Source organism: Canis aureus, chromosome 1 (assembly GCF_053574225.1).
Source record: "Canis aureus isolate CA01 chromosome 1, VMU_Caureus_v.1.0, whole genome shotgun sequence".
Lineage (NCBI taxonomy): Eukaryota > Metazoa > Chordata > Mammalia > Carnivora > Canidae > Canis > Canis aureus.
The window spans coordinates 57,688,717-57,790,309 of NC_135611.1; the positions used below are offsets into that span (position 1 = coordinate 57,688,717).

Sequence of the window (101,593 nt, forward strand, 5' to 3'; positions counted from 1 at the left end):
TCCCAGTTGACCTCTTGATTTGTGATTACTTCAGGGCATTGAGTTGCTTGATTACTGATTTACAATTAAGTTTATTGTCACCTACCACTGCATATGTGCAGTTACAAACAGTACCTAATATATAGTAAAGATTAGTAAGCATTCAAATGTTTTTTAAATGAATAGAGGACATTATTATTATTATTATTATTATTATTATTATTGTTTTAAATTCCAGTACAACTACCATGCGATGTTATATTAGTTTCTGGCGTACAATATAGAGATTCAAAAATTCTGTATATTGCTCAGTCTCAATATAAGAAGTATACTCTTAATCGTCTTTGCCTATTTCCCCCAACCCCCTACCTACCTTCCCTCTGTTAGCCATCGGTTTGTTCTTTGCGGTGAAGAGACTGCTTTTTGGTTTGTTTCTTTATTTTTCTTTTGTTCATTTTGTATCTTAAATGGGTGAAACCATATGGTATTTGTCTTTCTCTGATTAATTTCGGTTAGCATTATACTCCCTAGACTTATCCATGTTGTTGTAAATGACAAGATTTCATTCTTTTTTTATGGCTGAATAATAGTCTATAATGCTCCATCATAGAGGAGAATATCATTGTTCAGGGTATTGATATTTTTAAGTTTCCTTTTAGTTCATTGAGTTACGATAAATTAAAGTATTTGAATAATATTTGTCATTGGAGACTATTTTTTATTTTTTATTTTTTTAAGATTTTATTTCCAGGATCACGCCCTGGGCGGAAGGCAGGCACTAAACCCTGAGCCATCCCGGGTGTTGGAGACTATCTAAAAGTGAAGTTTGGCAAATCAGCATTAAGTTTTTAATTTAAAGAAAGAAACAAAGAGGAGAGAAAAGTTTAAGTAATGAACTATAACCAAAATAATGAATTAAATGACATTTAAAATGTATAATATCTTCAGGGTCCCCACATGTTAGCTCCATGAGAGTCTAAACCTCTTTGCTGTATTCCTTCAGTATCCCAGTGTCTAGAATAGGGCTTAGTTAATGTAGGCACTTAGTAAATAGTTGTTTGATGCTGAGTGAATACTGTTTCTGTCCCGGAGTGGCAATAAGGTGAAAGGATGTTCAATTCAGAGATTTTTTTTCAGAAAAAATTTGCTTATTAGATCAATGATTTTTTTTTTTGTATTTTCCATCCTTAATTGTTGGCTTAAAATTGTGGGCCTCAAATCTGCAGTCATTCTTTGGGTACCAATTTAATGCTCTGAAATTTTTAATGAATTATCCTGAGGCATTTGCTAGTATTCCTGATAATCAATATTTAAGAAGACAGTAGCTTAAAGTGTTCAACTTCTAGAGAGAATGCCAGGAAGGAATCTTAGTGGGATATGCAACCACATTTTATCTGATAGTTGGTAAACACTTTTTGATAAAGAAAAAAAGGGGGGAGGAAAGAGAATGTTACATTTACATACAAAAACATCAAGATAGAAAGCAGGATTTCAGAGTGGAAGGAAGCATGGCAGTCACATTGCCATAGCAACAGAAGCTGATGCTGCCTGTGTCCTTAGAAGTGATCCGGGCCCTTCTTTTACAAAAGAGAAAATTGGAAACTGGAACTCAAAGAGTTTAAGTGATGTGCCTAAGTCTATGAAATTAGTTTGTTCCCAGACAGAAATTACAATTCAAGTATCTTGCTCTCCTTAAAAAAAAAAACAAAAAAATCCATTTGTAACATCCTCTGCCTAGCTTTACTCTTCAATTATACACTGTGCCATGTGTCTTTTCTATCATCAAACTTTCAGGGGAAAGTGTTCATAAAAGAAGAAGGAACAATTTAAGTTGAAGTAAGGTCTAACTTTATTATGAAAGAATTAGATTATTTCAAGAATGAAATGAATGCAGTACTGACCAAAATGCTAGTGTAGAGAGAAATTTTAAATGTAGACTATTTTAAACAAAACACTAAATAATAGATTGACATTTATTTATTTATTTATTTATTTATTTTTAAAGATTGTATTTATTTATTCATGAGAGACAGAGAGAGAGAGAGAGAGAGAGAGAGAGAGAGAGGCAGACACACAGGCAAAGGGAGAAGCAGGCTCCATGCAAGGAGCCCGATGTGGGACTCAATCCCGGGACTCCAGGACCACGCCCTGGGCCGAAGGCAGGCGCTAAACCTCTGAGCCACCCAGGGATCCCCTAGATTGATTATTTATTTATTTATTTATTTATTTATTTATGATTTTATTTATTTATTCATTCATGAAAGACACACAGAGGAGAGGCAGAGACACAGGCAAAGGGGAGAAGCAGGCTCCACGCCGGGAGCCTGAAATGGGACTCGATCCCGGGTCTCCAGGATCTCATCCTGGGCCAAAGGCAGGCGTCAAACCGCTGCGCCACCCAGGGATCCCTAGATTAATATTTAAAACAATATGCAGGGGATCCCTGGGTGGCGCAGCGGTTTGGCGCCTGCCTTTGGCCCAGGGCGCGATCCTGGAGACCCGGGATCGAATCCCACGTCGGGGTCCCGGTGCATGGAGCCTGCTTCTCCCACTGCCTATGTATTTGCCTCTCTCTCTCTATGACTATCATAAATAAATAAAAATTAAAAAAAATAAAATAAATAAGACAATATGCATATTGTGGATGATAGAAACATGAATAATGAATAGTATAAATAGATAATATAATATAAATTGATACACATTAATGTTAATATGTAATAAATATATATAATATAAATATAAATGTGTTAAGCATGTTGGTAGTGGACAGGCTATAGTTCCTCTTAACTGGTTTCCTCAAGTGACTTCAAGGTTTGTTTGTTTGTTTTAGGCAAAATTCAAATAAATATAATAATGGAAATCATTCATTGCCTCTGCACTTGGAGATTGATTATACATACAGTGCTGATATATTTCTCTTTTCAGGAATGATTGCAAGACTATATGCAACTTAAAAATATATGAGTTTAAGTTTTATAAAAATAACTTAGATGTTAATACAAGTGAATGTTTACATGCCTTAGTTTCATAATATACTCTGGAAATCTAAAAGTGTTCTTTAAGACTTTACTCACCCAACACACTTCTGGATTTCTGGTCGTCTGGGATAGTCTTCTGAGGGCAGCATTTTCTCATGAATGGCAAATAAACCTCCAATCATGATATGTCCTGGAGAAGTGGCAGCCACAAAGTCATCAGGAGTCTGGCAAGGCTGGGAAGTAACAAGAGTACTCCCAAAGCAGGTAATCGGTATAATCAATAGTGCCATGCTTCTATCTCATTTGCTCAGTTCAGTGAGTTCTTAGGGATCATTAAGCTCACAGAGTGCCAACAACATGGTTTCTATTTCACCTGTAAACACCATGTAAGGTATAGGGCAGTGTCAAAGGCCGGAAGCATTCAGTTTTCAGATGCTTGATGATAGTCAAAACAGTTCTTCACCAATAAGAACATATCAGACTCTAACATTCCATTGTTGGAGATGTGTCCTAGCAGTCATGCTAGGAAAAAAGTTATAGAATTAGAAACACTGATCCTCCCTGGGATAGTACTCTTTTGCCTCACTGATATGCCAAGGACTTTGGGTCATGTTGGCATTTCTTTTGAAGTAGAATACAAGAATTTCCAAGAGGGTGCAGTTTGGGAAAGGCTTCCCATATCTGGAGTGGACATTTATGCATTTCCAAAGATCTTGCATTCAAGGCCCAAAATCTAAAGTGTAGTTTATAAACGGTTGAGAAAAATAGCACTCTGCTTTTGTTTCTCCAGAAAAGCTCTTTTTAAAAAAATGAAATTGGGCAGCCCGGGTGGCTCAGTGGTTTAGTGCCGCCTTCAGCCCAGGGCGTGATCCTGGAAACCCGGGATCGAGACCCAAGTAGGGCTCCCTGCATGGAGCCTGCTTCTCCCTCTGCCTGTGTCTCTGCCTCTCTTTCTCTCTCTCTCTCTCTCTCTCTCTCTATGTGTGTGTGTATGTGTGTCTCTCATAAATAAATAAAATCTTTAAAAAAATGAAATTCAATTAAGTTTAGGTATTTATCCCTCTCAGTTTACATGTGTTAGAAATAAGTAGTTTTGGTGGTAATGGGCAAGCCTAAAATTGAGATGAAATTTACCTGAGCTAGTGTTTGGCTTTAAACAAGAAAGGTCTGTCATAGATCATTGACATTGCCATAGTTTGTAGATTTTAGTTTTATAAATTTGGAACAAATTTTAGTCAACATGTTCTTACATGCTTAGGAATCTGAACTGATGTGATTTAATGGATATCTTTTAGAATCTAACAGAGGATAGATAAACCTCAGTAACTTGGGAACCATTAAGAAAAAGTTTAAAAAATTTTAACTTTACTTTTTAAAATCAGTCTTTTTGAGACATTGATTAAGAAAGACTATATCATGGGCGGGCAGTTCCAAACTCCATACAACCAGTTTGTTGTTGGGAAGCTGACACATTTAAAGGAATTTCAGAAGATAAAAGAGTACAGTGGCTATTTTAGTGATTTTCATCATCCAGATCAGCCTTAGGTTCCATTGACATGTGAGGTAATGGCAACCGAAGAGTGGACGAGTTACAGCTCTTCATACAGCGTCCAATGTTCCTTAAGTCCTACATTCTTACCAATGGAAGAATTTCCTCTGTGAATCCAAATCAGTTAACTTCAGTTATTCGAAAGTTTAATATACATGGATTTGAAGTCTCTTCATATGTAAAGTAATTGCATTTTGCCCATTGTAATCTTATTATTCATTTGTGTATGTATTCATATGTGTGCAATTGGATATATTTGTTTTCATGAATGTAGGCATTTTGCTCAGATAACCTCCAAGGTCTACTGCAGTTACAAATTCAAAGACGATTTTAGCAAAAATATAATAAAAAATGCTAAGTTCAGATAATTGTCCAGCAAAAGTATATAATTGATATTAAATAACTCTGAGTGATTCTCAAGTATGACCCTCATGTGACCCTATTACCCAAACCTGATATTTATTTGAAAAAAATCAGTGACAAAGTTGTACCAATTTTAACAAGTTTTAGGTTGCAATTTTAACAATATTTAGGGACTTTGTTAATCTGACAAAAGTTAAAGATAAATCACATTTTCTTATTTTAATACATATAGTCTAAGTTGGAAAGTCTATTTTTATAAAGGAGCCTTCTAAAGGTAGGAAAAAAGGGTTTTGTCCTATAAAATGCAATGTTATGTGGCAGAAAGAGCTCAAACTTTAGAAGCTTACAGACTGGTTGGCTCTGTTCACCATAAATCATAACTGACCATAAATCAGTTACTAAGCTTTTCTGAACAATAATTTTCTCGTTTATAAAATACGTAGGCTCTTCTTTCTCATAGGTACATTTTGAGACTTGAACTGAATTGATTTATAAAGCTCCTGTATTCTAGTAGGCTTTCAATAATGAACTCCTGTCTTAGTATTTTAGGGCTGCTATTACAAAAATATCATGAACTGGGTGGCCTATAATCAACAAACATTTATTTCACAGTTCTTGAGGTTGGGAAGTCCAAGATCATGGTACTGGCAGGTTCAATATCTGGTAAGATCCCGTGATAAATCTCATATGGTAGGAGAGGCCAGTGAGCTTTCTCAAGGCTGCTTTTATAAGGGTATTAATCCCATTCAGGAGGGCTCTACTCTCAGGATGTAATCACTTTCTGAAGTCCTCACAACCCAATACCACAACCTTTGAGGTTCTATTTCATTATATACATTTTGGGAAGACAAAACATTCAGAACATAGCAGCTTCCACCTTCACCTTTCCAAAACCAATCTGAAAGTTTCTTACTTCTTAAATTTGGAGTGCTTTCTACAGTTGGCATTGCTCAGAGCTCTTCCTCAAACACCATAAATGCATGCCTGGTGGAAACGATGATGTTTATACTAGTACCACTAGTTGGTTATTGTCTCCCTAGGAGGTGAGTCATTATTGAGTTAGGCTTGACGGAAGATACAGAGTATATTAATTATTTCAGAATTCCACTGGACATATTCTCTTCACTATTGTAGCTTCTGTCATTATCAAGGTTTTGTTTGGGACCAGGAACTGTACTTTTAGCCATAATTTTGAATCTACAGTAACCACATATTTTCTGCAACTTAAAAACACTTGCATGTGTTTGACATGTCATGACAGCAATAACTATTACTATTCCAAAAGATCTTTTTTAAATTTTTTTTAAAGATTTTATTTATTTATTCATGAGAGACACAGAGGGAGAGGCAGGCTCCCTGTGGGGACCCCAATGAGAGACTTGATCCCCAGACCCGGGATCACAACCTAAACCAAAGGCAGACGCTCAACTGCTGAGCCACCCAGTCATCCCCAAAATATCTTTTTTAAACAACAGTTTCTGAAGGATAAACACTCTTGAAGAAATTTTGAGAGATGAATTACTGATGGCTGTAGTTCTTTCCTCTTTTTGATCTCAAGGTTCTGTATTTCTTTGTAACTCTCTTTATGGGAAGAGCTATCTGGTTAATATTATTTAAAGGAAGTAGAATGGAAGTGATTATACCACTCACGTAATTCTCATAGAGACACCATTGCCCTGCTTGGACAAGTACAGCAGGGACATGTTACTCAATGAGTAGGGATGATCTCTTCTATCACCGTGTTTGTCGCACTGATGATGGAATGACCCCCTCCTCCCCGCAATGATAAAAGGCTGCGGTGAAGACTGGGTCAGGCTGGAAATGGCTCTCTGGGACCTGAGGCTCACAGTATGGCATCAGCACTCTAAGACCCTTTTAATCAGTGTATTAGTTTTAGCATGTTAGTTAATCAACATGTTAGTTTTCTCTCTTGCTACCATAGTTTTCCATCCACCCTCCCCAACTCCACAGCCCTCTTTCATGCTTCTTTAGATGTCATACTAGTAAGGACACCACAGTGCTATTTGCGTCTGCAATGAGATTATTAGAAACAGAAGTACTGTCTTCAAAATTAAAGGAATCAATTTAAACAATGGATTTCAATTATTTGCAAGAGGAACTGCAGGGAGGGACAGCATGGCAGAGGTTAATGGGGGAATTTCTGGGCCACTAGCCAGGCTATGACGCTCCGCCTGCATATAGAGCCAGCCTGACAGTTCAGAGTGCTAACCCTGACATGAAAGAAGCTAACACCAGTGTTATGAAGGTAGATGCCAGTATCCACAGCCTGGGGGAAGACATACAGAGTTTAAGAATTAGTTCTCATGCATCAGTCCACATTGTCCATCGCTTTAGGGTTTTTTTCCCCCCAAGGCTGCACACAAAAAAATATATATTTAGCTAAAACTTATATATTAAGCAAATATTCAAAGCACAATACCAAAACTACATTTTACTTGACTGACATGAAATTCGAGTGCTTTTTTTATGTTCATGTATGCTTCTCTTCCACAAGAATCCCTTATCAGGTAGTTGTAACAGGAGAGTGTAGCCTTAGGAACACAACTCTAAGCACTGAGCTGGGAACTCATTGCTTCAGGCACTTTGAACTGGCATCTATTGTGCTAATGTCTTTCACATTTACTTCCTCTTCTTACTGTTTCTTGATTTTTTTGTGTGTCCTTAACTATTACCACTTCAACTAGATGGACACTCTTTGTAGGGCTGAGACAGGGTTTGATGGGTCTTTGTACATCCCATAATTTATCGTCTTTCTGAAAAAATACAGTTTTATGATGTATTTATCAACATTACCAGTGTATTGTTCAGTTGATATTTTTAACAAGTCATCAATAAGCTCATGGCAGATGAGCCCCAGTAAGCTAATTTGAGCTCGAGTCTATACTAGATATGGTCAGCATTTTTTATAGTCTATTATCATTCACTTGCAAAAATCAAAATGTCAATTCATGTTGCATAAGCTGCAAGGAATGCTAGAGGAATACCATTGTTCTGTAAATCACAAAGTTCAGTAAAACTTCAGCAAAGGGTAAAATTACATGGCAAAGGCCTAAATCTGCAAAGAACCTAATAGACTGCATAGCTAAGCAATTTATTTCCTTTAGTTGGATTTCAAATATATCAATAAGATTAGAGATGGTTCTTAGCAAGGTTATAAAAGAATAGTCAAATTTTGGTCCTGTTACAATCTTTCCACTATCAGGTACCCCATTCCCCTGTATTTACGCACCTTGCCTGAGTATTTCCTCACCATGCTATCCCATAATGAATTGTCATTTATCATTGCAACACTTCTGTTCCATTGTACATCATCTTCTCTGCTGTATTGCTATCTGTAGTTAAAATTTCTCTCCTAGCATTTTTTTCATTCATATATAGTTTTAACATTATGTAATTAATTTCCTTTAATATACAACATAAAGGATATTATCCTACTTAGGGCACCCATGGAGGTCCATGGATGGAGTTCCTGAAAGTCTGTGAATCCCTTCAAATTGTATAAAAATTTTGAGTAAATGTGCATATGTGGATTATTCTGGGGAGAGCATTCGGTGCTTTTATCAGATTGCCAAATGGGCCTGTTACCCCCAGAAAAGTTAAAAACACTGTCTATTCGATTTAAGCTTTGCTTCCCAGGAAACACAGGAATGTTTTCTGAGATAACGATCCTGCCTTTGTTGCTCCCATTCGTAACTTGAACTATCTCACTAGTCTTCCACCAACATCATTTGCTAGATACATGTCACCGCTTAATACCACCTGGCAAAAGATCATGTAAGCTAAGCACTATCACCCACAAGTCACTTCTCATCCATCGCAGAGGAAAACGCAGCTACGTCACTACCCTCAGGAACCCAGACCTGCTTCCCCTACTTACCACAAAATGAAGGGAAGGATAGTTATTTCCCAGTGAGGCTAAGCAGGAGAAGCAACCTGCAGTGTTCTAGTAGTTTTTACAGAACAGGACAGGTGTTCATTTTTCAGAGATATTTTCATTTCATTTTTTCTGCAAATCATATAAAAAAAGATACTGTTATTAAAATGTCTTGTAAATTGAAAGTGTGTGTGTGTGTGTGTGTGTGTGTGTGTGTGTGTGTGTTTTCCCCTCTCTCTGAAGGGAAGAACTTGGGTATTTTAGGTTATCATCTAGATCTACATTTTATAGCCTCCCATGGAATGGCAATGCAGCATTTCATTCTCTTTTCCCTTCTGATATTACTGTTCCACTTACAAAAGTACTGCTTTTGCCCACCTCATCACTAATTACAAAATAGGCAAGGAAATCAAGATCCCGACAGATCTGCTTCAGTATCCAATCAATTGCCTCAATCTTCTTTTATGTATTAATTGAATCCCTCATATTGCAAACAAGATTTTATTTTTGACGGTGTTATTAAAAAACCTAAAAGCTTTTAGTCTTTTGCATAACAATTTGCATGTACGTGAAAGACATTTTTAATATCAAATAAATTACGAATTCAAGAACAAATCTATGTCATTACTTTAATGCTGTTGATACAATTCATTGATTGAGTGAATGTCTTACTTTTCAATCAGTTTTTTGATGTATTTGGACATAGTGAAAGTCAACCACTTTGCTCTCTTTTCTCCATGGGAAATAAATAATACTTAATCTATAAAAATATTTTTTCCAGGAATTTACAAACTGTGCCTCTATATCCCCACATTCCCAAATAAACATTCTGCACACCATAGATGCTTACATTGGCAAGGAGCCTGTTCCTTTTGACCCAGTTTGCTGTGTTTGGCTCAAAGTTGAAAAAGTGTAAAGAGATTCTTTTACCTTGCAGATGTTGATACTAGAGGATTTTCAACCATCTTCTATTTGATTTTAGCTTATATATCACTTTCTTAGAGAATGTATTAATTTTCTTCACAGCATTTATTAATACCTGTTGCTGTTGGTTATTTGTTTATAATGCATCACTTCCACTATATTTTAAAGCTCTATAAGGACAGAGATTATGTTCGTATTTTTTTGATGTTTTTTTTATGTCTGTATTTTTACTTAATTATACCCAGTATCTTATACAGTGCCTAGCCACCAGGTAGACACGCACTAACTAATTGTGGAACAGATAAATGAGTATGTTGGAACAGCAGAGAAATGTGTGATTATAGCTTAGACTACCCTTCTTAGCTGGGTGGACGTTGATTTGGGGACCTGCCCTACTCAGAGGAGGTCAAACCTGAATATCAATGGAGAACATTCAGCAGTGGAAAACAGGAGCTCCAAGTTCATATTGGTTTTCTCCAGTTTGTAAGGTCAGGATGATGACTTGTTTGGGGAATCACTGATACCCGCTTCCCTATTTATTCATTCTCTGCTCTCCATTCCTAAGGAGGCAGCAGAGTAAGCACCTGGCTGGGTGGAGGCCCAACAGACTGTTCACTACCAACTTGTTATTTGTTTTCAAACCACTCCATTAGGTTCACAGTTCATGTTGTGAGTGTCACATGTTTGTGTTTTAAGGATAAACAACTTTTTATGTGTGCTATGTATGCAGCTCTTAGTTTCAATTCAGTAGCAAGGAACAGGCCAAAACACATGATAGGTAATAGACGACAAAATCAGAAACTGGCATATCAACAGGTTGCCAGTGAAAGGACTGCAGATTGCTCAGCAACAAAAAAATTTGCCTCTATAGGTTTCACATCGATCTAAGCAAAAATAAGAGGTTGGTGATTTGGGGAGGGAAATAGGACCTTGTGTAAGAGACAAGCTCAGGTCTTCTTCCTTGGGATTCCAGATAATCAACAGGTTTAATCCCTCAAACAAAGGCAGACAACTTTGGTTAGACTAGGTTGGTGAATTATTGCAGATCTAACTGCTGCAGTTGGCAAGCAATCATTGAGAGATTTTTTTTTTCCCAAAGCTTCTTGTACAAAGGGATAATAGAGGTCTTGGGAACAAATAGGTAGAAACCTCTCTACTATGATTGAAAAAGCCAGGGTAACAGATAACTAATTTAGAAAGATAATTCTACTTATGTCTGCTTTATAGAATGGCTAGATTCAATTGACCAGTTATTTCAATTTAGCTCTTCAAATTTGTCCTCAAATACTATAGAAATAAATGTATGTAATTCTTTAAATCTGTAGAATAGAAAATGAGAGCTGGAAATAAGAAATGAGATTGAGTCATATATATATTTGTGCTGATAGACTATTTTTTAAAAATTTTATTTAAATTCAAGTTAGTTAACATGTAGTGTAATATTGGTTTCAGGAGTAGGATTTAGTGATTCATCACTTACATGCAACACCCAGTACTCATCACAACATGTGCCCTGCTTCATGCCCATCATCCATTTAGCCCACCCACCCAACCCTCTCCCCTCTAGCAACCCTCAGTTTGTTCTCTTAACTATAGAGTCTCTTATAGTTTGCCTCCCTCTCTGCTCTTCTTTTCTTTTTCCTTCCCTTCCCCCATATTTATCTGTTTTGTTCCTCAAATTCCACATAGGAGTGAAACCATATGATATATGTCTTTCTCTGACTTATTTCACTTAGCATAGTATCCTCTAGTTCCATCCATGTTGTTGCAAATGGCAAGATTTCATTCTTTCTGATGGTTGAATAATATTCCATTGTACATATATACCACATCTTCTTTATCCATTCATCAGTCAATGGGCATTTGGACTCATTCCATAATTTGGCTATTGATAGGGCTTCTACAAACATTGGGGTGCATGTGCCCCTTTGAATCATGTGCTGATAGACTATTATCAAATTTTCTGAGAGACTACTAAAGGTAAACCGACTATGTAGCAATTCAGTGCTTTAGGGAAATGTAGAAAGAACTTAGATTGTTTAAACTTGCAATTCTATTCTGAGGCATGCTTTGTCTAAATTAGCCTCAGACAGTTAGCTGGCAATTGATCAAAGTTACTTTTAATTTGCCTGTAGATACTTTCCTTTTTTGGGAAAGAGGTATATTAAACTGTGCCTAAATATCTCTGGAACTGTTCTGGGTTGGGTGGTGGGAAAACACAAGTGAACAAAACAGGAAACATCCCTCATGAAGTTTACATTCTAACGGAGGAGGCAAACAATTATACAAAATGTATGTTTTATCATATATTAGAAGGTATTAGGAAGGTTATGAAGAATAGTAAATCAGGAAAGGACATAGGAAGTTCCAGAGTAGGGTTGGGATTTTAGTCAGGTAAGTTCATCAGTGAAGGCCTTGCTAAGAAGATGACATTTGGGGAAAGATTTAAGGTGAGGGAGGGAACCCTGTGGATGTGAGAGGAAAGAGTTACCCAGGTAGAGGCGAGTGGAAAGGCCTGGAAAGGGAGAATAGCAAGGAGGCCAGTGTATTTGCAGGAAAGAGAACAAGGGGGAAGGTAAGAAATGAACTAGAGAAATGACAGGGGACTGTGTCATGAGGGCCTTGCAAATTATCATAAGGATTTGACTTTTTACTCTGAAATGGGAACTTATTGGAAGATTTTGAGTAGTAGAGTGATATAGTCGATTTACATGTTTAAAGAATCATTTTATCTCTGTTGAGAATAGATTAGATGTGAGTCAGTAGCTGTTGCAATAATTTAGATAAGAGGATGCTGGTTCTGACAAATCTAGTAACAGCACGGAAAGTGAGAAGTAGTCAAAATCTGAATATATTTAAAAAGTAGAGCCAGGAGAATTTGCTGATGTCATTACTTAGAAAAATTGCCAGCTCTAAAATTCATATTTTTTTATTTTCTCAGTTTTCATTCACAGATACACTAAGGATGCTGGACAGATTCAAAAGGTTGTGTTAGTTGGGTATAGAGACTGTAACAAGGTAGATAAAAATTCAAGAAAAATACACAATATTTCTTAATACTATTGTATCATTATATTTATCCCAAAATATTCAGATAAAATGGGATAAAAGGTAAAATGCAAACCATCTTTTCTCTTACTAAGGATGTGGTAAATATAAATTTTAATGAGGTGTGGCTGAAACATTTAATTTGGTCTTCACAGCACTGTCTTTTTGTTTACCTAACAACAACAGAATATGTCCATCTTGGAAAATGAAAAGATCAAAGAGTTTCAGAGTTTCCTCAACTGGCTTCAAAGACAGTAAAGAAAAACAGGAAAAGAATAACCGTTGATATTTTTCAAGTTTTGAACTCTGTTACTATTTCTTAGTATATTTTCACATTTCACTTTCTGGGTTAGTTTAAAACCACTCTAATTTACTATAGTAAACAAGAAATGATGAAAGCATTTTCTTATGATGATAAAGTAAACAAAAAATTTAACTCCACTTCAGAAAAAATATTTTAGGAGATACCAAAAAAACCCACAAAATACTGATGAGTTAGAATTTCAGGGAATGATAGGATCCTAGCAAAAGAGAAGTGTCTGATGACTTCAAAGTATGGGTGCTAGGAAAATCTGCTAGAGAATTTTATGTGAGGTACTAGAGAAAGAGACAAAGAATAAAATCTCTAGATCATTGCTTCCCAAACTTCCTTAAGATATTATTAGTTGTCCTTTGATAAAAGGATTTTTTATCTAAATCAAATGGGATACACTGGGTTGAACTGTTCCTTCCCCTTCCCCCTTCCCCCTCCCCCCCTCCCCCAGGCTCTCATGGTTCTCACTTCTCGGCCTTTACTCACACTAGGGAGAGGGGGCCACACGGAGACAGCTTCCACATAGTGCATATTCTGTTTTGTCCCTTTGAAAATGAGGTTTGTCCATTTTCTTATTGACTTAAGGGGTTCTTTATAAATTATGCTAAACATATGAATTTAAAATATTTTCTAACATTCAGTCTCTTGTCTTCTCAAATCCCTCTCCATTGTTATTCCCTAAAGTTTCAGGAAAAAATGGTATCTCATTTAGGTCAGGATGACAAGTTCAAGGAAAGAATTCTCCAGGGAAATCAGGAAAACATTACTCTTCTGTTGCTAAATTGGCAGCTTCCATAGATGCCCAGAAACCCCCACCCTGAGACTGAAGCCGCATTTGCTGTTCAGTGTTGTCGTTTCTGTGCTGGAGAGATAATATTTGCCAGTTTGACTTAATATTTAGGCTCTTGAGTCAGAATTGTCTCCAAGGATGAAACAGTCCATCAATTAGATACTTAAACAGAAGTATGACCTACAACACATGTGCTCAATTTAATTTCTCTTTTAAAAATCAGTAAATGTATTTTGATGTCTTATTAGGCAGATGAAAAACATGAGTCAACCAAGGGTGAGTTAAACTTCTGTCTCTGCCACCTAGTAGTTGAATGAGCCTAGCCAAGTAACTTAATTTCTCCGCTCCCTTATACGTAAAATAAAATGAATAAGACTCCCTCCTGGGGCTGCCCTGCAGCTACAAGGTTACCGAGTATGGAAAGCACCTAATTTAGCACCTGGCACCAGGAGTTGCTTAATAGCTGTTAATAATAAGGAAGTAAGTAAAGTCAGGCTCTACTTTAGTATTTTCAGTAAGTGAGTCAGATACAGGCACTTACTCATTATTTATATTTTATAATCCACTCTTGAAGTCCTTAGCCCAAAACTGAGATGAGATACTGATTTAGAGTCCACTAAGCAATCAAGAGGCAAGAGGCTGAAATGTTGACCTGTTGCAGTGAGAGACTCTTTCCACAGGAGCTTCAGAGTTCACATTCTAGGCTGAATACGATCATTTTTGGTTATTTAGAAACCTTTAAAAAGTTTTTTATAATTAAAATTTTTTTTTCATTAAGAGATTATGCAATATAATAGGGCAACTGTTTATTCACAGCCGCCCCCTCCCCTTTTTTTAATTGGGAACAAGTCTTGTGACAATCCAGAAAAATATTGTTCAACATCCCCACCTACTGGTAACTCTACACAATGATAGACTACATTTACTGGAAGAACTGAAAATTCCTAGGTTCTAAGAAATAAATTACTACTAATAATGATAATGATTACGTGGTGTTAGACACCTTTTTAAGAGCTTTCTGACATGGCAAAACATAGAATAATAAAATATGTTTTGGATAGAGTCAGTATAACCTAAGGAAGAAATCATTTTCAACATTATCACTGGACAAGAGAACAAATCACCAACCCAGTCCAAAGCAAGATTGTGGTCCATGTCGTCTTAAGTTCAGAGGATTGCAATGGCCTCCTAGGTTGCCTGTCTGCCCCCAGTTTTCTCCCAGGCCAGTCCCTTTTGCACTGTGACATTAATTTTCTCATGGTGATTAAACACAAAGCTTGTTCATGGTGTATAAGCTTCAAAAATTTTTTGAAAAAATTCAGCAGAGACTATCATCTTAAAGCCAAGACTTTCTTGATGGGGTTGGACTTGTGAGAGAAAAGAAAGCAAAGATGCATCCTAGGGGCAATGGAATAGGAAGTGTTTGCCTTGTAAACTTGATTTGAAAAAAAGATGATGATGATGATATCAAAGCAGATTCCCCATCCTGATTCGATAAAATTCTCATAGGTTGGGGGAAGCAGAAGATAGGGGCAAGGTTGTGATCTGGACAATGAGATCCTGGACCTGAGCCTGAAGCTGGTGTTATAAGGGAAGGTACATTTAAGGGTTTGAGGAAGGAAGGATTATATTTTCCAAGTGGAGGAATATTAAGTAATTTGTGGTCAGAGAATAGACTGTAGAGATTGCCACACATTCTTTGATACTTCTTTCATAGATGTGATATGTAATCGATAGTCCCTTTCCTTGATTTTTGGCTGATTCTGTAACTTCCTCAAGCTCTACAATACCACAGAAGTGATGCTATGTGAGTTTTCAGGCCCAACTCTTAAGAAATGGGCAGCTTCCACTTTCTGATTCTTGGAACAGCCGGGGAGCCCGACAGCTCTATGCAAAAATCCAGTCCTCCACGGTGAGGAGTCTATGTGTTGGTACTCCAGTGGGCAGTCTCAGCCCTACCTTCCAAAACACTAGACACTTGAGTGAAGCCATCTTGGACTCTCCAGAGTAGCCTTTCCAACAGCAAAATATCACTAGATGACCTTAGTTGATGCCACATGGAACAGAATTACCCAGATGAGTCTTGCCTGGATTTTTAACTCACAAAAATCAAGAGATAAAATGGTGGTTGTGTCGTAAGACTCTTTTTTGGGGGTGGATTGTTAGCCAGCAATAGATAACCAGAACATTCCTCTGCAGCCCATCCTCAACACAGAAGCCAGAGGGAACGTTGAAATGTAAGTCAGACCTTGTCCCTTCTCTGCCCAAAATTCAGCAATGGGTAAAACCCAAAGTTCTTATCTTCAAGACTTTACAGGATCCAGTCCCTATTACTTATTTAACTTCACCTTCTTCTTCTGTCCTCCTTCCTCATTCACCTCTGCCACAATGGCCTTCTGCTCTCCTGAAAAAAAAATTCAGCATGTTGCTGCTAATAGCTCTAGGAGTTTCCTCTACCCAGAATACTGTCCTTCCACATGGTCACTGGGTGAACTCCCTCACCTCCTTTAAGTATTTGCTCAAATGTCATCATCTCAAAGAGGCCTATCCTGCTCACCTTATTTAATGCTATTAATTATCCTTACCCCTAGCACCCTCTCACACTTCCATCAGCCCTAGACTCTTGATTCCACTTACCTTGTACTATTTTGACTTTCCCCCCTACTTAGGTCCTTTTAGCCTCTTATACAACTTGTTTATTTATAATTAATTAATTAATTAAATTGCCTATCTTCTTGATAGAAGAATAGAAACTCCTTACAGGCAAGATCTTTTTCTATTCTTTTTGTTGTTGTTGTTTCTTGGTTTTTTTTTTTTTTTTTTTCTTCACTTATGAATCCCAAGTGCCTGGCACATATAAGTACTCAGTAAATATTTGTTAATTGTTGGGGTAAATGAGTTTCCCTTGAATTAATCAAGTTATATTATCTACCACTGAGCAGATATGAGGCCTCCAGAAGTAAGTTCAGTTTAGTTTTAGAAAGAAAAGTATGTTATACCTTTGCTCACCTGGATTTTCTGAATATGCAGACATCTTCTCTACTGTGTTTTTTTGAGCCAAGGACAGTAGACAAGGCCTTTGAATCTTGAGAACAAAGTTTTCCAAATAGAATACAATCACCATCATTGTCATCATCACCATCACCATCATCATCCTTACCACCTTTGTGACCATTTGCAAACCCAAATTGCAAAGCAATTTTCCCAATGCAATTCCTTTTGTGAGATGATAGGCAAAGCAGTGCCTCGACTACACTTTATTTATTTTTTTCTCTAATAGTTTCCCCCTTGTGAGCCCAATTAAATCCCATCTTTCCTTGTTTGCTGAGTGCTTTTACCTGAATTATGTCAAATGCCTTTTCTGTGTTTATTGAGATGTTTTTTCCCCCTCTATTCTGTTAAGGTAGTGAATTGTATTGATTGACTTTAGAATGTCAAAGTATGCTTGCATTCCCAGGATAAAAGCCCTTTGTCATAACAAATCATCCTTATAATATCTTGTTGGATTCAATTTTGCTGAGAATTTTTGTGTAATGTCTTTGTCAGCTTTTAGTAGTGGTTGTTGACCTTCTAAAATGAATTGGAAAGCATTCCCTCCTCTGTTTTTTTGAAAATTTGTGAGTGACATTATTTCTTCTTTACATATATGATAGGAATCTCTAATGAAACCATTCAGACCTGTAGTTTTCTTTATGGAAAAGGTTTTGGTTGTGATTTTAATTTTTAAAAATAGAATATAACTATTCTGATTTTCCATTGCTTGTTGAATCAGCATTAATGAGTTGAGTTTTAGAAAAAATTCATCCATTTTGTCTAGATTTTAAAATGTATTGGTCTAAGATTGTTCATAAATATTGTCATTTGCTATATCTAGGATCTATAGTAATATCTTTTATACTGGAGAGCAGTCATTATGTTTTATCTCACTTTTTAAAAAATATTCTTGCTAGGGGTTTACAAATTTTCCTAATCTTTTCAAATATTCAACTTCTTAATATTCTTCAATGTTTTTTATTGAAATGATTTTTCCTCATATTTTTATTATGACTTTCCTTCTACTTACTTGGTTTGTTTGATTTATTTATTTATTTATTTTTAAGAAAGACTTTATTTATTTATTCATGAGAGACACACACACACACACACACAGAGAAGCAGAGACACAGGCAGAGGGAGAAGCCGGCTCTCTACAGGGAGCCTGATGTGGGACTCGATCCCAGGACTCCAGGATCATGCCCTGGGCTGAAGGCAGGCACTAAACCGCTGAGCCACCCAGGGATCCCTACTTAATTGGTTTTAATTTGCTTCTTTTTTGCTAACTTCTTGAGATGGCAACTTAGATCACTGATTTTCTTTCAAAGATTTGTATATATTTATTCATGAGAGACACAGAGGGAGAGGCAGAAACATTGGTAGAGGGAGAAGCAGGTTTCCTGTGGGGACCTCGATGAGAGACGTGATCCTAGGACCCTGGGATCATGACCTAAGTCAAAGGCAGACACTCAACCCTGTGCCACCCAACTGCCCCATAGATCGTTGATTTTAAGCCTTTTTTTTCTTTACTAGTGTAGTCATTTGAAGCTATAAATTTTCCTGTAAATACTGCATTATCTGAATCTCACCAATTTTGTTTAATATCAAATTTTGAAAGATTAGGTTTTTATTATCATTTAGTTAAAAGATATTTTCCTCCCTTTGACCCATATGTTACTTAGGAATGTATTATTTCCAAATATATGGGGATTTTCTAGATATCTCTCTGTTGCGAATTCCTTATTTAGTTCCATTCAAAACAAGCCCTATAATATTTTGACCTTTTGAAATACACTGATTTTTGTTCCTTAATAGCTTAGTATATTTGATAAATGTTCCACATACTCTTCAAAAGAATGTGTATATAATTGTTGGATACAGTGGTTTGTAAGTATCAATTGGATCAAGTTTCCTGATAGTTTTGTTCAGATCTTCTATATCCTTACTAGTTTTTTGTCTACTTAGTTCTACTAATTATTAAGAGATGAATGTCAAAGTCTCTACAATTGTGGACTTTCTTTCTTTAGTTCTCTCAGTTTTTGCTTCATGAATTTTGAAGTTTTGTTGTTAAATGCATATCTATTAAGGTTTTAAAGAATTGCCCCTCTTATCAATATGCAATGTCTCTATCTCCGATAATATTCCTTGTCCTGAATTCTACTTTGTTTTATGCTAATATAATCACCATATTTTGCATAGAAATTTAACAAGAGTTGCTTATTATTTCAGAAAACTGCATTACCAATGGCAATACCTCTTATGTATTTTTTTTTTTAATTTTTATTTATTTATGATAGTTACAGAGAGAGAGAGAGAGGCAGAGACACAGGCAGAGGGAGAAGCAGGCTCCATGCACCGGGAGCCCGATGTGGGATTCGATCCCGGGTCTCCAGGATCGCGCCCTGGGCCAAAGGCAGGCGCCAAACCGCTGCGCCACCCAGGGATCCCCCTCTTATGTATTTTAGTGACCAAAGAAAGCTCTCTGCATGTATAATTCTTCCATTATGGTGACTCTATATTTAGATGCAAGCATCAAAAAAAATTTTTTTTTAGGGTTTTATTTATTTTTTCATGAGAGAAACACAGAGAGAGAGAGGCAGAGACACAGGCAGAGGGAGAAGCAGGCTCCACCCAGGGAGCCCGATGTGGGACTCAATCCTGGAACTCCAGGATCATGTCCTGGGCAGAAAGCAGGTGCTAAACCGCTGAGCCACCCAGGGATCCCCAAGCATCAAATTTCTTAATGAAGTTTTTAGCATTGTCATTCCTGAGCGTGTATCTATTTAAATGCCTATTATTTATTATTAACAATCTTTCTGTAGCTTACTCTTTATGTAAGAACCAGTACATTACATTGACTATATATATATGTTTGATTTATAGTAAACTATATATATATATATACACATACATATATATATATATAGTTAACAGTATATATTACAGTAAACTATATATAAACTTCTTTTGGCATAGTAAAGAGAATATTACAAACCATTTGCTATAAGATGGGGGCTAAGGTTGGGATGTGGATTGGAAGGCTTAGAACCACGGGTTCAAGCATGTGTAAGACAGACCTGGCCCCTGTATTGTGGAAGGTCCAGCAAGCTTGGCATTGCACTGATTAAGATATGAGCCTTTAAGTCAAGCAGGACTGAGTTCATTCCTGTTTCTTCACTTACTAATCATGAGGTGTTGGGCAAGTCACTTCCATTTTGAGTCTCAGTTTGTACCTCTGTAAAAAAAAAATGTCATATTCACACCTACCTCATCGAATCAGTGAAGCTAAAGAGACAGATACAAAGTACTTAACATATTGCCCAGCATATCATGTGTTTGGTATATGATATGTTATTGTTGAAACCCAGTAAGTTAATGAATTCCTATAAAAAACGTTATGAGAAAAAGTGTTATATACTATTAATGATATAGATAGTGACAAATGCTTCACATTCGTTCTTTTACTCCTTGCGCCTCTCTCCTAGCTCATAGGATTCAATGTGCCATTATTCCATCGTGTTTTTTCCAATTGTGCCAAGATCTACTCCTTTCAGTTATCTTGGTTATTTCCTTTGGGTCTTGAATTTTCATTAAAATATATCAATACTTAGTTTTTGTTGTTTTCCATTTCCCTTTGTTTCATTCTCCATATTCTTATCAGCATTTATTTCCTTGCTAGACTTCAGGACTGTATCCAGGTGAATGTGAGTTCCAGGTCTCTGGATGTCATTAATCTATTGTGCATAGATACTTTGTTGGGCAAAACTAAGAAGACTACTACTCATCATGCCTGCATGTAATCTTCTCTCCCTACAAGAGTTAATTAAAGTGCATCCTTGACAGGGAGGGAGCTCCATTTCCTGCTGGGTTTTCCACAGTTAACTATACAAAGAGCACATCATGCCTACTGCCCACTGAATGAAGTAGTGAAATCTTATTCATATCCTTCCATTCGCTGGTGCAGTGAATCTTAATAAAACATTGGAAGGTTGTGAGTTGTTTTAAAAAATCACTTTAACTTTTTTTTTTGCTTTTTAAATTTTTTTTTATAAATTTATTTTTTATTGGTGTTCAATTTGCCAACATATAGAATAACACCCAGTGCTCATCCCGTCAAGTGCCCACCTCAATGCCCGTCACCCAGTCACCCCCACCCCCCGCCTTCCTCCCCTTCCACCACCCCTATTTCGTTTCCCAGAGTTAGGAGTCTTTCATGTTCTGTCTCCCTTTCTGATATTTCCCACTCATTTTTTCTCCTTTCCCTTTTATTCCCTTTCACTATTTTTTATATTCCCCAAGTGAACGAGACCATATAATGTTTGTCCTTCTCCGATTGACTTATTTCACTCAGCATAATACCCTCCAGTTCCATCCACGTCGAAGCAAATTGTGGGTATTTGTCGTTTCTAAAATCACTTTAACTTTAAAGTTAAACCCAGAATTTCAGTATCTATGACATGAATTCATATTTCTACAAAATTTCTGTACCAATTTTGTAGAGTACCAATTTTTCTAGCTTACTGTTTGAATTTATTCACATCAAAGTGGATGATGAAACAATTGAAGTGTAACATATGCCATATGTTGGCACCGTGGAATTACTTTTTCTCTCCATAGGCTTGCTTTTCCAATACACTGGAACAGGGTCAAAACAGAAATCATTCTTACCGTGACCCTGACTCAACTAAAGTTCTTCTTTTTACCTTAATCACTTCCTGTCTCAACCATTGCAATTTCCTTTTTTTATAGTCATCTTCAATTTTCTTATTTCTAACTCTAAGTGAGTGCTGAAGGGAGCTGGTAATCCACAGATTATTTAATGGAAACATCGTAAGAGAATTTTCCATTAGTCTAATTTTCCTTACGTGGCTCACCAGCAAGTCAAATAATGACCTTGATAATTGCCCTACCATCTCTGAAGGGATCAATTAACTTTTATGTCTCTCATGTCTCCCTTCAAAATTAACTCATAGTTAGAAACAAATCATCAACCACCTTTTTGATATGATTTAAGTTAAAAATTAGTAGTTATAATAGCTATGCTGTAAAGATGAAGTGGCTATTTATTCAGTTCATAAAACTGAAGCTTAGTTCACATTACTGTCAATTGGTGAGTAGGCTTAATATGCAACTTGGTTTTACATTTGATTTTAAGTTGCTCTATTTGTCAATGAGTTAGGTTTCTGGGGACATGAGTAAACAGAAATTACAACTAGATCAACACAAAATGTATGATCATTATTTGCTTTCCATGTTAGTATAAATGTTACTATAGTTTATGGTTAGTACTATGTGCCATTTATTTTTTTTAAGTTGATGCATTATTTTCAAAGTTATATATTCTGATTTATTTTGGTGCACCCAATTAATGTTGAAAGATACAATGTTGAACTAAAGTTCAACCTAGTTTGACATGTATATATGGAAACTCAAAATTTTTTTTGAAACTCAAATGTTTAGTACTACATAATTTAGGAAAGTGATCAACAAGGATTTTTATTTGAAATATTAATCATTTGATGTTTTTAGCTATTTTTGGTTTTATAAAAGTTGGTAGCAAAGCTGCTTTTTGACTTTATCTCTTTTTGATTCCTTCTCCTCATCTTTATTCATTTTTTTTAACCTGGAATATATGATTTTTTAAGATGCCAACATGCAAATAATTTTCATCTGAGGATAAAAACAAGTTCTATTGCCTTTGTTTTTATTTTCTTATTTAAAAGACAAGATAACTTGTACATGCTTTCTAATATAACAATTAAATCATTTCACTCAAATGTAAATAACATAGAGTAATCCAGAAAAATGTTCTACATGTAATGCCATATCCACTTAATAGTATTCCACACTTGACTGTGGAAATGGGGAAACCATCCCATATCCTTCTTTACAAGGAGCAGGAAAGTGGCCCAGCAACCTCCTGGTATTAGCCTTCCTATTCTTCAAAGTAGAAAAGATAAAGCCAGTGCCAGGCATTGCTGAGAGCATGCAGTGATGAACACTAACAGAATGATGGATATTCCCTGGAGCATTTTCCTAACAGGGTTTCTGCACACAGAGGGCATTGATCCCCTGTCTCTTGCAGTGTTCAGAATCTCTGGTCTGCTTAGCTCTTTCTATGAGCAGATTCATCTGTCTACCCCAACGTGCTGTGTAGAACGTTGCCATTTTCTACATGAGCCGTGGTATGAAAAACTAGGAAAGCACCACTGAGGCTACTAGGAGATTGTGATCACCTTTTTCTTCCTTAACCAGCCCACCACACTCTCCTCTCCTCTTTCTTTTCCGAATGAGCCATAGTCTAGCTGAAGGTATTCTCTATTACCTCTCTAAGATTATAGAATATGATTTAGGGTGGGACACATTATCCTTCTTCATGTCTTCTAAAGGCCAATTTTCCTAGTCTTAATGTGAGAAATTTGTAATATGTGATACCATATTGATAAAATCCATTTTATGCGGTGATTCCCCGGTTCTAAGGTGGGTAGCAGTATATTTAACATGTAGTTTAGATAACGCTGATGCAGATGGTACAATTTCAGGAAGTATCATCTTAATTCTTGTGTCCAACTATCTTTTGGATAGATAACCAACTATCTTTTCTCTTGACCAAATATATTATGCCATTCTATCATCATTTATCCTCTACTGGCACCCCAAAACAGTAAGTTATGGAAAGAGTAGTATTTACTCAACAACTTCAATTGATAAATTGTTCAGTAAAGATGATGCGTTGAGCTCAAAAGCTTTCAAACAGAGTGAGGGATGAAGAGTAAATGCATTGCATGCATGATCTTAGATCCACAGCCTGGAGTTAGTAAGTATAGTTATCCATTCCACTAAGTGACAAATTACAAAATTAATGATTTAAGCAAAACTAAACTTGTGTAGCTTGAGGAAATTGTATGAGTTTTGTAGAGTTATTGATTATAATATTGTTTTTAAAAAGCAATGTATTCATCAAAATTACTAATAATTATTAGTCAAATTATTATATACAGCAAAATGATTACAATCAGCATTTTTACATGTCTCTTATAAAACACAAAAACTTAGAAGGCTGAGAAAAAAATAAAAGCTATAATCTTCAATATTCATGGAACAAGGGTTCTAAGTAAAGGAGCCATTTGGTGTATTTAACAACTAAGGAGTGATATATAGAAACACACTGAGAAGAAAAAGAAGTTTGGAATCAGCTATTGATTATAAAATATTAAAAACAAGTTTATGAGAAATCATGCATACTGCCTTAAATTTTAGATGACCTAGTTTCTTCTATATTATCCATGACAGTAGATAAAACATGACTAAAACTTTATGCTTACAGTATTAGTCTTTTAATTTCAATATTTGGGGGCACCAAGGTGGCTTAGTGGTTGAGTGTCTGCTTTTAGCTCAGGTCATGATCCCGGGGTCCTGGGATCGAGTCCCACATCAGGCTCCTTGTAGGGAGTCTGCATCTCCCTCTGCCTGTGTCTCTGCCTCTCTCTGTGTGTCTCTCATGAATAAATAAATAAAATCTTTTTAAAAAATTCAATATTAAAAAAAATTCAATATTTACCTTATTATGATGATGGGAATATTATGACTAAAAAGCTTCTGGTCTTGCCCATTTCTCCCATGTGAACATTGATATAACATGAAACAGTTTATTACCCTCATCTTGTAGACTACACATTATGTTTTGAAATTCTTGATGAACTAGTATATCTCATTATATAACTTATTATGTGTAATAATAGGCATCCCAGCCTTAAGGTCACTAGGAAAATATGTGGCAACTAAAAAATTAAAAAATAAAGGTGAGTTTGTTTTGTCTTTGTTTTGTCTAAACATGCTTCATTTATTTAGGGGGTTTAGGGTTCACACACGCATAACATGTGTCTGTGTGGACACTTCATTTTGAAGAAGCAAGTGCACAGTTCTTTGTGTTTGGGAGTAAAAGTATGCCTGTGAAAATTATATCCTTCCTATAGTCAGAAACTTTAGGGACCGTTTTAAAGTGTGCTGGGGTACCCCAAGTTGTTTCTCCCTAAAATAGGATACGTGTATATATCTCTTCCTCTGTATGTGTATAGCCACTTATGTGAATTCCTAAAGTCAAATAGAAAATGAAGTATGTATAACTCACATATATACAGACTTACAAGGTAACAATTATTTTTCATTTGGTGTTTTTGTGTATATTATTGCATTTGATGTTTATATGAACTCTTTGATGTAAGCTTGATTATTCAAAATTTCTCTCACCTTTGAGTTCTATTCTTCCTTAATTAAAAAGCAAAAGCAAATAAAAAGCCACCATGAAAACCAAACAAAATCGCTCCATACTCACTCTTCAAACTGCTTTTCCCACTAGCTTCTTCTGCTTCTAAATCTCTAAAGTTCAGCCAACTTTTTGTGGCATTCAAGGCTTGATAAGCCATAAACTAATCTATTACTGTATCAGTTAGTTTTTACTGTGTAACAAACTACTCCCAATTTTAGGGGCTTTAAACCACAATTATTTTTTAGTGCACAGTTCTAAGGGCCTGCAATTTGGGCTGCACTTACTCCTAAGCCTCACTCTTGATACTGCACTCAGTTGGCAAGTTAGCTAGAAGCTGGTTATTTTAGAATGGCTTCATTTAAATCACTCATATGTCTTGTAATTGGCTTTAGTTATTGGTTAATTCTGGTTGTCAGCTAGAGTAATGGTTTTGACATGTTTCTAGCAAACTAATTAGGGCTTGGCCACATGGTTATGGTCTCAAGAGTTTTCAGCAACAGTGAGAAAAATGAAACCCAATGCCCAAGTGCTTTCTAACTATCTGCCTGATGTCTGCCAATGGCCAAGTTCAGAATCAACATAGGATGGGATTAGCCAATGGCATAAATGAAGGACTCATGAATTACTGGAGGGGCTGATACTGTTAAAATCTGTCACAGTCACCATGTATTAATCCTTAATATGTTCTCAAATCACCTTTTTTTCTGTCTTCACTGCCATTGTCCTAGTCCAAACTTTTGTTTTGTTGTATCACATGGTCTTCCTAACTTTCCTCCCTTACAATCCACTCATTCTTTGTACTTTTTTCCTTAAAACCCCTTGGGGCATCTGGGTGGCTCAGTAAGTTAGGCATCTGCCTTCAGCTCAGGTCATGATCTTAGGATCCTGGGATCGAGCCCCGCATCGGGCTCTCTGCTCAGTGATGAGTCTGCTTCTCCCTTTCCCTCTCCCTCTATGCTCTCTCTCAAATAAATAAATAAAAATATTTTAAAATAAAACCTCTCAATGATGTGTTATTATTAGTTATAACATATATTTGTTAGCTTGAACAGGTCCTCCAGATCGGATCTCAACTCATGATCATTCATGTTCCATGATGCTCCTTATCCTCCAAAGGCACTTCTCCAACCAGCCATAGTCCTTCTTGCCTCTGTGCCTGTGTACATTCTGTTCCTTCTGTCTTCCACCTGCGATCACATAGCAGCCCTTCAAGACTAGTTCCAATTTTATATTCTGTGTGAAACCTCTGCTTGCCCTTCTTGGACCAAGGCTGCCCTTGCCTGAGCTGCTCATTCCTGCCTCTGTGTTCCCTAGAGCACTTTGTGCATACTACCATTTTAATATTTATCGTGTTGTCTTCTAATATATCTGCCTTTTTTTAAAAAAGATTTTATTTATTTATTCATGAGTGACACAAAAAGAGAGAGGCAGAGACACAGGCAGAGAGAGAAGCAGGCTCCATGCAGAGAGAGAGCCCCCCCGATGTGAGACTTGATCCCAGGACTCCGGGACCACACCCTAGGCTGAAGGCAGGTACTAAACCACTAAGCCACCCAGGGACCCCAAATATTGAAACATTTTAAGTGTATTCTCTCCATTTTTAACAGTAGCATTGTAATAAAAACATATATTTCCTTGGCTTCAACATACGTTATGTATACATCTGCACCATTAGAATAATGTAAATATCTTTTTATAAACAAGTATAGGTCAACTTTTACTAAAGATAAAAAGCTTACTTCACTTTAAGAATTTTATTTTGAAACAATTTTAATCTAGAGAGTAGTTATGAGTACAATGCAAAAAACACCTTATGTACTCTCTAGTCTTCCATTTCTATTTTCCTAAACCACATGTAGAAAAACAACAAAAAAGAACAACAAATAAACATATTTGCATCAGTCATTAGGATTTACAGTATGGAGAGTTACAAATCAAGAAGAGTATCTCCTCAGAGCCCTGAGGAAAATCTGATGAAATGTCTACAGACATTGGATTGGGTTTCAGCAGCATGCTCTCAATCGAAACACTGGTGGTTCAGAGCTACTAGCTCTGGGCCCCAGCTCAGGCTGAAGCACCTGTTCTGAGCTTCAGACACATGCCTGTTTTTGGAATGATGGTGGTAAAAGAGGTAGCTGTTTTTCATGAGTTGTCTGCTAACACCATATTTGGCAATGATTGTAATGAATTCTGGGGCAGGGTCACAGACACTAGCTGAGCAATTATTTTACACGGGAAGTCCCTCTTATTTTCCTTGATAGCTCCTAAAGACTGCAATCTGGGAAATAACTTTTCTATTCCATGCAAGACCTGCCCATTAGTCACCTAGAAATGCTGATTCTTCCTTTAAATCACCTTAGTGCCTGCCACTCACTGCATTTCCAGCTGAACACTCCCTTTCTTGGCCCCAATCACTGCCCAGATGTAATCTGGCTGTAGTTGCCTTGAAAACCCCTTTCCTGGATTTTCTCCAAGTTAATTTACCTTTTACATTGATCTGCAGTTATGGAAAAAATGGTTCTGCCCAAACAGAGATTGGAGCTATCAGCTCTGTCTCCTAACTTCTAACCAACTGGATGACTTTCGTCTTTCCCTTTTTATTTTACTGACTCCCTCAGTCTTTGTAATCATTTCTTAACCCTTCCTGTCTCTTCTCTTCATTCCCCGTTTCCTACTATTTCTTTCTCATCCTAAATGCAATCAATACATAACAGAGAGAGGAAGAGAAAATTAAACTAACATGGCACAACCAAGTTTGAAAGAGGAAGAGATGAGGCTTGGAGAAGGAATCAAGATATAATTGGTTGAAATTTACAGGACAATAACAAAAGTAATGGCTCATAGTTTAAGAATAAATCTGTGAAATTTGTCCAAAGTAGTGATTTTTATCTGGTAAGAATGTAGCAGATTCTTAAGTAGTTTCTTTATAACCTGACTTTGCTTATGTAAAAAAATTTTTCTTTATTGACATAAAATTCACCATTTTGCCCATTTTGAAGTGTATGCTTCAGTGGTTGTTAGCATAATCACAGTGTTATGCAACCATCACCACTCATTCCAGAACATTCTCATTACCCAAAACAGAAACTCCATACTCATTAAGCAGTCACTCCCCATTACCCTCTCCCTTTAGCCTCCGGAAATCATTGATCTACTTTCTGTCTCTATGGATTTGCTTATTCTAGACATTTCATATAAATGGAATCAACCAATACGTGGTCATTGATATTTGGCTTCGTTCACATAGCATGATATTTTCAAGCTCCATCCACATTATAGCATATCTCAGGGTTTTGTTAATTTTTATGGCTGAATGATATTCCTTTTTATGGATATGTCAAATTGTGTCGTATCTGCTCCACAGTTAGTGGGCATTGGGGTTGTATCTACCTTGACTCTGATGCATAACCCTTCTACAAACATTTGCATGCAAGCTTTTGTGTCAATATATGTTTTCAATTCTCTTGAGTATAAACCTAGGAGTGGAATGGCTGGGTCATATGGTAACCCTTTTTAACTTTTTGAGGAACTGCCAAACTCTTTTCCCCAGTGGCTGCACCAAGTTCACATTCCCACCAGCAGTGCATGAGGAGGAGTCCCTTCTCTCCGCACCTACACCAACATTTATTTTCTTTCTTAAAAAAATTATAGCTGTTCTAATCCTAGTGGGAGTGAGGTGCGATCTCACTGTGGGTTTGATTTGCATTTCTCTACTGCAAATGATATTGAGCATCTCTTTCTGTGCTTATTGGCTGTTTGTATATCATCTTTCGAGAAGTGTCTATTCAACTCTTTTGCCCATTTTTAAATTGGGCTATTATCTTTGGATTATTGAATTGTAAGAACTCTTTATATATTCTGGGCACTAGACTCTTATTACATAGATGATTTTCAAATACTCTGCCATTCTGTATGTTGTCTTTTCACTTTCTTGATAGTCTCCTTCGATGCACACATTTTAATGGAGTTCAATTTGTCTATTTTTTTTTCATTTGTTGCCTATGCCTTTGGTATCATGTTAGAGAAATATTTGCTTAATCCAGGGAAATGAAATGCATACCTAGGTTTTCTTCTAAGCATTGTACAGTTTTAGCTCTTATATGTAAGTCTTTGATCTGTTTTGTGTTAATTTTTGTATGTTGCACAAAGGAGAGCTTCAAATTCATGTGGAAAAGGGTTTCTCTTGCATGTGGTTATCTAGCTGCTTCAGCGAAATCTGTTGTAAAGTTTATTCTTTCTTCACTGAAGGGTCTTGGTGCCTCTGTCAAAATCAGTATTTGCTTCATGTAGTTTCAGGCTCTGTGGTTAGTTCATAACTATCCTTACTTTTATTTGAAAGCATGAAATTTATGACATGACAGCAGAATAAGAGGTACTTTCTATATTTTAAAAGTAATCTTGGTGAAAAGAAAAAAATTAGAGGAGATATGTGTCTTCCTTCCTTCCTTCCTTCCTTCCTTCCTTCCTTCCTTCCTTTCTTTCTTTTTTTAAAGATTTTACTTATTTATTTGACAGAGAGAGAAAGCAAGCACAAGCAGGGGGAGGGGCAGAAGGAGAGGGAGAAGCAGGCTCCTCACTGAGCAGGGAGCCTGACATGGGGCTCCATCCCAGGACCCCAGGATCATGAGCTGAGGTGAAGACAGACACTTAATGACTGAGCCACTCAGGTGCCCTGAAACATGTGTTTTTACAGAAGAAAGTTTCATAGTATATGATTACTGCAGATTGTACTAAGTCCAGGAATAGTCTAAGTAAGGAGAAAGATATTTTTCAGAATCATTTTGCAATGAAAGAGAAAAAAACTTCTCCCTTATCTATGAGCACTAAAAGAGATCTAAAGTTTCAGAATAGAATATTAGATACCTTTTATTGAGAGCTTACTGTTCTAGGCACTGTATTAGTTTTGTGTTTATAATATTCCATTCAATTCTTACATAAGCCCTAGAATGCAATGCCTGTCAGCAGAACTTGAGTGAAGTAGTCATCTACAAAAGCGATTCTTAAGGAAATGTTTCCAGAAGAAACAAGTAAGAGAGGACATGTAGCAGGATAGCAAAGGGGAAGAAACCAAGCAAGATGGCATTTCAGGGATTGTCCAGCCAAGGATGATTCCACCCAATTCCACAAGGAGCTCTGAGTTGTAAAATTGCAACTCTGATTTATCTACCATGAGATCAAAGAAGTAGGCTTTTATTCTTCCTGATTATCAGTCGTTGGCTAAGGGATCCCCAAGGAGTATACGGACACTGGGGCTCTTGGGCTCTCTCTGATGGTGGGCAATGGTGGGTTCGGTAACCAAGGGCAGTCCCTGCTCTCAGTGGCAGCGGTGGAGCTGGTGAGTGAACACACAAGGAGTTGGAAGCTGGGAAAAGGGTACTCAGAAAACTTACAGAGAAGGAAACAAAGGCTAAGTTATACAGAGAATGAGCACAAATGTGTGTGACTCCAAATTCTTTTTCTTTCCCTTTTTCTGTATGCTTCCAGTCATAAAGACACTGACACTGGGAACTTCCAAGAATATCCTGTTTCAGGTGTCATTATGCCCTTTTCTCAAGACTGAATACACTTCCAGAGATTTTTTTTTTAACTTGAGATCTGTCAAATTGCATGCAAAATTTTGAATGTATATATGTGAGTGTATTCATGGGCTATGTTTCCCCCCTTTGAGAGTGAGTTTATGGCTTACATCAATTTATTAAAGGGAATTTAAAAAACAAAATGTTAAGAATCACTAAGAGATCTTTCTCCATATTTATCTCTTATCCTGCTTAGGATCTTATGACTTGTTTATCATTATTATATCTTTAAAACTTTGATCTCAGGGCACCTGGCTGGCTCAGCCTATCTGCCTATGGCTCAGGTCATGATCTCAGGATCCTAGGACTGAGTCCCACATTGGGTTCCCTGCTCAGCGGGGAGTCTGTCTCTCCCTCTGCCTTTCCTCCCTGCTTGTGATCTCTCTCTCTCTCTCTCAAGTAAATAAATAAAATCTTTAAAGAAATTGATCTTATGAGTTCAACTTAATGATAACAAATAAAGATTTAGGATATTGACAGCTTCCCTCCCCCACTTTCAGCACTGTTTTCACTTGATCTTATCATTTTGAGAAGAACTGGCATTAATTATTTTTTAACATTTGGTATAACTCATAGGGAAGCCTTTTGTCCTAGCTTTTTTATGTGGAAGTTTTCGATTACCGATTCAATTTCTTTACTTGTTTAGAGGTCTATTTAATGTATATTTCTGCCTGGAATCACAAAGAACTTAAACATTATTTTGTTAGACAGATGGTTTACTTAAAATTAAGGCAAAAAGTTCACTAAGGGCATCAAATGAGCTTGGTTTGTGTTTCCATTGATCAATTCAACTGGATAATTGCCAGATATTCATTTAGTGTCTGTATGACTTACACACACACACACACACACACACACACACACACTTAGCCTAGAGAGCAAGTGCATAGTATTTTTAAAAATTCAGAAAGAATTCCCAATAATTTTCCTGAATATTTTTCTGATTATGTGATATAAATAAGAGTCTTTATGTGTACACATAATTAATCACTAGAACTTTTACAAAATGAGTCTGAGCGAGTCTCTATAAAAGAGAACATTCTAAACTTGTAGACCTAAGTAAGCTCCATGGACTGAGAAAGTTCTAGGGCTTTTGGGGGACTGGGTGGAAGAGACTGATAGAGTTCTCCCTGGGGTGGGGTGTAACAGCCTCTGCCTTTGGGGGCTTGGATGTCTGGGTGGCCCCAGCCTGGGCCCAGCTGCTGGAGGTACCAGGTAGGGAGGACACCTACGACAGCAAAGTGATGCCTTTCCCAATAAGCGGTGCTAAAAACAAGGAAAAGTTCAATTACTATAATCTTGGCTGCTTAAGCAGGGTAATGCTCTTAGATTATATTACTCCTCCCTATAATTCACTCTTCAGCCATTCACCACCTTGAGTCTCATTTTCTTTTTTCTAAGTTACATTTTGATGCAATGTAGTTTGATGTCAAATTCAAGCTCAGGGGCGATTTCTCTTTCTAATGCTCCACAAGAAGATGGCAGGTTGTTGGTCCTGGTGAAGCAATGTGAACCAGAGCAGATTTCTTGCTTTTTTTGGGGGGGTGGGGGGGCGGGAAGCACTGGGCCTACGGTAAGCATACAGGGCTTATTTGTCAAAAGAACAGAAGATAGGAGGAATGAAAGAATATGTGGCATTGAGGCAACACACGCACCAACTCTCGACTTATTTCTCTTTCTTAAAAAGAGCACGGGGTAGGGCAGCCCGGGTGGCTCAGTGGTTTAGCGCCGCCTTTGACCCAGGGCGTGATCCTGGAGACCCGCTCCCTGCATGGAGCCTGCTTCTCCCTCTGCCTGTGTCTCTGCCTCTCTCTCTCTGTCTGAGTCTCTCATGAATAAATAAATAAAATCTTAAAAAAAAAAAGAGCACAGGATATAATCCCCCCACCCCCACCCCACAGCACTGTCCTGTCATTTGGGATTGGAAATGAAATACGCGATTTCATCTGGCATTTGGCATCTCGACAGAGGTCCGTTGCCCCACCCCTGGGTACACTAGTTGAGGGGTTGTCAGGGGTGCTTTTTAAGTCACGAGGTGCTGCAGGGAGCGAGTGGATCGTCTCCTCCACGCTGCGAGGCTAGATTCCCGGAAAGAGGCGAGGCCCGGGCTCCCGAGGCCCTGGGCACCCCCCGGGGCAGGGCGGTCTGTCCGCAGGTGTCTGGGGAGAGCCTCCACCACCCCCTCCGAGGGATCCGAGCATCCACAGACCCGGCGTCGGTGTCACAGCCCGAGCGCGGCCCCGGGGTCCCGCTGCGCCCGCTCCGCAGCGCCAGGCGCGCGGGCCCCCGAGCAGGGGTGCGGCCGCTGCAGCCGCTCTGCCCTCGGGCGGGACCCTGGGGTTTTCTCGCACCTTTCGGGGAGCTCTGGGTGCGCAGGAGTCCCCGGGGCCCGCGCAGGACGTGAGAAAGGGAGGAGGGGGCGAGGCGCGGGGATGGGACCCCGGGGGGGCGGGGCGCGAGGTCCGAGTCGAGCCTCGGCTGGGCCCCCCGACGCGGCAGGAGGGCGGCCGGGCCCCGGGTCCCAGCGGCCGCGAGCGCAGCCTCCCTCCGCCCCCTCCGCCCCCTCCGCCCCCTCCGCCCCCTCCGCCCCCTCCGCCCCCGCCCCCGCCCCCGCCGGGCCCAGCCCCGCCCCGCCCCGCCCCGCCCCGGGCTCCGCGCCCCGGGCTCCGCGCTCCGCGAGCGGCGGGTGCGCAGGTGTCCCGCGGCGCGGAGGATGGCCAAGGTCCCGGAGCTGGAGGCCGCCCTCCTGCAGGCGCAGCCGTCGCCCCAGGCGTCGCCCGAGGCCCGGGGGGCGAGCTGCGCGCAGCTCCTGGGCAGGGGCTTGCTGGTCCACGCCGAGGCCAGGGGGTACCTGGCGGGGGCCGGGCGGCCGCGGGGCGCCGCGCAGGAGGCCGAGCCGCCCGTGGGAGTGAAGGCAGGTGAGTGCGCGGCCCCGATTCCAAGCAGCGCATCCGCAGTAAAAGGGAGCGCCCCGCAAACATCGCGTTTGCCTAGGACGTGCAGCCCGGATCTTTGCATTTTCCCCAGGAAAAGTGTTTGTCCACTAGGAATTAACTCCGAGAGGTGTTGCGTCGTCCTCCTCTCGACCCCCCTCGCCTCCTCCCCCTCCCCCGCCCAGGCCACCCCGTCACACGCCGGGGTACTCGATTGGATTTTACATTCTGATTTTTCTTTATCGTCCTTGCAACGCGCGAGCAGAAATGCATGTGAGCAATGGTAACTTTTCCTCTGAAGAAGAGGATGCGGAGGATCAGGACGGCAAAACCAAAGCAGCCGATCTACACCTGTCTCAGAAGAAAACCATCACGCAGATGATGAAGGATAAAAAGAAGCAGACCCAGCTCACCCTGCAGTGGTAAGACCCCCGCAGGAGTGCTCTTCAGCACCTGTTGAGTTTCAAAAGTCAGTATCCTAAAAAAAAAAAAAAAAAAAAAAGTCTTTAGTATCTGCTTTTTCTCCATTTGCTCCTCCTTCAAACTTTTTGGGGGAAGTTTAAAATACCAATAGGAAATTTATCCTTTCTTTTTTTCACTGAATATTTGGTATAGAGACATATCCTGGTATCGATGAAAAACGATCTGCAGTACAAAACCCCATCACTTTGTTCATTATTGTCCCAAGCTATAATTTTGTCAAATGTCAGCAATAATGAATGTTTTTTTTAATGTTTTTTTTAATGACTTTTTTTTTTTTTTTGCTTAACATACAGTCAATTTGGTCCTTAACATATTTGTTATTCAGTAGGGCTGTGTTTATAGAACTTGATTCTTTAAAATAACTTCTAAGGAGGAAGAATCTTAATATTGCCTTTATCCATATGAGGGCAAGTTAACAATTGTGCATTGGTCATTAGGTGAAATAGGTTTGAACTAGAAGACATCGAAAAATAGGTTAAAAGATTACTATTAAATAAATGTTCAACTATTTTTATGGCACATGTCATATATGATTTATTACAGGGAAATATCATGAACTCAATTTTGTGGAAAATCTTTTTAAAACCAAGTTTATCAGTAAGATCTCTACATATAGAGAGTATTTTGTAATATTATCCAGAAGGAAGAGGGATCTAAGTAAAAACTCGAAGCTTCCCCACATAGTGTGAAGAAATAGGAATGTAAATTTCCTCCCAAATTACAAATAACAAGCAAATAATTTGAGAGGTCTATTTACTGATCAGTTGTATGTTTACATGTAAAGTATGATCTAAATCTTAGAAAAATACAATAAGAAAAATAATATCCAAAAAACTAACCAAAAAACCTGTTAAATTTTATTTTCAATTGAGTTATAATTTGCATATACTGGATTTTTGTGATTATATTCTTAAACCTTTTCAAATATTTGAAATATAAACCAAATATTCTTCTAAAGTTATGGCTTAACTATTGAAGTTGATGTCATACTTACTGGTTAAAAATACACTGGAGCAGTAAATATTTGAGTTAATTATCTAGAATACTTCGGATACAACTATTTTATCAGGTAATTGGGGCAGAAGTTATGGAGAGCTGTTGAATGATCACTTCCAGTTTTTCATTTCAAATTAAGTGAATGGAAACAAACTTGTTTTTTTATTTCATAAATATGATTGCACTGTAATTAAAGAAAATAAATCATATCCCTAATTAGCATTGTAGTCATGGCTCAGATTATTTAGTATTTTGAAGATAATGACAGTGGCTACAACAACATCAAAACAGCAGGTGAACAGTTGACATTTTATGTATGCCGTTAAAATATGATTTTAAATAGTTGAATGTTTTCTTAGTGAATTTCATATTTTTTGAAATGATAAAATACTGTAATTTTGTTTGAATTTTCCATACCCTTTCCTAAAAAGGAGTCTTACATATAGTTTTTTTTTAAATTTATTTATGATAGTCACAGAGAGAGAGAGAGAGAGAGAGAGAGGCGGAGACAAAGGCAGAGAGAGAAGCAGGCTCCATGCACCAGGAGCCCGATATGGGATTCGATCCCGGGTCTCCAGGATCGCGCCCTGGGCCAAAGGCAGGCGCTAAACCGCTGCGCCACCCAGGGATCCCTTACATATAGTTTTTAAAAAATGAAGTGAGATATTTGAATTTTGAGAATTTTCACTTAGGGTTTTGTAGATTATTGGGGATGTTAAAAATTAGAGCTGAAAATTGAAGTAAAAAATCTGGCTGAGTAACTTCAACTGTCATCTAGATGCTTGGTTTTATAGATGCAAATCTTACTGGCTTTTGGTTCTTTTTTTTTCCTTCTTCATAGAAAAATGGACAGCTAATGCTTTATATCTGATGAACATTACTTTAAGCTTTTATCTTCTGTATCTTGGAAATATGTTAAATCAGAGATCTTGGATAGTTGCACTCAATTTTAATCTGAATGCATACTGTATATTGCATTGTTCCTATACAGTAAAATCATAATTTAACTATACTTACAAAGAGGGTATACATAAATTTTAGTCAAAATCACCTACTGAATTGTTAGAAAAACTGGGAATGCAATCTATAAGTTCTGAGCTCTTGATTGCTGTTCAGATATTTGTAACACTTAAATATATACTGCATGTATATAAATTGTGTTTAATTGCAATTGTAGACATTCAAAGTAAATAGAATTAGGTCTAAATTTTCAAAATTTACATGATTATATTTACAACAGTTGAATTTATAAATGTTATATTTGTAAATGTCTCTAGAGATGTACATTATGTTTCAAGTGTATGGTATATTTTAGGTAGTTATAGTACTGAATATAGCAAAAAGCATAGGAGTAGAAATAGACCAGTACCATTTCAGACTTAAGTGAAGTGAGTTTACTCTTAGGTATTTTGCCAATAAATGCATCATCATGCTTCCCTAACCATTTAGGATTCAGAACTAGTTTATGAATGAAAGTTGGAGGTTGTAGGCATTTGCTGGCTTGAAACCTGGTAGTCATTTAGGGTTGAGAATATGCTTTTAAAAAAACATCATCTTCAGTTTCACCATTCATGGTTTGTACCTCGCAGGGCAAACCATAATGAATTGTGAGGATTTCCATAAGCTTAAGACCTGTTTTTTTGGGATATAGACCAGGCAGGAGTGGTTTTATGTTAGCCATGGTATTTTAACTGCACTAACAGGTGTTCATTGCTCTTCTAACCTTAGTTCTTGTGATCTGACTTAATAATATCCAGAATAAAGGAAGTTTACTCATGTCTACCCATGAACTCATTTAGGCAAGAGTCTGTATTCAAAAACAATCATTAAGCCAATGTGAAAGAAGAAAGGAAAGGAGAAATAAAGAAAAGGTTTGACCAAATTTTTTGTCCCCCCCTTTTTTATAGGCTTGAAGAGAATTACATCGTATGTGAAGGAGTCTGCTTACCACGGTGCATCCTTTATGCACACTATTTAGATTTCTGCAGGAAAGAGAAGTTGGAGCCAGCCTGTGCAGCCACCTTTGGAAAGGTAGATGACATATATTGGCTATACTACTTTACAACTAAAGTCATGTCAGGTAGACGGTGCAGAAACACATTCATCTGAGCAAGTTTTCTTATAGAATATTGAGAAATTTGTTTCATAAGCATAAATGAAATTTCTTACGGGTGTACTCTATGTTTTATTTTGATTTTACCTATTATAGGTTTTTACCTTGAGCTACTTTGTGTTTTGAACATTGGGACCCTGGCTATCAGAAGATTTAATGTAATATTAAAGAAAGTTCAAAGAAAAATGTATTAAAGAGCATGGTATGGCCTGTATTGAGAAGCAAAATTAAGTAGAGGTGACAAGTATCTTGTTGATGCCACAATCGTGATTATTGTTTAGCTAGTCCAACCATATGGTTTTTAATAGATTTGTACTTCATTTCATAAATAGTTCCCTTGATGATTCTCTATTTCACTGAGTATGTTTACACCCCAAACTCCAAGATGTTGCAAGAGGATTGGTTAAATATTGCTTATTTAAAAACATTCCTTTCTGCCCAACCTGTATGGTTAGGATGGGAATCTATAGAGTTGGCATTACTATATTTATGTATGTTGATCTTATTTTGAGAATCAGGAAACAATCTCTTGGGAAAGCCTTGTTCTTTGTGATTCTTCTCATGCTCTGCTAAGAACCTACAATAAATAGCCTAGAAAAACTATAGGAAGCTTAAGTCTCAAACATTGCCTCTCATGTAAACTGAAATCCAAATTCTAACCTGTAGAGGGACTCATTGTCCAGAAAATAATGAATACTATAGTCTGGCTTCTCAGTTTTTGAAAATAAATAATTTATAAATTTATTTTGAGAACCTATCTGCCTATGGGAGTCAGTGTGATAGGGTACATGGTAATCTCATGATATAGGTTCTGGCCTAGCCAGTGACTAATTTATTGTGAGACCTTCTGAAAAGCACTTAACCATTTCAAAACTCAGTTCACTCATTCCCTAAAATGAGGAAATTGTGTAAGACAAATTCTAACATTCATTTTAGCACTGCTGTTTAATAAGTCCCCCTGATGGCAGTATTCTTAACTGTTTGGGGAGTCATGGAGCAGACTCAGATTTCTCAGATTCTGGGAATCTGGTTAAAACTACAGAACCAGTCCCCCAGAAGTTAACATATGCAAGAAGTTTGCCATGGAGCCCTTAGGAGATCATACAATTTCCTGTTTCATGTAGAAGAGATTTCGTTCTTTAATCACATGCTAATTTTTAGTAAACTGTAGAGAAAGGAATATAGGAAAAAATTTAAAACACTGCTGTGGAGATCTGGTAAGATAGAGAATGTTTCATGTGTTCTCTCATGGTTGGAGATGGATATTTAATTGTGGCAAACCTCTGCATAAAATTACTATAAAGGTACTCAAATTTTTCTTTTAAGTACATGAGTAAGATAATAATTACTTTGATCATAACATTAAGCAAAAGTAGATACCAGTATGATCCACTTTGGAAGTTGAGACAAGAGCAGTAAGATAATCTCATCCAAAAAGCATCTTCTTGCCTCTGCTGATGTATTATTGCTTATCAATATAGTAATATGTATGATATTACTTCATCCAGACTAAATATTTGCTCAAAGTTTAACATTTACTTTCTCCAATTAACTAGTTGCAAGTTGCTTGCAATAGAACCACACACTTCCTAAAAACTAAATTAATTGACTTTCTTTTTAGACAATTCGCCAGAAATTTCCCCTCTTGACAACTCGGCGACTCGGAACAAGAGGCCATTCAAAGTAAGACCCACTGATGAGCATGTATCAGATCTGTACATGTGATACCCTGTACCTGAGGATTGACACATGTAAAATAAGGATTATCTTTATCAGTGAATGGAATCAGGTATTCTCTTCTTGATGAAGCAGATTTTTACCAACTGTAAGAACCAGAAAGAAAAAAAAAGTGGCTTTTAGAATAATGTTTAAAAAGCAAAATTTCTACTGAAAAATCACAATATGTTATTTTTTCTGATAAAATGATTTAAATGAATCATTTTTCATAATCTTAAAGCCACTACCGAAGGCACCAGTGTCCTGAAGGGGGAGTGTTTATGGTTAAGTAAGTGGCCAGATGGAACCCACAGCACTCTCAGAGGTAAGGCCAAAGCCAGGAGTTGAAGTGTGGTTCAGGCTCTTCCTCTGAGTTTTGCAGATGATAATTTCTTCATATCCTCTTCTTTTCCCTTCAAGACAAATGACCTGCACAAATGACTTCTTTGGTCACCTCTTAATGTAAATATAAACAAAGTAAGTTCTCTCTCTTGATAACTTTACATTTTCTTTTCTCTTGTGGCAATCTCTGTAGGAACCCCACTTACAGTTTCTCATTCATTCATTCATTCATTCATTCATTCATCTGTCTGCTGTGTTTCCCGTTTTTCCTTTCCTTCTGCCTACAAACATATTCAGGACTCTTTCATGTTGATAAAAATAAGATTATTCCAAACCCGCTGTACTATCCACAATTGCTCTGTTATTTTGCATCTCGTTGCTGTTCCTGGAAAGTGGCTCTGCTCACTTCCCTTACCATTCTTCACAAGCCTGTGTGTCCTAGCCGATTTCTTTACCTGGACAAAAACTCCATAGCTTATTTTTCCTGTTACTCATGTTCCTTGGCACCTGCCTAGCATGTGAACCTACTGACAGTGCCCTCTTAAGATAAATCAACGTGTAAAATTTCTCCTGTGGATTCTCTGTGGCAGCACTGCCAGGTCTTCCTCCCTCTTCTATCATTTGTTGGCTAGCTCCTCCAGTGGCGTCTTCTGTCCTAACATCTAGTTCAGCATTGCCCAATGAAATATAATGCAGCCACACATTTAATTCAAAAACTTCTAGTAGCCACATTAAAAAAGTAAAAAGGGACAGATGTTTTTTGCTTTTAATGTTTTATTTAATCCAGTATATCCAAGGAATTGTCATTTCACCATAAAATCAAAATTAAAATTATTGAGCTATTTTACATCCTTTTCTCCCCTAGTAAGTGTGTGAGATCCAGGGTGTATTTGAGACCCATCGTGCATCTCAATTCAGATTAGTCACATTTCAAGTGGTCAGTACTCACATGTGACTGGGAGCTACCCTAGTGGATAGCCCAGCCTTAGTCACTTGCCAGAAAAAATAAATCTTCCCTTATGAATTCTCTTGAATTGGTCTCTCTCCATTCTCATTTTTAGAATACAGCCATGCCTCTGTCTTTCCAGTCCATTCAATACAATTTTTCCAAACTAACCTTCTAAAGTTTTAGTTCAATCATATCTCTGTCATGTTCAGAAACTTTCAGCAGCTCATGACAAATTTTTCACTTTGACATTCAAGGCCCATTAAGGCTTAGTGCCATTCATTTGCCTACCTTATCTACTCTCCCTTCTCAGCGTGTAGCCTATGTTCCCACCGCATTAATGCCAAGTACCCTGTTCTTCACCCTCAAATGCCATTCATTTGTCTATGCTGTCTTCCTCCATGGAAGATGCCCTCTCCCCTACTGGTATGTTGAAAGCTTATCCATTGAAAAGACTGTCTGATGAGCTCCCTCTTTTGAATTTTTACTTACCTTTTGATTTCTTGTAGGCTCTTTCTTTGTACCCTCCCAGCAGTTCATTGGTACCTATCTTAATGTGAAATTAGCTTATTTCTTCCCCTCAAAAGATAGTATTTTGAGGATAGAGACTTTGTCTCATTCATTTTCATATCCTTTCTGTTGTGGGCTACATAATCAATTGTCAATTAAAGTTTATTTAATTGATCCTTATTCATGTTAACAACCTGTGGTCTGAGAAAGAGGAATGAAATGCCAGATTGAAAATGACTAAATTGGCCCTTTCCTTCTAACCAAGTCAGGACTTGTTTGTCAAAGTTGAATCAGTTTAACTGGCTGATTTCTACTGAGTTTTGATTCCTACTGAATTGTGTAGGTGGAGGAAAGATCAGATAGTGTTTGAAGTAGATAGTAGAAAAAAGAGGCAAAGCAATGCAGAGAAATCCTCTTCACAGGATCTGCAAGAGGGAAGGCAGGCAGGCTGCAGAGAAAGTCAATTAATCCTAGAAGGAGCCTTTAGGATTAGGGATAAATCATTAACCCTGTCCATTGTGACACGGAGAGGCTCCAATGTTTAGGTTTATGTAACAACATGTGGTAACTTCAGGCAATTTGTTTGGTATCTAAGAGCAGATATGCCCAAGAGCAAAGCATTAATAATTTGAAAAATTTTTTTTACCTTCCGGATATGCCATTTGTTTTTTATAACTTGCTTGTTATATTTTTGGTATTTTGATATCATGGGGAAAATATTTTTCTGTAGGTAAAGTAAGTATGTAGAGGGATATGGCAAGATGTAGAGTTTGTGTATCTTGCAATTGGCAATGCTTTGATGTCATTATTCTTAGAGAGTTTTCCGGTCTTTATTTATGTCCAAAAGTTGCCTAGAGTTAGGAACAGGCAGGTTAGAGTTGGACAGATCTAAACTTTAATCCCATATCATATATAGTCACTGTGTAATACCAGTTGAATTGTTCAGTTTTTCATCAGTAGAGGGTACATGGTATGTGTTTTACAGGTTTGTTGTGAAAATTGAGATGAAATATAGGAATGGATGGATAAATGAATATGCTTTCAACCTGACTGTCCTTAATAATATGAAATTAATCTCTCAATGCATCCAAAAATCAGCAACGCAATTAAAAGTCATTATTTATTGAGCACTGTACATGCACACACACACACACACACACACACACACACAACCACACACTCTCAAGTCCTTACAATGACAATACAAGATTGGAACTGCTGTGTTTTACAAGTGAGGAGACTGCAGTTCAGAGATTACTGACTTGCCCAAAGCTACACATGTGCTATAAAATAACAATGTTGGCATTTAAATCAAAGTTTATCTGACTCTAAAGTTTGTACTTTGTCAACTAGTAAATCCTACTTTTTTTGATATCAGTCATATCAACAAAACAATTATTGTAGTTGTAATCAAAAAGTAATTGAACTTTTGATTTTTTTGAGGTATATATTTTGTCTGTTGCCTACTCTGTTTTAAAAACTTATTAATAGATTCTTCTTCAAAGAGCTAATATTTTCTGAGGCCTCAATCATAAGGTATTTTAAGTTATTTTACATTTAGAGATATTTATGTTTTTATGTAAAGGAAATTTGTGGCACAAATATAATTATGCTTTCTGCCTTTAATTTTTGTCCTAAACATTTCTCTATGTTAGTGTATTATCTTCACAATCATCATTTCTAATGGCTATTTAGTATTTCAAAAATTTAGATCTTAGGAAAATATTTTTATGTTTATAGAAATATGAACAATTGGTGAAACACGGAAATATAAATGAAGAAGTAAGCATATTTTGGAGAAAGAGAAATTTATAATTTCTCCGAATTTTACCATTAATTTTGTAAAACTTATTTTATTGAAGTAGTTGTTTATTCTAGTGCCTTAACATACTATCACTAAATATTTATTGAATTATTTCCAAAATATAAATAAGCTTAGTATTACTTTATTTTGAGTTCTGTGGATCATATATTAAAATCTATAAACATTATATAACTGCTTAATGATGGTTATTTAAAAACATAAGCTCTCAATTTTTGTCAAAGTGTCATAGAATTTTGAGTATGTCCATTTTTTTCATTTGAGTCTTACAGACAGAATTTATTTTAGGACATGATTAACTCAAAAGATTCTTCTGTATTCTGGGTAGAAGATAGCACCATTGTTTCTAAAACTGTCTTTAGACGCCTTTAGGGTTCATGGAACAATGTTACCCTTCAAATTTTACTCCCTGTACAAAATCCGAAAGTTGGAGAAACATTGATCTTTGTGATAAAGAGGTGATTGATTAGTAGGATCTGCAAACTAGGAGTGAATTTTGTGTCTATTTCCAGGTTTTGTTTCTCTAAGTTCTGACGTAACTGGATATTAAAATGATCAGTCCTCACTACTCATCTTTGTACAGGTGCTACTTCTTTCCCTCATAAGAATGAAAGGCAATAAATAAAATAAGGCAAAAATTAATTTGACCAAAAGGAAGAGATAAAATACACAAAACATACATTAAAAACAACATAAAATCCAAACAGACAGAATCACTAGGGAGATATCATAGATTAGCCAATATCACCAATATCATGCGCTGTCAAAATTAGAAACAACTAAAAATTGAATAAATTGTTTCCAGTGGCAGGTCTGATGTTTTACAATAGAAGCCATTGCTGCTGCTGGTTACTGAAAAGGTCTTTAAAACTTAACACCGGGGTCAGAAAGCCTTGCCCTAGGACGTCTAACCTGAGTGTGTTTTGGGGACAAAGCCAGTCAGTTTGCAGGGTCCTTAGCAGCTCAGCTCTCTGTCCCTTCCCTGTCACCGTCCCCCTGCTGCCAAGAAGCCCCAATGCCACATTCTCAATACCAATATAGAGACTGACTTGGCTTTTGAGTTTTTTGTTGTCTTCTCTTTGGTATTGGTATACTGCTGATACCAAAATATACACCTGATTTTTTTTTTCCTGTGTAGTATTTTTAAATTTGGATTTTGAAAAAGTAACAGTGAAAGAAAATCGTGGAAGCACAAAAGAGCATCCAATGAAAAGAAATTTTTGCCTATTTCATGTTACAAATGGATTATATTAATAATCCATTCATATTTTTATCAGTGTACAAAGCAGGGTGCTAAAGAGTTTTTAAGTGCAAATAGTAGGATAGGGTATATGCTATAAAAAAACTTCCACTATTAATATTCATTTATTTAATAAGCATTTCATTGAGTGTCTTGGTGCTGATGAGGCCTTAGGAAGACAATGATGAAGAAAAAGAGCCTCTATCCCACCATTGCTCAGAATAGCTCAGAAGAAGATGGGGGGAACACAGTGAAGACCACCAAGCAGATTTCATGTACACGGTAGACTGTTTGATCAGAAGTTACATTTTAATTTCTTGTAGACTTTGATCAGTCGAATCTTGGTTTTCAGACATGATGGACAAAAGCTATTATCTTATTTATTAGTAGTGATTTAGTGGGTTAATAAAACTGATACGGCAGCTGCCCTTATCGTAGTAAGTTATTGCAAGTCCCTGAACAGCTTAATCCCATCATTTCCTTATCAGTGATCATTTGTGTAGTGTAAACTAACATCAGGGCTACTAACTCAGTGGAAACATATGTTTCAGGAATTCTATATAATGATTGAACTAGAAAAGAAGAACTAGGGCAAGTAGAAATTTATCAGCAAGTGAAGAAAAGTATTAGACACAATGCAAATATTTTAATAGTAAGAGCAACAATGATTTCATTTGTCCTTTAAAAATCTTTTATATTTTATAACATGTTTACTTTAAAATGTGGATATAAAAACTAATTAATAAATCTTTATTGCTAAAATGTAAATGTATCTGTCATTTGATATAAGGCTAAGGACGGTTGACACTAATGAATGAACACAATTTGTTCGATAGTCACAAAGGTCCCTGTATTATGCAAACATTTTCTTAAAGAAATTAGCTAGTCATAGCCAGGATTTTTAAGCACTTTTCACATATCTTTTTAAATAAAAATGGATAAGAGTTATTTGGGAGAAAGAACTGTGAAATGATTGGGAATCCTTATTCAGAGTACCCACAGAACAGGCATTGGATAGTGGTATATAAATTAAAATAGTTATTGCACACTTATACAGACCTTACTTTTTGTTTAACATGCACCAACCATATGTCTTTGTTATACTAGAATATTCCTGGCAAATATTTCCTAGCAAGATTCATTTTAGGGGAATATATTAACAATAAAATAATGTTGTAAAGTGATGAGATTGAGATGAAAAACCCATGTATACTTTGCATGAAATTACTCTCCCTAGTTTTATGAGGTTTACCTTTAGCTGTTAGGAGCTGCTCATTTATTATCTCTTCTCTGGTCTCAAAGACATTAAATCATCACTCAAATGATAACATGTATCTAGTAGACTAAAAGGAAGATTAAGGGAGAAAGATTATTTTATTGGTTCCAGAAGAAACTAGATATAACAGTGCCAAAACATTACAATGATCATTGCAAAATAGTAAAATTTCTATTCCTAGCAACAGTCATTCTACTTAAATACACCGATTTCATGCCCTTGGTATACATGGCTTAGCTATACAACTTTTGTTCAGCTCTAATATTTTACTGGTAACCTGGAAAAGCATAGTGCTACCAGGCAGTTATTGAAACTATTGGCTTTAAGGGAATTTGTGTTTTATCAGTGTCTAAATTTCTAGCAGGAGTCATTGATTCACCCAATACGTGAAGATTTTTCTATACAGTAATTTCTAAGGAGGAAATCAATGAAGGAAAATATCCAGCTCCCTTCCTCTGCACCTTATAGTTTAGTGGGTGAGGTAAACCATGTATCCACACACTAAGGGTATGAGGTATAAAGCTACATAAGATAAATGACCAAGAAAGGAGTTTAAAGGACAGAGTGATGAGATTTGTCTGAGAAACCAAGCAAGCTTCATGCATTAAAGATATGTCCTAAGATATGAGCGGGAAACAAGGAAAGAAAGGAAGAAGGGCATTCCCAATGAAGAATTCAAGTAAGGGTGCCGAGGAGAGAAAACACATTATTTATGGAGAGCAAGTCATTGTGACAGTAATAGGTGAGTTTATACAGTGCTCATGGTAGGGTTAAAGGAGTTATTTCCTTACAACATGTTCGACAAGAAATCCTTTAATCTCTACCAAATTTAAAGTTGTGCTATTATATTTGAATATATCATACTATATGCATGGCCTTAATTAAGAATTGCTGTTTATAAAGTTTTCTTTATGACACATTGTTATTTTTCACTTTTTTCGTGTTATTTATCTATTCAACAAATGTTTATTGATTTCCTATAATAGGGAGCTTACATTCTAGAAGGAATCTTTGTTTATATATGGATTATCAAATATGAAAAATCCAAATTAGTGCTATAGGTCTTAGCGATTCCTGTTATCAATGCTTGCTTAATATGATTTATGCTGAGCTAGAAGACAGCGTTTATGCTGAATGCAAATGTACTAAAAACATTTTCACTTAAGAATTTCTAATGACAAATAAACTTGAGATACAAATTTATATAAAAGATATATATATCCTTTGCTTCTTAAGTATGGAGGCAACATGGTCAGTTGAAACAAAAGTGCTCAGTTGTGTCTGGGTTGATAGTGTCATTTACATTTGGCCTGTGAATAAAATACACTATTTGAAAAGGATTTTCTTTTGCTGGAATTGGGGCCCCAGGGATAGGAAGGTATAAAATCTTAACTCTGAAGGTAGTTGGAAGCGTTATATACTTCCAGTTTTAAAGATGTTTTTCCCTAATGATTGGAAAGGAGGGGGCAAAATAATACAATCATTTTAGAAAAATAAGAAGCAAATGAATTGTGTAATGAGAACAACCTTTCCTTAAAAGTCATAAGAAAAAATTTACAAGTTCATATTAGTCAATATTATTGAGTCCTAAAGGATGTTGCAGTTTTTACAAAAAGTGATCATAAGATGATTTTAGAAAATGGAAGTAAAATGTGCCTTAGTACTGGTCAGTGTGGTCACTGTTCCATGACTGGCAAGTGGTCTGGCTCAGGAAGCCATAAACAGGGGTGAATTCAGAAGCACATTCCTGATTTGATTCTCCACGTCTGTTTTTTCATTGTAGTGACATCTAGCATAGTTGTCAGGGCACAGTATGTCTTCTAATATTTGTTGAACTCCTGGTCATCCTTTGGACTTGTCCTATGATTTTTGTCTACCACCAGGCAATGAATTTCTTCTCAAATCTGCATGACAAACCATCTTATCATGGTATAACATTATCTACATGCTGTAAAAAGGATTATAGATGAGAAACAAGAAGATCAAAATAAAAGAAAATTATCAACTTTTAAAGCAATGCTTAACATACATTGCTTTGGCAAGTGGTTAAAATTTAGCTATTTAAACTCTAGCATCTATAGATTAAATAGAAAACTTTGCTGGAGAACATGAAATTACAATATATTTCCATTGTTATAGATCCCCTTATTCTCAATCTCTTGTTTTATTTCTTCTAATACAAAGACATTCCCTCTGATGTCTTTGTTCCAAAATTTAATAAAGAAAATATTAATACTTATTTCAGACTCTTAGTTTCATTAATCCTAATTTACTCGGCCCATTAACATCTAAATCTGCTTATTTTTTTTTTCATGGTTTTTAGGCATTTCCAGTATCTATTTCTGTTAATATAGGTGCTTTCGGGAAAGTTTTTGTGACTTAAATAAGCTTCCTTCTTTTAGTTTCTCATTGGAGACTTAAGTCATTTCCATATTTTGGAGTTTCCATCATTTTTGTGCTTTCTTCATTTCCCCCTTTGTTCTAATCTACCTTAGGGGTTCTGTTTTCCTCATCTACTATTGAAATATTTTCTGTACTGTAAAACTGGAGCAGTTATAAACCTCCTCTGCTCAGGTTGACAACTGCTTATTGTCCTTGCATTGGAAACTTGTTCCCAGGAGTGCCTGGGTGGCTCAGTTGGTTGAGCGTCTGCCTTCAGCTCAGGTCATAACCCCAAGGTCCTGGGATTGAGCCCCACGTTGGACTCCCTGCTCAGCAAGGGAGTCGCTTTTCCCTCTCCCTCTGCTCCTCCTCCTGTTTGTTCTTGCTCTCTTGCTCTCTCTCTCTCTCTCAAATAAATAAATAAAATCTTTAAAAAAAATGTGTTCCCAGTCTGCAGCAATAAAATATCTCCATGTACCTTGATCATCCCTCCTTACCATTTCTCAAATATAACAGCTCTTCCTGAAAACATTTATCATAATATATGTAATTTTTTGTTTTGATATTTTAAAACTCTTTCCTCTCCATCTTAAGTATCTCAGGGTCATTAGAGGTGACTTCTCTGCCCTTAGAACTCAGTGGGAGGGAACCCATCTCTGGTTCTCATACTTTAAAAGCCTCCATTTTGGGCCTCCAGGTGTTCTCTTCCCCAGGAAACAAGGAGTCGAAAGCCTGAGTAAATGTGTCCACCAAAAGACCACAGTCTCCTTCTATCCCACATTGCAAGTCCTAGGGCCCCCAGAATTCTCTGTCCAAACACCCCCAGGCCTGCCTTCTCCCTCCTATATGGGACTCTTCCCCAATTCATCCTGAGAAGGGTGTTGTGCTCCACCAATATACGTTGATTTGAGAGGTGACCAGAAGGTAGTAGTTCTTTAGTGGTGGTGGTGGTGGTAGCTGGGGAATTGGATCAATCTTGGACATGGAGGCTGTGTGTTCACAAGAGGCTCCTCACAGTGAAAAGAAGCTCAGGGACTGGGAAGAGAAGGGTGGAGGGTGGCTCTTCTCCCACCACCATGTTCACATGTGGAAGAATTCTAAATTCAAACCCACCTACCAGATCACTATGGAGGTAAATTGTCAAGATAGGAGAATAGGGGGATTTTATTGAGCACTTTGTTAGCTTGACTTATATTTAAATATTTAGACATATGGTATGTGGACTTTTATTTGTACTCTCGTCCTGGGCCTTGAAAATGTTTCGGGGTAGACTCACTCGCCAACTCTTTTCTTTATTGCTAAGATCAGAAGAGAGGCCTTGAAACTTAGATCCTTCACTATCTTGTCTGCTTTAAACTCAGATAATGATGCTAAGTAATGAAATTTTAAATATGGTTACACTGGAGTCCATGAAAGTCCCCTAACTTGCTTTTATTTAATTCCTTGTCTGGTTTTAGATGAATGCAAATTGAAATAATAAGTAGCCAAGCAGGTAGTGCTGCTGCATGGGTTAGGGGTGGGGAAGGAGAGTGAAGGTGGAGGTTAGCAGATGTTGGGCACTCTTACTGAAAAGCCCCACTATTTTTTTTTAAAGCCCCACTATTTGATGAACTTTTGTACAATAGTTGTAGCATTTGTACTTGGGTATGCAATAAGTCAGAAGTGTGCAGCTTAGGAGAATGAGCTACAACTTCAGAACTGATGAAATACTAGACTTGTCTGGGGCTCAGGATCCATACACACATTTATAAGAAATTATTTGTAACACTGTCACATTCCATGTCTCATAGTTCAATTGATTCATGACAGAATTTTCCCCTCATTGTTGCAGAGAAGTTTGAAATGATAATGACAGTGAATTGGGCTTCTCATTCCTCATGAGGAAAAGAACTTTTGAAAGGTCACATGCTTCACACACATTCCTATGCATGACATTGATATCTTCCTCCAAACAAGGTCATAGTATTTTCTCCATCCAATAAATATACTGTAAAGGAAACCTATCATTTTTTCATTCAGTTGACTACATTCAAATTGAAGGAGCCATTTGCAGATAGACACTTGGTATACTTGGACCCAATGTTGACATTTACAAATTTAAGTGGTTACATTTAGATGCCTACATTGACAATTTTTTGGTCTTTGAAATCTCATATTTTAGGGATTAGAAGGCAATTGGCAGTAGGCGATTCTCCTGTTTTAACCCTAAAGCCGGAAATATGACCACAAGTAGGACTAATGACCATCAAAGGGATTTAGCACATTATTGTGCTACTTGAAAAAAATCAGGGAAGGAAGGTGATCAAGGGGTTGCAGTGCTTGCGCTTTCCCTAGGCTATACTTTAGTTTCCTTTTCCCTTTCAAAAAACTTCATTAACACAGAGCCGGTTCCTGTCCTTGCTCTAGGTATCATTATTATGGGATTGGCATCAAAGAGAGCAGTGCATATTACCACTCCGTTTATTCTGGAAAGGGCCTGACAAGGTAGAGTTCTACTTTCTTCAAGACAAGTTCTCTGCATTTCTTTAACTATGTATAATAGCAATTGAATAAAATATTTTTTCATTTTTGCTTATTTTGAAATGTTTACTTTTAAGCATCAGCCCTTAATTTCAACTGTGTATGGACATTTACAATGATATGGTCTAGATTACTGGGGAGTTTATATAATTTGTGACCATTAGTGAGAAATTAATAGTGGACAGGGAGTCCCAGAAAGATGAAAAGGAGAAATCAAGGAAGCAGAATTGCTTTAAAATTAGTATTTACTCATAAGGCTGAGTCTGTTCTCAGGCTGGACTCAATAAAGTAAAGTAGAAAATGCATTTTTTTTTCCTCTAAGAAATAAGCTATTTAAAAAATCTAAGTGCTTGGGGTGCTTGGCTGGCTCAGTTGATAGAGCATGTGACTCTTGGTCTTGGGGTCCTGAATTTGAGCCCCACATAGGGTGTGCAGTCTACTAAAAATAAAATAATAAAATAAAATAAAATAAAAATCTGTGCTTGATCAGCACCTTACAAAGATGAAAAGATTATTATGAATTATCTCTAATTATACATACTTTGAATACCAGCTTACCTTAAGTGAAATAAAGCTACTGACCTGTTTGGGTCTGTGTGAAAGGAAAAACAAAAATGAGTATAAAGAACACACTACTCTAATCTGCCATTAGCTATCAGGAGGAGGTCATTGATAAGTAGGGTGACATTCAACAAAACCAGTGATAATATCCAATTATTATTTTTAAATACTGGAATTCTGAATAATTAAATCTGTACCTGAGATGGCTTTATGGTATGATTTACTGAGAACTGCTCTTAGCTCACAAAAGAGTAAATTAATTTGAAAAGTAAAGTAATTTGTATAAAAAAATCATTTTAGTTACCTGAGTCCTACTAAGATGAACTCAAACATGATAAAGAACATAATGGCAGCTTACTGGCTATCCTCACTATAAACTGAAAATGCAGCCTGGAACAAAAATGAATATTTAGTATCAAGTGTTCTTTGCTTACCTCAGATCCTATTTGACTTCCTTAAGTATTCTTCATTTTACTTTCCCATAATAGCTTATTTTTTAAGTAAGTTGAGAAGGATGCTTGGGTCTCTTTGAAAATCAAACAGATTTCTCCAGGTTTATTTCACTAATCATGATATGAAGTTACCACTTTTTGTAGGTCCTCTGCATTTCCTTGATTGCTATAACTGTATATTTATATTTTAACTAATGGAAAATGTACTGATTTTTAAGGTTTTCTGGAAGCAAGCTGAAGAATGAGGTAAGAATTATTTTCATTTCTATTTTGTGTCTGCCATAAAATGTACTACAAACCAAACAATAAGTGCTAGCCATCCTCATGGACAAATATAGAAATAAATGTTAATTTACTAGTTGCCCATTGAGTGATTGAGAATCTCGGACAGAGCTAAGTTAGATTTGTGGCAACTGGTGTTTCTTTATATGGACCGACTGAACAATTTCCAATTAGCCTAGGAAGGGTAATTTCTCAATTATTCTTACCTAATATCAGCTACTTAAGAGATTGCAAAAAACAAAACAAAACAAAACAAAAAACAAAAAAACCATTACCGATCTAAGAAATGTCAATTTCTATTTAAATATAAACAGAACAGCTAAAGCTGAGAGGATATGGAAGGAATTGGTATTTGGAATATACCCATTTAGACAAAACTTAAAGGTTTAATAGTTATCAAAAAGCCCAAATGTTATGCTATGGTTTGTTTTAACTATTTTGTATGTGAGTGTGTGTGTGTGTGTGTGTGTGTGTGTGTGTACTTAGTTTGCTGATCTCTTCTGCAATGTGGGGATGGGGTGGATGGCAGAGGTGGGAGCTAGGGAGAAAGGGTACATGTCTCTAGCGTGCGCACACACACACACACATACACACACACACACACTTTCTCCTTAGACTCCCCTCCCTGTCCCCACCCCCAACCAAGGAACAGATCAGCAAACTGACTTTATCTAAATGAGTTAGACTACCATTAGGGACTGCATGGCTAATTAGGCACATGATAAGGCCTTCATTATCCTCAAGTTATCTAATCATTAAAAGAGGTGCCACAGAAATAAGGGCACATGGCAATGTGTTGTGTGGTAAATCTGGACCTGAGGTAAATTGTAGCCCCATTAGTTTGGTGAAATGATGCAAGCATATTATCTTAAGAAATAATATAAAGCCCCCAACCCTTTGAAATGATCAATTTCTTCCCACCAGTGCTTTTAATACAGTTAATGGCTAATTACATAATAAAATCCTCTAGATTGCTCTTTTTATCAATGAAATAATAGCTCTTTATTAGATAAACAATTGTGAAAGTGCAAAAATATTGACTTAGAAATACACTTCAGTTGACTGAAGTTTATGTCAATAGGGAATTTAAGTAATTTCTCTCAGGTGTTCTTTCTACCACTTTGATGAGGCTGGTGGTACTAGTGAGCCATCAGCTCTTACATCCTGTCCATGGGAAGGCTCACTTTGCAGAATAAAAGAAAAAAATGTTTCTTAAGTGTACTGTTTCCTCCTTAGAAGAGCACACCACAAGTTCAGGTACAGATTTTGTTAATAAATTTAAAATAAAATAATTTTGTTAAGGCTACACAGCTTTATTTCCAAAGACACCCAAAACAATAATAGAGTATTGTTATTATGATTATAGAAATGAACACAAGGGCTTTCTAACGGCTCAGAACTACTCTAAATACCTTTAAAAAGGAAAATAGAATATTTGTTAAACAAAGCTGAAATTTTAAAAAATTATTTTGTACCTAGGGCGATCACCCATCATACTTTGCTCAGGACGTGAGACTTTCAGTGTAAACCTTCATATACTTTAGTTCATTTGAACATTAATAACTGTAAGGTAAGGAGAATAGGTGTTAGCATACTAATTTACAAGAATTGTGAGGCTGCATTGTGAGATGTATTTGCTTTTTAAAAAATTCTGAATAAAATTCTGTTTTTTAAAACTCACGGGCAAGATATTAATCAATAGGTATGTGGAGTTGAGGAGGTAGTTAGGTAATAGGTAGTTGAGGACAAATAGTGAATGGATAGATTTTCTCTTTTACAGAGTAGCAGGAAAATATGTCTTAAAAAGCAATTATATGTAATTACAAAGGGTGTCGTGGGTGTTAATCCATTTGAAGTGGTTAAGGATGTTTCCCATAGGAAGTGACATTTAGGGAAAGAACTGAATAAGTGAGAGCTTCGAGGAGTGGAGTTGGGGAAGAGCGGAACAGTGGATGGAATAGATGTAACAGTACAGGTTAAGGTTTCTTGGACTTGGTATTACTGACATCTTGGACTATATAATTCTGTGTTGTGGGGAATGTCTTGTACATTGTGGGATGTTTAGCCACATACAGTGTCTCTGGTTTCCATTCACCAGATTCTACACCCTCCCCTTGTGACAACCAAAAATGTCTCTGATGTTACCAAATGTCAACCACTGGCATATGGGAAAGCAAACAAGAGGAGCATCATGTTATAGATACATAAATAAGTCCGGATGAGAAAATATCTGGACTAGGATAATAGCTCTAGGGATGGAGAGAAGTGGCTGATTTTAGCTAGGAAACACTGGAAAAGAAGCAGGTAGAAGAAATAGAAAAATGATGGGTTCAATTTGGGACTCATTATATTTGATGTGCTTGTGAAATATCCTGTGTAGACTTGAAGTGGGCAGCTGGATATATGTGACTGGAAAAGAGGACTTAGTTAGATATTTACTTTGATGGGAATTGAAACCATGGTAATGGATAAAAGTGTCTAGGGAAGAAAAAACTAAATGATAACAGAATAGGCTATGAGAAAAGAGTTGTGAAAAGTGGGGAAGAAAAATAAGGGTTAGTAAGATAATTGAAAAGAACCCAAAGAAGTAAGAAGAGGAGGGGAATTTAGTGGCATTGAAGCAAGAGAAAAGAATGCTTTCAGCAGAAGGGAATGGTCACTGCTATAAAAGTGCTAGAAAGTCATCAAGATAAGGGCTGAAAAAGATCTATGGAATTACTTAAGTGGAGATAATTAATGACTTTAGGAAGAACATTTTCAGTGGAGAGCTAGGGTTTGATTGGTTTGTGAAGTGACTGGGAAGTATCAGTGAATGTAGAAAATTTAGTCAAGTTGAGGGTAATAGTTGGAGGAGGACCTGAAATTTAGTTTTAAAGGATGATTGGACTATCATTCGAATGTTGGTAGAAAAGATTCAGTAGAGAGTAGAGAATGGACATACAAAAGAGAGGAGAAAGCTGAGAGCACAGGGTCACCAAAGAGGGGCACAGGGAAGACCTTCCGAGTAGAGGAAGTGGCTCCAGAGAGAAGAACAATTCTCTCATTAAAACAGGAAAGAGGAAAGGGTTAAAAGTTCAGATGCAAGTAGATTTGTAGATTTAGTGGTAAGACAGTGAGATAGTTTGGTGCTTTTATATTTCTTTCTTAGGTATTATTAATCAGTTAGGTCATCTGCAGTGAGTAAAAATCATGGGGGAAAAAAGAGTTTGAAGAGCTTAAAGAAAGTCCCAGTTCTTCTCAGTCAGGATGTCTGCAGAGATGTATCCCAAGGGACTCATTGTATGTAAGGATTGAATGTATGTAAGGCACCAGCTCTTTTAGGCAAAACGGAATGGTACTGGCTAAGTGCTGTCCTTCGGAAAATTCTGAAAATGATCATTTAAATCCTTTTCTGTCGTATTTAATTTTCTCACAGATCTCCTACTAAGGGGGTGCAGGGGGCACAGTCTCTGTTAAAAACAAGAAAAGTAAGACATTATAAAATTAAATTGCAGGAACCAGCAGAAATGCAAAACCACAATAAGAGAAGCATATTACCTATTTAAAAAAATACAGGCATAAAAGAAAATTTTATTTATTTATGTTCTAAAACTATTTTTTAATCATGGAGCTATGGATAGATACATGGATATATGATATATTTCCATATTTTCTTTATCCATTCATCTATTGATAGGCACTTGGGCTGTTTTCGTAGTTTGGCTATTGTAAATAAAGGTAAAATATACATAAGGGTGCATGTGTCCCTTTAAATTACTGTTTTTGTATTTTGGGGGTAAATACTCAGTAGTGCAATTTCTGGATAGTAAGATAGTTCTATTTTTAATCTTTTGAGCAATCTCCATGCAGTTTTCCAGTGGTGGCACCAGTTTGCATTCCTACCAACAGTGCAAAGGTTTTTTTCCTCCTCCACATCCTTGCCAGCACTTGTTTGTGTTTTTGATTTTAGCCATTCTAAAAGGTGTGAGGTGATATTTCATAGTAATTTTGATTTGCATCTCTCTGAGTATGAGATGTTGAGCAAATTTTCGTGTGTTGTTGGCTATCTGCATGTCTTCTTTGGAGAAATGTCTGTTCATGTCTTCTGCCCATTTATAAATTGGATTTTTCTTTTTGGATATTGAGTTGTATCAGTTCTTCATATATTTTGGATACTAACTATTAGATATGTTATTTGCACATGTCTTCCCCCAATCAGTAGGTTGCCTTTTAGTTTAGTTGATTGTTTCCTTGACTGTGCAGAAAATTTTCATTTTAAATGGAAATTTTAAGTGAAAAGAAATACCACGTGCCTGGATAAGTATGCTAGATATTATAAACATGCTAATTCTTCCTATATTAATATAGACATATAATACCCCAATAAAATTTTGAGTGGGTAACTAACTTCTGGAAATGATTAAAATGTCTGTATACTTGATCTAGAAGAATATACATAAAGTAATAGTTAAGAGAAATGTAAACAGGAATAGTCTAAAGGGACTTGTCTGGTAGATATCAAAATATTATGACACTGTGATACAGACTTAATTGTAGAAAGAAACAAATCTATGACAGAGATTAGATACCTGAAAAAAACCCTAGTATACAGAAGAATTTAATGTACAATCAAATGGATCCATCCCATCTAAATTCTACATTATGGAAAAAAACTTATAACTTGTATGAATTTCATATAAATTATTGAATTTCATTTAAATTATTAATATAAAAACAATACCTGGGAACACTTATATCTACTTCATTTCTGATGGGTAATGATATTCTAAGATAGAAACAATTTAAGAAATTCCAAAAGAAAAATATAAAATGGAGAAATTGAAAACTACTTTGTATCAAAAGCATCATATATAAAATTTGAAGTCAAAAGAAAGACTGGAGAGAATGTTTTCAGCAAATACGACAATGAGATAATACTTCCACTAAATAAGGAAATTCTATGAATTTATAGAAAAATATGAAGGCAAGAAATAGTAAAAGACATGAATAGAAAATACACCTAAGAAAAAAAAATTGAAAAAAAAAGAAAAGAAAATACACCTAAGGAAGAAAAGCCAATAAATGCATGAAAAAATGGACTGCCAAATAATTTTAAAATTACATTTTAAATTATACAATTATCAGATATTAAGAAATTATTATGATGCCTGTGAAGGTCTGGTGAGATAAACTCTTTCATATCCTTCTGGTGAACACTGAACAAACTCTCTGGAAAATAGTTGGAAGGTCTGTAGCAAGCCCTTAAAGTGCTCATACTCTTTCTCCCACAGATTCACTTTTGTATGAATCTCACATAAAGTAACAGAAAATGCTTACAAAATATTGCACAATAATTGTAATTGGTTACCATGAAAAACTGTGTACAACCTAAATTACTACTAATAAAGAAATGGCTACAGTATTTATAGGACTTTTATGGGACTGAATATTATGTCATTTATTAAGAGTCTTTTTAAATAACACAGAAATTGTTAATTAGGAAGAAAAGAGGACACAAAAGCAAATATATGTATTTATGGCTTTGAAAATGTAAATGAAGCTGGATATTTATATGTCATAGATGAGTGACAGGATTAATACGTATAACTCTGCTGTGTAAAATAGTAGCCCCATGTAGCTATTAATTACATAAAATATTCAGTTCCTCTACCACATTAGTTACATTTCAAGTCCCTAATAACCGCATACGGTATTGGACATTGCAGAGACAGAAAATTTTCATCATCATGGAAAGTTCTGTTGGACAGCACTGTTTTAGAATACATAAAATATTCAACTCTGTGATAAAAGACACCTCAGTGGAAATATAACCTGCTATATGATCCTGTAATTCACACAGGATGAAAAAGAATAACCAGAAATAGTATTGGTGTTCATGCGCCCCTTCTGATTGACCAAGGTTTGTAACGCATGGTCAACAAATATTTTGAGTGTCATTCTTGCTAATAAACATATGAAAAGCACTCAGCTTCATCAGGGAGATTTTAAACTTCAATCAGGGAAATGCAAATTAAAACCATAATGAATAATCATTTCACTATTATTGGAATAACAGCAGTTAAAAAGTCTGAAAATAAGTGCGGCTGGCAGTGTGGAGCAAAGGAACTCTCATGAACAGTAGGAAGGACAGTCACTAGTAAAGGTGAAGGTGTGCACATCTTTTTTTTTTAATTTTTATTTATTTATGATAGTCACATCACAGAGAGAGAGAGAGGCAGAGACACAGGCAGAGGGAGAAGCAGGCTCCATGCACCGGGAGCCCGACGTGGGATTCGATCCCAGGTCTCCAGGATCGCGCCCTGGGCCAAAGGCAGGCGCTAAACCGCTGCGCCACCCAGGGTTCCCTGTGCACATCTTATGACTGCATTTCTACAGAAACCTTCACACTGTGCCCAAGCAGGCACATGGGAGTATTGGTTGTAATCTCAGAATGCTGGAAAATGTCCATTATGATATAATGAGAGAATAAATGGTAATGTATTTATACAAGGTAATACTACAGTGCTTTGGAAATGAATATACTATAGGATAAGAATCAAATTAGATTCATCTTAAAAATCTACAGTTGAATGAAAAAAACTCATTAAATGTAGACTATATGCTGTGTGGTACCAGTTTTAAAGCAATAGCATATATTGCTTAAGCGCATTTACATAGGAGATAAGTTTTTAGAGGTTCAATAGGAATGATATAAACTAAATGAAGAACATTAGTTCTTGTGGGGAAGGAAGGGAAGAAGATTAGGAGGGCTACAGAGTCTGCTTCAATATTTCAAATATGTAATGTCTCAACCAGGCTAGTTAGTACATGACTTTTTATTACTTTTTACCTACACCTTTTTCAAGTTTTAAATAGTTTGTAATATAAAAGAAAAAATGAAAAAAAAAACAAGAAAAGCAAAACAAAAAAGACAGGAAGAGGATGGTAAAAAAAATCAAGAAAAGCAAAGCAAAAAAGACAGGAAGAGGATGGTAAGAGTAATTATCCGTTAGGGGTATGAATTTCGATTATTTTACATTTTTATTCGTCAGTGTAGTGGTTCAAATTTCAGAAATGTCTTAGAGAATGTTTCAGAGTCCTTTAATCCTCAGGAGTAAAACTAACAAAACCTACTCTCAATACCTTGTCCTGATCAAAGAGAGCCTTTCTTTTCCTGTGAATCTCCTAGTGTGAGCCGAATTTTGTTTTAACTAGCTCTAGTTGTGAAGTTGCCATTATTTCTTAGGGAGTCAGGCCCTTGATTTTGTACATTTCAACCAGGAAGTATCCCCGATAGCCTGAATTTCCTCCTCCTTAGCATGGACCATTCATGGCCAGTTTAACAACTTTGTACCAAGATAAATAACAAATCCTCCCTCCTTGGTATATGCTTTGCAAATATTTGCAGAGTGTTATCATGCTCTCTTTTAGTCATCACTTAGCCAAACTGTGCTGCTTAAAGCCTTTAATCTTTCCTCATAAATCAGACTCTCTTGCCTTCTAATCATATTGTTTCTCTTCTGTAGGTTTCTTCTTGTTTTCTTTTGGAAATAAGATTTTTAATAGTTTACTCAAGAGTACTGAAGTCATCAGATGAGGGGAACCCTCCCCCACCCAACACACACCCCAGGACCTCCGTAGCTGGCCTATGACCTGGCACCAATTTTAGTGCAATTAAAATTGCAAACATATTAGTGTAATTAAGATGATCATGTTTTGCTTCCCCCCCCCAGCTTATCAGTCATTCCTTTCTTTTTTGTGCCACATGTTCTACACAAGCATATTATTATTTGATTTGTCCCAACTTTGCACATGATTGTTAACGTATCCAACATGTTTAATCAAAAAATTTTTCTGTGGGCATTTTTGCTTCCTGTTGGTGTTCCACATGTGGTCATATATTTCTATTACACAAAACTACTATTTATCAAGATGAGAGTTTCAAATAGATATTTAAATAAAAGACATATAACATACTTTGTTCTTTAATATGTGTTTCCTTAGCACTCTAACATTTTTTTATTGGGAAGTATATTGTTCATAACACATGCATTTAAAAAATAACCATAAGATTAAAAACTCAAGACCTACCACACAGTTTAACAGAAAGAAGTTCTCTGTACCCCTACCCGGATCAGATCTCACTCCCTGCCTAGAAAAAGTTACCTCTCTCCACCATTGGGTGTTAATCATTCTTTTCATTTTTCCTTAAAGTTGATTGTTTATGAATATATACCTAAACAATGTGGTTATGGCTACAGAATAATATGAATGCACTTCATACCACTGAGCTGTCTACTTATAAGTGGTGGATAGGTCTATGTATTGTTCATTACTGCCCAGTTTATTATTACCAATGCATTGTTTATTATTTACCCTACATAGAATGGATTCATTTTTTGATGACTTTCTGGTTTCTCTCAGCATTAGATTTTGTGATTCATCAATGTTGCTGTATATGTAGTTTTAACACCTTTATTTGTACTGCTTATAATATTCCACTGTATGAAAATATCACAATGCGTTTATTCATTCCGTTCTTGATGGATTTATTTATTTATTTATTTATTTATTTATTTATTTATTCTTTGCTGAAAAACAGTATTCCTATGAATGTCCTCCAGGTACACATGTGCAGAAGTGGAATTCTAGGTTCTAGGGTATGCTTATGTGTGACTTGACTGGTTAAGATCAAGTTGTTTTCCAAAATGGTTGCATTAATTTCTGTCTGTCCAGTTGTGTGTGAGCATGCCTTTTGTTCCACTTTCTCACTGATACTTGGCCTTGAATGACATTTTATTTCTTGCCAATCCCATGGTATAAAATGGCACCTCTGATTTTCATTTGAAAATTGTTTTTAATAACTACATCAAAAAGGTAGGCTTGCATATTTTTGAATTTTTATTGGCTAGTTCTCTTCCATGAAATATTTGCTCAATTCACATAATTTTTCTATTTTAAAAATCTGATTCTTACTTGATTCTTAGGGGACACCTGGGTGGCTCAGTAATTGAGCATCTGCCTTTGGCTCAGGGTGTGATTCTGGATTCCTGGGATCAAGTCCCGCGTTGGGCTCCTTGCATGGAGGCTGCTTCTCCTCCCTCTGCCTGTGTCTCTGCCTCTCTTTCTGTGTCTCTCATGAGTACATAAATAAAATCTTTAAAAATATTTTATTCTTAGGAGTTCTTTATATAGTCTAGATACTAATATCTTCTAGGTTATATGTTGTAAATAACTTGATCTGGTTGGTGGTATGGTTCAACATCCTAAAATGTTTTTCAATGAAGATAGTTTTTAATTTTATGGTTAGTGGGTTTTTTTTTTGTATCTTGTTTTTAAAAATCTGTGTATAGTACAGATACTAAAATATTTTTCTATATATTCTTCCAAAAGTAGAAAGTTACTCTAACACTTAAGTCCTTATCTCATCTGCAATTTTTTGAATTTTTTTATTGTAAAATACACATAACAAAATTGACTATCTTAATTGTTTTCAAGTACACAGCTCAATGATATTAAATACATTCATATTATTGTGCAACTGTAACCACCATCCATCTCCAGAACTCTTTTAATCTTGCAAAACTGAAACGCTATGCTCTTTAACAATAACTCCTCCTTTCCCTTTCCCCCCAACCCCTGAAAACTACCATTTTACTTGTGTCTCTATAATTAGGACTCCTCTAGGTACCTCATATATGTGGAATCACATAGTGTTTGTGTTTTTGTGTGCCTTATTTTACTTAGATCATTCCTCCAGGTTCATTCATGTTGTAGCATGTGTCAGAGTTTCCTTCTTTTTAAAGGCCGAGTAATATTCCGTTGCATGTATATACATTTTATTTATTAGTCTGTCAGTGGACACTTGGATTGAATAATACTGCTGTGAACATACGTATACAAATATCTCTTTAAGACCCTGCTTTCAATTATTTTGGACATATACCCAAAAGAGGAATTACTGCATCATATAGTAATTCCTTATTTAATTTTCTGAGGAACCAGCATACCGTTTTACACAGCAACTATACCATTTTACATTTCTACCAACAGCACATAATCATACACATCCTCATTAACATTTGTTATTTTCTGGTTTTTGTTTGTTTGTTTGTTTGTTTGTTTAGTACTGGTCATCCTAACGAGGGTGAAGTGGTATCTTCAGTTTATATTTACCTGATGATTAGTAGTGTTGAATATAATTTCATATGCTTGTTGATTAATACATATCTTCTTTAGAGAAGTATCTATTCAAGTCCTTTGTCCATTTTTAAAGCAGATTGTTTGTCTTGTTTTTAAGTTTTACAAATTTTTTTATGTCCTGGATATTAATCCCATATTAAACATATGCTTTGAGAATACCTTCTTATATTGCATTGATTGCCTTTTTACTCTGCTGACAGTGTTCTTTGATGCACAAAGTTTCTAATTTTTATGCAGTCCAATTTGTCTATTTTTGTTTTTGTTGTCATATCTAAGAAATCATTGACAAATCTAATGTTATGAGGATTTTGCCCTATATTTTCTTCTAAGTGTAATATAGTTTAGGTATGATACTTTAGATATTTGACTCATTTTGAGTTAATTTTTTCATGGTATTAGGGAAAGGCCTATCTCCATTTTTTACATGAGAATTTCCAGTATTTCTAGCACCATTTGTGGAAAATACTGCTTTTTCCTCATTGAATGTCATTGGCACGTTGTCAAAAATCACTTACCAGTTTTTGTGAGAGTTTATTTCTGGGTGTTCTATTTTGTTCCACTGATCTATATGCATATCTTTGTGTCAGCTCTAGTTTCTTTTGAAGTTTTGAAATCAGGAAATGTGAATTCTCCAATGTGGTTCTTTTTCCAGGTTATATTTACTATTTGGGGTCTCTTGAAATTCCATGTGAATTTTAGGATGTACTTTTCTATTTCTGCGAAAACCTTTGGGATTTTGCATTGAGTCCATGGGTTGCTTTAGGTACTATTGACATCTTAACAATAAGTTTTCCAATTCATGAGCATAGGATGTCTTCTTATTTATGTTTTAATTTCTTTGAGCATTGTTTTGTAATTTCAATTATACAGGTCTATCACCTTCTTAATTCCCATGTATTTTATTGTTTTTGATGCTATTGTAAATAAAATTGTTTTTTAAATTCTTTTCAGATTCTTTTCATGTTGACTGTATCCTGTTACTCTGCTAAATTCACTTAGTATTTCTAACAGGGTTTTTCTTTTTTTTAAAGATTTTATTTATTTATTCATGAGAGATACAGAATGAGAGAAAGGCAGAGACACAGGCAGAGGGAGAAACAGGCTCCTTGCAGGGAGCTCAATGTGGGACTCGATCCTGGATCTTGGGATCACACCCTGAGCCAAAGGCAGGCATGCAACCACTGAGCCACCCAGGCGTCCCTCTAACAGGATTTTTCTATGGAATCTCTCTGGTTTTCTACATATAAAATCATATCATCTGCAAACAGAGATAATTTTACTTCTTCCTTTCCAATTTGGATGCATTTTATTTCTTTTTCTTGCCTAAATGTTATGGCTAGGACTTCCAGAACTTTGTTGAATAGAAGTGTGAAAGTGGGCATTCTTGCCTTTTTCCTGATCTTAAAGGAAATACTTTCAATCTTTCACCATTTAATATGATGTTCACTGTGGGTTTTTCATATAGCTTTTATTACATTGAGGTACTGTACTTCTATTCCTAGTTTGTTGATTATTATTATTATCAAAGTGTGTCAAACTTTGTCGAATTCAGCAATTGAAATAATCATGTGTTTATTCCTCTTAATCTGTTAAGGTGGTATATTACACTGATTGATTTTTGTGTCAAACCATCCTTGCATTCAAAGAGTAAATCTCACTGGTCATGGTATATAGTCTTTTTAATATGTTCTGAGTTAACTTTGTTAGTATTTTGCTGAGGATTTATGCGGGAATCTTCATGAAGTGTATTGGTCTGTTTTTGTGGTTGTTTTTGTTGTCGTTTTTCTTGTGGTGCCCTTGTCTGACTTTGGGATCAAGATCATTTTGGCCTCATTGAATGAGTTAGAAAGTGTTCCCTCTTCCTCAATTTTTGGGAAAACTTCAAGAAAGATTCATGTTATTTCTTTTTTATATGTTTGGTACAATTCACTAGTGAGGCTGTTAGGATCAGGGCCTTTCTTTGTCAGATTTTTGAATACTGATTCAATTTCCTTACTGGTTATAGATTGATTCATATAATCTCTCTTTTTTGTGATTCAATATTGGTAGAATTTGTATTTCTAGGAGTTTATCCACTTCATCTAGATTGTCCAGCTCGTTGATGTACAGTTGTTCATGTACTCTCAAAATATTTTCTCAGTAGATTCAGTAGTTTTTCATTTTTTATTTTAGTCATTTGAGTCTCCTCTAATCTTTCTTTAAGTCAATCTACCTATTTGTCAATTTTGAGCTTTTTAAAGAACTAAACTTTGTCATTGATTTTCTTTGTTGTTTATGTATTCTCTATTTCATCTATTTATCCTCCTATCTTCTGCCCACTTTGGGTTTAGTGTGTTCTTTCTTAGTTCCTTAAGTTGTTCATTTAGATTATTGATTTGAGATTTTGATAGTTTTTATATATTTTGATTATTGAATGATTAAGGAAATTTTCTTCTGTTTCTAGCATAGACAGGCAGAAAGAGAGAGAGAGAAGTGAATAGTAGTTGAATTTTTGACAAATGCTTTTCCTGTATCAGTTGAAATAATTATATATGGTATTCTCTATTCCCCTTTTATTCTTCTGTCAGTGTGATTTTAAGCCTAACTTGGTTATGATAGTTCTTAAAGATTGCTGGGTTTGGTTTGCTAATATTTTGTTTGGTACTGTTTCAAATATGATAATAACCAAGATTGGCCTATGATGTTTCTTTCTTTTCTTGTCCTTGTTCAGCTTTGGCATAAACGTTTTCAAATGAATTGGGATGAGCTTCCTGTTTTACACTGTCCGGAAAAAAATCTTTTAAGTTTGAAAATACCGGTTTCCTGAATGCTTGATAAAATTTACTTATTAAAAATCTTCTGAGCCTATTTTTTACCCCTTTTGAGGAAAGATTTTTTATTACTAATTATATTTGTTAATGGAAATGAGACTATTCTCATATTCCTAACTTAGATTTAAGACAACACTATATATTGACTTTTTTTGTTTGTTTCTGTTTCTCTCTTTTTTCCAATCTCACTAAATTACTTCTTGGGATGAGTAAACATGACTTCCACCCATGAGAAAAGGTATAAGAAAAAGTACAAACTTTCCTAAAATTAGAATTTGAGTGTATTTTTTGTTATGTTTAATCTATCAAGTATTAGTTTCATATTTTGCCAAATACTTTTTCTTCTCTTTAAAATTAAATTCTTTATTTTTTTGCATTCTATTATTTTCCCAATTTATTGACACTACCATTCTTTGACAGCACAATGATAGTTCATGCTCATAAATGATAAATCCAAGGATTAAAAATCTTTGAAGCGTATCTTGAATTATTAAGACTGATTAAATAGAGTGGGATTAACTGTGCTAATATATCGCTTATGATAGTTAATCATGTACATAGTAGTTCTTTATCATTTTCTTAAAAATTATTTAATCAGAATAATTCTTCTCTATCCATACTTGAAAATAAAGGACAGCAAGAATGAAAACTAAAACCTAACCTGAAAGAAATTGATTTCTATTGTACTTTTAATCAGTCAATAGGAAAAATATCTAAAATATGTTCTTTAAAGACTGAAAAGATCTTTCTGATTTGTCATGTAAGTCTGTAATTCTACAAAGGTTGGGAATGGTAAGACAGGGTAGGAACCCAACCTATATAAGTAATAAATGTTCACTATGACAGAGACAGACAAAGAAACACAAAAACTCTGGAAGAAAATCTAGGAAAACCATGGGAAAGAATGAAATTTTGTCTTTACCAGGAATACCTTACTTCCTCTTCCATAGTCACAATTTCATTCTTTTCCCAAACTTTTGATTACAAACAAGTTTGTTAAAACTTTCTTTGAAGGCCAGGAACAATCAGTTATGACTTGAGGAGACTGATTTGCTGAGGCTCTGATTCTGTCACAAATATACATTCTCCGATTCTGTGTGGATTTTTTTTTTTTTTTAGGTACATCAACCCTGCAGAGTTACATGTTATTTTTTGTTTGTCATCTTTTCTAATTTTCTGAAAACTACTAAAGGTGCACTTTCCCTCAAGGGATTCAAAAGAAGAACATATATCCAAATTTAGGGTGGGGGAAGGTTGAGATTAGAAAGGCCATGGTACTAATTTGGGAAACAAGATTTAGACTCCACTCACAATTCTACCACTAATTATTTCTGACACTCCACAAATTAGTTAACTTCTTATTATCTTGTTTACTTAATCCACAAATGACTTGGTAATCCATCAATGGATTTGGCAATTCTTGATCCTCTTATAGTTAAAATAATTTCAACAGTTCTAAAAGTGGATATCACGAAACTTATGCCACTAACAAATGTGAACTAAAATTAAATTTCTAAAAGCTATGCAAACTGACAAATATTCAAAACTAAAATACAAAGTAATAGGAAACATATCCTGACAATGAAATTATTTGTGGTTTGGAAACAATAATTCTACTGACATGTCTTGCTTATTCAGTTGAATGATCTAAACAATTTACCCAAATCTCCTAATTTGTCATGGTTTGCAGAATGAAGAAGAATGAAATTGTATGGGTTTTTATTATATTAGAAATATAGTTTGGAGCCAACTAGTTGATAATGACTTCTTCATATTTTTCTAATTATAGGGTGGCTTCACACGTAAATATTCACTAAGCTCAAAAACTGGAACGCTTCTTCCAGAATTCCCTAGTGCACAACACCTCGTGTACCAAGGATGCATTTCTAAAGACAAGGTATCAATTAAAGATACTTCTCTATTGATTTTCTGATATGTTGGTTCCATATCTCAGTTTGCTGGGAATCTGATGGCACTTGCAGGAAGCAGTCAGAAATATGCATAATCAAACGTAATTGACTGATTTATAGGAGGGACAAATGTTTACTAACATTGATTAAACACTTTCCAATTAATTATTTACCATCTGCATGATAGTATGTAATCAGAAGTTGGTAAAAGAAATCTCAAAAGACCAAAGATGATTTTTTATTTAAAACTCAGTATCACGGAAGAAAAGACTAGAATGTGTCTATCACATGTGGTTTCTTTAATTATAAGCTTTATTTTTTTATTAACTCTGTGTAATTTTAGTAAATAGTCATTAGGCACATCTCTAAGACAGAATTTGTTCCAAGAATTGAGGGGGAGATACCTAGATGAATGCAAGGACTATACTAGAAGTTGACAAAGATTCCTTTCCATTAGAAAATTGTGTGCTCCCTGTATTTGCAATTTTTTTAAAAGTTAAGAAATAAATAGTTTCATAGGATTCACTTTATACATAAACCTCAGTGTGACTTTTCAATGCTTATATGTAAAATCTAAGAGTAAATCCTGTATTTCTGAACTTCTAAATTCATTTGCTTAGTATCTACTGAATAACTAATAGCTCCTGCTATTAGTATTAAGCCAAGGCATAATGATTTCTACATTCTTCTTTCAACTGAAGTTAGTTTTTTATTAGTATTTAAGGAAAATATTTTTTTAAAGATTTATTTACTCACTTTAGAGAGAGAGAAAGCACATGAGCAGCAGGAGGGGCAAAGAGAGAAGGAGGAAAAATCTTAAGAAGACTCGGAGCTGAGCAGGGAGCCCATAGTAGGGCCAGTCTCAAACTGATCTCATAGCTCTGAGATCATGACCTGAGAGGAAACCAAGAGTAGGACATTTAACCAACTGTGCCACCCCGGGGGCCCCTTAAGGAAAATATCTTTAATATATGTTAAGTCAGTTCATATTCTTGAGGTGCAAAGACAGCACCTCAGGGGAATATGAGTAACTAATGTCCAACTGATTAGCAGTGGGCTTTCTGTGGAAACTGGCAGTAAAATAACACATTGATAAAAAGATCTATTGGCAAATAAGTAGAGATGCACAGTAGCTTCCAGGGTTCATTCTGAGGATCTACTCTTCCTGTTAAGAACAGGCAAAATATTGAATATAATTCTCAGATGCTGATTCCAAGCAAGTCTCCTGAATATGTCGACTTTCTACTATTCTCCTCTCCCATCACATTTCTCAAGGTTATCACATCTTTTTTTTTTTTACCTTATAGATAATATGTGATATTATGACTTCAGATTTGAGACATCTCCAGGACATGCTGACATGTAGCAGTCTGTGGGGAAGCCTGTGGAAATCAGTGGCACTCTAGGGAACATGGTTCTTTCGGGAGGGCATGGTTGGGTCCCCTTTGTGGAGACAATTGCTTACATGCAAACAAATCATGATGTTTGCTATGTAAATATGCCCTCTGAGAGAGAGGGACAGGGAGGGCAACAAAGGGAAAAGGAGAAGTGAGGACACGTTCCATTAGTTTATTGCAGTTTCTCTACTAGTCTCCAAGGAATTCCTTACCTGTCCACTGGAAACTGGTCTGGAGATCATTTCTTACTCAGATATCAGGATGCTTAAGTAACACCTGGTTTCTGAGTTCATTCCCAGTGGTTCTCATCATGAGCGCTAGGGACAAACACTTCTCTTTGTCCCTTGAAGATAGCTGGACCCTGCTTTTTACCTTCGTAGCCAGTAGCCAAGTTCCCCAGGTAACTTGGCAGTTTCTAGCAAGAAGGGTGAGGCTGAAGTTAAGCACTTTAGGCATCTGCCTTTTTGAAGCAGAAAGGATGGGACTTCCCAGTGAGAAGTGGATCCCAGTGAGGTGGGGGCTGGGGCCACTTTCTGCCTCATCATCATGTCACTCAAGGCAGTTGCCATGCCTCACCACATACTCAAGAACTTTTCTCGAGATAAACTTCGCCTCTGCTCCTGCCCTCTATAACCATGGTGTCTGGTCTCAGAACAGTGGGCATAATTATGTTTAGAAGTAAAAGTATGCTACAATAAAAAATTATTGTCCTAAGACCGTGTAAATATTAAATAAGCAAATGGAGCAACAATAGATTAAAAACTTTTGCTGATTTGTATATCAATGAGTATAAATATATGGAAATGCCTGTGAGGATAGAAGCTTCCTTGTACTTCGGTAGGTTTCAGGAATCAAAGGGCTAATTTTTGACAGCAGTTATGAATTCCTTTCTATTTTTCATACTGTCCTTATCCTTATTTTAAAAAATATGTCTTGGCAACCTTTCTAAAAATATAATATCATTGCCTAAACTCTAGAGCATGTCTCGGTTGCACCAATGGTGATATATTCTGCTAGAGGTGCCTTACCTCCTTGCAGGGAGGTTAGTAATTTGCACGTCACTGTGATACAGCCTTGAGCTAAAGCACAAAGATGTGTGCTGTCACTAGGCTGTAAGAATAGAGGCTGGAGAGCAGAGGGTTAGACTAAGACACCCCTGTCACCATCACTACCCTAGTTACTGTCAGGATAAAAATAGCTCCAGCGGTCAACATGTATTATGGATTATTCCAACCACTCTGCACGTGTTACTTTGTTTAGTCTTCATAACAGCCCTATTAGAAACTTACTGTTATTATCATCTCTGTTTTCCAGATGAAGAATTTAAAACACGCAAATGTTAATGTAGCTTGCTTGACATCAAATAGCTAGTAAGTGGCAGATCAGAGCTGTGTATTCAATCCAGGTAGTAGTCCATGGGCAAAGCTCACACCTGTAACCCCTGAGCCATGTTCTCATTCACTTAGACTATACAGCTGGCAACAGGGAGTCATATTTCTAGCTTATAAAATACATTTGGATTTGAATATTACTAATTTGTTAAAACACTATTTAGTTCTAATCCATTGCAAATTTTAGAATATGTTTACAACTTTTTAGCTATGCTATCCAAATGTCTGTGGTAACATGGAAACAGAGACACCCCCCGCTCCCTGCATAATAGACACTATTTAAATCTTTTTTGGGTAAATTTACAAGTCATTTGATATTACTAATTTCAGGTAATAGCTAGTAGGATCTTACTGTGTATCAGGCCCTGCTCTATGTGCACCAAATCTTATTTAATCCTCTTAATGCCATGTGGGTAATATATGATTCATACCCTGCTTAAAGAGAAAAAGCTTAGGGTTCAGAGACAGAGCAGCATGTGCACAGGAGTGCAGGGAACTGGGTGCTCCTTTTTCGCTGATAGAACCCGATTTGGAAACCGCTATGCCACACTGCCCAAGCACCCACTTAATACAAAAATTCTGTGAAGAGGTGATGCCCTTTACCATTTTATGTTTATTTCTGCAGCCAAAGGTAATTTTCTTCTTAGGTAGAAAAATACAACGTTGGTTTGGCTCCCAGCTCCCTGCACTGTCACCTGTTTCATCGTTCATGGGACGTCATACCATAATTGTCTGTTTGCTTGCCTTTCTCCTTTCACAAGCAGTAAGCTCCTGGAAATAAGGACTGTGCCTTTGTTTTTGGTTCCTCGACATGGAGCACAATGCCCGGTACATAAAAGGAGCTTAAGAAAATGCATGCTGAATAAGTGAATGAACAAATGAATGAATAAATAAATGAAGGCAGGGTTGAAAAGACTCTTCGGTTAAGCGTTTTCTTCCTTGAAATAGGTTGATACCCTCATAATGATGTATAAAACTCACTGCCAGTGCATCCTGGACAATGCAATTAATGGAAACTTTGAAGAGGTAAGGGTGACAAAGAATGCTTTGCTCCTCATATTCTTGTCCTGTTCTTTATGAGCTTGTGTTTAAGGAAGGATCTTAATGTATATGCTTTTTGCTTTATAACTAGATCCAGCATTTCTTACTACACTTTTGGCAAGGAATGCCTGATCATCTTCTTCCCCTGCTCGAAAACCCTGTTATCATTGACATTTTCTGTGTTTGTGACTCAATTCTTTATAAGGTAAGCTCCTTGGGGTGTCTTAAACATGAACCACGTATTTTTTTTTTAATGAGCATTCTATCTAAATGTTTCCATTATATTTTCAATACACTTGTTATTTCTGGCTGGAGATACGATATTATTTTTTTCTGATGAGTAAGCAATATTTAATAGGTACGTATTTTAATGTAAGTGTACATTCAAACAAAATCCATCGGCGTTTACGTTTGTCTGCATTTACCCGTGAAAGTGTCATGAGGAAAGCAAAAGCTTTCCTTTTATTTATTTATTTAGTTTTAATTTTTTTAAAGATTCTATTTATTTATTCATGAGAGACACAGAGAGAGAACAGTAGAGACACAGGGAGAGGGAGAAGCAGGCTCCATGCAGGGAGCCTGATGCAGGACTCGATTCCAGGACTCCAGGATCACACCCTGAACCAAAGGCTAGACACTCAACTGCTGAGTCACCTGGGCATCCCAAAAGCTTTCCTTTTAAAACATGATCTGAGTTAGCAAGAAAACCCAAACTAGAATCCCGTTAAGCATTTAGCAAATAAAATCCTCCTCAATTAGTTGCTACTATTAGGATCTCAGCCTTGCAGAGAAGTGAAGCAGAAGCTAGTTGAACTCAGACCAGAAATAACTTCGCTCACCAAGAACTGGTAGGTAGGCTTGAGCCAGAATGGGGAGCCCCGTATTTTCATCCTCTATCCAGTCCTCCCTCATTACAAAATAAGAGGATGGAGCAAGTGCAGTATATTCTCTACCTTTTGTTCAAGATCACATGGAAGAAGAACAAAGGAGAGGAAGGATTGTCTCATTCTAGGGGGTTGGAATATCTTTATTTAGAGGGAAAAGGTTTAGTTTGCAGTAACTGATTGCAGTGCTTAAGACCTGAAGAAGTAACCAGGAAAGGGAAATAAGGCGGCTCCTAGAGAGGGCGTAAGAAAAGACCCAGGGCTCAAGCATACACATTTATCACTATCAAAGTAAAGCTGTTTGGACTCTCATTCAGTACCTCTGAGAAATATCCTTACACGTATTCTTTTTCTCTTTTCTTTACAAACGGTCTGGGTTTCTCTGTTTTTTGTTTTTGTTTTTGTTTTGAGTCCAACATGAAAGTCCTGAGTTTAAGGACCTTGAAAACGAACTAAGTTTTCCGTCCTCATAGGGGACCCAGAGAGGCACAGTAGAATGAGTTTCTGCAAGTCTTCATTCCATCTTCTAAAGGGTGGTCGGCTTTTAGTCTATAAAACAGCACATGATTACCAAGGCCAATTCATTGGTAACGAACATACTGGCATATACATTTCTGTCTCATACACATGCAATACGTGTGCATTTTGCTAGTAGGATATACAGGCCTTTGTAGATTAGTGTCTATCCACATTTTGAAATATCTTTTCCTCTAGACCTCTTGGTCCTCTTTGTCAGGCTGGACCACTCAGTTTACCAGCCAGCCTTGTGGATCTACATTGCTCATAGCCTATTCTGTCCCCACCTCCTTATTTATTCTAGTTTTTCTTGAGCTGGATCAGTGAGCACTACCTACTTTCTTCTTTCTACTAGCTCTCATTCAGGTCCTACCCATCTCATTCCTACCAATCTCATTCCTAAGTCTAGCCCTTTCTTTCAGTATCCTTTCTGTTCTGACAATTAACTCTCCAGACCCAGTGTATTAGCGGTACTTGTTTAACCTACTATTGCAATGTTTCTAGGTCCCCCACCCTGCCACTCCACCTTTCTTACACACACACACACCTCACACATACATTCATTTTAGAGATAAAAATGTAACCTCCTGAAATGAGTTAACATATTATTCTCTAGAAAGCTGGGAATAAAAATTAATTGACAACTAAGTGTCTTTCTACAAAAATACTAAGAATTTATGTTAACTCTCTTTTGCTGTGATTAAGGTTCTTACAGATGTACTCATTCCTGCAACAATGCAAGAAATGCCTGAAAGGTAGGTTCAGTTAATAAAATGTGATAGTTTCTTACCGTAGGGTTTAACCCTACCCATTGTATTAAAGTAAAACATTAAGTAGAAATTCATTCGTTTATCAAGATTATTTTCCTGCTCCTGTCCCTTTGTATTAGCTAGAAGATGTGCCTCAATCCTTATATTCAAACCTTGATGAACATAATTGATGGAACAATCCTGAAATCCTTTTAATCTGAGAGATGTCCAAGTGGAAAATAAATATTTAGGTGTCATTGCCCTTGAAATACTGAGAAGTTCTTCAATGGAAACTGGCCAGAGGAAGATAAATGGGGGTAATTGATGGAAAATAACCACAGTGATAAAAATTATAAGAACTTTTTAAATCTTTATTATTAACTTTGGTCTTAACTGCAAAATCAAAAGGTAGCATAATGGACCTACCACCTTCTTTTAACAAAGGAATAAGATCTCAAATAGACTGTATTCTCCATCCAAGGGAGTTTGTACCTTTTGATCCCTTTCACCCATTTTGCCCCCATCCGTGTCCTCTCTGGCAACTGATGACAGATGGTACCTAGACTGTTGTGGTGATCAATTCACAATGTATACAAATTTCAAATCACTATGTTGTACCCATGAAACTAATACAATATTTGTCAATTATACTTCAATTAAAAAAATCTCGAAATGATGCCTGAAGATTTTTCGCAAAATCTTCTGATGTGTGAACAATAAAAACTTGAAAATAAAAAGCCAAATTTTTTTTGTAAACAAAGTCTAATGAAAAATTTATTTTAGTATTCTGGGGCATAAATACGTGTCAGATGGACATAGTTGATGCTCAGTAAATGCCTAATGATTGATAAAACAAACTTGAATTATTTTTTCCTCTAGATTGTTTTATTTATTTATATAATAGTTTTGTTCTGATCAGTAGTTTTTTCAGTTATCAATATGTAATCTTTAAACATATAATCTGAGCTCTAAATTAAGTACTCTTAATACCTCCATGTAACAGCAGAATGGCTGTACTTAATTAGTGGCAGATCTCCAGCCATGCAACTAATAGTAATAATAGCTGGCCTTTATTAAACATAATATGGGCTTTGAGACTACATAAATTATTTCACTTAATCCCTACAACCAGCCTGAAGTGACTATTTATGTATTTATTTCTTAAGTATGCAAATTGTTCATTGTAGAAAATGAAAAAAATGGGTAAATGCATTAAAAAAAACACTCATAATCTCTCCATGTTCGTAATGTCTTAGGTTATTATCTCATAGACTTTTCTAAGAATATCTGTAAATATATAAAGTCTTTAACGGAATCATAGTATATGTACTACTGTGGTATACTGTGAAAATCTTTCATATCAACAAATATAGATCAATGTTATCTGTTTAAATAGTTGCATAGATTTCCAGCATCTGAAAAATACTATATTTAACTAATTCCTTATCATTGAACAATTTATTTTTTAAAAACACAACTTGTCGGACTATTTCCCAGTAGCTATTATGATCCCATATTCACAAATGAGGAAACTGGCAGCAGAAAGAAGTTATGCCCAGAGTCAGTTAACTCGTAAGAAACAGAGCCAGAATTTTAACTGAGGGCTATTGAACTCTGCTTCAGTCTTTTTCCTGTATCATGTTACTGCTTGCCAGTGTGTGCGCAGCATCCCAAATGTAAATTTAGATCTGTTTTGTTGAGATATAGTGTGTAGATTGTTGAGTGATTTTTAAATTTTTGTGTTTACATATAAATGTTTGTGTATATACACAACCAACATTTGCAGTTTTCTAAATAGGATCCTATAGTACATTTTTGATAATGTATCCCACAGTTATATTTGGATTATAGGAATAGGTTACTAGGAACTAATGGTAAATACCTGAAATGAAATTATGATCCCTATGTGATGTCTGTCAAGAAGCCAAGATATGCAAAATCAGGTGCATACTTACATTTTCCCAGAAATATTTTATAGAAAGTGACTGAACCATGAGCTAATATTAATAATAAGGTATTATTTATTGGTTACCCTCTGTATACCAGAAATGACTGGATAAATTTCCATGAATTATTTATATATAATAATCTTGTGATATAGATACTAATCTTATTCTTATTTACTAGATAAAATCAGAGCTTGAAGCAATTGAGTATTTTGACCAAGGAGATAAATGGCAGACCTAGGCTGAATCTATCTGACTTCAAAGTCATGTTCTTGGAATCATAGAATAACAGTATACCTCCGTTAAACTGCATTTACATAATGCATTTTAAACAATTTAGCATTTAATATGTAATGTTTTTTTGTGTGTAGCTTATTAGCAGATATAAGGAATTTTGCTAAAAATTGGGAACAGTGGGTTGTTTCATCCTTGGAAAACTTGCCAGAAGCTCTAACTGATAAGAAGATACCTATTGTGCGAAGATTTGTATCTTCCCTGAAAAGACAAACATCTTTCTTACACCTTGCTCAGGTACGTTGGTATTTGAGTGATCAAATAAAAAATGAATTATCAGGTAGCAGAATAAGAAATTTTGAGATTGGAGACCAAGTAGAAAATAATTGAATGCAATGTGAGGGATTCCTGGGTGGCGCAGCGGTTTAGCACCTGCCTTTGGCCCAGAGCGCGATCCTGGAGACCTGGGATCGAATCCCACATCGGGCTCCCGGTGCATGGAGCCTGCTTCTCCCTCTGCCTGTGACTCTGCCTCCCTTTCTCTCTCTCTCTCTCTCTCTCTCTGTGACTATCATAAATAAATAAAAAAACTTTAAAAAAAATGCAATGTGAGACCTCAGAGTGAATGCTAGGACAAAACAAAACAAAAAACAAAAAACAAACCATTAGTGGGAAAATTGAATTACTACCAGTTTTGTAGCATGCTGATTTCCTGATTTTGGCAATAAACGATGGTTAGGTAAGATGATAAAATTAGGAGAAGCTGAACATTTGGAAATATTTTGCATTCTCTTTGCAACTTTTTTTTTATAAATTTAATATTATTTCAGAATAAAAAGTCAGAAACCACAAAGCTTCTGAAAGCAGTGTAATATGCAAAACTATTAGCTATATGAATCCAGTTAATAAAAGATTAAGGTTGTGAGGACTGAGCCCATGTGATATTTGATGTTGTGAAACCCACAAACCACACATTTTAAACTACCTACAAATTTGGCTATCTTACATAGGGTGAAAATGTAATTCTTAAATCACTGTTTGTATGTTTGTATATCATTAAAATATACTTCCCATCCTTTCACATGATTGTTTGCTTTGAAAAAATTTCTAGTCCTCTAAATTTTAAAAGACTTGGTTGGGATAGTTCCAGATAAGAAATATAACATTGTGAAATCCTAATTGTATGATCATGGATAAGAAATTCATTTTCTAATTTCAAAAATAGTTTTCAAAGCTTTAACAGAGATGATCATGAGTTTCAACTATTGCTTTTAGTTTCAAAATGAGGAAACATTTATGATACTCTTCTCTCAAAAAACTATTTTTCTAGAAGCCAAAACTTTCCTTTAGATAGACTATCAATAATATGGTTTAGTGTCTATTTTTACTTTCTTTATGCAGATCGCCAGACCAGCTCTCTTTGACCAGCATGTTGTGAATTCTATGGTATCTGATATTGAAAAGGTTGACTTGAATAGTATTGGATCACAGGCCCTTCTCACCATTTCTGGCAGCACAGACACTGAATCTGATATCTACACTGAACGTAAGTTTAGAGCTGGGTTTCCCAACCTTGGCACTGTTGATATTTTGGGCTGGATAAGTCTTCGATGGGGTGGGGTTGGCAGTCCCCTTAGACTACAAAATATCTGTTTGATAAACCTTGGTTTATAGAAACCTTTTAATTTAAAAAAATTGTCCTGTACTTGAAAACAATTGTAGCTACAGACTTTGGAAAACCTGGAAAATATAGAAAATATTAAGAGGAAAATAAAAGCCATTCATAATCTCATTGCCTAGATATAACCTGGAAATAATGAAAATGTTTTTTAGTGTTGTGGGTTTTCTTCCAGTTTCACATTACCTTCGTACACATTTCTATGTGTTTTACACTCTTAGCATTATATGGTATATAATGGATATCAAAATAATATGTCAACACAATACTGTTTTTCAAAGCAGAAATTCCCTGCTCAAGTTTGGACCATCTGACAGAGGTTACCCAGCCAATATGCATGACTAGACAACCAGACTGTTTTCAAGGGATAGCAATCCACTCTTTCCCCACTCTCTCTCTGAAAGGACAAGAAGTGCAGCTTCTGATAGGCTGTTGCACAAATGATGGGCTGCTCTCTGGGGTGGTCCAATATCAGCCCTTCTTTACGTTTCCTAGCATAAAATTATATTAGCCTTTGGGATTCAGTAAACTTCAAACTCTTTAATAAGTGATAGCCCTAAATGGCCCCTTTAATTTTTACAAGGTAAAAGATTATTCATGTAAGTGGCTCGATTTCACAGTGCAAAATTTTTTCCTAAAGGTAAAGGACAGTTGAAAAAGCAGGAAATCAGCAACTTTAGCTTAGTCATTCATTAGCTTTCAATGAATCTATTGCATTTAATGAAAGCTTTAGATTCAGACTGAATAATCATTTGCAAATGACAACTTACTGTTTCCCGGGGTATACATACTTATATAATATATAGCCTATATTTCAGTGTGTACCAAGATACATATAGTTATTATTAAAAATTTTGAAGAGTAAAAAACTAAGGATTTTTTGTTACTTGTTCTCAGGATATGAAATAATTTGGCACATTTAATTTCACCTGTCTTTCCCTTTTATGCATAAAATTCTTAGTGATTTCTAGTTTTAGGTTTTCTCTTGGATTCAAAGTAGAGTAATGATCTGGTGTTCTGTTTTGTTTTGTTTTAATGTGGTAGATGACTCTATCACAGTGTTCCAAGAACTGAAAGATCTTCTTAAGAAGAATGCCACTGTGGAGGCTTTTATTGAATGGTTGGATACCGTGGTAGAGCAGAGAGTTATTAAGGTATTTTCAATGATAGGTTCACAAAATAGAACTTTTGTTAATGGTAAATGCTAAACTGGCTGTAATTTCTTGAGTGGTGGGGGAGGGATAGTTGTGTGTAAAAATGCTTTGAAGAGCTTTTGAAGACTTGCAAATAAGGTGGCCCAAATATCAATTTAGGAATAGGCCAGATTTGAGAGTGTTGGGCATAGATTCAGTTCTATTTGTCTTTTCTTGACAAAGGACTGCCAGATATTATGCCTTCCCTGTCAGTCAATAATGCTACAGCAGAGTCACCTCAGTAGTGAAAGATAAAAGCTGGACAGATTTGGCCCTTTTCTAAAGAGTAAATTTTCATAAATTCTGGCAGAAAATGTGGTTTTAAGTATTTCCATTTTTAAATTCTGAGAGTGCAGTATTTTGTATTTTCTATGTTTTTTCAACTCTTTCACTTAACCCTCAAGCCATCCATCATGAAACAAGGCAATAAGAGCAAATAGATCCATCACCAGTCAGTGTTAGCCACTCCATATCAAGGAAACGGTTGTAGCGTAGGGACTTTTTTTCTCCTGGAAAGAAAACAGATTATCATTCAGGACCAGAGAAGTCAGAGTTAATCATTCACAGAAATATATAACCCTTCTTTGACACTTCACCTTCTGTTCTTTTTAAAGTTCTGTCAAAGGAAAATGAAGAGATAAAATATTTTGTGAATTATTTTATTTTGGTGCCCAGTTCTGTTAGGTAACAGAACCATATGGAATGAAGCTCTTTTAACCTTAATAATGACAACAAAGAGAGACGAGCATTAAATTCCCCAGATAGATCACTATATCTGATAAAAAAATTGCATGTCATGCCATCTGTTTGTCAGACAGCTTATCAACCCCTTGATTTTATGAAGGATGCATGTAGTAATGAGATGACAGATTTTATAGTTTCATTTTCTTCCTTGTAGACCAGCAAACAAAATGGAAGATCATTAAAGAAGAGGGCTCAAGACTTTCTGCTTAAGTGGAGCTTTTTTGGTGCTCGAGTGATGCATAACCTCACCTTGAACAATGCATCCAGTTTTGGTATCCTATGTGCTTGATAAAGCTCTTCCTACCTGAATACATCATTCACTCTCCAGTTGCATTCCCTAGCAGTTTTTAAACATGTGGCACTGTAATTTCTCAAATCTATCGAGCCAGTAGACAATGGTAGTTATGAGCCTGGGTTTTGGAGTCAGACCGCATGCAGAGTTACATCCTAATACTGCTTCTCTCTGGCTTGGTTTTTACTCAAGTTGCTCTGCTCCCTATAGAAGGGGATGAATATTTACAGCAGCATTATCAACAGTGGCCAAACTATCGAAAGAGCTCAAATGTCTATTGGCTGATGAATGGACAAAGAAGATGTGGTATATATATACGATGGAAGATTACTCAGCCATAAAAGAGAATGAAATCTTGCCATTTGCAACGACATGGATGGAGCTAGAGGGTATTATGCTAAGTGAAATGTCAGAGAAAGACAAATACCACATGATTTCACTCATAAGTGGAATTTAAGAAACAAAACAGATGAATGTAGGGGAAGGAAAAAAAGAGAGAGGGAAGCAAACTATAAGAGATTCTTAACTCTAGAGTGTTCTTAGAGCAGCAGCTCAGGGCTTCTGGTGGGGATGTGGGTGGGGATGGACTATATGAGGGATGGGTATTAAGGAGGGCACTAGTTGTGTTGAGCACTGGGTGTTATATGTAAGTGATGAATCACTAAATTCTACTCCAGAAACCAATATTACACTGTATGTTAACTAACTAGAATTTAAATAAAAACTTGAAGCACAAAAGAAAAGAGGATAAATACTCCTCTTATTGGGTTGTGTAGGCACTTTAGTGAGATTTTATATATATATATATATATACACAGTGAGATTATATATATATATATAAACACAGTCTAGTACCCAGTGAACACTTAATGAATAGGAGCTATTATCATTACATCCTATTAGTGCTTGGATAAATTTTTTTTTGTTAAACAAACAAGTAAACAATAATTAGTACATTATTTTCCAAAGGCACTACCCATTGAAGTATGGCAAATTTTTGCATCTTTTCCAGGAACCACATAACTGCACTCTGAGAATCAAAGAGCAGCCGAGAAGACATGTTCTCATATGTTTCTGAAACATCTTTCCTGATCGATTTGACTTGTGCCACAAACTGAGTCAAGTCAGATCTTCCAGAAATTGAATACTTTCATTTTCCTAAAATTTCTGGGATTCTTAGTTTGCAGCTATGATGCTAGCTCATGGACAGTACTTCTGCATTTAGTAGTAGTTGCTTTTCTAGAAATCTTCAAATTATAAATAGGTTATAGTTAACTAGGTTGTTTTTATTTAATTCTCAGTAGAATTAGATAAAATCAGTGAACTTGCATGGAGGGATGAATAAAACATATTGAGCCTATTATTTGAAATATCTTGCTTATATGTGAAGTTTCTTAAAATATACAACACCGAAGCCTGACTTTATTATGAAACCAGACTTTTGTTGGGAAATCGGTGGAATAGTCCAAAGAAGTTTAAGATTTTCCAGGACAACTTCCAAATGAAAATGACTCTTTTGTTTTTTTTTCCAAACCAAAGAGAACTTTGTTTCAGGCCAGAAAGACATCTTTCTTGATACTTTTTTCAGACCATGGTGGCCAATGTCTAATTATTTAGTACAAAGTAAACAGAAATAGAGCAGAGTAGAGCTCATTCTCCCCAGGTTAAAGCTTATCACACTCCAATGTGTGCCCTCTTAAAGCATAAAGCATGTCTCACTTTCATCCGTATTTTCCTTTGATGTAATTAGTGGCCAAAGAGCTGGCAGGACAGTACACACAGTAAGCTGGGCAGGCGGTACACAGAAAGATTAGAGACTCAAGTTAAGCATGTTGGTCTTAGCAGGTCATTTAAAGTCCAACAAGTATTTGTTTATTTCAGTTGCTCCTTGTAAAGTGTTGTGAGATGGTCACAAAGATAACTCGACTTCTCTCTCTCTCTTTCCTTCTCCTTCTCTCCCTCCTTTTATCTCATAATGCCCTCTCCCCATTCCCATCCACAAACAAGGTTCTTTCCATTTGATCCGAATGCTTCTTGATGAATACATTCTCCTTGCCATGGAGACCCAGTTCAATAATGACAAAGAACAGGAGTTACAGAATTTATTGGACAAGTATATGAAGAATTCAGGTAATTTAAAATGTATATCTTATTTTTTGCATATTTCTTTCTTTAAACCTAAATTCAAGAATTTGTAAGTACACGTTGAGTGGGTCGATAAGTCTCAGTTTTTTTCCCCGAGTGTGTCACAACTAACAGAGGGTGTCAACACTATTGGAACACTAGTTTTTCTCTCCACCATTTACACATAGAGTAGTCAAAGGAGTTTACTGGAAGCTCTGGAGGATATAAAATTGATGTTCTTGGGAGAATTTACACGAAGGTAGAGAGGTGATTATAACAACAACAAAAAAATAACCATAATTCAAGACAACACCTGTGGTACACCACCTCATATAAATGGTGTAGAAATAAGTTCTATAGAAGTTTATTTTTTTTAATTTTAAGATCTCCGGTCTTCGGGATCACACCCTAGGCCAAAGGCAGGCGCTCAACTGCTGAGCTACCCAGGGATCCCCTCTATAGAAGTTTAGAGAAGGAAGAGAACATTTCAGTTTGAGATGTGATGACTTGCATTTTGAAGTCTGTCCACTCCAGAGTAGATTCCTAAGTGCTCCTCAGAACACACTTCACACTCACAACTGTGCAGATAACAATGACCACTAAACCCCAGCACCACTGCCATGACCAAACATCTGCCAGCCTCGTTTCCCATGGAAGATATTTCTCTGCAGTTGCCAGATTTATGACACAACCCTAAAACATTTTCAGTTTCCTTTTCTTGGGCTTATTTGTTAGGAATATGGGAATGATGTTAGCTTTCCCATTTAAAAAAAAAAATCTTTCCAGATGCAAGTAAAGCTGCCTTCACTGCTTCTCCAAGTTCATGCTTTCTGGCCAACCGTAATAAAGGCAGCACCGTTTCCAGCGACACTGTGAAGAATGAAAGCCATGTGGAAACAACCTATCTTCCTCTGTCATCCAGTCACCCCGGAGGCTTACCCTCTGCTCTGCACCCATTCCCTGCTGGGAATACAGACAACATGCCACTCACAGGTATGCTGTGAAATGCTTGGGCCTCACCACATCTCCTTTATTTTCTTCAAAACTGATAACGTCTAGCCATTGCAAGATTTTAAAAGATTTGCCTTTCTATTAAAGCTTTATAATATTTTTGTGATTTTCATCATTTGTCATTCACGCTTTTATCAATACCACTATTAACATAGGTACTACACTGTGAGGTGGTCGTTTCGTTATATTGGAAGTACAGATAATGAGTTGTCTTCATTCAGTGGAAGAAAAAATTAGAGTAGGTATAAATAAGATTCTGAAGATGCCTTGAGAGTCAAAAAAATGGGATTCTTATTTATTTTTGGCTTCTGAGAAGATTTTCTTTCTCCCCCATTAAAAAGTAGATTTGGTCATTTTAGGATAACCACTTCAATAATTTTCCTCTTTGGTCTGGAGTCCCCGTTGTGTCAGTCTGAATGTTTAGTGGCTTGTACTCACTACTAGATAATACTGTTCTAAGTCCACTACTTGCCTTAATTCACAGATATAATTTCATTGGACACACAGAATTTTAATCCTGGAAGGCCTTTTAGTTCAGGGGCCTAATTCCACCAATGGAGAATCAGACACCAAGGAACTTGGTGGCATCAAAACTCCATTGTTCATCAGTGGTGTTTGCATGATGTTTTGAATTGGCTGCTTTGAAGCCATGCCATTTTGACCTTATTGCCTTTTTCTTTTACCCTAAAAATCAAACCAGTTAGCATTCAGCTTGTTTTTTAATTATGGAAAATGTAAGAACAGAGCCCTTGACCTTCCCATGCTTGAGCTCTAACCGTTTTTGTACCCATGGAAGCATGAGGCCTTCCCAAACTTTCATGCATAATTACTAACTCCAAAAGTCTTCACTGTTGTGAAATAGACATGTATTGTGATGGTTTTATTATTTATTTATTTATTTATTTATTTATTTATTTATTTATTGTGATGGTATCTTTGAAACCTAGGTTTTTGGTGTTCCCCAAAACACCAGGTTTTGTTGTTTTTAGAGAATAGGAATGAACCAAATCGGGAAAAATATTAATAAATCTTTTGAATAATTTTTAAAGATGTGCACCCATCTGTTTTAATATGCCACTGGTGAATGCTGCAGTAATTTTTTTCCAGGTCAAATGGAGCTTTCCCAGAGCACTGGTCAACTGATGACACCCCCCATTTCTCCAGCCATGGCAAGCCGAGGAAGCGTCATTAACCAAGGGCCAATGGCGGGGAGACCTCCAAGTGTGGGCCCAGTCCTGTCAGCCTCCTCACACTGCTCAACATTCCCAGAGTCCATCTATCCTACCCACCCTCAAAGCAACCATGACTTTTATGGGACCAACTCTAACTATCAGACTGTGTTTAGGGCACAGCCTCACCCCCCATCAGGACTCTATCCTCATCGCCCTGAGCATGGTCGATGCATGGCCTGGAGTGAACAGCAGCTTTCTAGAGACTTCTTCAGTGGCAGCTGTGCTGGGTCTCCATATAATTCTAGACCACCTTCCAGCTATGGACCATCCTCACACAGCCAAGATTCACACAGCATGCAGTTTTTAAATACAGGAAGCTTCAATTTTCTGAGCAACACAGGGGCTGCCAGCTGCCAAGGAGCAACATTGCCTCCGAATTCACCTAATGGTATTGAAATTTTAAAGAATTTTTCCTGGTTCTTGAGATGGCAGTAAGGCAGAATCAGACATTGAGCTCTACCTCTGCTGAGCAGCATGTCATCCCATGTAAAGTTTCTAAAGATCTTGGAATGTTAGGCGTTTGAAGCTCATTTCTTTCATATACAAACATATATCTAATTCTTGTGGTTTTTTTAAAGTTGCCCTTCTAAATCCCCAAATGATAAAAATATTAGGTCAAACGTGTGTTTGAGATCTCCCTTAATAAGCCCAAAAGAAGAATGTTTTGTCCTTTGAAAATATTCCTATTGAATAATGTTTCTTCTAGAGAACTAGCAGCAGATCTTACAGCTTAGGACCCAAACAGTGCTCCCTGTTAGTCTGATAAAACACTTAAAGTTTAGGGAGTTGGAAAGATCCGTGACTTCAGCTGCCAAAGCAGCTCTGCGTCCTCTTTCCTAAATGTAGGCCAGTCCTTCTTCCAGAAACACAATTCTGTAGATACAACTGGTATTTGACAAGCAGTGTAATCTTTGCGAGAGGTTAGTAGTGCTTTTTTTCTTTAAAAGAAGATCTTGTTAATGTAGATGAGGAGAATATGAGAGAGATGTAGTCTTTTATCTGAAAATTAGCAATAGAATAACTCCTTTGTATTTTTTAAAAATAAAAAGCCAGCATTGTGAACCATAGCCATTATACAAGCACAAATCCAATTCTATATAGTAAATGTAGCTGTGAATGTCATGTTTATAATGCAATATCTTTAGGGCTCTACTCTATTGCCTTGTCCCTTTTCCCTTCCTGTAATATTTTTTGTAATAAGTGAACAGAACATTCTTGACATTTTCTGTTCTAGGATACTATGGAAGTAACATAAACTACCCAGAGTCTCATAGGCTTGGATCGATGGTGAATCAACACGTTTCCGTCATCAGCAGTGTTCGCTCACTGCCTCCCTACAATGACATCCACGATCCACTTAACATTTTAGATGACAGTAGTAGAAAGCAGACCAGCTCGTTTTACGCAGACACATCGCCTTCCGTTGCGTGTCGAACTCCAGTAGTAGGTAAATTATTTTAGTAGTTCTTGGAGACATTTTAAAAAGCTATGAACATCAGGTATGTAGTTTTGCTCTGGAGGGTGACTGTTGAGGTGAGCTGGGCACTCATGCTCTCACGGGTGATCTATCCCTTTGGATCTGAAGTCTAATTTTTGTATCTATTGATAATAGTCTTCCCCGTTCTCAGTATATATGTCACTGTGCAGCCTACTGCTAAATCTGTTATTCTTTAAAAGAGAATAGCTGGCACCTTTTATGTTTGCAAAAAAGAAATATAACCCATCAGCCATAGTCTAAAGACTTTACCTTTTATGAAAGCAGTAATGATGTCTTTTTCTCCCTCTTTCTGATTCACTGTTGGATGCAGGGGCAGTGCCAAGAGGTGTCTTTGGACCCCATAATCTCCAGCAGTACCCTAAACCACTCCAGGTTCAAAATAATGGTGATTTGTGATAGAGGTTACTGTCATTTTCTCAATAATATGTAAAATGTGATTAGACAGCTTTGCAGAAAATGTTGCTCCTTTTATTGTTCTGCTACATACGGTTTAAGTAAAAAATGAGCAAAACTGTGTGTTTGCCATGAAGTCCCCTCGCATCTTCTTCTAACTGGGTTGCTCTCCCTGGGAAAATCCTGAGACTTGTACTAGATGTGTTAGCAGTACCCAGCTAAGTGTCTGCCACATAGTAGGAACTCCACACATCAGTGAGTTGAAAAAAAAGGGGCAAAATACATGGGTAGAAGCAGTTTCCTGTATTAGGAATAAGGGATCACATGCAAGTATAGATGCATGTAAGTGTCAAGGCAGAGTGTTAATGTTTATATGCGATGGTTGAAATCTTCCAATGGAATGGATTTCAAGCTAGGATAAGTAAAGGGCTTTGACACCCAATGGGAGCATAAGGGAGAAGGAGACACATTCCATCTCTCCTCCTCAGTGTGCTTTTCCAATAACTCAATAGGAAGCACCTCTTCCCTTCCCGTGACCATTACAGATGCTCCCTGAGCAGAATCTAGCAGCTCATCTCCTGTTATCTGCAGATGGTCATTGCTTCTAGGTTACTCTAATGAAGCAGAAAATTCCACTTCAGGAAGTTTCCTCACCGTGAGACTAAAATGTATCATGTTGCTATTGTTACTATTAGTTCTGTTTACTTGTAGAGATAGTGGAAGCTTTGCTGGAACATAGCTTGGGTGTAGGATGGATTCTAAGCTCTAGTCATCAGAGGTGGCTTACAGGTAAATGGCAGAGAGGGCTTCTGAGTGAAGGGAGGACCCACTGTCTGCTTCCTTAGTTATAAAGCCTGGTTTTCAGGGACAGCAAAGAAGGTAGTCAGAAAAATGAGAAAAACAGCAATGAGAAGCCAGCAACCACACATGCAGGAAATGCAGTGTCAGAGAGCCAGTTGGTCAGATTCTCAGGAACTTACTAACATGTGCCAAACTTCATTCTAGGCATTGAGGTTATGGTGGCAATTGGGATGGAATTCCTGACTATAAGAAGTTTACATTCTAGTGAAGAGAGATAGAGCAATGGGTATATAGACAAATGCATTACAAAGATAACGTTGGATACTCTGAAGTCAATTAAATGGGTAAAATGACAAATAATGATGGAGAAACTGCTTTCAGTCAGATAGTTGGGAAAGGAATCCTGAGGCAGGGATATTAGAGTTGAAAGCTGAATGATGAGGCAATGACACAAAGGGCTGAGGATGGAGTTCTAGGCAGAAGAAATGACAAGTGCATAGTCTCTGAAATGGAAACAAGGAAAATTCAGTGGGCAGAAAGAAAGCCAGGGTGTTTTGAGCATAGTGAATGAAGACAGTGTAAAAAATAAATCAGTGGCCAGAGACCAGTTCACAGAAGATGTTGTGAATAAGGGCAGGAAGCTTGGATTCTGTCCTGCGTAGTGGGAAGTCATTGTAGCATTTGAGGAGAGTGACAATTTACTGTATACTTGAGTGACATTAACCTGGCAGCTCCCTGCAGAATGAGAAGGTGCGGCAAAGGTGAGGTCATGAGACCAGTTAGGAGGCTGCTGTGTTGGTCCAGGTAGGAGAAGATGGTGGGTATTTTGTTATTTTTTTTTAAGATTTTATTTACTTATTTATTCATGAGAGACACAGAGAGAGAGAGAGGCAGAGACACAGGCAGAGGGAGAAGCAGGCACCATGCTGTGGGGGGCGGGGGCCTGACGTGGGACTCGATCCCAGGTCTCCAGGATCAGGTCCTGGACTGAAGGTGGTGCCAAACCGCTGAGCCACCCGGGCTGCCCTGTTATTGTTTTTTAAATTTAGAATAAATTAGTTAATATACAGTGTATTATCAGTTTCAGAGGTATAGTGATTGATCAGTTGCACTCAGTGCTCATTACCGCAAGCACCCTCCTTAATGCCCATCACCCAATTGCCCCATCCCCCCACACCTTCCCTCCAGCAACCTTCAGTTTGTTTCCTATAGTTAAGAGTCTCTTATGGTTTATCTCCCTCTCTGATTTTGTCTTATTTTATCTTTCCTTCCATTCCCATATATTCATCTGTTTCTTAAATTCCACATGTGAGTAAAATCACACAATATTTGTCTTAGCATAATACCATCTAGTTCCATCCACATTACTGCAGATGGCAAGATTTCATCTGTTTGATGGCTGAGTAATATTCCATTCTACATATATACATCTTTATCCATTCATTTGTTGATGGACATCTGAGCTCTTTCCATATTTTGCCTATAGTGGACATTGCTTCTAGAAATACTAGGATGCGTGTACCCCTTCAAGTCAGTATGTTTGTATCCTTTGGATAAATACATAGTGTAATTGCTGGATTGTAGGGTAGTTCCATTTTCAATTTTTTGAGGAACCTCCATACTATTTTCCAGAGTGGCTGTACCAGTTTGCATTCCCACCAACAGTGTAAGAGGAATCACCTTTCTCTACATCCTTGCAAACATCTGTTGTTTGCCGACTTATTAATTTTAACCATTCTGACTTGTGAGAGATGGTATCTCATTGTATTTTGATTTGTATTTCCCTGATGCTTAATGATGTTGAGCCTGTTTTTCGTGTGTCTGTTGGTCATTTGTAGATCTTCTTTGGAGAAGTGTCTGTTCATGTCTTCTGACATTTCTTGACTGGATTATTTGCTCTTTGGGTGTTGAGTTTAAGAAGTTCTTTATAGATTTTGGATACTAGCCCTTTATCTGATAAGATATTTACAAATATCTTCTCCCATTCTGTAGGTTGCCTTTTTGTTTTGTGGATGCTTTTGTTGCTGAGCAAAAGTTTTTATCTTGATAAAGTCTCAGTAATTCATTTTTGCTCTTGTTTCTCTCGCCTTTGGAGACATCTAGCAAGAAGTTGCTGTGGCTAAGGTCACAGAGGTTGCTGTCTGTGTTTTTCTCTAGGATTTTGATAGATTCTTGCCTCACATTTAGGTCTTTCATCCATTTTGAGTTTATTTTTGTGTATGGTGTAAGAAAGTGGTGGTTTGAACAATGGAAGAAGTATGGGTGGAAAGAGGAGGTAGATTTGGGATATATTTGGGTGATAAGGTTGTCTGAATTTAAGTTTGAAATTGAGTTTTCTTCATGAAATCTGTAGAAGGAAAAACAATTTCTAGGAAAATAGAATAAATATGTGTGATCAATGCAAACATAAATATAGAGACTTAAAGTGAGTGGCACTTGCAAAGAAAAAAATGTCAGTCAATATTCAATTGCTGATTATATTTTCCTTTACAGCATCCAGCTTGCAAACCCCAATTCCTTCCTCCTCATCTCAGTGTATGTATGGAACTTCCAGTCAGTATCCAGCTCAAGAAACCCTGGATTCCCATGGAGCGAATGGTAGAGAAATGGTGTCCTCTTTACCACCCATCAACACTGTGTTCATGGGAACAGCAGCTGGAGGCACTTAAACCAACAATGTTGGGTGGGGATTGAAACCAAAAATCTCTACTGCTCAACTACTATTCACTCAGATTGCTATCAGGGTAAAGAAAATGGAATATACAGTGACAAAACATTGTTTTTCAAGTCACTGTTACAAAACTTTGGACAACTCCATAATGAGTGGAGATACTTGCAGACTTTGCTTGCCCACAAATTGTTTAAAATGTGATCTCATTATTAATTATAGTTTCAAACATTATCAAATGGAACCAGTGGAGCTTTGAAGATGCAAACATTCCAACTCTGAAGATTTAATATTTTGCTTCCTAATTTATTGAAAAGTCTGTGTGCTGTTTCATATTTGGTCTATAAAAGGAAAAAAATATTTAATGCCTTTAAAATAACTTTAATTTATTAGGGTCTCAGAATCATTGTTTACTATCCCTTATTTGACCAAAAGTCAAATGTGTATGTACTACCTCCTATGGAAATGTTTACAGGGTCAAGACTTAATTCAATTCAGCCTAGACCAAAGTTGCTTGACTTTCAATCCTGTGCGTTAGTGTGATGATTTCTGTTACATAGCAGTATTCGAATTCTATGTAACTGAATGGAGATTATAAATGCTTTCCCACTTTATTTAAGAAAGATAAGAAATGAAAGAAATAAAGTACGAAAATATTTTTAAAGGCTCGATTGCTCTCAGAGCTGTTACTGTTTCTGAAAAATGCTTGGGATTTTCAGGTGAAGCTCCTTTGGATATTGAATTAAAGACTAAAGATGGTTGGTCAAAACATCGTAATTCAAGAATACATTCCATATCATATCCATTCATATATATATATATATATATGTGTATATATATATATATATATATATATATATGGAAATTGTAGCTGATAGACTGAACTTCTGCAGATTTGGAAGCAGTCTTTAATCAAGTACGTGGCTTAGAAACTAAGAGCGAATGATCATCTGAAAGCAGGGATCATCTGAAAGCAAAGAGAAATTTAAAAGTGAGGAATTTATTCCATATGAGTTAAGAAAATTTGATAGACCATCTATCTAACTCTTTTTTTTTTTTTCTTTATCATATGTCTTAGCTGAGAGGTCTGTAGTAGGACTTATGGCCTGTAATGGCAAACCTCTATTAACTTCACAGGCTTTTCCTATCATCTTACAACAGCCCTTAGATTATTTGTATTAAGGATTGGGTTATACTGTGATCTCCAGGTACATTCTTAAAGGATTTGTAAGCCCCAAATGCCCATTATCCATCATGATGTAATTTGGTGAAGACAAACTGTGGAATTGTTTTCAGCAAACAATAAACAATGAATTGTGGACTTGTCAGAGTGTTGCTACCATTTGCTCAGTAGCGTGCTTAGTAGCATGTAGTTTATGAGCTAATTAATTGAGCAGAAGAATTTTGCAACAGCAACAAATCATGAGAAAAGCAATAGATGTTGTATTACTTGCTATAGTAATATTGGAAGAGTACAAAGGGTAGTGAAATGAATAAGGGCTTGGGATGAAGTAAAAACCAAAACAGCTTTAAGAAATGTTTGGATATAAGTCTTGAAAATTAAGAACCAAATTTCCACTGTATAGTAATTATATATTCAGCATGTATTTTGTGTCAGACACATTGGAAGATGCAAGTTGAAAAAGATGAAAATGAAAATACAAAGACTATAAAATAACTCTGCCAATACTTTTACTAAATTCCAATGTAACGATGAAGGGGCGATATGATAGGAAACAGAAACTCACTGAAGATTTTTGAGTAAAGAGTAAAATGGAGGAAGTGATGTTTAGGGAATAGCCAGCAGCAGCTGGAAAGGGAGATGGACCAGATGGAGGAGGAACTAACCCAAGAATGGGCTATTTCTGAGACCATCTCTCTCATCCAGATATTCAGCAGATAAGCGCAGAGACTACATGGAAGCAGAGTGAAGGGAGCAGGAGAATGAAGCCCAAGCATCGTTTCAAAGAGGCATGAGCATCATTTAGTACAATTGAAGGATTAGCAATTTACTAGATTATAAGGGATTACAAAGGAATACATTAATAGTGGCTCTAAAGTTTTCCTTAACCCTATTTGCAGAACATTTCAGTATAAATAGCTGACTCTAGATTGATGGCCCCTTTGTAGAAGGGGGAAATGATCTGGAGCCGGGTGAGTCCAGAAGATAAGTGAACGTTATCTCTGGGCCTCATGTGTGTCTGGCTGATGACGAGGTGCTAAATTTTGACATCAAGAAGACTGATTTGCTCTTTCCCCCAGGCAGTGGCACTTGAGCTTCTCTCTCTTAGATGTATAATGGCATTTCTCAGTGTGGGCACTATTGGCTTGCAGGCAGGACAGTCCTATTTTTTGCAGGACTATTCTGCATATTGCACAGGATTTAGTATCCCCAACTCTCAAACACTAAATACCAAAGCACTCCCCTCACCCAGCCTTGTGACAACTGAAAACATCTTCCATATTTCTGAATGCCCCTGGAGAGGCAGGGCCAGTCCTTCATGAATGAAGTGACAGCATCTTTAATTTTACCTAGAGGGAGCTTGAGACATTTAATACCTTTCTCCCTTTCAGCTACAGTCATCATTTAAGAATTGTTTCTTTCAAGGATTTGAAGCTTGGATGCTCAAGGCATTTTCTGCTGTTCTTTAGGTTAATTTTAATACAGTTAAAGGATCTGGCCTAGTTTGTTAGTGTTTCTGTTTGTGAAAGTAAATAAATGATTCTTCAAGTAATTTTTAGAAGTTGTGAAGTATCAATTATAGGGAAGTGACCTGTTCAAGCTAATGCTTATGGGAAGTCCAATATTAAGGTAAGAAATAAAAAAATCTAGAGGTTTATAATCTCAGTTCTTGGGGTACTACCTTTTAAATCTTGTGTTATAGTGGTAACTGTAGATAAATGGCATAATGAGAAGTGAATGTTCCAAATAATTCAGTGGATTCTTGATACGATTCAGACACCAAGAGCCTGGTTTATAACAGCTTGAAGAAAAAGTAAAACCCAGGTATATCATTAACATAGAATTACAGATCAGAAGAGATCTGGTTTATTTTCCTCTCTCTGGGTAGTACTATACTCAGAAAAGTTAGAGCTCTCCTCAGTTGTATGTTCCCAAGTATGCTTTCTGGTTAGAAAGGCATTTTTTAAAATTATTTAAGCTAAGTTCTAATTACAGTTGTGATGTAAAATCTTTCTTTTTGTTTCTGATTTGAAAGAGAAAGTCCATGAGACCCTCAAGGTCATCCATGTCAAGAGCCCATTTTGGAAATGGGAAGGGGAATATTTTTTATTGCCATGACGCGTGACATGTAGTGTCAGGACCAAGGATGTGAGGATCCTGCAATGTGTGGGACAGATTTACACAATGAACTGTCCCATGTCAAAAGTCAATAACACGTCTATGGAGAAATGGAGGTAGACCAGTAGGCTGTGAGATGAATGTCCCCAAACTTTGCCTAGTAGTGGTGCTCCAAATTAAATGATATCTAACCCAATCAGATGAATTCTTCAGGAACTGTGACTAGCCTGGAGAGGCAAACAGGCAGAAGAGTAGGACTAGAAGCAGGGAGAAAGAGAAAGAGAGCTAGAGAGAAGCCAGTTGTGAGAGGGGTCCAGCAAGCAGCCACGAGTGGGCTCCTCTAACAGGACGCTGAGACAACAGGTGGCCAGAGCTAGACCTCTAGACACCAGAGCTGACACTATGCCATCGTGATCAGTGGGGCACAATGCCCAATTCCCCTCTGCCCTCTCAGATTTACCCTTGGAGCCTTTATTGACATGGTCTCCATTTAGCCATTCAAAGTACACCTACTCTGACTACACCACTAGTTCACAGAAGCATGTGTTTCCTCTTCTTCAGAAAAACTTGATAAGCAGTAAATTAGAGGCTCACTGGTGATGTTTTTCAACCATTGAATTTATGCTCATATAAATGCAGTCCACAAAAAAGAGACAAAGAAAACCAATAATTCTTGAAAGTGAGCCCAGGTAGTACATTCTCCCCATCCACCCACCCCCTTCAAAAAGAGAGAGAGAGAGAAAAGAAAAAAGAAAAGAAAAAAGAAAAGAAAAAAGAAAAACTCTTGGAGAGAAATGGATTTTGAAGCCCAAACCCAAAGTTCCAACTTTTCAAAAGAGCAGGAAACAAATGAGACTGATGTCTGAACTCCTTGGAAAGGGATATTACAGGCAATCAGATTTCTATATAACAGGGAGCAAAATTAATTGTCATACAAGTCTCATGATAACAGCTATGAGCTCTTCTGAAGCCTGGAGTAGCAAACTGATCATACTATATTTTGAAGGCAAATTTATAATCACAGGTGAGTTATAGAAATTTAAACAAAAACCTTCTAGGAAAGTAAACAATAGTGATTATAGCATATAGAACATTTTGTGCTTTGAGAAAGATAAGAAATGATGAGTTTATATAAAAGGTTATTGTACTATCTCGTTCAATTATTGAATTCTAAATTAAATCCTCAAGTTTGTAAATGGCAGAGAACATAACTTGTCTGCTCCAAAAGCACACTGATTAAATGAAAAGAAAATAAATTTCAGTTACTCCTTGATTATAGGTGTTAGCAATGCCTGGAAAAGATTGCTAGTTGCAATGAGTAATCTATTCATTAATTTTGAGATATTTGATTATAAAATAAGGTCCTATCTCTGTTCTGACTGGTAAAAGGTTTTCAATTAGTTTTCCAATCTCAAGATCTTATAAATAGGGGCACCTGGATGGCACAGTCAGTTAAGTATAGGCCTTTGGCTCAGGTCATGATCCCAAGATCCTGAGCTCGAGCCCCATGTCTGGCTTTCTGCTCAGTGGGGAGTCTGCTTCTCCCTCTCCCTCTGACTCTCCCTCCCCTTGTGTGCACATTCCTCTCTCTCAAGTGAATAAACAAAATCTTAAAAAGAAAAAAATCTGGGATCCCTGGGTGGCACAGCGGTTTGGCGCCTGCCTTTGGCCCAGGGCGTGATCCTGGAGACCCGGGATCGAATCCCACGTCGGGCTCCCGGTGCATGGAGCCTGCTTCTCCCTCTGCCTATGTCTCTGCCTCTCTCTCTCTCTCTCTCTGTGACTATCATAAATAAATAAGAATTAAAAAATAAAATCTTTAAAAAAAAAATCTTATCAACAGTGCTAATTTTTATTGATCTTGGGCATATAATATTATGGTAGAAATGTTTCTCATTATAAAAAGTCCATTACCAGAATGAGCGAATATAATTTATTTAGGGTTTTTTGTGTTGTTTTGTTTTGTTTTGTTTGGTACAATCTAATCCAGTTGGAGAGATTTCTGATTATTTTTCCTCAAAATTCTCTTCTAATATCTATAATTTCAATCATATTCATGCAGGTGTTTATGGTAATAAAAATGACCACACATTAGTTTGACCATTTTACTTGCCATATCTAGAAGTTCTGTTATAACTAGAAGGTTTTAGTTCTGTTTGTTCAATAGCAGTGGAAGCTTCAGACATATATATAAATACAGAATACTTCTAGATTCCTGTCCCTATTAAAAACTCTATCTCACTATTTACAAATGTTTGATTTAATGTCAAGACTTAAAATTTATTTATTGCTTGACTATTTTAATGAAATATTTTGGTCATGTTCTTAGGCTTGGTTGAGTTTTAAGAGTTTGTATGCTGAAAGCTCCAAAGGATACTCAGTTTTATCCCACATTTTAACAAATAATGTCTGCTCACACTGATAAAAAGGATAAGGGCCCTCCCTTCATGGATCTTACATTTTATGAGGCAAGGCAGACATTAAGCCAAGCATTTCCACAATTGGTTACAACTAAGAAATAATTCATTGACATTGTGAAGAGAGATAAAGGCTGCTCAGAGAATTAATGAGAGGTGAGCCCATGGAGATGTATTCAGGGCAGGGGTGGGGTAGGGGAAAGTGGATAGGGAAACTTCTTCAAGAAGTTGCATGCCGAGACTGGAAGAATAAGTGGGAAGTGGGTGACGTTGGGGAAGGAGATGGTGGAGGGGGAAGGGTTGAACAGGTAGGACAAGTTCAGGACAGGAATGCAGCCTGTAAGGGATCCAGTAACTGCAAGTAAAAGAGGAAAAGTTGTGACGGAGCCCGGAGAGTTTGGAAGAGCAGCCAGAATGAATCTAGAGATACCTCTGAGGCTTTCAAACTTTAAGGATGGTCATAGTGATTTATTGATGAAACAGAAGAAACATGATTAGGAAAATATATAAAATATTAGACGAGGATGGTAAGAATGTCCAGTTGAGATTTTTTTATAAACTCTAAAATGCTAAATTATTTCCAATGAATGCCATTGCTTTCCTAGAATCTACTACTAAAAATAGCCATTAAGTCCCTTTCACATGTTCTTACGAAAACACATAAGTAAGAAAATTAATCTCATGGTTTTCTTTTTTTATTGAGGTATAACTGACATGTCACACTGTATTAGGGTTAGGTGTTGGTTGTTTTCATGAAGCCTTAGTTTGGTTCTCTTTTTAAAAATTATGATTTCAGCCAGCAAAACTAGGTTTAATAGAATTCTCTATTCCTTTTCCACAAATTCGATCCCAGATCTCCTCCCTTGGAAAGGATGTTTAAATATCAGATAAGAAAAAATATTTTATTGCTTTTAAGTGGCATTTTTCTGTATTGCCTATGTGATTAATGCTGACCCTAAAATTGAAGGGATCTAAAGGTGAAGAGAAGGTCAAAACCAAGACTTCTCAGTGTCACATGGTGACTCTACCTCTTAAAATAGATGTCAGAGAGTCTTTAAGTGAGAATTGGGTGAGGAACATGTTTACAAAAGTGAAAAATTAACTACTCAATATGATACCTGCTCTAAAGTAAAGAGAAACCATTGTTTTTATTAGTTGAAAACAAGGGTGGTGTTCTTACCAATCAATAGTCAGAATGAGGGTCAGAGATTTACAGCCTTCAAGCATCTTTAAACACACCCGGGGCAAATATAAGCTTCGTGGGTAGTTTGCTAATCAAGATTTGTCATTTTGCTTTGTGTGCTTTAGCTTATTAATGCTTTACGCGTGATCCCTGTGGAAAATAAAACTATTTCTATATTTTATATTGCAAAATGGCAAGACACCCTGCCTTTGAATTTGGGGGCAATATATTTTGTACTATTTGCCATCACCTCTCCCCACACACAGACTGTTTTTCACTTACACTCATTGTCACTGTCTGGGTACTTCTACAATTTATAATACTCATTTCAACCTTCTACCCCCCAAAGAAATTTCACCTAGAAAGTGTCCCTGAAGATAGTACCTGATGTATTTTTACAGGAAGTTGAGTATTCAGTTGCCTGGGGGGTTGAGGGCCCTTGGACAACAATCGAGCAAAGAAAACCCTCTGAGAGCTCATTGATCCTTTGATGAAAGATAACCCCTTGGCATATTGCATCTTAATGCTCCCCAGGGACCATAAGGGGGAAATGGCCAACAATGGACAAGTGAATTGGCAAAACCAGTTAGAATAGCCTGTCTATGCTAAGTGACTTGCCCTAGTGCAACTCCTGTATGGCTTTTCCTCTGCTCCCTGCCTATGAAGAGCTGAGACCATGAAAAATTCAGATAGGGCTCAGTAAGGACTAAGAAGTATTAAGATGACGTAGGCTAGCCTTGAGTTCTAGGAAAGGCACCACTCCAAGAACCACCGATTTGCCTTTATATAACAGCTTTGAAGTGGTTTTTCAAGTTTCTGCTAAAATATGAAGAAAGGATTAACCTAAACTGTGATTTCAAAGTAGAGATAAAATACTTGATCTTATTTGTGAAGCACTTTAAAATGCTTACTACAGAGTCAGACAAATCTGTGTTTTGAAACCACACTAGTTGTGTGGCAAGTAACTTCTCTGAGACTCATTTTTCTCATCTGTAAAACGGGCTTTATAATACTGTCACGAAAGGTTTTGGTTGAGGGTTAACTGAGCTACTGCTTATAAAATATTTAGCAAGATAGTTTCTGTCATATTGCACAGGCTTAACACACAGTAACTGTTATTAATTATCATTATTCTTCAAATCCCAATGGAATCAGTAATGTTATTGAATGCAATGTAAACTGTTCTTGTGTGCCTTTATGTATAATGTAGACTGCTATGCTGCTAGAGTTGTCTAGCAAGGTAACCTAAGCTAGTGTAATTAAATAAGAATTTATTATATAAAAGTAAAGGAAAAAGGCAAAATGTAGTAAATCATTAACTACTCCAATATGGTTCCATAGAAGTGACACTCACAGGATACAATATGGTGTGATTGTTAGATATGAAAACATTATTACAAGCAATATTTTAAAATAATCTGTTTATATATATTTTACTGGTTTCATACAATGATGCAAATTTTTCCTCGATTAATCAATAATTCTGGGAGTGAGCTATCAATGTTTATTTCAGTCCGATTGCTTTCACAGACCTGTAATAAACAGCTATGAAAATATGTGATATTTTGGGGTGCCTGATCAGTCCATTAAGCATCCATCTTCAGCTCGGTCATGATCTCAGGGCCTTGGTATCAAGTCTCTAATCAAGCCCACTGTCAGGTTCCATGCTTAGGCTCCACGCTCAGCGGGGAGTCTGCTCGTCCCTCTGCCCCTCCTTCCATTTGTGCTCTCTTTCTCTCTCCCTCAAATACGTAAATAAAATCTTTTTAAAAATATGTGATTTTTCTGTGGAAATTTATATTAGGAAGAAAATATTTTTCATTGATTAACTTTTATTCCCCATTAAAAGTCAAAGTAGTATTACAAAAGATTATAAATAGTTACGTTTATATTAAAATTTATGAAGTATTGGACATTTCTAATGCCTTCATACTGCAAGGTTGGGGACAAGGTTCTCTTTATTATTACTACGAGGAGAACCTGTACCTTAGCCAAAAGCACTCTCTGAAGCCACTAAACTGAACATCAACAATGATTATTGAGCATCTCCTCCAACATGTTGTGCAGGCACCCAACGCTCAGCATGAATAGGCCAGGAGCCATTTGCTTTATTCTCAGATTGTGTTCTCATGTTTTCCCTCTTGTCATTACAGTGCTCTGGAAGCCAGAAGCCAGTTATGCTAACTTCTCCCTCCTTGCTCCCTTTCCTGGTCACTTTGTTCCTTCTAATTATCTTCCTGAGCTCTCATCTTTCTTTCTTTTTTTTTTTTTTTTTTTTTTGAGCTCTCATCTTTGTCATACTCAGACAACATCTGAATACAAACTCATCTCTTATCAGGATGATGGTAATAGCCTCAACTCAGTCCATTTCTTCATCACTTCCAGAGGGATCTTCCTTAAACAGACTATACTGCTGCTCAAGACCATTTTCTGCCCCTACTGTGATCTCAGAACAAGGCCCAAACTCATTAGCATGGGCCTAGGGCTTTTTTACTCTTCCTTCTTGGACTAATATTAATCAATATAATGCATATGCTCTTTGGAACTTTGTCTGCAGATGGAAGGTTCATAGGATTTTTAGATGTCAAAGTAATCACTGTGTAGGTACCAGGATTTCCTTTATGTTTTATGGTCAGAGTAGAAAGTGTAGGAATATGAATGATAAATGGTCAGTAGAGATAAAATGTTTATAAAAATCAATAGCTTTAATGGCTTTAAAATATTTCAGGACATTAGCATTTGACATAAACAACACTGAAGGAACCTTATTTAATGGAAAATTTTGGCCTATCCTCCGTCTTTCTAATGTGTGACAAAGTGTTATTGAAAGGCTGAGGAAATAGACCTAGATAGACCACAATGATGTATAAGCAGATAGAGGCCTAATTGAGGCTAAGGTTGAGATTTAAAATAAGTTAATACACAGGAATTCAATAAACACAATAAACTCTCTTCCTCTTCATCTGCCTCTCCTCTATTTGGATGATTCTTACTTAACTTCCCAGTTTGGATGTTGCATTGTCTAAGAAGTTACCCTGGAAACCCTAAAGTCCAGGTTAGTGTCCCTCCTATAATCTGCCTTTAGGTCCTAGACTTACTTCTCCAACATGACACCTAATATGCTATTTTTCTTTTGAACTTGACTGTAAATCTTGGGATGGCTGAGGTGATTGCTAGGTTTATTGATGCATTTCTATAATAAACTCATGTTTGATTAAAATTGCATGTAGGGAACACTTCTGAACACAGAATGAATAATCACCTTTGGGTTCATTACTCAAGATGCTGTGTGCCAAACAACACAATGAAGCCAGACCCAGGTGAATCAACAATCACTCTTCTGACAGGGACCCAGAACTGCACAAAGTAGGAACATTTACTGAAACTGGGCTTACCCTGGCATCGTCACTAATCTGAAGCATTCTTTGGAGATGAAAGTTGGCTATTCTTTTTGTCTTTACATTTGATTTGATTTTGAATCATAAGGTCGAAACACAATTCTATTCTAAAAACTAAGATCTAGTTATTTATTTTAGTAATCTAGGTTCTCAGTAAATATTGATTAACTCACTGATTGGTTGATTGTAGAGGACTAGAAAATGCCTTTGTGAGTCACAAGATCCAGATACGCATCCTAAATAAATGCTTGCACTTTTGCTTAAGGAGAGAGCTGGTAGGGTATTAACAACATTATTTGTAATAGAAAAAAAAAATTAGAATGAACTTAAATGACCATCACTAAATGGATAAGAAAAAAATTCATGCAATGTAATACTATAATTTAGGCAAAATTAATGAATTAAACCTGTATCTAGTAACAAGAATAAATCATAATATAATCATATTGAGTGGAAAAAGCAAGTTTCAAGGAATAGGTAAAATCTAAGATCTGCATAAATTAAAAAACCATAAAACAAAGTATTTCTTGTTTATGGATATGCATATGTGGTAGAAGTATAGATATGTGGTTGGGAGGTGTATATGGTTAACCCTTCAACAACACGGGTTTGAACTGCACTGGTCACTTACAGGCAGACTTTTTTCTATAAATTCAGCATAGTATTATCTATGTATCTTCTCTTCCTTAGGATTTTTTAAATAATATTTTCTTTTTTCTAGCTATTGTAAGAATAAATAATATGAGTATATAATACATATAACATACAAAACAGTGGTAAATGACTGTGTATGTTCTCAGTAAGGCTTCTGGTCAATAGTAGGCTATTTAACAGTAGGCTGGTTAAGTTTTGTGGGGAGTCAGAAGTTACTTGTGGTTTTTTTTTTAACATGTGGATTTTGACTGCATAGGGGTAGGTGCTGGTGCCCCTAACTCCTGTGTTGTTTCAAGGGTCAATTGTATATTATCTTCAGTATAATGATTACCTTGGATAGGAAGACTGAGTAAAGGTTCAATTTTACCTTACACAGTTTATTTCTTAAAAAAAAGATTTGAAGCAAATGTCACAATATGTTATATATTTGCTAAAGTGTGGTGATGGGTACATTGGTGTTTATTATATTCTTATGTATACTTTTTATTTTATTTTATTTTAAAGATTTTATTTAAGAGAGAGAGTGTAAAAAAAAAATAAGAGAGAGAGTGTGAGCAAGAAAGGGCATGAGCAGGAGAGAGGGGAAAGGGAAGAGGGAGGAGTAGACTCCCTGGTGAGCAGGGAGCCTGATGTGGGGCTCTATCCCAGGATCCTGGGATCACAACCTGAGCCAAAGGCAGACACTTAACCAACTGAGCCACCCAGGTGCCCTCTGTGTATTTTTAATAGATTTAAATATTTCATAATTATTTCCTGAATTACAGTGGAGAAAAGTGAGTCCCAAGAGGAGAGAACCTATTCAGTTTTAAAAATTAAAACTTTATCCATAGATGTTAGTTCAGCAGTGTAGCAGTGAGTGGAATAAAACACATATTATTGGCAGTTTAAGTCTCATTGGCAAATATTCACATCTCTGGAGAGGCAGCTAGGTAGTAATGAATGGTTTTGTTAGATAAGATGGGAGGAGAATGTTTTTCCTTTACAGAACTTTAAATACTTTTCCTAATTCCAAAAGCAAAAGGTGCTCAGAAATGCAAAATAATGGGGAAAATCCACATATAATCCTACTTTTACAAATAAATCTATAAACTTAATTTTTACACACATGCACATGCCTATGTGCACATATGACCTAGGAGCATCTCTCTGTGCATACTTGGTTTACACTGAGATGATGAACATTCTTTCTGCTAGTTTCCCTTGACGGAAGATTTTTAGTGGCTGTTAGAATTTCTTCATATGGCTATACTATAATTTACTTATCCAATTTCCTACAGTTGAATATTTAGACTAAAAAAAGACATCTAGACTGATAAAAAAGAAAAATATAGTAATTTCCTGATTCACTGAAAATAATATGGCCTAGAATATTTTCTAATATGGCATTGTTTTCACTGAACCCCAACATGAAAACCTATACACTTGATTTCTTTTTAACATACGGAATCATCCAGATAATAAACTAAATTTCCCAGGTGCCTTTGGCATGTCTGAGGTCCAGGAGACAAAACTCCTGAGACATCTTGGTCATCTACGAGCATGTCGGGAAGTTTTAATGCCTGGGCTATGCATATATCTCCATAATGATTTGATCTGCCTATTTTGGAAGTGGGGAAAGGGATGTCACACTGAAAGTGTTTAAAATAAAATTCTTAAGGGATGACTACATTATTTAAATATTTTAAATGGGAATTATTTCCAAAATATTAATAGTACTGATACAGGATATGAACTTTTAACCTCACAACCAATAATAATATAATATTATTAAATTTATATATATGATATTATTATATATTGAAATAAGTTTCTGGGCTTAAGATGGAGCTGCTCCTGCCCAGGGTACCATGTCAGCAAACAGAAACTTAGACAACTAAGTGTTTCTGTAAATGCTGCGCTTGACCAGAAATGTAGTATAACCAGTAAGCCAATCCCTAAACGTCAGGCCAGCTCTGGGCTTTATTGCTTCCTTCCTTGTTCTTTTTTCTTTATCCCATAAAAGCTTCCTGCCTTCCGTCCCATGGCGTAGTTCTCTGAATGGAAACTATCGTTTCATGAAGTATTAAATAAAGCTTGTTTGTATTACTGAAATTGTCTTTTCTAATCATTTTTAAACAAATTCCATTAACATTCATGCTGAAGGTCAAGAGAAACTGCTTTATGACTTCTTTAGAATAGACAATCACAAAATAGTCTTGTTGGTCTAATTGTCAAAAATTAGACAGAGGAATATCCATGTTCACATATCCCTGAGAATATGCTAGTAGTCTAGGCAAAAGATGATGAAGACAATACCCAATGGAGAACACAAGCAAGTAGAAGTGAAGCAGGACAAGTTGAGCAACCTTGTTGAGTGAGAGTCAGGCACTGTGGAGGTCATGATTTGATCCCCTATCAATATCAATGTCACAATTCATTCTTTCAAGTTCAGTTAATATTGATGAGGTTATAAACACCTGGCTTCCTCCCTTGAAAGTATTTATCCATGCAAACACACCTCTCAATAGCCTAGCAACTCATCTGCCTTCTGCTTTCAAGGCTAGATGTATCACACATTCCCTTAGATAAAAGGAATGATTCGGACAAATCTTCCGCACATCCCCACGAAGGAATAAAATCCAATTTTCTACCCAAGGTCAATGCAAACTACCA

The 101,593-nt window shown here is 36.5% G+C and overlaps 2 protein-coding genes across 2 annotated transcripts in view; one reads left to right on the forward strand and one right to left on the reverse strand.

The window, feature by feature from the left end:
- The window catches only part of GPRC6A (G protein-coupled receptor class C group 6 member A), a 24,175-nt gene extending 20,877 nt beyond the window's left edge, over positions 1-3,298 (reverse strand). Inside the window, exon 1 of the mRNA XM_077900707.1 lies at positions 3,057-3,298. Within this exon, the coding sequence (XP_077756833.1) occupies positions 3,057-3,250 (194 nt within the window). The 5' untranslated portion in view covers positions 3,251-3,298. The remainder of the gene's footprint in view (positions 1-3,056) is intronic.
- A 30,135-nt stretch (positions 3,299-33,433) lies between these two features.
- On the forward strand, positions 33,434-88,744 carry RFX6 (regulatory factor X6). The gene is made up of 19 exons (XM_077900753.1): positions 33,434-33,638; positions 33,919-34,075; positions 37,040-37,163; positions 38,867-38,928; positions 49,886-49,963; positions 51,231-51,258; positions 66,076-66,183; positions 69,933-70,010; positions 70,117-70,230; positions 72,131-72,180; positions 74,492-74,651; positions 75,756-75,900; positions 77,077-77,186; positions 78,124-78,241; positions 80,269-80,391; positions 81,172-81,378; positions 82,504-83,016; positions 83,863-84,075; positions 87,814-88,744. Exons 1-19 carry the CDS (start codon positions 33,434-33,436, stop codon positions 87,987-87,989), a joined length of 2,769 nt encoding a protein of 922 aa, XP_077756879.1. The 3' UTR covers positions 87,990-88,744.
- Positions 88,745-101,593: the final 12,849 nt, after the last annotated feature.

Bases quoted from the DNA above. Each gene is read 5' to 3' on its own strand.
- RFX6 (XM_077900753.1), top strand. From the start codon at position 33,434: ATGGCCAAGGTCCCGGAGCTGGAGGCCGCCCTCCTGCAGGCGCAGCCG. The intron at 33,639-33,918 runs GTGAGTGCGCGG...ACGCGCGAGCAG, and splicing joins GCCCGTGGGAGTGAAGGCAG to AAATGCATGTGAGCAATGGT. The intron at 81,379-82,503 runs GTATGCTGTGAA...ATTTTTTTCCAG, and splicing joins AGACAACATGCCACTCACAG to GTCAAATGGAGCTTTCCCAG.